The sequence below is a fragment of the Semicossyphus pulcher genome, unplaced genomic scaffold (genome assembly GCF_022749685.1).
Source record: "Semicossyphus pulcher isolate SPU_LCO1_2020_fin unplaced genomic scaffold, fSemPul1.0.p SCAF_14, whole genome shotgun sequence".
Classification (NCBI taxonomy): Eukaryota; Metazoa; Chordata; class Actinopteri; order Labriformes; family Labridae; genus Semicossyphus; species Semicossyphus pulcher.
Genome location: NW_027211648.1, coordinates 4002231 through 4116724, shown reverse-complemented (window position 1 = coordinate 4116724; position 114494 = coordinate 4002231). Strand labels below are relative to the sequence as shown.

The following is a 114494-nucleotide window of genomic DNA, read 5'->3' as shown; positions in this document are numbered from 1 at the left end:
AACCAGCCTGTTTGCCTTGTGCACAAGGTGTTTAAACAATAAAGCGTAGTGTGGTGCAAGCTGGTTAAGTGCCGGAGATAAAATCTGACTAAACTGAAGGCTTTGAGAAGAGAGGGAGAAAAATCTGCAGGGAGTTTTTATCTGTGCTTTATATATTCTTTCTGCCACCTTTTACTTTTACCTCTTACATTTTTATTGCATGCATTTGAAGGAAATCCTTGACTATGTTTCTTTTGCATCGTCACCTTTAACCTGCCAAAATTAAAAGACTGATTTCAACCTGAATGTATTGGATAACAACACATGGAAAAAATGATTCCTTTGTGTCTCTATCAGTGCGTATCATGCATGACAGACGCATGCACTGAAGTGGAGCGTCTAGGTGTCTGTACTTTACTTGAGCATTTATTTTTCTGACAGCTTTTTTAACATTTTAACAGATATCTTTCGTTGACTGGATTTGCAGCATTTTTCTTTGGACGTCTCTTGCATGTGTTTTCTGGATTTGTGTGTTTTTGACTTTGCATTGTTTCCGTATTTGCAGTGCGTTTGATGTTAATGTATTTGTTTCGGCCTTTTGCGGCACATTTCTTTCATTTGCAGTCGTCTCTGTCGTTGCATGTGTTTTGGAATTTGCATCGTTTCCATATTTGCACCGTGTTATTGCCTTTGTTTCGGCCTTTTGCAGCACATTTTTTATTTGCGGCACATGTCCGTCCTCGCATCTGTTTTGGACTTTTGCATGTGTTTCTGACTTTGCATTGTGTCTGAATGTGCAGCCTGTTTCTTCTAATGGAAAGCGTTTGGGCTGTTGCAGTGCGATTGCCCTTGTTGGCCGAGCATCACAGACGTAACCAGAGGTGGAAGTAAAGAGTTTTTTTTCTTTACTGGAGTATTTATTTTCTTGACATCTTTTTACTTTTACAAAATATCTGTACTTTCTTCTTCTTACAATTTCAAAACAGGCTCATTACTTTAGCCTTCATGCATTTAAGCTGATTATTTATATTATTCGTCATCGCGCTGCCTTTCCAACGTTAAGACCAATTTCAACCATAATCAATGAGACAATAACGCACAGAAAAGAAGATTCCTTTGAGTATCCATCAGTGTGAATCATGCACGACCGTTTTTAGGTATCTTTTACTTTACTTGAAAATAAACTCTTTACTTTTACATTTGAAAACAAACACCTGTACCTTCCTCTCCTTACATTTGTCAAAGCAGTGCTTGTTTTTTAGCTTTAATGCATTTGAGGGTAATTATTGATTATTTTTACTTTGCATCATTACATGCTGCCTTCTTAACACCAAGAGAGATTTCAACCTAAACGGGCAGATAGAAAATGGGAGTATCCGTCAGTATTTATAAAGCACAGCAGACGTAACATGATGAAAACTTTGTAAAAGACCTGTCAAGATAAAACAGACCAGAAGAAGAGACGTCGAGTTAATATGTGACCGACAGGGAGAGCTCCTAACGGCATGGATGAAAGTACACTGGCCAACATTGCAGATGAGCAGATCAGCATCATCGTCTCCATCCAACTGATTTGCACATTGGAGCAAAGTTAATGTTGATTATTCACAATGTATTGTTTGTTTTTAAACTTTATTTGAAGCTAGAATCATTTAATAGTCTCCTGTCTGTGACGTAAGATTCAGTTAGCTGTGCACACAAACAGCTGTTAGAATCGTCCTTCAGAGAGCCACTCTTTACTTTTCTATTGTCACTACAGTTCAGAGCCTGGACTCTTCACTTTAACCGCTGTAAAGAAATTAAATCACCATTTCTACTTTTATAAGAGTCTTTTTATATACAAGTATCTGAACTTCTACTCGAGTGAAGTACGCGTGTCCTTTCACCACCTCTGTATCGTTTTAATGGAAGCCTTTAACTGAGCTGACATGCCACTCAGCATTATCTGTATTAAAGGAAGCAGGTTTCATTTGTACAGGAAGCACGCAGTTTGGTAAAGCCTGGAGGGCAAAGTTTTATTACAAGTGTCTCCTGTTATAAATCACTGTCCAAGGAATAACCGGCAGATTAATGGAGACATTATTTAGTTCAGTGTCGTGGAGGTCAATCTAAAGAATGAATGACACAAAACGGACCTCTGGACGAGGTGTGAACGAGCGAGATTTAGCTTTAAGACTTCTGCAGGAACAGCAGCCGGTGATGTATGGAAATGGGCATCAATTATTGGAAGTCAAACTCCCCGGGGCAACAATGAGAGGATTTACAGGCCGTGGCATTTTTCATGCCCTTGAACATGTTACCTCCAGATATGTGGGTCGATAGCAGGATGAAATACAACCTGACAGCAGGGTTTTAATGATTACAACGCACACAGGCCACATTTCTCTTGCCCCATTAAGTAAATACTTGAAGGAAACACAAGTTGAAACATGCCCAGCTTTACGTCGGTGTGTGCAGCCTGGAAACCCAAAGGCCTTTTCTTTTGTTTACAAGCCTCTAATCATGTTAATGACACTCTGCTCGCCGTGCAGGCCATTTCTCAATCGATCACAGAGACAAAGGCTAAAATAAAGTGACAACGCACAGAAGTTGTGCCTGTGCACGTCTGACGGAGATGAAAGAGATGTGAGATTCAACCTTTAAACTGTCATTTATCAGGGAAGACAACAAAGAGCCATTATCCTCCCTGTCAGCCTGTGTGTGAACATAAACGTGCACATAAACACCTGCACGTGTGAATTATTCATTCAAATGTAAAGACACAGCAGAGAGCACAGTATGGATGCAGCTTCACTGATCATACTTTATGTGACTGCAACACATAAAAACACGTGTTTAAGGAAAGTAGTCTACCTGTGTTTTTATGTCAACCCATTAACTACATGTGTTGTGCCTCACTAAGGACATAGAACAAAACTGCTGTTCAAATCTGATATATTGATGGTATTTGACACTTTTAGCGAGTTACATTTTTGACTAATATTAATCTTGAAGAAACTAAATATCCGTTCATTTTCAGAATTTTAGCCCTTAAAAATGTTCTGACACCATTTTTTCCTTCCTGATACATGGACATGACTTAGGCAGATACCATCCATCCATCCGTCCATTATCTATACCGCTTATCCTGTTCAGGGTCGCGGGGGGCTGGAGCCTATCCCAGCTGTCATAGGGTGAAGGGCGGGGTACACCCTGGACTGGTCGCCAGTCAATCACAGGGCCGACACATAGAGACAGACAACCTTTCACGCTCACACCTACGGGCACTTTAGAGTCACCAATTAACCTTACAAGCATGTCTTTGGACTGTGGGAGGAAGCCGGAGACCCCGGAGGGAACCCACGCATGCACGAGGAGAACATGCAAACTCCACACAGAAAGGCCCACCTTGCAACAGCGCTAACCACTGCACCACCGTGCAGCCCTAGCAGATACCAATGACTGCATATATAGATGGACGACGTGTCTCTGTCTGCTCTGATTGTACGAAGTTGATGCCAAAAAAAACCCTGTGATAGGCGCTGCCATCTTGCGATGGTGACATCATTTGGAGACTTGCGCAGTAGAGAGAGAGAGTAGAGTAGAGATTGGCGGGTGGAGCCGCCATAGCCATTTCTGCTGACCAAAACACACTTAAATTACGGAAAAAAACCCAGCAAGGATCCTTCACGTCGGCGTATTTAACAGCAGAACAGCTTCTTGTGTTGGTCTGAAGCAGATGTTTAATGATATGGAAACTTCACTTTCATTGTATTGATTGTTTTAGTTACGTCTCCTCTCGCCGTTCCTCCTCCACTCTGCTAATCCGAAACAGATCGGCTGCAGGATCCGTTATTTGTCAACAGAGCTGTCAATCATCTTTTTTACAGCATCAAATAACTAATTAAAAGGAAACTTGTCAGAAAAATTAACACTTGGACGTAAATCAGCATGATAATAACTAACTATAATGACAGAAACCATGTTTGAGAAACATGTATTTGACGTGTATTTTGATTTTATAGTTTGACTCATGTCCGATCTGTTAACATGGAGGAGGCGGGCTTTATGACCTATTCTGCAGCCAGTCAGCAGGGGGCGATAGAGAGGGTTTGGCTTCACTTTTAGGGAGCTAACATGTCGTCCATCTTTTTATACAGCCTATGGCTGGTACTGATACCCCCCTTGATATGAGCGTGATAAAACAAAACATATTATTATGTATAAAGATTTGTGTTTGTGCAGTTGTACTGAATATCAGCACGGCTGTGATTATCTTCTATGGCTGTGCTGATATTCAGTACAACTGCACGACCCCGAGTGTAATGTTGCTTTGTAATTGCTTTTGTTGATTCTCCAATAACCTCACAAAGTGTTTTACTTTACGTGTGTACGTTAGACCTTATTTGCGCTTCAAATAAAGCAAACAAGAGTACTTTTTTATTTTCAAAATGTAATTACATTCCACATATTAAAAAAATCAGAACAGTGTGAGATTTTTCAGTTTGTTTCAGTTCATTGGCAGCAGAACCTGCAGAATGAGCATGTGTGATTATTGCAGATAAACTTTCCACACTTGACGCAGGCGGTGCCAGTTTGCCTCGTCTTGCCTTTGCTGGACTCTCACACCTGCCTCCTTTAGTTGGCGGTCCTCACTGGTTCTCCGCTCTCATCGCTGTTCCCCTGCAGTAGATGATCGACCCCGGGGGAGGTGCTGTCTCTGTAGCATTTGTGGGGAAACCAGCGTTTTGCCCAGCTCCTCCATGAACAGCCTCCGTCTAAAGTTTTTCACCCGCTTCCAGGAGGGATCCACGGACGTCTTACAGCTGTGTGTGTTGACAACCTGAAAAACACCAAAAAGTCAGAAGAAAAAGAAAAACAGAAATATTCTTCCTAATTATACCCAAATACAGATGGACAATATGAAAGGAAAAACCAAAGTACAGTAAAGTCTTAGTAAGGTGTTGGCTACTATGTCCTGTCAGAACAGCTTCAATACACCTTTTCATTGATTCAATAACACTATGCATTCTACAGGAGGCATGAACACCTTTCTTCCTAAAGATATTCCCAATTTTGTGTTTTAATGATGGTGTTTTTCTAACACGGTGGTCTCAAATCTGCGAAGGCCACAGAGTTTGATTAACATCATTTTCAGACTCATCAAACCACTTAGTGACCTCTCTTGCCCTAAGCACGGAGGCATTATCATCAGGATAGAAAACTTTGCACTGTTTTGTAGTGGCCCCTCCCTGTAAGTATACTTTAAGATCCACCAAACCCCCTTATTGTGGGGGTAAAGCATTCTAGTTTTCCTTTTAATTTTTGTATATTATTTATTATTAATATATCAGCAAGATGCTGAATAACAAACGCACTAAATAAGTCAGATAATAAACGGAGATGTGCATAATTGATGCGTAAAGGCGCATACCTTATCCAGGTTTTCGACACCTCTTTTGCAAGGGTCGTAGACGGTTCATATCTTTGGCTTCTCGTGCTCCTTTGCACTCACAGCTGGCTCGCGGTGCTGATGAGGACACGGCTGTGTGCGTCTTGAGGGCAAACCGACCAGGGCAAATTTCCCTTGCAGAAATCTCTCCGCCAGTTCATGAGAGGTGAAAACGTTGTTACAAGTCACGGTATTCCCTCCGTCAGATCCAGGACAACCAGCTCTCCCTGTGTTTTCTTTCGGGGAGCTGCCAGTACATTTTCATCATAGATAGATACATGGCATAGGTTCTTATCCTGCATGCATACGACGTAAAATCTACGCCCGAAAACGAAGAGCAGAGGGAGACGCTGCGCCCACGTCTCCCGGTTGGACCGAAAAGGAGCGAGATTGTCCTCGGTTGCAGGTGTGTCATGTCAAGAACAGGCTGCATGATCTCTTCTGTCATGGAGAGATCAAAAGCGGACTTCTGAGCGCTCATACGGGAGACAGCGCACCGTGTCGGTCCCGGTTTTAGCCCGGTGACTGGAAGATAACGCAGCGTTTCAGCGTGAATGGGAGACCAGACAATCTGCCCATTCTTTGATCTCCTCTCGGGATCATCATGACTCGTTTTCTCCCTCGTGTCCAACTCAATGTCAGAGATGTCATCGGAGTTATCGATCTATATTGGTGCGAACCAGACATCTGTGTTTGTGCTGTCCTCAGCTTTTTTGCATCTTCCTCATCCGAGTCTTCTGTTTTTTCCAAAGCTTTCTTCATCTTTCCAGCAACGTCACGACAAGTCCATTGAGCAGCATACAGTTCAATATTTTAATAAGCTCATATATGCTTTCAAATCTACTAAAACTACTGCTTTTTAATTGTTAAATTAAGCCACTATCGGAGTTTCATTGCTTCCAAGCACTGTTATCAAATAAGGCGCAATGCAGCCACGCATTCACGTACTCCCCAGATGCTCGGAATTCCCAATTTTGCTAGTCGTTCGTCTGACTTTAGTGTTCAGCAGAATTAATTAAGTGGAAACAACAGGGACACTATAAAAAGATGTATTATTTTACTGTTGAGAATTAAACTTAAGGGACAACATCTAACGGTTACAACAATGTACCATGATGCTATTGACACATTTGCAATACGTTTATTGATACAAACAATTTTTTTTACTTTGCCCCGTCATGTTTCCATGTAATATAACGTAATTTCTGTCAGCTTCTAAATCCCTAGTTATTGTTAAGATTTGAGAGAGCCTTCGGGTGAATTCTCCCAGCGAGAAACTCATTTTTCCAATTTTTTTGACTCCACGTGAACGCGAGGCCAATGACAACAAAAGAATACACTTCCTGTCTCCAAAGTGGGCGTGGTCTCGGGCTTCCATCCAAAACCAGATAAACCATAACAACGATAATAGCACGTTTAATCAACAGAACTTTTACTTGATGGTTTCACGGTCCCTTTAAATGTATGTTCTCTCGAATAATCATTTCTAATTATAATTATATTTAATTTATTTAAATTATATTTCAAATTATATTTTCACACATTGAGCCAGGTCAAAAAAACCCTGCTATACTCAGAGTGGTCTAGATTTGTCAGATTTGTGAGGGCTTATTCTGTTTGTGAACATATATTAAAATAGGGACATTTCACTGCCTTTTTTTCCTGATCAAACTTTTTTATAGTCCCCTTTAGGCTTCCATAGTTTTGAATAAAGTCAAATATGCATAAACACTGATATTTGTCTTTGAATTAAACAATAAATGAACTCATTAGCATAAAACATTTGTGTTTTTGTACATCAGCATGAAAGAGCGATGCCTTTTTAATCGTCCATAGGTCTCTTTCTTTCTCTAGGTGTTTAACAGCAGCAGATTATCACAGATGAGTTCTTCTAGGGGAGACAAAAGACCTTTCTGCCGCTCATTTCTTAGCAATAGATACTCCACAACCTGGAATGACAGTATGGACAAAAGGCAAGACATTAATTTATCTTCTCTATATGACCCTGATGTAAATGAGGAGAATGAAAGCAAGCAATCAATTCCCTAATTGGGTTTGCACTATTTCAACTTGTTAAGGGGGGCACTGTCTAGATTAAAGAGAAGGTCAATTTCTCATTGTGACAATTACTGTATTCATTTTCACAGTGCAACAAAGGGAGCCAGCAAAGCGTTGGAAGAGACTGCAGTGAACCAGATGCCTCCCCTTTGTGTGAGTCTACCATCACAGTATCATGTTGATCTCAGATATCACGCTCTTTAAAATCTGCATATTAGGGTGGCAGCAGTTTATACCATGGTCTGACAATAGACGGTTATCGGACCATGTATATTTGCTTATCTACATTATTGAAGTTTACCATAAAAAGATAATATTCTTTATTTCATGGGCCCGTTTAATAACAATAATTATATTCATGTAATATTGATGCAATTATATTTTGGGATGTTAGTGGACGTAGCCTCTTTGTTTTTCAAATGTGAAGTCGATATGGAAGAACCTGCATTCTTTCTATTGGCCAGCAGGGGGCGACTCCATTGATTGCAAAAGAAAATGAGCGTACCTCTGACTTAATTTTTTACCTCTTCAACATTTTCCTGTTTAGTTGCTAGATTCAAGTCTTCATTAATATAGAATGATGTTTATCTTGTAAATTATGGTCCAATTTAGATTAAAATAAACAATTAAGTTACAGTTGTACTAAAAAACTAAGACAAGTAGGCTGTTAATATTTCTCTGTAGATACATTTAGTTTGAAGCCTGTTTCCTGCTAGCTAAAACTAGCATCCAAATTAATATCACAGATAACATAAATACTGGATACATATAACTATCTAAGCTAGTGCTAGCATTAGCCGATAGCTTAGCAGTGGCAAACCTCTCTCCAGCTCCACAGTTTCATATAAATATATCCACTTTAAAAATCCAAGATGGCAACTGCCTAAGTAAAAAACTTGGGAGACTTAAAAATGTTAGCCCACAAACCAATGGGGACCTCCCTGAGGCTATGTCACCTTCTTATTTACAGTCTATTGTTGCAGCCCTACTGCAGACACAATGGTTTTGTCTAAAATTGTAAAGTTGATCAAAAAGTTGATCAATCAAATCAAGTGTTTTTTGTAAGAGTTTCCAGCAACAAGCAAAACACATTCTAATGCAAGAAGTGCAAAGGCGTGTTTTCATAAATGTCAAACCCCTTAAAAGGATTAGTTTGGTTAAGACAGACGATCACTAAGCTAACAGACTTAAAAGTAACAATCTCGAAGATTAAGCGCCCAGTTAGTGACGCGTTTTCCATCAGCCAGCAGTGGTTGGTCTGCCAGAGAGGGTAGGCGGAGCTAAGCGGCTGCTTTTCCGCTCTCTGCAAGTGTTGCGAGTAAACAGTAATCTACTATGGCTGAACAAACAAAGAAAAGATGGATGACTACAGATACAACTTCAACAAGAAGTGAAAATCCAAAGAAGAAGAAACAAACTCGACGCTCAGATGAAGCAAACAGTCTGAAAAGGAAAGTGTGGATGTCTGTAGATGTCTGGTTAAATTGGGAAGAGAGCTCTTGTAATTACTTAAGATTTGAACACTAACAAACTCTGCTTATATTCTTCTTTACAGACTTTTGTGGTATTAAAAGTCTCACAACTTTTTATCTTAATATTGCTAAAGCGTGGCTGTGGCACAGAAATACCCTGCTCACTGCAAACTCACACAGATGAGAGCCAAAACTGAGCTGTGAGAAGCTGATTGAGACAATGTTCCTGCAAGAATTTGTTAGATATAGAGCAATAAAAGAGATGACAGCTATGTTGTTTTGCTCCAAGTTACACACACAGATATGTTTTGAAGTGTCATTCCTTAAAAGAGGACAAACAAACAGCAGCCGCCCTACAGGGAGGGTTATGAGGTTCAAGCAGAAGCCTGTACGCTGCAGGAGAATTTATTTCATCTTCCTGAGAAACAAATCAGACTGTTGATGCACACAGTGTGAGTCAGCTTCTCCCTCATGACACACACAACAGTTCATTTACCAGCCGAGAAAGAAGCCACAGAATTAGAATGAAAATTAGATTCCCTATGCAAAATCCAAAGCATTCAATTACTCCAAAGCTTCTCTCGAGGGGGACGAGGGGAGGATTTCTGCTGCAAAGCCATATATCAAAACGCAAAGAGTGGGAGAGCAGCGTGTCATGTCTGCTGCTTCCTTCTTCCTTTTTCCTCGTAGTGGGAGGCAGAGAAAAACCTGCTAAAAGCTCCACAAACGAAGCAGCCTCTTAACAAGTCGCACTTAATCTTTTAGGTGTTTGCTTTAGCTAAGTTAGGGATTGGCAGGATGTTGATTTTTGCTTGTTTGTGAACTTTAACCTCTTATCGGCCTTTATCTACATTTAAACAGGATCCTTCTGGCCAACAGACCAATGAGATACAGAGCCATTTTGAAAGGTCTGCATATGAGTTCACCCAGAGTTCATGTTATTAGTATTACAGGCCTTTCATGCGCTCAAATCTCACAGGGATCAAAAGGGCTTTGTGAGGTATGCCACCATCAGCCAATTAATGCCCTCGAGTACAGCTGCTCCGTCTGCGAGGTCCACACTAAGCACTTTTTCCCAGCTCAGTACCTCAGCTTTCCTCTTTTGTCTCACTGCTCCAACCTGGTTTTTAAAAGCTAATTATTCAGCTCTTTGGAGAGGTTTTGTAACTCACACCCCAAACATTGCATAACACCGGGGGAGTCGTGAAAACGACCTTGAACAGCTCGAGTCAAACCTGCTGGGCTTCAGCCAGGAGGATCTACGCAAATCCCACCCACATTTACGGAAAGTCGGGGAGATTTGAGGAGAGGTATTTTAAGCTTAGAAGAACCTCGCCTTGGATAAAAGCTCAGGGACAAGAGTCACTTTTCAGGCGTTTAACAAACACTCTGTTTAACTGCTCAAGGACACTGCAACAGGATACACAGCTGGATTAATCTGGTGGTGGGACAGCAAACCACAAGGCCTCTTCATCCTCAAGTCGCAGCTTCCTCTGACCTCATAGTAATATCACAAATTACACAAAGGCTTTAAACAATCCCGCCTTTAGCCTCATGCTGTTCATCGCAACGCTGACTTTTTTATTAGGTTGGTTGTGAGTCAAATCCATCTATAGTTCCCCTTGGGGTACTTCAACGAGCTGCAGGGAGGGTATGACTAATACTTTTTAAATTATACCTTAAAAAACACAATAAAAAGTAAAATTCCTGCTTTCAACTCATTTTTTAATTGCTGTAGGCTGTTAACTGTTGCAAACTGCAACAAAAACAATCATGCTCCTGTTTCTTTGTTTACAAGTACATTTGTATACTGAATGACACATGATAGTAGGCTGCAGTGGTTCGCGCTGTTGCCTCACAGCTAGAAGGTTCCTAGTTTGAGTCCCAGTTCGGACGTAGGGGGCCTTGCTGTGTGGAGTTTGCATGTTCTCCCCGTGCATGCATGGGCTTCCTCCCACAGTCCAAAGACATGCTCGATAGGTTCATTGGTGACTCTAAAATTGCCCGTAGGTGTGAGCGTGAGCATGAAAGGTTATTTGTCTATTTCTGCTGCGTCACCGTCTGATGTCACAAACTCGCCAGAAGCCTGTTGCCTTATTTCTTCTTCCCGTCTGATCAGAAGAAGCTCTCTCACCTCGCTGTCTTGCCAGTGTTGCTGCATCTTGCACGAAAACCAAGAACAAATTCGCTGTTGAATGTTCTTCTGTATTTACGCGACAGCAGCCAGAACTTCAATGCACGTCAAAGCATCGTGCCGGGCGGAAATTAGAGCCAAGGCGATAGTTACCCGGGTCTGAATGCCAATTGTAACCTTTCCCACTAAGCCACAAAGCCAGGTGTTAGCAGGTTTTTAACCAGTGGGAAAGGGCCTTATGTGTCAGCCATGTGATTGACTGGCGCTCAGTCCAGGTGTAACCCCGCCTCTTGCCCAATGACAGCTGAGCTAGGCTCCAGCCCGCCTGTGACCCTGAACAGGATAAGCGGTAAAGCTAAAGGATGGATGGAAACACGATTGTTGTGGTTGAAATGTAGCAGCAATAGTAAAAAACTAAAGTACAAAACAGAGCTTACAAAATACAGTCAGTATCAGGAATACAACATTTAATTGCTGTTTTTTGTAGCAGGCAGAAATGAGCCAACAGTCGCACGATGCCAGCTCGATGTATCATGCGTTTACAGGGTGTACATGGCTGAGAAAACACTGCAAAGTGGGTACATTATTGAAAACAAACAACTGGATTATACTCTCCTCCTACACAGAGTCCTTAGAATATATTAATGTTGATGGCACAAAGTTGAAGCTTTATTTCCTCCTGGCCGACACGTGATAAACTGCAGCACGGTGCTTCATAAAGGCACTTATTTTAGGAGTCTGTGTCCAAACATCCCTAAACAGATTCTCCCACAGACATGCCTTTAAAAAAAGGTTTACATAACTTACTCAGCCAGTGAATACTTCCGATTCTCCAGCTGTCTGATAACAGAGAACAAACATGGCACAGAAAAGGTGCCATCACATCACTCACAGCCTTTAAAAATGAAAGCAGAACAATTTGTAGCCCCAAAGTTCAGGGATAAAAGGTAACAGTGCCACCTAGTGGTGGCTAAAATCACAAGATAAGTATCTGTTGAAATGCAACCAATAAAAATCTTTTAACACAATCTTTACACAGATTTAAAAATCAAACAATCCCTGACTAAAGTCATATTGCAAAGGAATGCCCAAAGCTTGATGCACATGAATTACGACATAAAGCAGCAGATTAATATAGTTGATGTTTCCTTTGTAATTGTCGAGCAGTGATGGACCTTTGTGGTGAAAACACTTTAACCAAACATGCAACAAATTATAAAAAAAATGCAAACAATTATTGTGTATTGCAGCCAGAAGACGATTAAACCAAGATTGCTAAAAGTTGGGCACCACCACTGCGTCAAAAGTCAAAGGAAACAACGCATGCTCGTCTCGTCCGGCGTCCTACATGTGAAAATTGCCCAGTCTGCTGGTGAATTTGTCCTTGTCGATGTTCTTGTTCTCCGGGACGTGTCTAAAAGTGCAGTCCTGCCTCGTGCAGCCTGTCGTCCTCCAGAAGAAGCACTCCTTCTTGTATGGGCTACAAGAACAGGACAAAGAAACTGTCATTCAATTCTAGGGATGCGTGTTAATTGACAGTATGGCATTCACACCCTCGAAACTTTAGGGTATGATTTAGCTTTATTTTCAGCGTTAAGATCAGGAGGTTCCTTTACAGCTCAGTAATACATGCGCAAAGCTGATATGAACAGAGAAAATGTAATACTGCGATTTTTATACTTTGCATTTGAAGAAATTACAACTATGTTTTTAAAACTGAATCGTATTTAGCACTGGAAAGTGCAAAGCCTGAGGATACACAAAATTCCACTTCCATCTACCTTTAACTCACAATTCTTACACGTTCCCCAACACTCATTCTATACTTGCAGATAAATAAAATACACTCATGACCTGAAGTGAAACAGCGCTTGTATCAATACGAAAAAAAGAAGAATCGTGTGTTCTTACCCGGGGCGTGAAAAGGGGTCAAAGGCGCCTGATTTGGGCATGCCGAGTCCATTGTGGAATTTACTGGGATATCTCACCGACAGCGGAGCTCCTTCTACCACCAGTCCCTTTAAAAAGGAAACAAGACACAAAAGAGTCAAATAAATATCAGCTAAAATCTTAGTCATAGTCTGCTTCACTATTTAGCCTCTTGCATTGTGTGTTTAAACATCCAATAATGCTCCAGCAAAGTCAAGGCCCCACATGACGGCTTTTTTCAGCCCTAATGTCACTTATACATATAGTTTACATGTTTTATCTGTATCTGCAAATGCCTTTCATTAAGGGTGCGTTCAGACCTGACGGCAGCTCTGGACATTCGGAGTAAAATCCTGACACCAGCCCAAAAGGCTGCAGAGGTTTTAGCTCTGCATGGAGATGTTCTTTGAAGTGAATTTTCTCTCTTGCCATCAGGAGGTCGTCATGTTTTACCTGCTTGTTAAACTAATCGCTATTCAAAATCGTTAGCCCCCTCTGCAATTAGATTGCTACATGCTCCATAGGTAGGAGTGTTTATCCTTTTATGAAGACTGACCCTTTCATTGTTTTATCCAGTTTGTCTATTTATTCAGTCTACTCAATATCGGCATTCGTTTTAGAGCTTATGTATAATCTATTGTTGTCTGTACGTCGTACAAGCTGCTCTAAACCAACTGCCCCTTGAGGGATTAATAAAGTTGAATTGAACTGAGTCTGGTTTGTTTGGACAGGTGAGAACACACAAACCACCGGAACATGGCCCGCCAGGAAAGACGGGACTCGGCCCTTTTCCAATGAAACCACGGCCCGGCTCGATTCAGGTGAGAACATAAACAGACTTAAAGTAGGACCTCATATAGGAAGCAAACCGAAGAACTGCATTGTGGGTTGTTAACAGGTGCTGACACTTACAGCCAGGTAGCAGGATGAGTCGAGGACAGATGTGGGGGAGCGACGAGGTGAGGACTCTGATAGAAATTTGGGCTTTCATGAATGCTTGTCAAAACGCACAAGAACACGGAGGTATTCACACTGTTCAGTGAAAACTACAGGAGAATGGAACTGATCGAACTTGTTCTCTGTCTTTGTTTACTTCAGGGAGTTTTCCCACACGGACCAATCAGAGAGCAGTTTGCTCACGCATCAAACACTTTCGGACGCTGGTAAAAGCTGCCGTGTGAGCACAAACGAGGCGAAATGCACTGTAACAATCTGGTCTTTGATTCAAATCAAACAAACATACTTTTGGTGTGAAAGCATTGGAGATAGACCGATATGGTTTTATCAGGGCCGATACCGATTATTAGAAGTCAAGGAGGCCGATAACCGATATTTGGAGCCGATATTCATTTGCAGTAAAAGTGAAAATATTGGCGTAAAAATTTTGAATAATACAAACTCCAACACTTAACTTTGTTTAAATGCCTTTAAGCATATGTTTCAGCAGCAGGGTCAGCAGCATCCCTTATAAAGTTAACTGAAAATTTAAATAAATAAATAAATAACTTCCTGAAGTTTTATAAAGTAAATAAAACAAAGTTAAATAAAATTTGCAAAGAAATGAACTTTTTCTCCTCTCTGCCGTGTGTGTGAGCACTCTGCACTCTTATCGGCCGTCGGATATTTAAAAAAAAAAAAAAAAAGGCAGATGCCGATATGCGTCAAAATGCCGAATATCGGCGCCGATAATCGGTCTATCCCTAGAAAGCATCCTAATTCTTAAACTTGACAACGATTTGCCCTGTGAATCAATCAATCATTTGGTCTAAAAAATGTCCCCAAATTTTGAAAATTATCCACCACATTTTCCCCAGACATATTTAAATATGGCATTAATTGATTTTGTGTTTTCGGGGACTAAAAAAAGACTGCAATTATTCACATTGACAACCTGATCGTGAGCCGTTCCCTTTACATTACCTTAAGCTAAAACCGGAAAGCTCTTGAAGCCTTCATCATCACATCTGCATCGACTGATCAGATTAATGTCAGACTTGATTTGTATAATGGAAAAATAAAGCTTCAGTTTTAGAAAAGCAGACAGACTCAATTTAAAGTACGGATATCTTCAAAGAGTGAAAGTTGTGCTGTTGTCAGTCACATCTCATAAATAAACAAACTTTCCGCTACACTTAGGTTATTCACAGTTTGGCAGGTTTCTGAGTTATTTTTAGTTCTGAACTTTTCACTTCTTACAAAAATATTTTACATTTTCCTGGAATCATTAATCACTGCCATCGTTGTCTGCAACATCCAGGGAACACAAACAACTTCTAAGTTCATTATGGGGTCAAACTAAGACCTGCATTTTGTGGCTCAAACTCATGGTACATGCTTTTCAACAGTCCTCCCACAATGTGGCGTCAAAACAGTAAAATAAGTTTGTCATGTAAACAGCAACTTTGCTTCAAAACAGACACTAAACAGAGATCAGTATGCAAACATATCTGAGAGTCAGCAGATACGTACATTAATACACTGGATGGCTCGGTCACAGTCTTCCCTCTTTGTGTAGTTCACAAAGGCGCACTGCTGTTCCAGAAGCATCTTGATGCTGTTCACCGTCCCGGCTCTGAGAGACGACGAGAGAGAGAGGCGAGAAATATGTGTGAGTATGAGCCGAAGTCTTTAGAATCCCTGTGAGGCGATTTGATTTGCGGCTTTGAGTCAATGAAGGCAAATTAACACATCAATTCAGCAGCAGTAAAATCATATTTGAACTATTGTGCATGCACCTTATGAAGAACATATCCTCAGTTTTCTGTACTGGAATGGATCAAACTTACTCATCAATGCTTAATCTAATGCATCAAATCTGTGTCGACACACTTAAATCTCCTGGAGTCCAGAAACTGAAGCTGCACCATCTACCATACTGGTCCAAATATAAGACGCCTTTTTCTCTCCTTGAAATACATCTAAAAAAAAGTGTTATCCTTTCATAATCGGGGTTGCGACTTTTAAATGCCAAATCACTGTGCGTTCCCACCAGTAGCAACGCCACTTATCTATAAAGTTAGTGTTCCCCTCATGACCGAGGCCAGCCGTCACTCACAGCTACAGAGTCAGGGGGATGAAAGATGGAGAGACTCGGTGATCGTCAGGAACAAATGGCTCAAAAGTCGGGCAAGTTAACCGACAACTGAGGCGGCGTTATGATGCTAATTTTAAGGTGATGGTTATCAGAGCAGCAGAGTTGTTAAACAACTGTCAAGCAGACTAGAGATTCGGTGTCACATGTCTGAAGACGGCGAGCCCAAAAAAAATAAGAGTCAGATAAAATCGTACCGTGGTCCTCAAAGCAACCGCTTCCAAGAGGCTGAGTCGTGTGCGAGTGCGTAACTGAAAAACGTAACGATTGCCTGGCTGAAGGCCTTGGAGGTAAACACACTTTTATGAGATCGATGGTCTAATAACTAAGAGACGACAGGTTATTTAAATTTTTATGTTACTTCTGTAAAATAAGTGCTTCAATTACATTTTATTTAATTTAAATCTGACAATATAATCTAAAAATATTAAAACCTGATTTTATTTAAAAGGATTAAAAACAACCTGCCTTGTTTTCTTGTTTTTGTTTCATCATTATTTTTAAATAAAAAATGTTTTTCTTTATAAAAACAAGATTTGGTCTTTAAATTAGTCTCGAAAAGGGTCGTCTTATAATCAGGGTCGTCTTATTCGGACCAATACGGTAAATATCATAAAAGTTGGCCCTTATTTCAACCTTACCCTTGTTGATATCTTTTCTTTTATTGTTACTCTACATGCTTCTTTTTATTCTGTTTATTCTTGTCGCTGAAACCTTCTGCATCCTCTGTGTCAGAATGCAGAATAAAGGCGAGAACAGGAGACCCGGCTGTGGTGCCTCACCTGCTGAAGAGCTCGTGGAGCGTTGCGTAGGTGACAGCAGGGGCCAAGGATCCAACCCAAACAGAGAAAAAAGGCCTTCAGACAAAATCAAAAGAGATATCACATTTTAAAATCATGTTGCAAATCAAAGCTGTGATGATGATGATATGTTGTTAACTTACGGTTTCACAGAACTCCTTGAATGAGGTGTCGGTGACTGAGATTGTGATCTCATTTGGCCCGAAGCTTCAGACTCTCTGAGCTGCTGCATTCGGGGACGACTCGTTCGTAAGAGCGTCCACTCTCCCTCATCTCCTTCTTCCTGAATAGATGGATTGTCTAGATTGTCTCTGCTGGCGCTGGCATCTGAAGGGAGCGGAAAAACAGGAAGACAGATTATATTAAAATACCAGGACAGTGAAATATCATCTTGAGCTAGATCCTTCAAACGTTTGTCCTTTTCACAAATGCACTCTTGACAATTTACAGAAAGTTTTAAGACAGTCTAACCCAAAAAGTTAGCAGAGTTTCCCTTTGACACATGTCCATCACAGTAGGAGATTTTCCCTGTCAGTGGGGGGACTTGGCGTTGTCCCTCACAGCCAGAAGATCTTGAATCTCTTTTCCATAGGTGAAGACATCTTTGCTGTTGTCGTCTTGTAAATGATCCTTCTTCTATAACCTCTGATGTTTTGAATCATCCTGTTATGCATCGCTTTATTGGTTTCGCACTTGCCACATGATGTAAACGTTATCACCCCGCCCACTTCCTTGAAAATTGCCTGCTGCGTTCACTCATCGCGTCACCCCGACTTCTTGCAGGCATTGCAGGAAAAACTCTGCTTAAAGTCGGGGTGAAAAATTTTACCGTTTGCAATCACAAATGCAGCCCACCTGCACAGTGTCAGGAAAATTTCAGGAGTGCATGTGTGAAAGGAGCTTTTGACAAACATTTGGTGACATTTACCTGCATGGCCTGGATGACCGTCTCCACCGAACAGAGCTTCAACAGCCTCCTCTAAGGTGCCGTGTCTTTTCAAGGCGTCAGAGCTCTGCCCCCAGCTGAATCCCATTTCCTAGAAGCAAAGTCCAAAAATCATCTCTCAGAAAACATCATGATTTCAGCAGAAAAACATTGAAGCTACAACTAGTTAAGACAACCAAAACGAGCAGGGGAAAAAGGCATTTATTGCACTCAAGATTAAACATTGAATCTAGAGACATTTGCACAAGAAGACTAACTCAGAAACTCAAAACAAATTCCTTGTGTACGTGTAAACCTACTCAGCAATCAACCCCGATTCTGATTCTGAGAGACCCTTTTTCTTTGTTTATCTTTGGGGTGTTTTGCCTTGTAGAGCTTCTCTTACCATGAGGTGCAACGTCTGTGCTCGTTTCAGCTCTTGCATGGCATCAGCGCTCGTACTGTCCAGCATCAACACCTCCCTGTAGATCAGCGAGGCCTCGTAGTATCTCTGGAGAAGAAGCGAAGGAGGAATCGCAGTTACCGTAAAACTCTGTGTACAAGGCGCACTTTTAATACTTTTTTTTATTTGAAAAGTGGGCTGCGTCTTGTACGTCAGTGCGACCAAAATTTGTGACCAGTTTAAAATGCAGAGAGAGGTATTTTATTGGGTTACGGTATTTAACCCAGACGATGACGCTATAATCGCTTAGTCACAAACATGCGGCGTCATGCCTGCCAGTGCAGCCGCCACCCTCACAACCATTAATGTTACTGTTGGCTGAGCTCAACTACAGCACCGGTAGCTAGCAGGACTGCAAACTCGACATGGTGAAAACAGATGGATGAAAATAACTTCAATAAATTCTGTATAAACGTATGTATACACGTTATTACTAATATATAGCCAGGTTATATTAAACCTTTTTTCCCTCTGCGTTACCCCCCCAAAAACAGACTGCGACTTTCATTCCGCTGCCACTTATATTCTGGATTTTACGGTAAAAATCAAGGCTATAAAAATCTATAAAGTGAAAATGTGGTGAATAAATATTGCAGTGGGTTTTTTTGCTACACCTATAAATTTGATTTAAAAAGGAAGTTTGAACTCCAATGCAGGTTTTACGACAGTCGTAGGTGTTTTTCAGAAATTAGCCACATAAAAACTTTACTGTACAAACAAAGAAAGTTTAATTACAAACCGGAGAAGTGATTTACCTTGAGTCCACAGAGAGCTTTCCCTTTCCTAAATAAACCTTTAATCCAGTTTGGCTCCATGCAGAGCGCCAGGTCGGCATCCCTGAGAGCGTTTTCGTACTGCTGCATTCTTTCATAACAGAGCGACCGATTCCCAAATAGCCTGAAACACACAGAGCAAACATACAGCAGCTCAAGGACACTGTAATGGTCACTACATCTGGGTACCATATTAATGCAGCATGGAGTCAGTTTAAGTCCGTGCGCTTACTTAAATTCCTTTGGGTTGTATTTAATGGCGTCAGTAAAGTATTTTACGGCCATCTCATACTGTCCAGAGGCAGCCAAGCGATTTCCATTACCTGGAAGAAAGAACAAGGACGGTCAGTGCCCGCTTCAGTACATTCACGTATTCCTTTTGTCAAGGTTTAACTGAAAAATATAATTTACCAGCAAGTTCTCTGCTTCTCTTTGCAAACTCTTCTGCAGTGGGATCCAATGGTTTCTGTCAAAATTGCAGTAAGTAAATTAGCCTCTGAAGCTTGAACAGCAGCGCTGCAGGAAACACTGAATTTGCATGGAGCTAACATTTGTCTGTATGTGACTGACTGACTGAGGGAGTGCGTGAGGGAGTGAGTGAGTGACGGTACTTTCAGAGCCAAATACAGTAAAAAAAAAAATAACAACGGCCCAGGAAACACTTCAAAATAAAACATTGTGTACAAACGGGGGGAGTCAGAATTCCAGATCGGGCTTTTACTTTGAAAAGGCACACCGGAAGTGTTGACCTACTTTACTCTCCATGCCTGTGACTTTTACTACAGGAAGAGAAGTTAATATTGCTGTCAGAGATCAATAGGACTCATCACATTTCATTTTCACCGTGTATTTCGCGGTTAAATAGGCAAGCTTCCTATTCTCTACATTTTCGGCATGAGTCGCACATGTCACCGCCGAATTGTGAAGACTCTCATCTGTTTTCATGCATTTCATGTGAAAATGAACACGTCCCGCAGCAGTCACGCACACGCCACGCTTCCAGTGATGCCAAACAAAAGCGCCACATACTAGGTTTTGACCTAGTCTTGTTTAAACCCAGTTATTGTCTGACCAAAAAAAATAACAGGAAATTGATAAATATAATTTAAGAGTCAAGACTTAGCACTCTATTTGGATAAGTTTTCCTACCTCTTTAATTGGTTCACATTTCTCTTTGTTCTTCTGAACGTGAGGTTTTTCCACAACCTTCGGCTGCTCCTCCTTGTGTTGCTGAACTTCCTGTAATTTACTTTTTTCCTTTTTTGTTTCTTTTGCAGGCTTCAGGTGAGGCATCTCCTCGGGCGCCATGTTAGCCAAACAAGCATATGAATTATTTAAATCCAAATACTGTGGAGGAAAATAAAACACAGGTAGATGTTAGAAGAACTGTGTCCATAAACCGATGTTTTTTTGTCACGGTACACTGACCTAAAACGGCAAACATTCAGATGTCAAAACAGATGCTGATACAAGCTGATAAAGCCTTTGTCAGTTTCAAACTTGTATTTAGAGGTCCAATGTTGGACTACATTGGTCTATATTCATGGTTAAATAAGAGCGTTTTAATAAACTAAAAAACATGGCTATCACTCCGGCAGAAAATCTTTTCCTTCTGACAGACTTGCATCGGACTATTCTACCGTTCCTCTAATGAAACCAGCTGCTTTCTCAATTATTGTGTGCCACAAGGACCAACGTGTTTATTTATCAACACTTAAAAACATTTCCAAAAACCGTCTAAATAATTTTCTTTCACATTCAAGGTTTTTCGTGCACCTTCCCTCTGGGCAACATTAAATTATATCAGCAGGAGCCAAACAACATGTAGCAATAACAGCTCAACAATGTTTTAAACTGAAATGTAAAAGCCTCCACAAACCTTTTGTCCCACTTCTTCTTCCTCAATAATTTTGAAAAGATTTTCTTGTTTATCAGCACCTCTGCTCGGCTCTTTTCCTGCTGCCTCAGTTCCATTTTGTGCCGTACCAGATTCAGAAGATCCATTTTCAACTACTTTATTTTCAGTGTCGGGATTTTCTTCCTGATTTTCTGAGGAGTCGGACTTCCTTTGTTCCTCCTCCTGAAACGACGAAGAAAAACATTACAGCACGGGTACTCTGGTTTTAAAAAGAGTTTACAAGCAAAGTGAGTAAATTAAAGTTACACTCACAGGTATAATGTTTTTTTCCGCATTCTCCTTTTCTAATCGTTTCTTCTCTTTTTTACGCTGTAACAAAGAAGAAAATGTGTCAATTCAAAGCGACATTTGCAGAAGAAAAAATCCAATGTAATTCTATATTCATGTCGTCAATATCAAGACGAGACTTTTATCTGTGCTTTAGAAGTTATCTCACACAGAACTGTGACGTAAAGACACGAGCGCTCGGTGGTATCTGGTTCAGCCCGAACATGACGCCAGAACACACTAAAATGCAGTCCTTGAGTTACCAGAACTTCGTCTTCGTTTGAGGATGCAAAAGTTGTGTTTAAAATGAAATGAAACTGTATTTGTGTGGAACAAGCATCTAAACAAACAAACAATTTGACTGATTACTAGCTTCCTGTTCTATTGTGAGGTGAGCCCAGCCCTCAGATGATTCACACCTTTACTCACATGGGAAATCAACGAGCCCTGTGATCTCTTTTGTCATAATAATAGCTACAATGATGGTCAATCGTCTCATCCAGGGAAGGCAGGAATTCAATTTGCCTTCACCTTGTGAAACAGGCGTGTATTGGCATGTGTTTATCTTAGGCACTGAAACAAAGACGTTCGGTCTGTTGTTGAGTGCGTACTGGCACAAAACTTTTGGAGACGATGACACAGCATAACACTTTTTATGACTAATCTGATTTGACACGCCCCTCTCACATGACCCTTTTCAGGAAGGGAAACAACCGTTAACTTAATCTGTTAAACCATCACCAGCTATGCTGACCTTGTTCTTTATGCTGTTGTGCAGTATAACTCTGCATTTTATAATGTTACCACTTCATGGGTGGGAAGAAAGCCATTGTTATTGAAGGGTTTTCCTGTGTCAAGCGGTGTGACAAGCCCTACATGGAAAACCAATGTGTTGTTGTTAGAACCAGTGCATGTTTACACTGACGCATGAATGCCCAGTGATCTTGTATAATGAGTTTTCAGGTGTTTTAGTAGGGACAGAGGTGAGTTCTGAAACAGTGCTAAAAGTGAGACAGTTCTGAAAGAGAATTTTTTCTCGTTCCTCATTGTCAGAGCTTGATTACAACATTGCCATGACACATTGCATCCAAATAAAAATGCCAACACTGACCAATTTCTTTCGCTTGTTCCTCTCCGTTCGCTCCTTACGTCGTTCCTCTTCTGCTATTAATTCTCTTGCGTGTTTATCAGCTTCCTGTGAAAAAAAAAACAAGCTTATTTACAATTCTACCGTTGGGCCAAAACAAAACAAAAGTCTGAAACAATTTCTATTTGAAAGATAAATATAAGGAGGCTACATGAGCCACTCAGGCTGTTATATCATGTTGCAAACCACTTCTGAATAATAGAAGATGCTTTGGGCTTCTCTTCCACCGAAGTGAAACTGCAGTGTAATACCTCATCAGTGAGCTGTCTTATTCGTGGATGTGGCTCTAAATTCCTTTGAGGAGCATATTCTGGGCTGAAGCGATAATCATAATCGTCGTCGTCGTCGTCATCAGAATATATAATGTCGTCATCAAGGTCTCCGTCAAAGTTCCTTAAAAAATCTAAACCTGGGAGATGAAAACAAAAAGATGCCATTCATTTTCACTCACACTCAGATTTCAGGGTTAATCATAATATTAAAAGAACTGAATTGAATTACCATCTTCCTGAGAGATTATAGATCACAATCAAAGACCATGTATAAGAAGTGGATGTAACCTCTTGGTTTAAAAAGTGACGCCAAAACGAGCGTGCCTTAACCCTGCATTCTTTCTAATGGCCAGCAGGGGGCGACTCCACTAGTTTCAAATAAAACTGATGTTTACAAGTCCACCAAAATGATTCAAATTACTCTAACACACACACACACACACACACACACACACACACACACACACACACACACACACACACACACACACACACACACACACACACACAAACACACTTGATATTCACACCCAATTCGAACATGTCTCTTGCTTTCTCCTCCTAGTTTTTACGCCTATTCTTTTACTTTTCATGTAAACAAAAGTCCTTTTTACACTGCCAGCTGAAGGCGGGATTATTACGCCTCTGTTACGTTTCATCTTCTATGTAGAACGCACGGAGGCGAAATGGTGAGCCGGCATCGGCGGTTGTAACAGAGGCGTAACAGAGGCGAAATGGCGTCTGTGTAAACCTCAGATCCGGCAGGGCGGAACACCGCTGTGTGTGTGTGTGTGTGAAGCACACGCTGTTTGTTTACACCTCGTGCACGTTTTGCTTCTGCACCCTAACGCTATTTAAAAACACACACTGGGGCGGCTTCACACTGGCATTGCTGAGTCCAATGTAAAATGACAAAGGTGGCATGAGGACGGAGCTTCGTTACGGCGCTGAGGCAGAACCGCAGTGTAAAAAAGGCCTTTTATGCCTTTCAAGAGAGACTGTCTTAAAAAACCTCTCCCTGTTACGCCCATATTTAATGATGCCTCACCTCAGTCAGCATGATTGTCACTTCCCCTGAACAGCTTCAATTAATTTTGCCCTCGGAAAAACTACATACCGTCTCATACTCAAAACTTATCAATAGAACCAAAGGTTAGACCAACTCCTCTCCTTCATTACATTTGGCGTCAAAGTCTACGTATTACAGCTAAAGAAGAAACAATAAACTGCACTGAGCAGCCAAATTAAACAAGAGGCAGTCCGGGTTTACTGCCGGATGAAGGTGATAACCTTTCACAGCCTCATAATTAGTCTATGCGCGTGACTCACGCCCTACCGTTGATTTGGGGACAATAAAATTTAATGTTGGGGATATTTTTGGACTACCTGTTGTAGCTCTAAACTAATGCTGAGCCAGAGAAGAGAAGGGTTAATCACTTGCTAGAACATGTGCATTACCCAACTTTAAGTGTGATATGTGAAAGCCTTTCACAACAAAAGACACTGAAAATTTCTGCTGTTGCATCTAGAACTCCTTTTGTACAAGACAATCCAGAAGACCCATCAACTGTCTAGGTAACCTGCTGGGGTAAACATGGGGATTTACAGGATGATACCGGAAATAATCAAGAGGGCAGCAAATATGTGTAAACCAGCTGTCAGCCTGTACATGTGTAAACATAGAAACTACTGTGTTGTTTTAAAAGTTTTAAATCCACTAATGCTGAGTGTTTCTTTAACTCCAGTTTCTTTGAAATAACTTGAGTAACAGCTGGTTCTTACCGAAAAAGCCTTGGGCGAAGACATCTAGAAACGAGCTTGCTGGATGACGTCCATTTATGTAATCTACCACAGTTTCCTGAGAAGGAGAAAAGAAAAGTGATCCGTCAATGTTTTCATACCAATGCTTGTTTAGTGTAAAAGCAGGAACTACTTGCTGACATTAACATACTGCCCAACCCTTTATTTATTCACTTCCTAAGTAAAGTTAGGTTGTGGTTGTTGTTACCACCAGAGCTGGTGGATGATATTGACAGTGTAAAACGCATTCGCAAGATCTTAATAACTTTAAAACATCATTGACAAGAAATCAGTGGATAGCCTAATTAATCAAAAAAATAATCAACTACTACTTTCATTTTAAATTGTTGGATAAAGCTTCATATATCTGAGGGCTAATTTTTGTTGTTTCACTGGTGTAAATTAACTCTCTTTGGACTTCGGCCTTTGGATCATTTGACAAAATAAAAACTGTATTTTGAAGATATCTGCTTTGAGCTTTAGGAAAAGATCAGGTTGTAGATGCTTTGATTAATGAATATGAATATGTTGACCTGTGTTTGTAATTGTTATGTGTTGTATGTCTGAAACTTTGTTAAATTGTGCTGCTGCTTTCTTAGCCAGAACACTCCTTTAAAAGAGATTTGTAATCTCACTGACGCTGTTCCTGGTTAAATAAACAAATATATATATAAAACATGTGTGCCATTTTTTTTGTCTTATTTATCTTTCAGCACTTCCTGCTAGCGCTGGGAGTCAATTTTGATGGTGTAATGATGATACTATTACTACTAGATTATTATTGTTCTTAAAAGGTAATATACTGTTAATACAGTGTTGTCCTGCGTTTAACTTTTATCTGACTCGTGTAAAATAACTGCCCTGGCTATGTATCATAATGACTGATAACAATGGCAGCTCATATTCAAACTACATAATGAAAACAAGAGCTGATGACATATTTCCATTAGCACACTCAACACTGGATAGACCTGTTATACCACACCGACCATAATAGAATGTAAGTTTTCCAGTGCTTAAATCATACTCACGTGTGTGTGCATTAGTCTCGAGCTTTCTCGGATTCTAGGTATAGGTGCCCCACCTGTAAGGTAGATGCAGGTTAAGTTCAAACACATACAATTCATAGTTTTATTAGCAAATATGACTTCCACTCAAACCAACAGTCAACAGCAGCCGACAATGTTTTAAAATTACATTAACACTGTTTTCGTGCCCACTAAACGACACAGCGTTAGCTAACTAGCTAGCTCGTAAGCTAACTAGCAACATATTTGACGAGGCAGGTCAAGTTCTCAGTAAATGAAACTCTGTGACGAAGAAGCTTTCAAATAAACAAACGACAACAACTGATATATCCTCACCTCTAACAATGGCTCTCCTTCTTGACATGATGTTAATTTAATTCTTTGTCTTGTTTTCCCGCGGTTGATTCAACGTTTAATGTCTCGATCTTGATGTTTAACGCAATTTTTTACAGTATTGTAATACGTGTGCTTCTCTTTCCGTATTTGAACCACAAGTGTGAGTGTTTTGGTTCCCCGTTTTTCACCTTTCAGGCTTTCTCCCGCCTCCAATAAGTGCCACCAATCAGATGTTAGTGTTGCCTTATTTTGTTGTGGTGTAGGGCTTTGATTAGATGACGCTCATGTCCATCATTGCAAAGGAGGCGGGATCAGAATGGAGCGTCCTGTCTGAGTGGCAGACTGAAGGGATAAAGTCCTACACTCTGATAGCACTATCATGATGATTTAGCTAGCAAGACAAATAATATGTAATAAATATGAGTATCAAAATAGATAAAAGTGGTCCAGCTCGTTTTATTCTCTCAACAAGTAGGACATTATATAACAAAACTAACATATGCCATTATCATATAACAGAATAAAGAATAAGATTGGAGACTACAAGTTGACAAAGATTTTTTTTAACTCCCAAACTATATGAAAACATCTCTGGATACATGTAGAGATGGAAAACTTAATATGATGATGAAGTAATTAATTTGCAGTGATTGAAATATCAACTAATTTAAATTATACATTTATTCCACACTAAATATGCTCCTATGCTTCATAATAGGAATGATAATAATAATAATAATAGGAAATATTTACCATTTGAGCTTCAGTTATTTAGATTATTTACATATTTATTTGTTTATTCTCAGGGACAATGCACATTAATCAACATCACTGTAAAAGTGCCAGTGTTAGCCAAAAGGCTAATTTTCAACTGCTGTCAAAACAGAACAGGAAAAGGCAAAACGTGAACAGCTAAACAATGGAAATCTTTGTGAAGGTATTGTATTCACTTCAGTCTTTTAAGTATTTAAAATATCTCTTATACTCAATATTGTACACCTGTATACATAATAGAACTTTTAAAATATATATTTATACTAATAATGCCTTCTGTATGTAAGACAATCAAATACACTGCCCCAAAAATGTTAATAGTACTAAATCAGCATACAATTTTAACCCACAAAAGCCTGACTTGATATTACTAAACTGTTGTATTGGATTTAATTTTGTAGTATAAATCTTTCTATCAATGTACTTGGAAATTGAGAGATTTTGCCATGCAGCTAAATTTTAAAATCTTGTAAAATAAAATTTACAGAATAGAAATAAGAACATTTCAGGGACATGTGGCACAAACAATTTTGAGATGGGCAAAAAAGGAGAGCTTCAACTCTGTTTTATTTCTGAGACCATTTGTTTCTTCCCTTTAGCTGACAAAACAGACAAACTGCTGACAATAATGACAAAATAAAACAAACTCCAACAACATTAGATTATATTTTACAGCAACTACGATAACTTGAACCAGAAGAATGTCAGCTTTTGGGGGGAACTGGGTGATCCATCTGTTTTATAGACGATCTTTGGCTTTCTTCATTTCAAATCGAACCCCTCTCGCGCTCTCTACCCCACCGCGCTAGTTCCGGGTTTTTCCCCCACATTTCCTAGCAACGCTCCTTGGAAACGAGCTGGAGGAAGCGCGGTCACTGTGGCGGACTGACAACAACATCAACAACATGGACCCTCCAGAGGTAATTTGTATTGTTTAACGTCATTCCTTTTGTTAAAAGTATGTCACGTAGCATATTTCTATCGACCTCCGCTACGTTTTAGCTTCATTTTTGCAGCATGGGACGTCTGGCTAAAGTTTACCCAGCGTTAACCGTTGCAAAAAGCTAGGTTAGCTAACTAACTGCTAACGCTAACGCTTTGCTAAGTTGTACGCTAATTATCGGCTAACTAACAAACGGTTACTCCGACTTCTTTTAGCGTTTTTTCATGGATAGACAAAAATATTGCAATTACATTGTTAGTAATGACTGTAGCATGCAAGACTGGCTTATCAGGTGCTAGTTAACGTTAGCACAGCAGTTTCTATGCAGGTTTTACAAAGTTGTCATGGATCTCTCACAAAGGTTACAGTTATCTGTTGCACTTAGCTAACGATTTATTATATGCTTGTCAACTAATTGTTTTGTCATACACAAGTTAATAATATCAAATTATTTATGGAAAAGCAATTTATTCGCATCTGCAACCATTGCAACAATGTGACTCATAAAATGGACTGTCGTTAAGCAGCATTTGACAGGTATTTACGAGGTCTGACAGTCATCAATGTCTTTGATTTAAAAACTGACGGAGCATCAACAACACCTCAACTGCAAGTTAAACTGTAAGAATAATTGCAAAGTTTCTTGCTGGTGCGATTCTTTTTGACCAGCAGATTGTGGAGCAATTCAAAAGATTATCCAAGGTTAATAGTGCACCATGCTCCTCTCGACTGCCAACTCCAGAGGCTATAGAGGTGTAAGCAGCAGTGAGTCACTTTGTTTGGTAATTCATTTCACAGAGGTTGGTGGTTTCTCCTCAGTCACCAGCAGACGAAGATGTGAATCAGTCTGTTGGACAAACATCCATAAACCCACCTGGAAATCAAAGTCACAATCGTCGTGGTATAGAGCAGAGGCAGCACAGGCTGGAAACAGACAGCTGGGGCCATGCATGGCATCCAGGTATGTACATTGAAGAAAACAATGAATCACTTTCTCTTTTGCTTATTTTATTGTAATGTGGAAAAACATAACAAATTTATCTAATTGAAAATTTATGGTTTTGACTCAAAATGATAACTATACTTAATGGTAGCAGTTTGAAATAACCTATGTTTTTGTCCCATGATGTGATTATATCTGTGGTATGGAAAATTACAGTTCCAGTTGTCACATCAGCTCTCATGACAATAGGAAATTGAAGGCTTTAATTGTTTTGATTGAATGTTTTGACATTATGTTTCAAGGATCTGCAATTTAGTTGTAAGTTGTAAACCTGTTTTGGTGCTTGTGGATAACTTTCAGGATTTTGTCTATCATCAGAATTTCAGGACAGTAACCTGTCTCCAGCTCTTCCCCTGTTGCCTTTAAACTCTGGAATGGAACACAACTTTCCTGAATATTCTTTATTCCAACAAAGTGACCTTGAATTTGCTCCTTTAAGGTAAACAATAATGCTGTAAAAAGTCTATTATTTATGTAGATATACTGAAAGTTCTTCAGTTTAATAATTACCTATTTTTTTAGGGCATACCCGGATATTTCCATGGCATCAGAGAGGTTTCACTTTCCACCCCAGGATCGTACCACTCAGGCTTCTGAGCATGGCTCTCTGTCTCAGCACCCTTTGGCTCAGGCAACCATCCTGTCTGAAGAAGGAGCGAGCAGCTGCTGCTCTCTGTCCCAGCACAGTTTGTCTCCAGGGGACAACAGCAGAGGAAAAGAAACTCCAATACTTCCCCCCACCGACACACAGGGAGTAGCATCCAGTGAAAACTCTGGTAGCAGAAAGAAGGACACAGTGAAGCTAACTTACCCTCCAGACAAAACAATAGGAGAGGCTTCTGAGGATGAGACTTTCTTTCTGAGTAAGGATGTTCCTGCTCAGCATCTCCTGGACCTCCTTCAGAAAGACATTGGCATGCCAAGCAGCAGTAGCAGTGCAGTTTCCTCTGCCTCAGAGACCTCGGTGAAAAAAGCTGCTTCTTTTGCTGAAGAGGCTAAAAGCAATAAAGTTTGCAAACCAGACATTGGCCAAAGCACGGTTAGGAGAGAGGGCCCTACAGGTGAAGTTTCTTTTCCCCAGCAGCAAACACAACAACCTGACAGAGATTTATACTCTGCCCAATCAAGAACACTGTCTTCTGAGGTTTCTAACATCACCATAGGGCTTCGCAGTACTAAACCCGATGACAGCAGTGAAGTTTTATACAGACAGCTGCTGATTGAGGCAGAGAGGCGTTGCAGTCGTGAAGCTGAAACTACAAGCAGACAGCGGAATAGTCCTGCACAACCTGGTCAGTCTCTCACACCATATCCCAAAGAGACATCTGAAGGAAAACAAGGTGTGACCAGAAAAAATCTGGGAAGCGTGTCATGGACAGGGCCGTTTTCAGCAGGTGTGGAGCGGGGACACAGGGAGCAAGACCTCTGGTCCTCAGGGAACCAAACAGGGATTGATGGGTCCTACCTGGGTTTCCTTCCACAATCTCAATCTACTCCAGGGGTCTTTAAGGCCCCACCCAAATCCAGTGTCAAGGTTAAATTAGGGCAACTTTCTGACATAGAATCCAGTAAAGAGAACTCATGTCAGTCGGGCACAGGGATCTCTCCACAGCCAGCTGTTCCTGTAGCTGATGTCCACAGTCTAGACTCATTTAATCAGTGCCAAGAGGAAGCTACCTCTGCGAAAGTCCAGTCTTTACCAAGTCTCAACTTTATGGAGAAAGTAGACGCCTGGAGGGCAAACCAGAGTTCAGGCAAGACGTCACTATTTGACAGCTTGGCAATGCAGGGGTTTTCTGGCGTGTCCCCTAAAAAGAAAGCTTATGATGCAGTGTCTGATACTCTGAATCGTATCCTGAGTCAGCAGACAAGGACTTTACAACAGCCTCCTGTTTCTGCTGCCGATCAGAATGTAACACAGAGCTCCTCCGTGGCTCGCTCTGGCTCCTCTTCTTTAGAAAGAGGGGAGGCAGTTGGCAGCGCTCCATGTGAGAAAGATAACACTGTGCCTGCAACAAGACCCTCGGCCTCCCTCATCGGCAGGTCACAGTCCCACTCCTCTAATAGCACGGTTGTCATGCCAGTCCAGAAAGATCTGCAAACAGAAACACCTGCAGAAAAAGAGAACGGTCAGACTCTCGATAATGTCCATCACCAGCCGAGTGTTACAGTTCAAACCTCGCCTTTCATGAGCCTCGGTCACTTCAGTGATGTGTCCCTCGATCAAGATTTGACACAATCAAGTTCCCAAGATAGTTACAACAGTGGAATTAAAGTAGGAACTTCCATCGGAGCTTCTTCTGTTGTCAGCCTGGAGGTCGATAACTACGCCCCCTACTGGACTTCAAAACTATCAACACCTCCACCTCAACCCAGGCCGCGAGAGCTCAACATTGAGGAAAGAATTCCGGTAATTGTAAAACTGAAATATGTATGAAAGACTTCAAAACAGATTATGTATAATACTTATTGCTGATTTAGCAGTGAAGAATTAAGTATAGTTCATTTTATTTAACATGCACAATGTAGTTGTTAACATGCATATGTGTTTTATTTGTTCTTTTTGTTTGTTTGTTTTGCAGTTGTATCTCCATAACCTGGGTATTGACCAGTCTCCCTCAACCATCTTAACTCCATTTGCACCCAGAGGGCCGATCAGAGAGCCTGAATTCTCTCCCACTGATCTCTGTACAATAAAAGGATCTATTGGAACTCCATCCAAGAGCACACAACCCTCTGAAGGTACGACTGATGTTATAAGCAGAAAGCATAACTGACATTTGGATTGGAATCTTAAAAATCTGGCCAACACCTCTTTAATTTAAAACAACACGTATCATATTTAAATCATGCAGCCCAAACCAGTTAGGTCAGTTTGGGCTGTAGTGATGGTTCGAATCAAACATCCAGAGGAGTATCTAAAGGCTAAATGTCATAACCTGTAGTTAATTCTACAATAAAGGATGATCCACTCGCTGTTCATTATCCTTTATATCTTTAATAACTTTCATGTTGTACCTTAAGAGTAAAGTATTTTTTCAACTGTTTTTTAGAGTACAAAATAAGTAATGTTGATTATTTTTAATTGTAGTGTTATTAGCCATAATAAACAGTTGTAGTTCCTTACAAATATACCCTCATTGTACTTTCAGGTGGCAGTCCCGAGAAAGGAGAGTTTTCAATGTCCAGCATTCTATCAGTGGACTCTAGTATATCAATACCATTTAGCCTGGACAGTCTCGGTCCGGCTGTGTCTGTCCCAGAGCGGCCCAGGCGGGCTTCTCCTTTGTCCGACACAGAAGCTGTCCACAGTGAACACAGACTGGCAGCCTCCTCCGAGCCTGATGAGGACTCTTATCCCTCCACACTGCTGACCACCCTGCAGCAGCAGAGAGACAGCAGCTTAACCAGCAGCCAGAATACCCTCCAGCCAGAAGACAGGTTTGACTCTGACCTCTCGTTAGCCAAGGCTCAGCGTGCAGAGACAGACTTGGAGTCACCCCCGCAAACGAGCCGTAGTATGGAGCAAAGCGCTGATTCCTTTGTTAGCTCCAAGGCTTTGTTGGAGATCCGTAAACTGCTCTCTCAGGCGGAGAACGTCATATCTACAGGGTCCTCTATGACTTCCTCAGTCTCCCCTGCAGCGCCCCGTCTGCTCTCTGATAACGACATATTCCTCTCACTTAGGAAGACAACCAGCAGACTCCAGGACTCCGCATTCTCCTCCCCTTTTGCTGGAGATCCCAAAAGTCAATCCTCTCTGCTGTGGGGCAGGTCCTCGTCCGACTCCATGCTGACCTCAGAGAAAGTGAGAGAAAGCTCTATTGGTCGAGAGAGTACGTCGTCATCGGGACGACAGAATTATCCATTCACACAGGCTCAGGCCCCAGATGCACACAGACGGCCACAAGATAACATTGTTGGAAGAGATGCAGGGTCGTCCTTTGTCCTCTCCCAATCGGCCCGGCGAGCAGAGCCTGAGGGCTGCAGTGCTGCTCCTCCTGATAACGCTGTCCCAACACAGCCACCAGTCATCCAGCCTGTACCAGCACTGAGTACACAACAGCTCCTCTCTACTCCTGCAGACACAGCAAGTGTCACAGAGGAGGAAACCCAGACTACCCCTGAAACTCCTGTACCAAGCAGCTCCTCCTCACCCGTCCCAGAGGATCAGGGAGTGATGAGTGACGGGAGCAGCGAGAGCTCGCTGGCAGTCAGAGTGGCCAAGTTATTGCAGAATGAATCTCCGGCCACCATGGTGTCCAGTACACCGAGCGTTGTTGACCAAGAGGAGAGCAAAGCCAGAGGTAAGAGGATTCACATGTTGTCACAGTTTTACCAGAGGCCGATGCTGGATTTTTGGGACCGATACCGATTCCGATATTAGGGAGTAAAACAATTCTGATGTAGATATATTGGCCGATGCAAATAAGAATTTTTGTTTGTAATGTGTCTGTTTAGGACATATGTTCTGCATATGTTGGTAATTGTCATTTTTGTGCAGGTTTATAGTTGTAACCGTGAGAGAGGTGGCTGTTAGATTTCTTGAGTCCAGTCCAGCTCGGTCCAAAATAAATATAGCGCCCTCTGTTTGATAATGGACATAATGACCCTGACTTATACTTGTTCAGTCATCTTTCCACGTTTCATATTCTGCTAAAATTCATATATTAATATTGGAGCATGTGGGAGTGTCTATTTGCCGATACTGATATATCTGCGATATGGTAATATCGACCGATAAAATCAGCTGAGCGATAAATCTGTCGAGTTCTAATTGTTACTCTCTAATCTTGAGTTGAAGTTTTTCTAATTGTGAAAAAAAAAGATATGAAAATCCAAATAAGCCTTTGATATGTTAACATACTGTCAAACAAACTATCTTAATTTAATCTTTATATCTCCAAATGAATGAAGAATATGTAGGTGGGATAGAATTTTTGCGGCCAGAAGCTTTCTGTGGAGCTAAAGAGATGAAACACACAATCCTGGAATCCATCAGCTATTGTCTGGCAATGATTTAGCTCTTTATTAATTTCTATAAACCATATGGACGCAGGTAAAAACTTGAACGTTGAAACCGTCCCTCAAGTCCGACTCCATTCATGCGTGCCGCATTACTTGTCAAAATGTAAACAATGACCAGCCAACGGTAAGAGAAGCCTTGGCCCGGATATCCTCAGACCAGACTCGAAGCCGAATATTTGCATCACCTGGTGAAGCGAAACTGACATAAGGCATTAAGCAATGGGTTCTGAGTTTGATCTTGCATGAATGAACTAACATCTGTCTTCTGCGCTGCAGAGTGGATTAAACTGAAGATATCCGGGCAGCAGTGTGAGCCCCTGGAGCTGGATAAAGAAGACAGAAGGCGGATTGAAGAGATCAAGAGAGAGCTGCTGTTAAAAAACCCTATAAAGGTAAACCACTGATAAAGAGCGGCATAACATCAGTTATTAATACAACTTTAGTTTCACTTGAATTCACTACATTCAAAGTAATAGTTTCTATTACTAACCGACAACTAACAATAAGAAAATGTTCTTTTCGCACCTCTTAAATGATGTGAATAAAAATGTTTTTGGTTGTTCATTGTCTGCATCTGGACAGTACAGGCCTCATGCTTAAGGTAACTGGTGTGTTGCAGGCTTGGTGTGTCAATGAATGCATGTAATACATTTAAAATAGTAACACAAGCTTGCAGTGGATCTTACTGGTGGATTTTATTTACAACATAATGTAAACAAGCACCGTGCCTGGTGTTACAGCGTGAAACAGACCTCTTGTCTTGTATTTCCCCTTTCAGAGTCATGGGAGCACAGATACAGAGAGCAGTGCAGCCTCCAGTGTTAGACTCCCACTGGGGCCGGATCCACCTCAGCTAGCGGAGAATTTCCCCGCCCTGGATGATGCTAACACGCAGGCATCTCAGCCACAGCAGGGCCTCAGACCTGACCTCTCTGACTCGAGCATGCAGCTTCAAAACCATCCTCCTTCAGATCTAGAGGCTCAGGTACGAGAGATCGCTGCAAGAGAAGGTGTGACTCTCCCCAAGACAAACCCTCTGGCCCTGACATCCATCACCATCGCCACCCGCAGGCGCTCCACCTCCGCCTCCCCGTCTCCCTCTGCATCGCCTGCGCCTCCCCTCAGTCCGGCACCAGCCATGCTCCACTTGACTGATCTCTCAACTGAAGCAGTCAGAGAGCCTAAAAGTAGCATTCCTCCTAGCATGGAAGGAGACGACAAGACAGCCAGTAATCAAAACCTGATTTCTCAGTCAGCACCAGGGAGTACGAAGAGGCAGGACGCTGTAGGAGGCCAGTTTGAAGAACCTCTCCCATCCTCACAGAGTTTAGTCAGACAGGATGTTGATGCTAAAGTCGATAACTCACATTCTTTCAGGCGAGATGATGAGATATCCGTCCAGGACAGCTCTGTTTCTGGAGTTGGTCATGAAGCGGAACAGGCCACTAGTTCATCCAACTCTGAATCTCCAGCCAGAACTGGTCACGTCTCACACGTCCACCTCACTCTGTCCCCCAAAGCCACCAATCACAGCTCGACCACTGCTGTCCACTCCACTCACGCTGGGGCTGTTACAGGCCTGCCACATAAAGAATTTGTCCCCCTAAGACACTCCTCTTCTGCTACAAGCAGTCCTGACGAAGGTGTCGGTTTGTCCAGTCCGCCAGAGTGGTACGACAACAGAGAGCCAGTAGGACAGCGAGGGCATGAAAGAGCAGACACCTCCACCCTCTTCAAAGCGGCTGTGCCTCAAGGAAAGCTGATCTCAACATCAACACAGTTTTTTACACCACATCGCAGAGTTGATACCACTGAAATACCAGGTAGGCTTATTTTAAACTGTTATGATATGATACAAAAAAACACAGCCCTTTAATTTATTTTTATCACTTAGTAAAAGAAGGCAGAGTTCTCAGCTACAGATTAATGTGCTGTAACACAACAATTAGATTGTGTGGAAGCGTGTCCAATGATTGAAAAACAATAGTAGATGATTGTAATACTTTCTTAGCTAAATAAGATCATAAGAAACAAATGTCAACAAGGCTTTATTGTATCGAGCACCTGTGGTAAAAGTTCAATTGTTTTCATCACCTCTCCTCCTCAGCAGTGCCTGTCCTGTTGCCTTACAAACCTCGTGGCAGCGAGGAGCTCTTCTACGTCCCTCAAACAAAGGCGGACGTCTCTTCTACAGACCGCTCTGACAGCAGCATGGAGAGCTCGCACACAGGTATCTGACTTGAGTTTGAATTTACGAAGATGCAATTTTCTCTCTTAAACGCAGTTTTACTGAGCATCTTAGATTTCAATGACTCTCTACATCGGGTGCACTCTGATTTCCATTGGAATCAAATACAAAGCAACATATTTATACATCCACAATAACCTTGGTTGTATGTCCAACCCATTACCCCCCACTCTGTCTCAATCACGTACCTGTTCTTGTTTTGAAGAGGGTCTACTGACAATCACATGCCCTGCATAGAGATAGAGATAGAGATAGAGATAGGGCTGTGACGGTACCCGCATGACTGCTGAACCTCATTTCAGCACCGTCACAGCCTTAGATCGAGATACGATCTCTGGCATGTCCCTCCTGTAAATGATTGTTGTGCAACCTTTTCCGTTGAATGAAGGCCTACTTAAGTTGTTTTCTTGTTTTCGTCATCCTGTGAGAAACACTGATTCATATAAAGGAGAAATTCACTGGTTGGCTGAACATTTTTTACATCGTAGGGCTTTAGCTGACACTGTGAGGATGACATTTCTGACAGCATCACAAGCAACAAGAAATAAGAAGCTTAAAGCTATATGAAAGGTGCATTGGTCAATGTTTGTCCTTTGAAAAACGAATGTAAAAATGGTCTTTGACAATAACCGAACAGCTTCTGCATTTTGCAGCTGTTTAAACTCATAAATAAAACAATAAATAAAAATGTGAATCAAATAATAAAAGTAAGGAATTGAATTGTCAGCTTGATCTGGAGGCTGTGCTCTCCTGTCCCCTGAGCCTGTGTGGGTAGCAGCTGCTCTATTGTAACGTACACCAGGCAGTGCATTAATTATTCATGGTTAGGGGCTGAGAGAGACAAAGGCCGAGCTGGGGCCCCAGCAGAGAGAGACAGAGGGAGAGGGTGCGGAAGACTCCATATATTTCAACATATTCTGTTCAGTAATGGCTAGAAAATGATTTTTGTCTCTTTACCTGTTGTGTTTTTCATCTGTTATATTAGAACCAAGGGAAATCTTGGTTTAACCCTTTCCGATTTGAGGTAACGAGCCACTTTTGAATTCTGCCCAGGCTCAGACGACGCTGTGCCCCCACGCTTCAGCAGCGACGTCCTCGGCCGTCAAGACGCGGGGTTGGACCGCGGAGTCACCATCAGACACACGGAGGGAATCTACAGCAAGAGGCTGAAAACAACCACCTTTAAAATGCACGAGCCTGAACACAGAGGTGAGACATTAACAGCATCTATGCTCACTGCAGCTACTTCCTTATTATATTCACCTGTGACATCACAAATTAGGAACAACATTTATTTTGTTCTTAATTTAAAAATAAAGTCAGTCACTGCTGATTTTTAACACCGTGGTTAAATTAAATCTACAGCCTAAAATTCTAAAATGATCCACATGTTACACTGTGTGTGGAAATATGTCTACCAAACAACTTGTTTACATGGATTTACAGAATAATTTACACCAGAACAACAAAAAAGTGAATTGTATTATTACCATAAAAGATTGAAGACATTTTGGAAAAAGCCTTTTTTATACAAATTCGATGTTAAAGAAGTTCGGTATTTTTAAACCTGGACCCTATTTGTACAAATGTATGTGTCGAAATGACTCATAGCAACAAAAACTTTTGGAATCGGTCCAGTAGATGGCCTCTGACAGGCTCAGATTGTTACTCCAGGTGTCTGACAACATTACAGAAGTTATCCCTACAAAGATCGCCCTTTTATCAGAGAGTAAGATCCTTTTTGTGTAACCAGAAACAGTGACATTTCTTGGTAAAGAAGTTAGATGCATGTAAATATGTTGGGTGTACTTAGTCGATAGAGTTTGGTCAGTTTGGTCCCTGTGGTCTTAGGGGGGAAATCCTCTGACGTGGTAACACAGCGCAGTGTAGTGTAAGAGGTATCATCCCTGGACACCCCTGGCCATCAGATTCAAATGCCTCATCTTCATCGTTGAAATCGGGTAAATATTCAGCCATGGCTTTTGAAACATATTCCTGCTGGCAGTCCTCTACGTATACAAATCCTCTCTCCAACTCTCATGCTTCCACCGCCCTGCTCAGGTAATGTCTCACCACCCGCGTGATTTCAGAGCGAGACTTCTCCTTGAGCGAGACTTCTGTTTCTGGTGACACAAAAAGGATCTTACTCTCTAAAAGAAAGACAATCTTTGTAGGGATAATTTCCGTAATGTTGTCGGACACCTGGAGTAACAATCTGAGCCTGTCGGTGGCAAAAAAAGCAAAAGCTTTGATCGGGCAGTTGCCCCTCTATTATGTTGCAGCCATTGTGGCTGTATCGCGACTACGACGGAGGCCATCTTCTGGATCGTTTCCAAAACTTTTGTTCCTATGAGTCATTACACCACACATTTGTACAAATATGGCCCAGGTTTAAAAATACGGAACTTCTCCTTTAACAGCTGCTGTCACTCTCTCCTCACAGGTGCCTCTGTATCTGCAGATGCAACCTCACAAACAACTGTGACTCAAGCTCCCAAGCCGTCTTCTCAGGTATCTGTTGCCTTCACCAGAGTGCCTTTATCGAGCTACCAAGAAACCTCCAAGAGAGACCAGGGCACCAGCCCGGTTCAGTTCCTGAGTTATGATCAACCAGGCCCGAGCCGGGAGAGGTTTCGGCCAGTTCGCATGGACACGGACTACAAGGACAAGGTGAACGCACTCCAGGACCAAAGTTCTGTTCAACAAGCAGGAAGGGAGCGAGATCAGGAGAGGAGGGACTTTGACCTTCCTCATCACACTGCTCATCCGAGCAGCGGCACTCTGGACCAGCTGTGGCAGAGGTTCTGTGATCGCTGGAGCCAGGAGGAGTCCCGACCAACCAGCGACAGAGAGGCATCTCTGCTGGAGCGGCTCGAGCGCCTGTCCCGTGTGATTCATAGCACCAGAGGGACTGAAATATCTGAGGCATATTCTAGTCCAGGAGAGAAGGTTCGAAGGAGAGGAGGAGATGCTGCAGATAAAGAAAGAAAGAGGGAGATGAAGAGAAGCGTAGTCCGAGGAGGCAGGGAGGTGCAACATGAACCTCCCATCCCTCGTCAGGCCTGGACACAGAGGCTTCAGGTAGAGGAAACGTCTCCGCCTGCAGAAGAGGAAAGCCGCGACTCCTTCACCTCCAGCGTCTCTCACAACTCCTCCCTGAGTCCGCACCTCTGTCCTGCCGACAGAGACGAGTCAGAGACCCTGTCCACCATGTCTGGCTCCATGTCCACCGTGGACACAGCGCGGCTGATCCGAGCCTTCGGCGCCCACAGAGTCCGGCACCTGAAAACGAGCTCCGGCCTCAGTAAACTGTACAGCACCATCAACAGGCAGAAGGAAGGGAGGGAGCAGAAGAGAGAAAGAAACAGAGAGCCGCCTCACGTCATCACACCGTCAGAGACAACAGGCACAGATGAATCCTCGGTAAGTGTAAGTGCATGTTGTTGCCATTATTTTCATCCTGATGTAAAGCTAACAGATGAACAGTGTAAAGATGATCATATTTTCATACTCAGTGCTTCTTAAAAAACGCTCATTGAGGCTTTCACAGACTTTGAAAGCTTGTATGTGAGTTTAAGAAAAATGAAGTTGGACTGTAAACACAATGAAGAGCTTGTGAAGTCCTTTCAACTTGGGGGTCTTTAATTCATCAGAATTTCTTTACAGAGAAGATCCCCCTGAAGTTAAAGGCCATTGTACACTTCACCAAAGAACTTTAAGGTCATTTAAAAGTCTTGCAATATCGTGTCTGAAAAAAATCTATGTAGGCTGCATTGTTGCAGAGGTGTATCAACGCCTTTTTTGCTGCAGAAAGTTTTACATGTCATAGAAAAGCAAGTGTTGCTAACATAATTTTCGATGGCTCCGGTATCTAAAAGTTTCCCAGTAAACTCTTGCAGCATGCACAATACCAGGACCCTGATACTAAAGCAGACTTCCCGTTTCTGACACCATCCAATGTCCTCTCTATTAAATAAAAGCATAAAAGACCCAAAAAAGTCATCTTTAAAAAAACCTTTGCATGAGCACAGAGTACAAAGTGACACACAAGTGCAGTAACTTTTGATCACCGGTATCGAGAAGCTCTAACTCTGACGTCATCTGTCTTCAGGTTGCCGCTGATTCTGCATCATCAACCAGCACGTACACCCTGCCGTCACATCGCGGCCCCTCCAGGACTCTGGCTGCCAAGAAGGCCGTAAAACTGGTCAACAAAGGCATCCAGGCAGGTCAGTGCAGCAGCAGAGGTCACGAGGATGTATGATGATGTATTTGCTAAAGTGATTTGAAATCCATGGAAGGATCAGGCAGGTCATTTGTTTATTTACAGAGGCAAAAGGTATTAATCAACCAAAAAATGAAAGTGTAAAGCTTAACAGAGACCATTGTTTGTGCAGCTTCCCACAGTGTAGTTGTGGACCTATCAGAGGGATGTGTGCCACCTTTAATGATTGTACAGCGATGTTAGCTAAACAGCTTTTTGTCCCTGAAATCCTACAAAACAAAAACCTGACAAACTAATAGACGACATTTTAAATAGTGAAGATTGAAAGTTACAGAATAAAAATCGTTGCACTGTTGTTTTTCTTTTTCCCCAGGTGACCTGGAGCTCGTCAGTAACGCTACTCGCCGCCACACCAGAGATGTTGGAACCACATTTCCTTCGCCCGGAGAAGCCAGAACATCCAGGCAGCCCTCATCTTCCTCATCCAGCCTAGAGAGAGGAAGAGGGAAGAGGAGCCCCTCTAAGACTCAGGGCTTACAGAAACAGAGAAAGAGCAAGAAAAGCCCGTCGAAGACCTTCCCTCAAGGTACGTCAGACTGCAGAGTTGGTGTCTGTGTCCTTGTTTTTTTTCTTACACGTATGAATGTAGTATTTCTATGTTCCTGGTCCTCTCCAGGTGTTTCGTGGTTCATCTCAGCTGAAAGCCCGAGGTCAGAGGCGAGGAAGGAGAACCAGCCAGAGGAAGAGGAGTTGAGGCCGAGCACCGCCTGGTTTGAACCGTACAGCAGAATGTATCCCTGGAGAGAACCGCTCAGACAGAGACAAGTCCATGAAGACCGACACCAGCAGCCCAGTTTTATACATCATGCTGACCAAGATTCAGATCCAAGAACCAAAACCATGTCCTCTGGTCTGGCACGGATAACCCTCCAGGTTGGTTTGAATTTGTTTTATAAATATGTCACTTATTTGTAGATTTTAGCAGGTCAGAGACTCCATATACAGTTTGGGGGAAATGTTTGAAGGTGGGCAAAAAGTTCATTGAGAAAACTAACTTTTCCGAGCTTTTAAGATAAAATGTTTGGTGCCTGTTTTGATATAACACCTTTCAAAAACAGCAAATGGTGCAGCAAAAAACATCTTATTTCTTCTCTTAAATCCTGCAGGAGGCTCTGGAGATGCGCCGTCCAGACTTCATCTCTCAGTCCAGGCAGAGGGTGACGCGTCTCGCTCTGCAGGCGGAGGAGAGGAGGCTGCAGGCCGACTTCAGCAGAGAGAGAGAAGATGTCTTCAGCCGGCCTGGAGGACCGGGGAGGCTGCCGAAGCCAGCAGGTACTCGATAACCAACACCTCTAATCTGCTGAATACTTCAGCTCATGACAGCTCACAGAATCACAGGAGTCTTTTAGGTTAACAAAGCCGCTACACTCAGGTGTTTTTGGAGGGTTGGTCAGCTACATATCCGGTTACACAGACAGGTTCCTTAATACAGTGTTTTTCTAAATGTTATTTTAAAGACTGGACTGATTCATCTTATTGTTCTCTGTTCAGGCACCGCTCTGCTCAGGAGGGCTGTTCCCAGGAAGGAGATGATACAGAGATCCAAACAGTAAGGTTTTATTTTATAATAATCAATAATATTTTTTTTGATTCAAACACCATCAGAGGTGCAGGTTAAAGAAAATCTACAATACTTTTATGAACAACAGATTGTAGATTGTAGTTTGGCTTTCTTTTCTTAACACAACATCGTCTCCTCTCCAGGATCTATGAGAATCTGCCGGAGGTGCAGAGGAGGAGAGAGGAGGAACGGAGGAAAGTGGAGTATCGATCTTACAGACTGAACGCCCAACTCTACAACAAGGTACCACACAAACAGAACAACCACAAAATTCAAACTCAAAACTCTGTATTTAGGAATAATTTTAAACCTGAGTCATGTTTTTAAGTTTTGCGGTCTGAATGACAAACACGCACTGCATCATTTAGGTATTGCTCGAGTAGGTTACGACAGCCAGCAGCTGTGGATTGGGCTGCGATGGCTGCAACTAATCCTGTGGGGCAACTGCGTCCCATCTCAGTACAGGCAACAAAAGTGCTTGATTTTGCAGTAAAGATAAAGGATGAAACAATAACACTAAGCTTCCTGTTCTTAAAGTCGAGCTGAAACGGCATTTCGAGAGTATCTAGCTTCCGTATCGTGACGTTTTTCCGAGTGAAACAGGATGTGCAGGCGGGACATATCATTAGAGGGATTTGATTTGATCGTTGAGAAGTGGGCGTAGACAGACGTTCTCCACAGCGCAGCAGCTAGCTAACTGACCGAGCGTTCTTGGTGCTCTGCGGCTAAATGTCGCAGATTGATGGGTTGAAATTGTTTGGTGCTAACTTACGTAAGCACGCGTGAGATTTAGTTTTACCGGAAGAAAAAATGATCGGATTTTGATATAAGAATATGAAGAAATGGATTTTCTGTATTTTTTTGGCCTATATTGTCAAGAAGATGCACAATATTACCGGGGATGTGATCTAAAAGGATTAAAATGACATTTTTCATTTCACCTCGACTAAACTTCTCCTTATAAGACTTATAGATATACTTCTCTGCAGGGATATATCTCTCTCTCTTTTCTTAACGTTGACTGACTGAGTAACTTTCTGAGCCTGTCAGTGGAAAAAAATAGAAATTAAAGTGTATGTACGTTAAATAGGCACACAAGGAAAATGTTTTGTGCGACCCATTTTGTAGTGGAGGCAATCTACTGGAGCAATTCCAAAAGCTTCTGCACCGATGAATATCTAAAAATCAGGCCCAGGTTTAATTGTTATTTTACTGTAAAGGCTGATCTTATATTAAAGCTCGAGTTCTTCTGCAATCGAAAGACAAACTTTGTGCAACAGTTTAAATTCACCAACATTGATGAGCTTTCTTCTTTTCTGTCTTTCAGAGGATCACCAGCCACGTCCTCGGCAGACGATCAGCGTGGCATTGATCAGTGAGAACTCTGTCCTGTAGATTAATGATGTGAAAACAGTTTTAATACCATGAACAACAGAACTACCTAACTGAACATTAAATCTGCTTTTATTTATCTGTGACCAAATGATTTTATGATCATGTTGAAAAGCAGAATTCGACTCATCAGGTTTTAACTATTTTACATATGTCTACGTACTGACCAGAGGATTGTTTTTTTATTGGTTAAAAGTTGTTTTGATGTAAAAAATAAATCAGATTTCTGCAGATTCTTTAACATGTTTCCTAAAGTCCTCGTTTTGATTCAACACGGTGAACAAAAGCACAAACGATACACTGGCTTAAATGTCTTTATTGATCAGTTGTGCAAGAGCAGGAAGCCACACGAGGAGAAGGTAAGACAAGCTGCAGATTCAGTCCATCAACAGATAAATAACAGAATAAATAAGTGTCTGCATTGTCACACTTAAGTTATGTAGATGCACTATGCCCATTAATTAAATAAACCATTAAATAAAACTTTAAGTTAAGACAGAACTGTGCAAACATAAATAATCTAATAAATCATTATAAAACAGTTAGCGTGGATTAACAGACTAAGAGTGTGTAAAACAGCCATGGCAGAAGTGGTGAAGAAACAGATTCTTTGGCAAAGATGTAGTTTTGCTTGAAACGAGGTTTGGTGGAAACAAAAATAAGGCAGGTGATCGTTCGTTACCACAAGGCTTCTGCAGGTTTAAGGCTCGGACAAAGTCAAACACCAATCTCCGCAGAACAGAAGGAAATACAGTCGGCTCTTTTAACCAATACAACCGGAGTGTCAGTTATACCGAGCGTGAAAAAGAAGTGTGATAAGATTTACACCACGTGTGTCATAATAACTTAACATCCTTCATCTTTTGTCTATTTTTAAAAACAAACATTAAAAATCTGCAAAATAGTTTCAGCCACATTTCACACAGTAACTCCCTCGAGGTCGTTCAGGTTCTTTTTGTTCGGTGCAGTTTGCAAAGTTTCAGCTAAACCACAGAGCAAAACACTGAAACCCTCCACACACACACACACAGCCGGCCAGCGATACCCAACATACAGCCCATGAGCCAACTCAGCTACAAAGGCCCCAAACCATGTTCAAATAAATTCACACTGAGATTATTCGTTTATACCAATGAGGAAATGTTGACTCAAAATGACAGGAAGTCTGGGGACAGTTATAACCAAGAAAAATAGACTAAATAACCTTTAAAAAGAGGAAATACATGTGGTCAATTTATCTCTGGATGAACGCTGAATTTTAAAGTTATTATCTGGGCCTTTTGTCGGAGATGAATTCTTAAAATGAGTTGACATCCGGAAATAGGGTTAGTTTTTAATTCTACTTCTATCTAGAGCCTGACATTGCCGGCTGATATGGGTCTGATGTGAGCCTAACAAAGATACATCAGTTGAGGTGTAAATGTTTTCCTGTATGCACCGATATGGAATGCAGAAAACACTGCGTGGATGTTTGTTTTCGGGGCGCCAGTTCAGCTCAGCCGTTAAACCGTACGTCGCACGTACAGAGGCCACAGCCCTCAATGCAGCTCTCACCCTCTGCTGTGTGTCACTCTTTCTTCCCCTGTTTCCAACACTGTCCACTGTCCTCTCTCTTATCAATAAAGGCCATAAAAATGACATTTAAAAACCTAAATGTCCCCTATATCAGCAGCCAATTTGTGTTTCTCTTCTAAAATCTGTATCAATCCTTAAAATCCCCATGAAGGTTAGGCTCGACTTTTGTCTGATTTTCCCATATTTACAAATCGGCCCTTTCCCGTCCTTTGCAGAGATGAAACATCACCGACTCTGCACACAGATTACTGATAGGAAAAGTGTCCCCCAAGGCAAAGCAAGTTGAGTATCCCTGCTGCAGTTTGCTTGCATGCACTTAATCACTGAAATGATTTAAAAACATCCAAGTGAAGTTAATGTGCAGGATTTTGCTCTGTGGTTCTCAGAACTCTAATATGTGCAAAAAAGTCTCTTTGATCAAACCACAGAAAAACGCTCGCTGCTTCTAAAGGACGAATGTCATATCTTTAAACCACATACAGTAACGCTTCTTTTTCCCTTTAGACAGTTAAGTTATAAAAATGTTGCACACAACAGTGACGCCTGATGAAAATGTACAGCACAGTTGTGATCCTTCTGAGGATAGATAGTGAAACATAGAAAGCAACATCCAACGCTGTGGCTGAATATAAACCACGCTGTGCAGGTTCCACACCAGGGCCAGAGACCGTTAATCATTAATATTCTACAAAACAAGCAGTCAGTGAATCTGGGCAGCATGCAGCAGTGCAGGTAGAAGTAAGTTATGATCGCTTCATCCAGTGTTTACAGTTTGCAGGGCTGCAGTCACGAGGGCAACAAAACCAACGAGTGTGAAGTTCGACTTTGATTTGACACCAATGAAGGGGCATTTTCATTCATGTACAGTTGCAGGTTTTACAGGAAGGAAAAGCAGATATTTGATAGTGGTAATATAAGATTTAGTGTTTCACCGCTCCAACAATATGCCGCTTTCCTGGTTTTAACTGGACTGCTTCTTAGAAACTGCCATACGTAGTTACACTTACATGTAGTGGTTATTTTCCGGAAAATGTTCCTATTAAAAACATTCTTTAATTTTCCCAATTGGTGCATGGCATCTCGTGTAGCTTAATACACAAACAAAACTCAAATTAGTTCCGTTTCCTCTCAAATAGTGCTCGTTGGATCAGACTGGGCCCTGACTGTCACAGATTAATAAGGTAAAAGGTTATGACCTCCACAGGTTGTTTTAAATACCTCCTGCTTTGATGTCTTTGACCCTGGAGTGGAAACATGCTGCCGAGCTGATGATAAAGGTGGGGGTGGTGGTGGTGGTGGTGTTGTGTTGGTGCAGCAGGCAGGAGTAAAACAGGGCAGGTGCACATTAGGTCTTCAGCAGACTGTGGACTCTCTGCAGCTGACACTGAGACAGGACGAGGCGGTGGACCTGCTCCTGGCCGCGCGGACACGGCACCATGACCCGACCCACCAGCACCGAGTCGCCCTGCTTCTCCTCCTTCGCCTGGAGACAGAAAACAGTGTGATGTTAGATGAGATAAAGGGTGGAGTGGGGTAAGTCTTGTTATCCTGAGACTTACTTCTGCGCACCTTTACTGTCCTGTCCTGTGAGGAGTGTTGAAGCTAACGCGTTACGAAGTAATCCGTTTGAGTACTCTGATTACTTTTTTGTTGTAACGAGTAACCTAACGTGTGAGTTTTGTAATTCAAGTAATCCGTTACTGGGGAAAAAAATTGCCGTATTTCTCTTTTCCTTTTGTTGCCACAAAAACAGGAAATCCCCGAAGCGCTGTTCCTGTTTCTCTCCTTCTTGGCAGGCAGCTGCGTACCAGCAGATGGTAAACGTACAGCTGTGTCAGTGAGCATGCGTTGCTAGCTAATTCAAGTAGCGAGATGGCAGAGGGGACGCCATTTACTTCGTGGAAATATTCCAACAACATGACGGTGAAATGTAAGTTGTGCTAACTGATTAAAAATGAAGATAGAAGTTACGATTGTCAAGAACTGTAAGGACTTTTAAATGCACACTTAGCTTCCACTAGAACCCCTCCACACCTTGTACACGTCATGTAAACAGTGTTTTGTTTTATATTTAAAATTAGGCCTTGTAAAATTGTAACATTTTCCAATTAAGACATGTGACATGCTGATATTATTTTGGTTTAGGGAGCCTTCATTGGACATGTATACAGTGTATTCAGAACATCAGCTCAGCTGGGGTGTTAAAAGCTGTCATTCACACAACTCCAAAGAAAACATTATTTAAGTGACGAGTTTTGACCGACCTTTACGAACGTGGTCGAGGGAAACGTTGCGAAATCAGATGAGACTCGAGCTCCGGGCTGGTGGTTGACGACGTGCTCCGCTACTTCATCCTGACGGAGAGGACGGAGAAGAAGAAATGATTACCACAGCCTGTAATGATGAGCGTTTGGAGCATGGTGTCTCCTGTACACATGTTATGAATATCTTGTTGCTGCATGCAGTCGTAACGATGTGTAGGTAAATGTGTGTGTTTGTGCACCTTAAGTCGGCCCAGAGTGTCACTCAGGGACTGTAACCTGGCCGTCTGTTCCAGGAGCTGAGCACCAGGTGTCACTGCAGGACAGACAGAAATACATCTGTGACTCAAACAGGGTGTAACCAATAAATCAAAATTTGCCAACATTTATATTAACCATACAAATAGCATAAATAGCCTCAAACAAAAGACTCAGAATTGTTGCTTAAATTTCAGTATTTTAAAGCACAAAACCTGAAAATAGAAAACTGGAGGATAAGACGCTTAGAAACTTGTTAAATACTCTTACATACCTGGAGATTTCCCTGTGATGTCCACCACCTTGACGTTGGCACTCATCTGCAGCAGAGTCTCCAGGAGCTGGTCGGTTTTGCGGTAGAGGGCGCTAGAGAGCACTTCGGGTCGACCTCCGTCTTTGGAGGGAAGTTTGGTCACGTGAAGAGGAGGCAGAGAGGCGAGCTGAGCGCGCATCTTCTCAGCCTGCGAGGGGAAACATGTTATTACGCTTTATAAGACCAGAGAGAACAGCAATGCAGCTTACTGTGTTTATAGCACCATAGACTTTTAAACCTAAGATATGGGTTGTATTTCCACACGTCTTTGAGGGTTCATCATGAAATCAAGAGAAGTGTAACAGGTCAGAGACTGTTTGTACCTTCAGTCGGTTGTTCTCGTTCTTCAAATGTTTGATGCAGAGTCTCTGAGCTTCAATCTGCTGAGTCAGCAGAGGAGAGTCGATCACCTGCACGCCTGAACCTGACCCGACGCCGGACATCATGTTCGCTGTGGGAGCAACAGACACATTAATATGCAACACTCTGACAGCTTTCTGCACTTTATATTCTCTGTTTAAAAGAAAATGACTTTTTAACTCTTCCTGTCTTAAACAAACAATTCCTTTACATCTGCCATGTTTACATTTTCAGCCTCCGTACTTACCATGACAGAGGTGATCAGTTACTGGTCCTCTACATTTCAAGGTTTAGTACACTAGTGTTTATTACACATGAATCTGTCCATTTAATTTAAAGTGATAATCTCAAAGATGTTCATTTAAATGTCTGTTAGGTCTCTATCTGTCGCCGAATGAGGTAACACAGTGGTGATTGAGCCTATGGCCCACTGATGAAAGCCTTTGCATCTGCAGTATTACAGACTGGGTGGAAAAAATAGCAAGCGGCGCCCAGTTAGTGACGCGTTTTCCATCAGCCAGCAGTGGTTGGTCTGCCAGAGAGGGTTGGATGACTACAGATACAACTTCAACAATAAGTGAAAATCCAAAGAAAAAGAAACAAACTCGACGCTCAGAAGAAGCAAACAGTCTGAAAAGGAAAGCGACCGTCAGCCAGGAAAATCAAGAGTTACAACCGGAGCCAACCGTGGACGTCACACATGCGACACGGTCTGGATATCTGAAGCGTGCTCCTGTAATTACCGTTTATCACCATAGGTGGCGCCAAAGAGAACGAAACTGAGATCTTTGAAGATAAAGATTTCACAAACAATAACTAGTGTTACAGATGAAACCTCCTGATAGTCTAAAAGTTGTGGCTCTAACCTAACCAGCTGCAGCATTACAATTAAAGAAAGTATTTCAGCCAACATGTCATAATAAAAAACAAAGAAACCAACTTGATACTAGTTTGTGTCATGCAAAAAAAACTGATAAAAAAAAAAACTGGATTAAGATCATGCAAGGACAGGATGTAGATGCCAGAAAATGAAGATTTATGAAATGAATATTACATCAGATATATAAACCTTCAGTTTTAAAAGTTTAACAGCAGGTTTCTGCAGGATTTGCCAAGTGAAATTTAACTTTTTAATACGACATAAATCACACATCAACACCTGTTCAATGAACGCACTGTGTCCACTATGATGGAAACCCTGCAGGGACAACATGGCCTAGATTTATTTAATATTATAACAACTTATTTTGATTACTTTTCAGCTGTATAGAACTTATTTCTAATGTTTTAATGAAATAAAAGAATCTTGGCTCGCGATAAGCAGCTAAAAAAAATAGACCGATACATCAACAAGTTAAAGATGATTTAAAATTCTTCAAAGTTCATTTAAGATTAAATAAAAACCTTTGGTGTACATTTATTTTAAGACTTTAACACCCTCCACGGCCTTTGAGAGAACTGAATTCTGTGCTTTCTAAGGACTTTAAAAGACCTGCAGAAACCCTGACTAAAACATGCATGTAGATTTTAACTGCCATCACACCATGCACTATTAAGACATGTCACTTTAATGTTAGTTTAAAAAGGAGCATGCAGGATCAATTAAAGCAGGTAGATACCTTTTTGTTCCTCTGCAGAAGTAAAAGATTAAACAGAAAGAGTTACACAAGAGTAAAGATGAGGAGGAGGTCAAAAGGAAGACGTAAACACCATCATGTGAAGTGATGCAGCTTCTTTAAATGTATGCTGAGGTACTGTTCCTGCCTCTCACCTCCTGCCATTCCTGTGACGATGGAGGCGATTCCCGACGGGCCGGTTCCTCTCAGCCCGTCGATGGTCATCTTCGACGTGCTGTTGATTCTCTGCTTCAGCTCGGCCTTCTCCGACTCCAGCTGGTCGATGTCGGCCTGCAGAGCGTCCATCGTCTCCTCAAACTCCCTGCAGAGACGAGGACAGCGTCACACAGCAGTTAGACGTCTGTTACAGAACTTTATTTCTTAATCTGCCGCAGGATAATATCGATCGTACTTCTCTTTCTTCTTCAGCAGCGTCTGCGCCTCGTCCAGTCGAGTCTGAATCTTTTCAACGCGCTCGTCTGCGTCTTTGGAGGAACTGTCCAGCTTCTTCTCCAGCAGGCTGAGGCGAACGTTGGCCTCGCTCAGCTCCTCTCCCTGAACAAACACAAACACAGGATGCAATCAACCTTTTTTATTTTTCATAGCTGATTTATCTGCAAACTATGGCTGACCGTTTCTCCTGCATCGCTCTGTAAACAATGGCTCACCTTGCACAGAATAATCAGACAAAAGAAGAAATGTGCCTGTTTCTCTTTCAACACCTCTCTGTTCCTCCAGAGTTTGCTGCGTGTTTCATCAGGTCGGAGTCGTCACTCACCTTGATCTTCAGAGACTTCTTCAGCTCTTTGATGACCGTCTCTCTGTCCTCCAGCTTCATGCCGAGACCTTCTGCATCTGTGATCTCAGCTCGCAGAGCCGCTGACCTCACGTCCACAGGAGGAGGGTTCTGCACAGAGGACAACAGTAAAATGTGAAAAGAAATCAAACAGAATCTTACTGTTAGAACCAAAACATGCACAGGCTGAGGAGGCACTGGTTTACCTTGTTCTGAGGCTTCTCAGAGTCATATTCTCCCTCCTGCATGGCGGTGGCCATCTTGTTCATTGTTGCTATGACGATGCCACAGGACTGACGCAGATACTCGTAGGGGTTTGCTCCCTGGGATCCATAAATCTGAGAATGACAGTAAGCATGTCAATAACCAGAGCAGAGAGATCATCTATGTGTGGGTCTGTTAATTCAGATTCAGAAAGACTTTTGAAGCTTTGTAGCCTCTTCCAGTTAAAGACCATCAAATAAATGTACATATTTCCTTTTAATGTGTTGTTGTTGGTCAGAGTTTTTGGGTTATTTTCTATACAAAAAAATAATAAGTATTGTCGTGTTTACCTGCTCTCCTGCCTTGAACGCCACATCCTCCAGTTTGACGGCTGACAGCCCCTCCTGCTCTCCGAGAGGCGACATCATCTGAGCTCCAGCTGCTGCCACTTCCTGCAGCACGGCCACCACCCAGGTCAGGTGTTTCCTACAGTCTGAGAGGGTGTCCGACACCTGTGGACCAAACGCCAACATGTCAAACATTAATATTCTATGTGAGATTTACTAATGTAGAAATAGTAGCAAAATAAACCTTAATTGAAATTATTGGTAAGATTTAAATCTGCAGCAGTGTACAGTTAAAAGGTTTTCGTTACCTGTGGTCCAAAGTTGAGCGCGGACGGGATGCCCGGTGCGTCGGTTCCCGGCATCCTGCGACGGATCTTCTTGCAGAACTGCCGGATGTCGCTGCAGGACGTCTCCAGGTCCTTCAGCAGGACAGCGAGGTCGGCCTTCTCCTGACCGGTGTGCAGGAACGACCGCAGACGGCCCACCTCCACCGCCATGCAGTCCAAGGCACTCTGGGTAAACTGTACAAGGACACGACAGGTGATATTATTCAATAAGCCAATACACCAGCTGTGATGTCCTTTTCCTCTTGTATGTCTGTACTCACTCTGATGTGATCAGCCAGCTGCATGGTGCAGTCCTCATTCTGATCGGCCAGGTGGATACTGTACAGGTGCTGAAAAAGGAGTCATTGTGATGATTCATTCACATGCAGTATTATAGTTGTGTCCGTAGTTCTTAGGCTGAATAACATATTAGTTGAACATTAAAGAGGGGGTATTATGCTGCTCACATTTTAAGACATATATATAATGTTACGATGTTGGATGTCCAGACTAAGTTTTAAATCTGTAGGTTAAAGTATGTTGGAGTAATCCCCAGGCTTCTCAGCTCAGTCTGCAGGCTGCTGTGTACGCCAGGTTTCTTCTACACGCTGCACTTTGTGACATCACAAAGTTTGAAGGGGTGGGGTTTCTTAAAGGGGCTGAACTGACTGAGTCGTTTCAGGCAGACGCTGTATGAGGGCCTGCACAGAGCACCAACTCTGTAATTTTGTAGAGTTCAATTTTAATTTGTTATACAACTTTAGTTAAGAAAATGATGTCCAACATGGAACAATACAGAAACTAAAGTCATGAATGCCCTTTGACCTTAAAGACAAACCTTTTTTCACTTCATTTGATGGCTGCAAGATTTTGATACCTGATAAATGTCTTAAAGGTTCCTTTTGGAGTTTTCATGTAAACAAGTGCATCCTTGAGGTCAAAAAACTAAATGTATGGCAGATTTCTTGTTTCGATACATTAATGTCAAAGTAATTCCAACATTATTCAAATTCTGGGCGAAGCACTGTGATGAATTTATGAGCAAGAGGGTCAAAGTTCAAGGCATGAGCATCTCCGGACTGTCTGCATACTACATGCAAAGTTTGTTCTATGTAACAGCTTAAGTACGTACTATAATGTACTATCTGTACAGGCACACATAAGATAACTGCACCATAGTGCAACAGGGAGGCTTTAAGTACGAAGCTGTCAGTAAACAAATGTCTGCACACAAAACATTGAATACATCCAGAGAGGTGGATATAAATCCAATTCAAAAACAAATTGACATAAAAAACATTTATTTAATTAGTATTTAACTGTTTGTAGAGTGTACTGCTTGTGTGTACCTGATAGTATTTGATGGCCTTGGTGAGCGGCTCCACGTTGACCGTCTCGTCCAGCTGGTCTTTGTGCAGCAGATCGATGAGGAAATCCAGGGATCGCTCGTGGACGCTCATCTCCGGGTACAGAGAGCCGATCTTCTTATAGACGTCCACACTGCACTGAGACAGGGCCCTGACACACACACAGACACACACAAGAGACAAAAGTGTGTTTGTATACACTTTAAATTAATATAGAGACATAAAAATATGCTCAGGATGAGTTTCCAGATTCAGATAAAATGCAAAAGTGCACATTTAGCAGAGATAAGCTAAATGGTCGGTCATCTCTAAGTGCTCAGACTGTCTCCTGCTGTATATCCTTGTTTTTAAGGGACCATAGGTAAACCTACTGTTCGTATTTGTGCAGCGTGGCCTGCAGCAGGCTGAGCGAGTAAACCAAACCGCCTGCGAAGCTCAGCTGCTCCCCGACGGCTCCCTTCAGCCCGGCCCGCTCCACACAGTTCTCGTTCAGGTCGAACTTCTCCTGAGCCTGTTTGCTGATCAGCTCCGCCTGCAGACAAACAGACAGATTAACGTCACACAGAAATGCACTGACCTTGTGCACCATTTGTAGGAGGACATGGTGTTTACCTTGCAGATGAGTCTGGGCATGAGCAGCAGCACCAGGATGCAGTCGTGGTCTCCGCCGTGACGGAGGAACGACTCGGGCATGAAGGAGGTCAGAAGAGAGACGTGTCTGTTAGCCTGACCCACCTCCATCTTTCTAAGCTCCATCTCAATGGCCTGGACACAAACACACGACACAGACGCACCTTAAAACACATCTACTGTGAACAAATCTTTCTCTTTAATACATGAAAAATACAGGTCCTGGGATAAAATGTAGCTGGAGTGCAAAAGTTTTAACCTGTAAAGCCAAAGAAAACCCAAACAGAGGTGAAGAAAAGGACATTCAGGCCGATACAGAACCAAATTAAACGTTATCAAACTACAGAGAGAATCTCCTCATTCAGATACAAAGAGCGCCTCTTGTCTCTGACCTTGGCGTAGGCCTTCGTCTCTGCAAACTTAATCTTGAAATCAAACATCTCTGCTGCCGGCTGCTGCTGCTGCTCTGCTGAGGCTTCCTGCTGGCTGGTCAGCTCTCGGTTCACCTCCTGCGGCAAACACAAGGAAGAATCAGGAAGACGATGAAAACGACGCTCTGCATGCTGAGTATGCTTCAGCTGCATACCAAGTTTGTCTGTGTGTACCTGCAGGTGAGCAGTGAGCTCTCTGTACTTCTGGATGGTCTGCTGGTAATCAGCCACAGTCTCCTGAGCGGCTTCGACACGTTTCTCCGACTCTCGGACTTTGGAGGTGCCCAGATCCAACATCTCCCTCAGCTCCAGCTCCGTCTCTCTGGCGTTCTCCTGCAGCTCGTCGTTCATCTCGTTTATAGCTTCCTGAAGAGACAACAATCAGTGTCAGTGTTTTACTGGAATCCCTTCATGAACACAATTATATATTACAGCATTTCTAGTTAGTCAGATTTGTTTAACGGTTCATGTACCCTCAGCTTCCGATGTTTACAGAATACAAATTGTGTAGGAGCTACAAACCTTCACTAGATGATTATTATTTGTTTATTTGTTGTTGTTCTCTTTGTGGGCGTGGGAGGGCGCTGAGCACCTGACCAGTCGCTGGCAGTATTCACATAAAGGTAGTAGGTGTGTCACTGTCGGGTGACGCACCAGGAAGGGGACGCAGGTTTTTACCAGGTCAATGAGAGGCAGCGTGGAAATGCTTGTTTGCTCTGAACTGGAATAAATCAACTGAATTATATATATATGAGTGGACATTCAACTTCTTGTTTCTTGTTACGCCTTTTGCCGAAGGTAAATATTTTAAAGAACATTATTCTTGACAAAAGGCCACTAGAAATTGTTGAGCATCAAACAGGTTTTAACACACAGAACAATTCACTTTAAGGTAAGGCTGCAAATATTGATTATTTTCATTGTCGACTAATCTGTCCATTGGTTTCCCGGATTAATCACTTACTTGTTTGGTCTATAAAATGTTAAGAAATGGCGATGTTCCAAACATCCTAAAATGTCATCACAAAACTGAAAGATATTCAGTTTACAGTCATCGAGGAGTTCAGGAACTACAAAATGTTCACAGTTAAGGAACTGCAATCAGAAAATGTTGACTTTATGCTTTAAATATTATATGACTGATGAATCAAACACCAAAACAGTTGGCATTTAATCTGCAAATTGGTGATCATATTGATTTCGTTGGAAGGCTCTAAAATTGTTAACAAGTCCTCTTTTTCATTTACTGCTATTCAAAATTTAAAGCCACTCTGTGTAATTTGAAAACTCATAGAGGATTAAATTGGACTGTCCCATTTAGCTAAAAGCTCATGCCAAGATAACGGTTTACATGGTGCCTTTATCATTAAATGTTGACGTATTATGAGTACCGTATTAATCCTATAAAACAACCCTGATTATAAGACAACGTCTAATTTGTTTTATGAAGAAAACAATTTTATTTCACCTTTTAAATAAAATGATATTTCAACATCTTTTAGATTCAATTCTCACATAATTTAAATGAAATAAAACGCCTTTTAAAATATCAATAAATCATCAACAATCGCAGTCTCGAAGCAGCTGGATGACAGCTCTGGTAACGGGCAGACCTTCGTTCCCTTTTCAGTACGATTTTCTCTGTTAGCATCTGTTAGCTAAGACTGTTAGCATTTTTAAGACGGTCTTTTTGGGCTCGCCGTCTTCGGACATTACCCTCTGGGACACCGTATTTATCGGCTGCTTCACAGTTGTTTAATAACTCTGCTGCATTGATAACTTAAAATTAGCATCATAACTCCGCCTCAGCTGTCGGTTAACTTGGACGACTTTTAAGCCGCTTTGTTCCGGACGATCACCGTGCCTCTCCATCTTTCATCCCCCTGGCTCTGTAGTTGTGAGTGACGGCTGGCCTCAGTCATGAGGGGCCGCCGTCTAATGTTGTGAACGTATATTGGCATTAAAAAGTCTAGACCTTGAATAAAAGACGATCCAAGTTTTTCAGATGTATGTCAAGGAAAAAAATAACTTAAATTCGGACCAATGCGGTAATTACTTTTGCCAAACAGAATAACAGACCAGTCCGGGTCATTTGTCTGAATGAAGTTTATAGATAACCTCCACAATGGCTGCAGTAAAAACAAACAGCAGAGGGCAGCACAGACATATTAATGACCTTTGTCCATATCAATAATGAAATGAGTCAGCAAACTGGGGCACTTTAATTTCCTCTGACCTCAGGCTCTTAAAACACACACACACACACACACACACACACACACACACACACACACACAGAGAGGGTCTGAGCAGGAAGTGCACCAGTCTAATCTCATATCAGACGTCTGTGTTTGTTTGTTCTTGCTTTCAGTGAGACCGAGGATGATCTTCACTCACCAGGTCAGTGACCGTCTCTCTCAACTCCCGGACTTTCTCCTCCAGGTCCAGGTTCCTCTCCGTCAGGGTCTCCACCATCTCCTCCGCCCCCAAGGCTGCATCCACCTGAAACAAACCACATCATCATCATCAAGTCATAATGATCAAGTTTCCTGGTAAAACATCTGAATGTAAAAAGTCTGACGTGATGTAACTCCGACCTGTTCTTTCAGCTCATCGATGGTCTTCTCTGCCACCGACATCTCCTCCTGCAGCTTTTCTTTCTGGCTCCTCAGAGCGTCGAGCTCCACGTTCTTCTTCTCCATCTGCTTCTGTAACTTCAGGTGTTCCTGCTTCTCTGATGCCGACAGGTCACGCATCCTGAAACACAGAGCAAAATAGACCCTGTTAGGATCTGGATCAGGAGCTCTGTTGGATTTCTTTCCCTTGTCTTTTAACCTCTCTTGACCTCAATTTAGAGCATATCCAGATATAGGTCTATCATATCCTGATAATAAAACAATATGTCTAAATTTAGTTAATAAACAGTTTATATAACAGCACCATATGGAAATACATTTGTCCTATTACATCTTAGACTATATTCTCGTTGTAAATTAGGGATGTAACAATATTTACAGCTGCGAAAATGCAAATCAAATATTCTCATTGAGGTCTTTTATTTGCAGAAAATGACGACACAAAAGAGTTTTTTCAGAGCTTGAATAACGCAAAGAAAACAAGTTCACGTTCATGTTGAAACAACAGTTTTAACTCAGAAAGAGTTCACAGATCAGGAAGAGTTCACAGATCAATGTTTGGTGGAATAAACTGTTTTTTAATCACAGCGTTCATGCATCTCTGCATGCTCTCCTCCAGCCTGTCTCAGAGCTGCTGGGTGACGTTAGGCCGCTCTTGGAGCAGCTCTGCTTCATTCGATGGCTTTTGACCATCCGCCGTCCTCTTGATCACAATCAGGAGGTTTTCAACAGGGTTCAGATCTGGATTGGGCCGGCCGTGACATGAAGAGAGAGACGCTGATTTGAAGAAAGTTTGGAGTGGTCTCTTAATTTTTTCCAGAGCGGTGTGTGTGTGTGTGTGTGTGTGTGTGTGTGTGCCTCTTGCAAAGTCTGATCTTTCTATTGAACACTTGATTGTACTTGTGTGGCTCTCATCAGTCCTTTCATGATTGCCTGTGTGGTTTGAGTATTTTGTGGGGGATGCAGCATCTGCAACATTGTTTGCAAAGTACAGGTAAAGATTTCCATTCCATGTCTTACTTTGACACTCAAATGGGACACAATATGCTGCTCTTTCAGCACCTTTATGTTTTGGCTGATGAGAGTCTTTAAAATGTTTCACTCTCCTCCATGTGTGCCCGTGTTGCCTGAACTTAACTGCTGCATCCCTGCTGTGATGTGGAATACAAACCATTCAATACAGCCGCAGAGTGTGATTTGCAACACAACGCAATAAATGATAGAGCAGAATATGAACCAATAGACGCCTTTCTATTGTCACCTGATATTTTACAGCCATATCACACAGCTGTATCTTTACTAACTGCCAAACTTCATGAAGTGTTGAACACCAAATTTCTTCCTGCACTGATGAAGACACTTAAGCTGTCGTCTGCACACGTACCTGACCAGAGCCTCCTTCAGTCGGCCGTTCTGCTCCTCCAGCTGTTTCACATGATAACTGGAGGCGGCACCATCCGAACCTGTGAGGAACCCAAACAACACAACTTGAGTTTTAGTGTGCAGCAGGTGGAATTCACTTCCTTCCTTTTTTCTGCAGGGATTAAAAAAGTTATTTTTGCTTAGGAAGGTTCCCAACTGAATGAAATAACCCCAAAGTATCTAAGTGGCAGCCATGATAAGAGCTGATCCAATTCTCTAAATGCCAAGTACGGCTGCATTAATGTGTCCTTTCTTATCTTAGGAAAAAAACTTCCCCATCTTTTCCAAAGGACAAACACAAATGCAGTTCCACAATCCCTTGCAGCATACTAACTGAGATGTTAATAAATGTGAATGGACAGCTGGGTAAATATGAGCAACTATTCTTAAAGTGGCTGGTGAAATATTTTCATGTATATGTTTCATGACTTTAACACTTTAGGCTGCATTAAATAAACAATAAGGTAAGAACGAGCTGTTCAAAGTATCTAAGATGAGCTTCAGAACATTGGAGTTTCCCCACAGACACGTAAGGCTCGTGTAAAATCCTTCATGAATTCTTCGTCACGTCTGTCCTCGTGATGTTTCCTTTGAGGTCATGAAAAGTTTTCAGGAAATGACATCGGACATTTTTTCTTGAACAATCGACTGCAGCCATCGAACAACTTTTAATTTATGTCACCAGATGACACATGGAGAGAATTGATGTTGCTGCATTTTGTTGCCAGAAGAGACGACTGCAAGTTTCAATTAAACAAATGGCGCTGCTTTTTAGAGTTGGCTCTCGACGCTGTTCGCTCCGCTAGCTGCAAACTTACGAGGATCAGAAGAAAGTTTAAAACAAAGATAAATCCGCTACCAGTCTGCACTCAGAGGGCACTGATGATTGGCCTGACACCATTCTGACGTTGTAGGCTAACACTTGTTATTTCTGTCGTTTGCTACTTGAGAGAATACCTCGTTTTAAGCAGCCCTGATGTCTTACCTTTCAGAATTCATCCAGTAAAATTGCAGCTCAGACAGACTCTCTGGCACCAGCTTTTTGAGCATTTGATTGTCTATATTTAACTGTTTTCACACAGCTCAGCTTTGTTTCTGATTTTGTGTGAAGGGTTTTCTCCTTAAGGCGTTAAAAATTGGAGCAATCACATGTTAAAGCAAAAAGAACAGACAATGTCGCCTTCATAAAAATGTTCTCCTTGTCACTACCTGCAGCAAGAGGTGACTTAGGCAACATGTTTTTTTAGCAGCACCTTTCTCCTCGATCTCGTGCTTGAGGATCTCCAGGTCCATGGTGAGCTCGTCCACTTTCTCCTTGAGCGAGTCGACCTCCAGCTGCAGAGACTCGGCCCTCTCCTCGGCCATCTCCTTATCCAGTGTGGCCATCTCGATCGCATCCGCCGTGTCCGACATCTCCTCCATGTAGCGCTCCTTCGCCTCCTGGGCTTCTTTTGCCTCCTACACAACATTCAGTAATCGCAAATAATGTTGCATTAAATCAAAAATTCCTTGACCCTTTACTCCAACCATAAACAACAACTAAAATTGAGCCACGCCCACTTCAAACCAGCAGGACAAACAAAGACAAATCGCAAATAAAGAAATAACTAAAATATATTTCACAGAAAAATGTTATGTACGTTTATGATCCCATTCGTCCAATTAAGATACTGATTTAAAAAAGGTTTTTACGGGTCTTTAAAAGCAAAGAAGAGATTTGCAAAGTATCTAATGCTCCAATAAAAATATTTTACCATCTGTCTTTGAATACAATCCACACTCTTAACTATTTGTCCTGTCGTGCATCCACCCATTCACAAAACAAACTCTCCACCATCCACCCATCCGTCTGCTGCTCCTCACCCTCTTGGCCTCTTTGAGTTGTTTCTGCAGCTCGGCCTGCTGCTCCTGCATCTTGTTCTTCCACTCCTGCAGCTGCTCCAGCTGGATCTTGTGCTTCTCCAGCTCCTTCAGCTTGGCCTTGTCCTCTGTCCGCTTCATCTTCAGCGTCTCCAGCTTCTCCTCCAGGTCCTTCAGCTGACCACGCAGCGCCTCCTCCTCCTGGATGAAAGACATATGGAGGAGACGAGAGGTCGCAAAGAAGAGATTTAATTAGTTTCAACACGACTTTCTGGTGCAGGAGGGTGCAAAAAAATCATTTTCTTTTCTTAAATTGTTTCACTTTCATGCCTCCCCTGTTTTAAATCTTGAAAGCAAAGCATCAGGTGTACAGTTTTCTCTCTAAGGTGACAGCCCTTTCATCTCTTTATGTGTTAGGTAGATCTAATTTCACTTGCCATGCAGTGACTCCACCTGTGGAGAGGAGGGAGTCGGCGTCAGGACACACACACATGCCTTATACGGTACATTTGTATCTGCACACACATCACAGCAGGATCTGAATTCAATCCTGTAGCGACTTTCTTTTCGAAGACGGAGCCTCCTCGCGCACCAATTAGACTAAAATTCACACTTTTGACAGCTTGTTAACGTGTTAGTGAGAAAACACTTCAGCATCAAGCGCTAAAAACGTCACATCACACCACACCACGCCACTGCACCTGTGTTTCCATACTGACGTCCTCCTGAGGGGAGAAATACGAATCAGACTGATTAACAGTTAAACATGTTAAAGTTATGATCCCTGACATTTAACCACAAACTAAGAGACTTGTTGCTTCCTTATATCAAGTCAAATGAAACAAGAGATTTCCCAAATTTACCATTAAAGAAGAGCTCACAGGCAATTAAGCCACTTTAGCGATTCAAATCTATTAACATTTGGACATTTACGTAATCAGGATTAATCGACAATATGCTTCAGAGCTAATCACTTCAGCAATAATGGCTTGAAGCCTGGATGGATCCATATAGTTAACATGGCGTTAATTTATATAAATATTACTGGTGTTATGAGCGTGGCGTCCCTCAGGGCTCAATCCTCGCCCCGCTTTGGTTTCATGTAAAGTTAAGGTAATGCATGTTTTAGAAATCAGCAATGCTAAAAATTCATATCCACACTTATGCAGATGACACACCAACATATATCCCCAAATTTCCATATAACCTCCAGATTACTAACTAACCTTTAAAGAGTCTTACCTTATCTCTACCTAACCACCTCTTGGCGTTGCAAGCTACAACCCACAGTGCAGTTAATCTTCAAAAAGCGTAAATCTCTTTCTATTGTTTGTGATTTTAAATTATAAATAATTACTTAATAACAATCAGCCCTGTAGAACAGTCGAGGCCTCTGCAGGATTTACCCTGGCTCACACTGATTTCACGCTGGGATACACTCTGTGACCGTGAGGTGGATAAGCTGCTTGGAAAACTAGTGAATGGATGGATTCGATCATGTTTTTCCATGGACTTCACCTGGTACACTATTTTTTTTACATTTCTTGATGAAATGTAAAATACAAGTTAAGGCCTACGGCTCATTTCAGATTTTTTTTATAGCTCTTGGATGACACCAATACCAACTGACAGCTGTGTCAAAAAATGTGTATATTTTTAGGAGCTATAGCACAAAATGTCACATCTGATTTAACTCCCACACGTCTGCTGCTAAAGCCTTTCTTTGATCTTGTAGGCCATACAGCTTATTTCTAACAAGACTTGTAATTGCTGGTTTTAAACCGCCTGCTTCTTCTTTGTAAAACCGATAAAATCTCTCTGAATAAAGAGAAAATTGCAGATTGGACACTTCCAGAGTTCATTTTTCTTGTTGATAAAACATCAGATATGCATGAGAACTTGCGTAAACGATTGTATGATATTTTAAGAGGATGCTGACCTTGCTGGGGCCGGGGGCAGGAAGGTTTCCAGGGGAGTGGAGGGTGGGGATGACCGGAGCCGCCAGAGGGGTCTGGGCCGGCGTGCTGGGCTCGCTGCTGCTCATCTCCCCAGCGGAGGCCGAAGCCGAGCCAGACGCGGCCCCCTTCCCGGCCGTGCCCGTAGTTCGGCTGGGCTGCTGAAGAAACCAAGAGTAGAAAACGTGATGAGGAAAAACACACTTATAATTTATAATAAACGACAGCAAAAAGATCCCACTTGGTGTAAATGTCTGATGATGCAATAGTGGCCATAATGGAGCTCTCTCACATGCACGTAGTATCTGAGCTAACAACCTTTTTCACTGATTTGAAGATTTAGTGATTTATAAATTTCTCACTATCAAACTTTCGCCATTCATAAATATAAACTCACCTTTACCCGCTCACATCAAAATCAGTATTTGTGTCATGTTGAGAATTTATTCACTCTTCGATTTCAGACGCATGTTGATAACGGCAACAAAAATGAACTGATGAATAAAAACAAAATTTGAAGGCGGATAAAGTCATAATATGGTTTAATGGTTTAAACTGCTCTGGAACAAACTAAAAGAACGGCAAAAAAAAAGGACATAAAAACAAAGAACAGTAACTACACCTGTGACAGCAAAATGAAAAACAAATGGTAAACACATGAATGCTAGAATAGTTGATGGAAACAGGATACGGTATCGGGCTTTAGACATCAATGTAAAGAAGTCACAATGGAGGAAACATCAGGGCCTGTGTCCACTAATGCCTGCTTTCTATCTTACACCAATGCAGCTCAGTGTTTTCAGTGCTCAGCGCCATGAGCGCAAAAACAACGCCCTCGTCGTCAGCTTTATTTCCCGCAGTGCTCACAGCACTCTCACTGTGCAGACCCACTGCACGTGCCCACTTCAGTCTTTTCAAACAAACCAACACCTCACAAGGTTTATTTACTGAATAGTGCACCACCATTTTCTTACACCCTGTCCTAACTGACGCGAGTGAGCGTCGGCGACAAAATCAGTTTAATTACATTGTTTTCTGTTGGAATGTCTTAACTGTTGGGACGAGGACGAGGAGCGGTTCAAATGAGCAGTTACCCGTATGATACCTCCTCATTTCACTACAAGAATCTAAATAAAATGGCAGCTGTCTGGCGGGAGACTGCCAAGGAGCTGGGAGCGTCCAGTAAGAAAATATTTCTTGATATTCTTTTACTTTCCTTGCTCAACAGAACTTGTTAGCTTTCTTTACAAAGTGAAGCATCTCACATAACATTGCTGTCATCTAACACATTCACTGACATTCAGGAAATCTCATTTACCTCAACAGTACCCTCTAATCTTGCTTCATAGTACACCTCTCTGGCGCACAGCTGATAGCAATATGGTTTGTTTACGTGATGTAATGGAAGTGTAAATTTGATGCGGGGTGGACAGCGAGTGTCCGATGTTACACGATGCGACGCGGTGTCTGACGTGTGCATGCTGTTGTTAAAATTAATGATTATGACATTATAGGAAAGCTGTTAAAAAGTGGCGCCGCTTGCCTGGTGTGCGTCGCTAGGTATCCCAGCATGCTTTGAGCAGCAAATCAGCCGCTTGCAAATCAGCCGTGCGAGTTCGAGTTCAGTGTGTTTGCATTATAGACTGTATAAAAAGACGGACGACAAGACAGCTCCCTAAAAGTGAAGCTAAAACATTTCGGGCGCCCCCTGCTGACTGGCTGCAGTATAGGTCATAAAGCCCGCCTCCTCCATGTTAACAGATGGGACATGAGTCAAACTATAAAATCAAAATACACGTCAAATAAATCTTTCTCAAACATGGTTTCTGTCATTATAGTTAGTTCTTATCATGCTGATTTATGTCCAAGTGTTCATTTTTCTGACAAGTTTATTTTTAATTAGTTAGTTGATGCTGTCAAAATGATGATTGACAGCTTTGTTGACAAATTCGGCTCCTGCAGCTGATCAGTTCCGGTTGAGCAGAGTGAAGGACGATCCGTGAGTGGAAACGTAACTAAAACAGTCACTACAGTCATTGAAGTTTCCATACCTGTGAACGTTAACCTCAGACCAACACAGAGAAGCTGTTCTGCTGTTAAACACGCCGGCATGCTGGATCCTTGCTGTTTTTTCGGTAAGTGTGTGTTTGGGTTAGCGGAAGTGGCTACGGCCGCTTCACTCGACTGCGCAAACTCTGGCTCCGAATGACGTCACTATCGCAAGATGGCAGCGCATATCACAGGGGCTATTTTGGCATCAATTTCATACAATGGGAGCGGATAGAGACGCGTTGTCCATCTATATATACAGTCATTGGTTCGCACCCTGAGTTCACGTTCAGTGGGTAGGCACGGTTATGACCTCATTATGTCATAATCATGCATTTAAAGAAAACGGTGATATACTATTTATTAAATAAACCTTGTGGGATGTTTGTTTGATTGAAAAAACTCCTCATTTCAACACAATAAGTCACCAGAGCTGTCAGTTGAAAATAGTTCAACTTTTGGAACACCGCTGCGCTCTTAAATGTCACGTCTCCCTGACCGACCAATCAAAATCAAGGAGGGGTGGGACTTACGATATCAACTTTGTCGACAACAATGGCGGAGGAGAAGCTAATCCTTTCATATTTTAAAGGGTACAATTTCCAGGTGTAGAGCTGCTGCTAATGATGTGTAACCTTTGTAACCTAGCAACAGTAAGCCCCGGTGAAAAAAAGGCGTAAGTGGACACAGGCCCTAAAGAAAAATGTGCAAGTCTGTGTTATACAAGTGTTATCAATCAGTGGTGAATCATGTCTGGTGATGTATTGTCACTACTGTCTTGTCAACACTCACACAAACACACAAACTGTTGCACGAAGTGAAACAACAATCACACATATATGATTAGAAATGTGAAGCCCCTTGAGACTTTGAGGACTGGGCTCACCTTGGGCCTTCTGGCCGTGGTCTGAGGAGTAGAGGAGGTGGGTGAAAAGGTCAAAGGGCAGGAGAGGAGGAGAGGAGGGAAGGAAACAAACATCCAGGGTTAGTAAGATTCAAGGCATATCAAACAAGAAATCACAGGGTAAAAATGAGAGGATGATATGAATTCTGCAACTTTGATGACGCTAAAAACAAACCTGTAAAATTGTTTTTTTACGCTCTAAAAGTTGCACAATGAATCCATTATCATGTAACATCCCTACAGATCAGCTGTTTTCCTTCTGATCTCTCCTGTCCTAGCCGGTCTCCGGGGCCTCGTCTCTTCCACCCACGTGACAATAAAAACCTCAGACACTGTGGCTGGTACGGACGCTGTGACCTCAATGACTGCATTGTGTCTCAGCGGACGAGGAAGAGGACCCAGTTCTGTTGTACTGCTCGGTCGCTCTGTGGATAATAGCTTGTTATCTGGCTGCATAGCGTGTTTCAGGAAGTGCTGCACAGCCGACCGTGTGAGTGGATCTCCAGTAAAGTGTTGGAGAACGGCCCATACTTTGTTTTTGAGTCTCTGCGTCAGACCTGGGTTAATTTGTTTTCACTTAAGGACAACAAAGAGCATCCTGAAAAACGGGGAGGGAATCCCATTAACTAAGAAGCATAAATCATTCCTTCAACCTTTAGGCCCCTGGTTCTCAACTGGTGGGTCGGGACCCAAAAGTGGGTCGCGGATGTTTGCTTGGAAAAAAAGGAAGTTGTGGCAAAAAGTCTATGCTGGGACATGGGTTTCCTATGACTTGCATGCAGTTAAGTGTAGTTTATTCACACTCCATGTATTCACTGATAATCTCAGCTACAGTTACATTCTTGAAACTCGATGGTAGTTGCATTAATGTTTTTGAGTTAGCTAACCCTAACCCTAGTATTTCTGTTGAAAAAAGGTAGCTAATTGAATATTTAACATTTAATTAGAGGGAATCTTTTCCTCTTATAAACTGCCACCTGCTCATTCTGGTTGACTATTGTTCTGTTATGGTTTGTGAAGTGAACATACGGTGATATTTCCTTCCATCTCAGGTCGTGGGGTCGTGACTTGTCTTTAAGGAGGTGGTGGTGGGTCCTGAGGCCAGACCAGTTGAGAACCACTGCTTTAGGCTAACCTGTTATTTACAGATTTTACCAACAAACATGGATGCTTACAATAATTCCTCGGCACCAGCTCTACTTTCTGCACAACTCAGAAAGAAAGAAATCTAGTAAAAGCCACAGAACATTTGTGCATCTTCAGTAAAAGAATCTTAATAATGCTAGTTAAGCAGTTACCTTTATTTAATGGTAATACGTGAAATACCACTTATGTTTTACTTATAATTCAGGGTTCAATGTTAACCTTAGATTTATCTCCTTACTGTGAGCCTTCTCTGTATTGTCTTTACATTCAGACCAGCACTTTGGCCACTAAATCTCAGGTCTTATTGCTTCAAATATTACCGCCTGTGCCTGTGATTATTGCCAAATGATATTGTGGAACTTACGGATATAGACAATACGGCTTTATTTGGACATAAGTGATGAAATAATTAAACATTTCTGGAGGAAACTAATTTGTTAAATAGCCATAAAAAGGTTCTAAATCAACGTTTAAGTTCTCTTAGTGATCAAAAGTTAAATGTAACCCAGGTCTGTGCAGACTCTTTAACCTTTTCCACTACATCCATGCAAATTGTCTGAAGTCCTTCACTTCTCTTCCTTCCTCTTCTATCGTTCACTATACTCTCCTCTTATCCTCACCACTCTGACTCTCTCGCTCTCTCTCTGCTTTAGCTCAGGCGTAGCTTTGGCTAGTTATCGTCCTTTATTGGATTAGAGCTGGACCATTCAGCAGAAATTAGCACGAGCTAACAGCTGTACCGGAATAAGAGCTGACAGCCCTCTTAAGCCACAGTGTCGTGCTGTAGATAACAGAACAGGCTGTACTGAACTCACATCCCTACACTGTTTCCTACATCTGCAACCAAGAGTGAAATCATGTGATTCTGCCCTGATGGATGAAAAATCGTTGACCTCGTAAAAAAAAAAACGCTTCAGCAAGATGAGGCCAAATTAAAAAAGGACAGAAACACAACTGAAGCTAACGCACAGGCATGAAATAATTCTGCAACGAAGGCACTGTGAGTTTGCAAAAAAAAAGACATTACTGCAGGAAATAAACTGCAAAAAGATCAAACAAGCTGCAGGTTCACTTCTACGTCCACTCTGGGAATATCACTTGAACGGAAAAAATAGGGCGATTCCCACGAAAGCAGAAAAAGGAAACTTCCAAGCATGACCTTTACGGCAAAAACAACAACAAAAGCATGGAGACAACAGCACAATCCCAACAGGTAAAGGCGATCATAGGGAGTTCTGTACCTTCCGGGGTGCAGGAGTCTGTCTCATCATATTTGCAAGAGAAGAAGACACACACAAGACAACACAGTCACCGAGAAACACACACACACACACACAAACAGAGAGGAAGGTGGTAAAACAGGCGGAGATGCTCGATCCACAGACGCCGGCTTCAGCAGGACAAACAGTCAGACAAGCAGCCGCTCAGGCCGGGAAGCCGCAGTGGTGCAAATGGCCGCAGCGATATTTTCTCCCAGGCTCCCCCCTCCCCGCCTCTGTCCGTCCCTTCCTCCTGCTGTTGTCCTCCTTTTTGTCCTCCTTCTCAGCTCCTCTCATCATCCATTTCACCGGAGCCCCTCGGTTCCCCTCAGTCGGTGCCTCCCTTTCCTTTCTGCTTCGATTACGACTCTGACATGTTGCCGCCGCGAGCCTCCTACTTGCTACTGCTCACAGGAGACGCCTCTCCTCCCCTAACTTCCCTCTCCTCCCCTCCCTCTCTCCCATTTCCCCCCTTTTCTCTCTCTCTCTCTGCTTATTGTGTTTTGTCAGCCCAGCCAATGCCCTGCTCCTGCATTACATCACTGTGCACCCTCCTCCCTCTCTCTCTCTCTCTCTATCCCTCCCCCTGCTGCTCACCCACTCATCAGCACCTCCACCACAGACAGACAGATAGGAGGGAGGGGTGAGGCAGAGAAGAGGATGTGAGACGGGCGGGGGGAGGGCGGGGCTGTAGACGGAGGTGAGAGGGGAAAATGAGCAGCAGCACCATTGATGCAAGCCTCTCTTGTCTCCTGGCAACAGACGCAGAGCCGAGTCCTATGGGCTCATTAGAGCGAGACAAAACAACGAGGAAGCCTGCACCTGATCTGCATCACAAATCACTGAGATTCAGTGAACGTCTTTATTTAATATTTGCTGCCTTCTTTCATTTCAGAACGATGTCCAGAGGGAACTGAAATCGCTTTTGGTGACATTTTAACAACGTTGCTTAAAAAATGATCGACTTAATTTTGATCGTGATGCAAAGTCATCCCTCTTCATGCATCTAAGCTGGATGTTATTATTAGTCTTTTGTAACACGTTGTTGCTTATTTGCATTATTGTATCAATGCTTTGATGCTTCCCATTTGGCTGGATCGTTCTTTAAATAAAAGATATTTTCATTATAACCTGAAAGGAAAAAATACTTTACAATAACACTCTTTTCTTATTTGGACTTCCCCAATTCCTCGTATGAATAATGTAATGAATGTGAGTAAATTTATACAGTCATTAAAGGCGAGCAATGTTGATTAAATCTTCTACCGTGGTGTCAGTAAACACAGATCATGATTAAATGTTCTACAAATAGCTCATGAATATCACAACCAGATGGGAAGGTAATTCAAAGGGCCGATCCTGCAAGTCAATATTAGGGTACTGTGCCTACATGTGTTGGCCATTGTGGTGTGCTTCTCTCATTGTGTCTCGTGTTGCTTCACATGTATTAAATCTACTGCTATGATTGATATGCCCGCTTGATTGATGCCAATACTTGTCCTGTTGTGTGTATGTATGCTTTAACTGATTGTTGCCTAATACTGTTTAATGTGATGCTGCGTGCTTCGCTCCATATGCCTTTGTTAAATACTTGTCTAGTGTTGTGTATGGTTTGTCCTGCATGCTTCATGTATTTTATGCCTTAACTTTTTACCATCATGACACTTTCTATATACATATTTTATCAATGTTGTTGTGTTCTTTTTCTTAGGGAGCCTATTTAAACATCTGGCCAGGGACTACAGATGTAAACTAGCCTTTGCCTAACTCTGGCATATTTACAGGAATGTTGATTATTTTCATTGTCCCTGTAAAATAAAATAAAAACCTCCAAGCTGCAAACACAATCTTTCTGCAAAAATATTGTCGTCTCTCAGGCTGGCACTTAGTGAATTTGTCTGTTACCTCCTACTTCATATTTACAAGGACTGCAGAACAAAACGCCTCTGGATGCTTCAATCAATCAGAGCAAAAAAAATCTGCAGCACCAACATCGAGAAGTAGCCGATGGCACGTCATGGCATGTGCCGGTGGTTCAGCGCTGTGTGCCGTTGCCGATGGCATGCCCCTAGAGGGCCAGCAGCATGTGCCAATCATTAGACTGGTATGCTGATCCCCTCAGTGATGTGCCACTCGACTTCCAAAGGCAGGTGGTCACACCTGTGGTCTTGCTTTACGACATTTACTGCCGTTAATATAAACATATTTTGTCTTTATTGACAACTAAAGTGCAACATGTAAATAAAAGAAGGTATACGTTTTCGCTCTTCTGTCTTAGATGTGCATTGAAAGTTTGGTTGATTACTACCTCCGTGATGACGTAGCTGTAGGCTGCTAGGCTAGGTAGCTAGTTCCAACCTCCTATTCATTAGGCTTCTTTTTCAACATCATATGCAGGTGTTTGGAATGACATGATTTAGTAGCCAACTCTTCCCATTGGTACATAATTTGAACGTGATTAGTTTGTCTAAAATACAACAGTAAGTTCTGACCAAGTAATCTGACAAAGAGGCATCCCATAAGTGCTGAGATAGAGAACATCACTGGGACTGTTCACTGTGTGTATCACTCCACTTCAGCCAGGTGTTCTGAATACCGTTAATTAACGTTACAGCAGACTGTGTATGTTTACCTGATGTTGATGATATGTGTCTACAAGGCTTGTTTACAAAACAGCCTACATGCCGCTTAATCCAACCCCTTTATAGATAAACTGTTGTGATTGGCCTGACCTGAATCGGGTCGGATTGAAATCTACCTGAACGGGAGGAGGACGAGAAGAATCGACCAGAACAGATAAAACAGGAGCTTGCGGATTCTTTGGGTTCTCTGGCCAGCTTAAGCTGAAATGTTATATTCTTAGAAGAAGACGCTTAACACAGCTGTTATACTCCTCGATAATTAGTGGCGTGTTCCTTTAAATCCCATGTTGGCATGAAGCAGTGCTTGTGGATTACAACCAGGGATATTTAAGGTATCACTCGCCTGGTGCTGGTTTGATGATCACACGTGAGTGGCCTTTAATTCACTTTTTATATTTAACAACTGGATTTACTGGAAACATGTGCAATGTGGGCGTCAACAAAAGCATCTAGAATCAGGCTGCCATTAATTAAATGGTACAAAAAATGTTGCTTGTTAATTTGCTCAAATAAAAAGGGAGGATGAATCCGTGCAAATGGTGTTAAAAACATCCTACAGCTGGAATTAAGGCAGCTTTAGATGTAACACCGCTCGTGTTTAAAGGAGTCTTTCAGTGTAAAACGTGATTTAATAGGTCAATTCGTTCCTAAACAGCCCAGATCCTTTTGAGTAGGAATCGTAATATCTTCCTCTGCTTCACTAATCTTCCTCTCTGCACCACCAGCTCGGCAGGAAGAGAGAGGGATGTAAGAGGATTAATTCAATGGGGAGACTCTGTGATTAGCTGCGAGCTTTAAACCTGAAATACTTCCACATTGTGGGCACGAGAACTGGCAGAAGTCATTCCAGCAAACTGGATGCAGCAGTAAATACAGGCTGTGTACTGTCGCTGTGTACAGGGGGGAGATTGGAGAAGGAAATAGTGAATTATGAGCGAGAGAAGCAGGACTTCAGAGTGTGGGTTGCTGAAGCAGAAAGAAAATCTGTTTAAGTGTATCCATTACAGAGCAGCCGGGGGAAATCTGTCCTGCTGAAATATTAACCATCTTTCTCTGTGTTCCCCTCACTCTCTCTACACCACACACGAGTAAGTGCTGCCGCTGCTCTGAGAGGACATCCACCGCTAAAGTGATGGCAGTGAGACAGCTATACAGAGAGACAGACAGGGAGAGTGATGGGATGGGTGGAGATGTATCACGTTCCTGCTTCCCACAGCACACACACACACGCGCACAGAGGGAGGGTCTCCGCCTGTGCAGCCTCCAGCAGCACAAAGCGGAGATAGAATTACTGTTGAGGAAGCGTTTACACAGCAGAACCTGAAACGCTCAGCTCGTACTGCAAAGTCACTGTTGAGGAAACTTCATTGTCACAAAGGACAGAAGAACAAGTATAGTTTATTATTTGAAAGTAACGGGGAAGTAAAGAAAAGGACTCCTATATTTAAAGCTTAATCATGACTTTGATGCTCATAAAGCCAAATTTACACAGACCAGCTGAACTCATACCCACAAAGTCTGCCCGGAACCTGGGCGTCACAACTGACGACCAGCTAACCTTTGAGGTTCACATTCCCTCGATTGCTCGGTCATGTGGATTTGCCCTGTACAACATCAGGAAGATCAGACCCTACCTTTCAGAGCGTGCAACACAACTGCTGGTACAGGCTCTCGTAATATCACACATTGATTACTGCACCTCCCTCCTGGCAGGCCTCACTCAAACCTCTGCAGATGATCCAGAACGCAGCAGCGCGACTGATCTTCAACCAACCCAAAACAGCACACGTCACTCCACTGGTCATATCCCTCCACTGGCTCCCACAGCCGCTCGCATCAAATTCAAAACCCTGTTACTCGCTTACAAAACAAGCCTACCTGAACGCCCTACACTCCCTCCCGCCCACTACGCTCTGCCTAAGTTGCTAGCTAGACTCTTCCCTGAAGTCCCCCGGTGGTGGAACGAGTTACCAAACTCCATCCGGTCCGCAGAGTCCCTTTCGATGATGATGATGATATTGAGCATGTTGTTGATGTTGATGATGATAAAGCTTCTATACACCCTGGTGCTTGTGCTGTATTAACTCTCAGATGCACACTGTAGCATTGATGTAAATCCCATCATCCTCTCTGTCTGCCCATCCCACTCTTGAAGTTTCCGATAGTGATTTACTCACTAAAATCTCTCCTCACAGCATCCTGTTACCGTCCATTCATCCCAATCTGACTGAGAGAAGTTTGTTTAATTAAAAAATGTCTCAACATTTGAGTCATGCTCAATCAAGTGCTGCAGGAATGAGTTCTTAAGCCTTGTAATTAGCATTTAGGAGTTAGCATTTTTACACTTCTGGTTTCCTTGTCTGGAAGTTACACTGTCTTTGGATGCTTTATAGTTTGATGTCTAAAATAAGGTATGTGGTTAACACAAGCTTAGGAGAGTTTCATGTTTTTACATTAAATGTATCAATCAGCACCACATTTGAGAATTTTAAAGCTTTCATGTGTCTGCCGAGACTGAGGCACATCTGGGCTAAATTGCTTAAAGTGATAATATTGAATATGAACTCTCTTCTTCCTTTTCAGACTGTTTGCTTCATCTGAGCGTCGAGTTTGTTTCTTTTTCTTTGGATTTTCACTTCTTGTTGAAGTTGTATCTGTAGTCATCCATCTTTTCTTTGTTTGTTCAGCCATAGTAGATTACCGTTTACTCGCAACACTTGCAGAGAGCGGAAAAGCAGCCGCTTAGCTCCGCCTACCCTCTCTGGCAGACCAACCACTGCTGGCTGATGGAAAACGCGTCACTAACTGGGCGCCGCTTGTGATTGTAAATGTCGCCACAGACACCCAGTCTGTAACGCTGCAAATGCAAAGGCTTTCATCAGAGGGCCAAAGGCTCAATCACCATTGTGTTACCTCATTCGGCGATAGATAGAGACTTAACAAACATTTATTTAAATGAAAATCTTCAACCTGCTGCCACCGTTAGCGAGCCCCAGATAAGTGGAAGAAGATGGATGGAGCGATATGTGTAAAAAGGTGGTTCCTAACAAGTGTCTACATGAGACTACAGAGGTTGTTGGAGACATTCAACAACATAGAGCCAAACACAGACAGATTGGTAGCTCAGTGGTGGCGCCTAACTGGCCTTCAAAATGATGTCATCCATGCAGCGCTGTACTGAAGCCTGTAGAGCAGTGGTGCAAAGTAACTGAAGATCTGTGCTTCAGTGCAATTTTACATGAGGGTTTACACTTTCTGCTACTTCATTAATCAACTCCACTACAGTCTAAAGACGAACATTGTACTTATCTTACTCCACTACCTTATTTTTTTGTGTAGGTTTCTGGTGAAATGCACAGGACTAAAAAAGACCCGGACTCCACTAGACAAACAAACAGGTGATTTTTTAACCTGAGCTCCTGGTGCTCAAAGTCCGCCTGCGGAGGAGGAGATGCAGAACAGGAGACGATAAAGAAGAACCGAGCTGACAGGAAATCCATTCTCTGCAGGTTTGATCTCTGCAGGAGCGAGGTCGGTTTCACCTCAAAGTCACAGTCTGACATTTTCAAACAAGCAGCAGCGGAGGAACGTCTGCATGTATGACTCAGCCGAGCTAAAGAGCACCGGACCGTCAGGGCGGACCATGTGATGAATCCCCGGGTGGCACAACATAACATGCATCAGTTAAATATCATTTACCACTGCATCTTCCATCAGCGTCCTGCATCTCTGTTTTTTAAATCCAGACTACAGAAACATTTTATTCACTGACCTCTAATGTTTAAATCTGTTGTCTGGTTCTGTATTCGTCCTTTTTAGTTTATTGTTGTTGCTGGTTTGTGTTTTTTACTTTATATTTAATGTCCCTTTGTGCAGGACTTTAGATAGCTTAAGCTGTGTTTAAATGTGCTGTGGAAATAATCTTTACTAATTTAATATCATAGCCAGACTTAATCCTCTCCTGCCGGGCTGGGATTTGAATTCTTCGTAATCATTAAGACACGCCACACGGTTGTGGTAGTAGCTTGTTTCAGCTCGACTGAAGTTAATTATTATCTATAATGTGACGTTGTGATGCATTCAAAGACGCTCCGTAACTAAGAGAGTGAGCGTGCGAAGATACGAGGACACACGAGAGCTCGCGAGACAGCCGCGGTATTTATTATTTAACGAACAGAATATCAGTTTTTTTTTATTACAATTCAGTTATATATTCAAAGTTAAGATATTCGTTGACAGCCCTACTGACAACCGAATATTGTGTCACTTAAAGTGAATTAGAAAAGCACCTTGGTAAATAAGCTAGCACTATGATTAGCTGATAACCCCTTGTTACTCTCCAGCTCCACCGTCTCCTCTTAATATGGCCACCTCTGGCTCCAAAAAAACACAAGATGTAGAGGTTCAAACTGCCAAAGTAGTCCATAAACCAATATGTGACTACATACTTTCCTTGTACAGACTCTAAGATCAGTACCCAAGAAGTTCGGTGACTGAATCAGGTGAGGTATGGCCTAGTGGACACTGGCACTGAAAGCAACCACTCCCTTAACTATGCATAACTTTAACTTGTAGAAAAATTCACCTCCCCTACAGTTATCATGAATGAGGAAATTATCTATAGACTGAAACAGTTTTTAGTACCAGGCTTCAGACTACAACAACAAGCAAGTTGGGGCGCCGATTTAGCTCTTAAATCGCGTGTCCCACACACAGATGCTACAGTCGTCGATGCGGGCGCCCTGGGCTCAACTCCCACCCTCGGCCCTTTGCCGCTTGTCATCACCACTCCTCCCTGTTTCCGACACAATCCACTGTCCTTCCTCTCTAAATAAAAGGCATTAAAAAAAAGAAGAAGAAGAAGTTGGGCATTTTAAGAGGTGGCTCTATGGAGCGTGACTCACTTTCGGAGCCGGCCTCAAGTGGCCACTCGAGGAACTGCAGTTTTTTTGCACACTGCATTATCTTTACTTTTGGCTTGCTTCAGCTCCACTTTCCGGCCTTCTGATATAATCTCCCTCTGAAAGATAAGAGGGCCTTGACATCTTTATGTCATCTAGAGCTTAGCACGCAACGTTACGGCAAAAAATGACCCTCTAAAAACCAGATTATTGGATGGTTTTTCTGTATTCTTGTACCGATGCAAGAGGATAAAGCCCTGAAATACCGAGAGGTTCTTGAGACTTGAGGCAGTGTTCTTTAAAGGTGTGACATAATGATACTAAGACAAATTCACTATGACTGCAACATGCTTTAAAATACACAGAGAGCAGACAAACATCATGAGCCACAGAGCGGAGACAAACAGACCACAGCCCAGAGCATGGCGAGGTCATGTAACAGACAGGAAGTAGGCGAGGCACGATGGCGGACACAGGTGTCACCTGTCGCTTTGATCACTCACTTCCATTCACACTCAAAGCAGTTTGGTAAACTAACAAGATCAAGGATGGCGGTGTGGAGCGAGGAATCATGGGTAAATGAGGGGTTTGAGGACCCTGCGTCCATGCAGCAGCGAGGCCATTCAGAGCCACGTTTACCACGTTCATCAACATAACATCACCACTGTACCGAGGTTAGAGAAACATGCAACACCTTTTTAGGCTTCACTCCTCGCTGCGTGGCCGGAAGAAAGAAGGGAAGGAGGTGAGGAAGGAGAGGAGGGAGGGAGGGTGGAGGTTAAAGGTCAGGAGTTTGACAGAGGCATGCTGGAGGTGACGGGGACTGTGGTGATCTTCGTTGGTGGATCAAAGACCTCAATCAAATACACAGTAGACTTATTTTCTCACACACATTTCTTCAGTCGTGTTCAGTTCATTTTCACACAAACAGCACATAAAAAATCTGATTAAAAATGTCTCATTTTTCACAGGGATTTCACAGGAGTAGATTATTTTACACACATTCAAATGCATTCATTTGATTTGTTTTATATACCCTTTGTTTTTCACAAGGTGGTTAATTTTGCATAATTGTCACAGCACACATTATAATTATATTAAGCTCTTAATATTCAGGGACATTCGGATATTAAAGGTGTTTTGACTTCTTTCTACTCTTGTGTATACTTCTGCAACTTCTCAGGAGCAAACCCCTGCAAACGCAGACTGACTTAATTTCTTTGTTTTTCTCTATTCATCTCTTAAAAATGAGACTTGAAAAAGGAGACTTATTAATAATGAAAATTACACAACGTAATACTACAGGTCACCTCTTCTGGGTTAAAAATCGAGCAGATAATGCTGTTAAATATCCTCTAAATGTCAGCTGTATTATGAATTCATTGACATTTAAACCTGAATCCAGTCAGACCTTCAGGACGGCAGAATTATCTTCAGATTTTTTAGGACAGTGATTGAGCCAGGAAAGCCACTGGGATTATAGATTATTAAAATCTATGAACTTCAGGCTGACGACAGTTTAAGTCTGGTTAACGCCACATATTGTATTTTTGACATTTAAAAAGGGAATTTGTTGTGGTTGTGCAATAACTTCATGGTGTTTTTAATTAATTTATTTCTTATATGTGCAACATTTTTTATTTGTGGTTGTGATTTGCCAAATATGTTTGTTTTTTATTATCACTATGAAGGCTGCTATGTGGGCAGCATTTAATCATTGGAAACATTGTATATCGTACCGTATCATGTCTTATCATGACTTATCGTATCGTATTCTATCAGCATGTTAAATCCTTCAGTTTTACTGTTGGTCCTTGTTACATGCACTCCCCCTGCTGGTTGTTGGATTTAATGTTTGTACTCACCCTGTTATCCCTTTCAGGTGTAGCTGATCCACCTGATTTGGAGGACAGACCATAAAAGGGGGGGCGGGATAAACACTAGACCCTCTTCTGATGGCTTCACAGCCGCAGCAGGAGTAGCTGGAGCTACTCCTTTGTTAATTTGAGTTTTGCTTTGTGCATTCTTTACTTATTTTCTGATGGGACCGGTAGTCTAGTTTTCGGTTTTGTTTCTTTACTGGGGATTATTTTTGGTTAGGTTTAGGAAACAAGGAAAGACACCAGATCCTACGGCCCTTTGTGGGCTGGTCTGAGTGTCTTCCTGCTTGTGTTTGGTTCGGCCGGCCCATCAGTATTTGTTTAGGTTTGATTTTGAAATGGGTTGTTTTGTGGGTTCTTGTGATTCAATAAATACATTCTTGTTGTTTTTAGTACTCTGATTCTTTATTATGCATGGCCTCTTTGATTTGGAGCCTTTGGTGAGGTGGTAACAGTCCTCTGTCCTTCAAACTTTACTCACGATATGATGAAATTATTATAATTACCATTATTCTAAAATGCACATATTTTGGTGTCTTGAGGGCTGAATCAAACGTCTCCAGGATATCATCACGTACCGAGAGAAATCATGGCTGCTGTGACTCAGCATGAAGTTTCTACACAAATTTCCCTTTGATAACATCAATCTAGTGATCTTCATCAGCATGAATATAATTTTAATCTCATGGTATTAAGTATAAAACATTTCTGCACTTCTGGGATTTTCTATAGGCTTTTAAGAATAATGTGTCATTCACAGAATTTTCCGGATATCTTGGCACTGACTCTTTCACTGACTACATGTGATGCTGTTAATCTATTATAATATTTAATGTGTTTAGCTTTTGTGGCGTTATTTTGATTCTCTCTGTTTAAATTTTCCTCTTGTAACTGTGTTTTGAAAAGTGCCATATAAATAAAGTTTATATTATTGCTGATTCTGATCCATTGAGTTATAATACAGGAATAATAAAGGCTTCCTATATTATCATTTAATTTAAAAGGGTCGTCTGATCTCAGGGGAACTATTTGTTTCACTGCACACAGCAGCCAGATTTATTGGTAAACATCGCCCTCTACTGGCCAGACATGAAAACAGAACCTTTGTTTGGCACAGTCAGAATTTGCAGGGATGATTTCAGACTATTTAAAAGAAAATATATTTTATGTGTTTCTATAGTTTAATTGCTGAGGAAGAGTTATAAGTGACAAAGCCTGTGAAAAAGGAAGATTTGTGTTGATGAAGGCAGTCAGTAGTGGATGATGTGTCAGTGTTGGGTCAGAGTGGACCAGCTGAGTTGGTGTAGCAGTGGACAGGAACACACAGAGTTTAGATAACATACAGTTAGTGAGTCTGTCTGCGTGTGTGTGTAAGTCCAGGTGTGTCAGCTCCTCGCTTCCTGCAGAGGAACTTTGTAATCACAGTGCAGCCGTATGTGACTCACCAGTTTAGTGGACTTGGGCGTCTCCAGGATCTCTGAAGAGATATAAAAAGACAAACAAAGAAAGTGAGACAAACTTTCATATTGTCACCGACGTTTATTGTCTTTTATAAGGTCTAAAGTCCCACAAGATCCTGGAGCAGGTCAACATGACTTATTGACTTTTCCCCAGATGGTCAACCCTGAGACAGAGACTCAGACTCTCTTAAATTAATATATATGTTCTCCCATCAGGTGGGACTGGAGGGAAAGTATAATATATTTCAGTATTCCTTTCTCACATGCACCCCTTGTTATAAAGGCAAGAAATTATCCAAAAAGTCATTATCAAGCAAAACATTTAACATAAAGTAACAGTTGTCACATGTGAATGTCGTGTGATGCTTGCAAACACGCAGCAGAATTAATTGCTTGATAACTAACGAACATTAAAATAATAAATGTGACACAAGAAAGAAAAAGTGGATTGCACAAGTGTCCAGTTTGGTTGAGCTGGTGACAAAATATCCATGCGGCCACGTATTGTCATCCTGACTCGTGTAATACAATTATCGTTAGGCTGGCACCAAATATTGATATTTAAATGTACAAATTTATGGCGTTTCAAACAACTCTTACTGCGTCACTACTTCATGACTCCTCGCACCAGTGCTTATGACATGAATGAGGGTAACATGAAGGGAAATTAATGGCCGAAGAAGAAGTAGACAGAAGGATAAAAGAAGAAGAAGAAGTAGACAGAAGGATAAAAGAAGAAGAAGAAGAAGAAGAAGAAGAAGAAGAAGAAGAAGCGGTGTAATGTCTGACAGCGGTGAAAAGTTGTGCACTAACACGCGTACATTGTTTCATCTTATTTTGTGTCAAATTCTGTGAAACTGACACCAAATTTCTGTGCATGAATACATTTCAGTTTAGTTTGAAATGTTGAGTAAAGCAGCAGAACATAGTTTGTGTTTGGCGTCGTGGCTCCGACCTCATCACTCCTCACAGATTTATTTTGCATGCAGAAACTTGAGGAGTGATTAGATAATGTCTTAAACCGCCCCCTAGCCGGAGCCTGCAGGTGGATGCTGGGGTGGTGGTGGGGCTGAAAGTTAGAGCGCAGTACTGGTGCAGGGCAGCAGTGGGGATGAAGGAGCAGAGGAAGAGAGTGGAAATCTTGCAGCTCGCAGACGTCACCCCACTAATCCTGCACTTCACCTTTTTAGGGGCATATTGTATTCCTCAATTATCAGATGTCTTGTTGTATCATGGTTGTCTTGCAATATATTAATTATTGCAGAATCGCTGTTTAATGATAATGTCGTTATCATGTGCCACATATCGCCTATGGTATCGTATCATGTCGTGAGTTACCCTGCGATTCCCACCCTGACATACTTCAGTTTGTCTTAATTTTTCAGCTCTCTGTGTGTCTGAATTTGTGTTGTCAGTGCACAAGCTGCCTGAAGCAAGGCAGCGTGTAACCCAGCCAGCTAACCGCTGTCTAGGGTTTCCGTTAAAGACCTGAAATGTAAATGTGCTTCGGTAAATATCTCATGACGTACTATTTGATGCCATTTGATACTATGCGTTGAAAAAATTGGGTTCATAAGCAAAGCTCTTGATGTGGTGATAAAATCAGGGACTTCTCAGTTACGAAAAGGTGTCTGCAGGATCACAGTGAGCTCACTACAATGCATCAACTCATCCTTTTTTTATCTATGTCAAAAAAGAGGTGATTTGTTTACCAGCGTGCTCGTCTGACTCACAGGATGTAGACTGTTTATAAAAACCTGCCTATTTCAGTTCTCCTCCATTTGAGCTGTCTGGGTGTTAGCGCTTTTAAAATCCCTGCTGCAACAAAAACAACCCAACAACTGCATGCTAAGTTATTCATGTAAGGACGGCTGTTTGGGGATGATTGGTATCGTGCAATAAGTCTTGTTTGGTTCTTTTAGTGTGTTCAGATGTTTAGCAAGGTTTGCCTTCCATCTTGCAAATGTTCAACAAGTTCCCATTCAGACATGATTTTGCAGGCATATGACTGCTGCATCCTGGGCGTACGAGAGGATCCTGATTGGTTAGAACAACTACAAACAACCCAGAGATGATGGTAATGCCAGATCTTCTCCAGCGCTGTGCTAAGATAGGTCTGGCTACGTGGGACTACCTGGCCGTCACAAAAAGGTGTCTGCTGGACCAAACTGCCCTGCATTAGCTCTGACATGCAGAATGTCTCACTATTTGTTTTCAACTACCACTGCAAGTTTAATTTTCTGAGCATGGATGTGCCCCAGACAACCTCCATTTTTAAAAGGTCAGCATCGACATGATTGTTTGAGCAAATTCCCCTTCTTACTGACAAAACACCAACAGAATACTAAACCTGATGGTGACGAAGAACAGAAGACAAAACTGAAACTATCAGGACGTGTGTGTGTCACCTCGTTTGGGGACCCTGCCGGTGCCAGGCTCAGGTGTCTCTGGAGACGTCGTGTCCGCCCCATCATCAACCAGCTGGATCTGAGACAGAGACACAAAGAGACAGTTAGTCATCATGTTTTCCAAAATATCTCACCGCCAAAGAGCTTTTCTTTTTCTGCCTGGTGTTGCTGAGGGATTATGCTAAGTTGTCAGTGCCACCGTCAGGCCTGTCATACAAGCAGTTTTGTTTTGTCTTAAAGACCAGCTCGTCATAATCACAAGAAATATGAAACGCTCTGCTTGAAATAATAAGTTGTGTGTGATGTTTTTTCTGTTTAATTACCTTGTAAAAATCCTCCCTAAGCATCTCCTCCTTCTCCCTCATTAAAAATCCCCCAATCTGCAAAGGCCCCGCCCACTTTGTGCTACGTTCCTCCTTTCATAAAATTACAGCCAAAAACAAATCACGTCTCTGCCATCGTTAAGCGACTTGTTGAAACTTAGCTAGCTTGAAATTTAATTAGCAGTAGTAACGTTAGCATTAGTGGTCAGTAGTGAGTTTGCAAAAATTACGATGACAGTTGTGGTTGCCATAGGTTACACATAATGATATGCATAGCATCACGCCGTCCATTAACGGGATTGGCTCCTTAGGTTTGTGACATCACAAACCTGCCAATCTGAAAACGTGTTGTTCAGCCTGTCCTTGGTACACTGCAGTTTAAAAGCAGACAGGCCCAGCCGCTGAGATGACTGCTGATGTTGTCCCTGATATGTCTTGTAGCACATGAAGAACACCACATGGAGATGTTTACGAGGTGAAACACTTGATTTTCACTGGAGGGGGGTCTTTAAGAATTATGCAGACACTGGCACAGAAATTCACTCCAGCCGTTCCTGACACTTTCACAAAAATTTGACTGAAGGACACACGGATGGACAGAGAGAAAACATAACGCCCTTGACAGCACCAAGGCGTAAAAACAAGGCTGAGCAAACCTCAACAAAAAAGGCTTTACACCACACAGAATAAATCTTTCTTTTCAAGCAGGGAAAATCTACCACAATGAGAAAGTAATAGGGTTTTAATCATTGCCCATAAAATCTAAGCAATGATAAATATTCTTTTTTCCTATTTTCCCCCATGAGATACATCGACTGTCCCCCTCAGGCCACCATACTGTAAATAATGCATGATCACTGTAACACACAGGGGCACTTTGCAGTGTTTTTCTCAAAGAAAAAAATATGAAGCAGTTTTTGTTTTATCAGAAAACAACCAAGAATGGAGCCTGAAGCAGCAGAGAAAGTCTGGCACCCAGAGGACAGCAGAGAGAAATATCAACCCCCACACAAGCCCACTGCGTCAAATAAAAACTAAAACTCAAACATCTTACAGAACAAGAAACTGAACAAGAGACAGATGGGGGATGTGCTGGCATCATCCACTTTTCTAGCACAGATCATCAAACGCCTAGGAAAAGTGTTTACCTGTGATTGTCTGACAAATATCCCACGATTCTCCTCGCAGGTGAAGTAGCGCTTGCCCTGCACCGTGCCGTCATTCTTGCCCTTGGCCTCGTCCAGGATGACTCCCACCCATTTTCCGGAGGCAAAGAGCGTGTTGCCGATGTAGGCGACTGTGCCGCGTTGACCCTTTCCGATCACCTCCACCAGGGAGCCCACTTTGACGGGCCGCCCGCCCCCGTCTGAGCTCATCCTGCTGCTGCCGCTGCTGGTGGTCTGCGTGGGACAGGGAAACAATGGACTTTTAAAACAAGAAGTCATGACACACAGGTATAAGTTCAAATATAGATACCATAAACAGTGCTTGTGTAGAGTACTTGTCCTGATTTTACTATTGTATAACGTCTTCTGTGGATCTGAGTTTGATAACATAACCCTTAACCTTGAACTTAACAGAAACACATTTAACAGAAAGCTTGTGTTACAAAGTGCAGAAGGGGAGTTTGAAAGATGTGGGTGTTTACCAGACAGAGATAATCTAAAAAGAGATCAAGCTGTATTGTGGACAGCGTTGGACGCAGTGTTTTTGAAGCCTGGTGAGTATTTTGGAATAAAAGACATCCCGGCTCCTCCTAATTTTAACATTTTCTTTTTTTAAATCTGTGTGCAACAAGTTCCCCAACTTTAAGGAAGTTTTATACAGACAGGCTGTCGCCTTCAGGACGGTCTCTTTGACTCTTTATTGATGGGATTTAAGAAGGCCTCCAAGGTTGATAGTTATCACAACAAACTACACATCTAGTCACTGACTAACAGTCCATGTTAGATTGATGTTACTGTTATGATCAAAGCTGCCTGGACCAAAGATGTTCTGCTTCTTGTTGAGGTCGGATCAGTGAGCAAAGGTTTCTCTGCATTTATACTATCGAGACACTCGCGCTTGTTGTGTTATTGTATTTGCAAATGCGTCACTCACTGCCTCTTAATAGTTTGGTACATACAGATTGTATCTCCTGCATTTATAAGTGGACAGTACCTAAAAAGGGTTAATGCAATGTTTAGTCGATTTATCGAAATGGCACCGGAGTGAAAATCCTTCGTAAACCATTTTGATTGTTTTCAAGCTCATATGTCAGACATTTGCAGGTTCCATGTTCTTAAATTGAAGGATAGGTACTTTTCTTTGTTATTCAAATGGGGTTTTTTGGCCTTTTTTACACCTTTATTGAGTGAGAAGACAGCGGATAGTGTGAGAAACAGGGGAGAGAGAGAGTGGAGATGGCACACAACATAGGGCCGAGTCGTACCCCGGGCGTCACATGTACATGGGACGTGCAATTTAGCCTAACCGCTGAGCTAAACCAGCGCCGCCCCCTTTTGTTTGATATTAAGGACAAAAAAGTCTTGAGTTTTTTGGGCTGCTAGTTGTGCAAAAGAAGAAATATGAAGACGTTACTTCAAGCTTTGAGAAACTGTGATGAGAACTTGTTTTTTGATATTTCACGGACGAAAGAATTTATCTTGAAAAAATGAGTCGGTTCAATTGACGATAAAAACAAATGTAGGGGTGGGATTACAGGGTAACTCGATATGCGATTCGTGCCCCACGATAATATTACGATCCAGTGATTCTGCAATAATTGCAAGACAATCATATCATAATACATCACAATATCTGATTAACTGAAGAATACAAAATGCCCCTAAAGAGGCAAAATGCAGGATTAATGTATTTATTCACTGCAATTTGGTGTCAGTTTAAACTGACAAACTGAGATGTAACAATGTCTCTTAACTTCTTTTCACCGCTGTCTTCTTCTTCTTCTTTTATCCTGCTGTCTGTTTCTTCTTCTGCAAAGTACTTTCTGTTCACATTCATGTCGTAAGCCGCTGCCAGGCGTCATGACGTAGTGACGCGGTGAGAATCTGTTTAAAACGACTTAAATTGAATGAGACAGGACGACGATATATTGCCGTATCGATATTTTTTCTCACTCCTAGTATGCACTGTTGTTGACAGTTTAAAAATGAAGGTGTTATTTTTTAGCTTGAAGCACTATTGAATTATTCTGATCACGATAGACTTTGAAAAGTTAAATGACTCATTGTCACCTTCACTTATGATCAAAACAACCTCCCAGTAACCGTCTTCTAACACGAACACGGAAACAATAAAAAGTTTTCATTAAATGAATCCTTGACTTCCTTGTGTATCAGCATAACACTCATTTCTGTGCATGGTTTGAAGTGCACATTTATGCCTAAGGGGTCTTTAAGATGCAACAAGGAGCAGATTTAGAGTGTGTCTGACCCACTGAGCTGTGCAGACGACACAGTAAGTAAAAAGCAGGGCCTTGTCCTGCTCTCTCTAAATGTCAGTGCACGTTTAACGGCACTGAGCAGACAAATGTTTGCAGCAACAATAACCTGAGATTTCCAACAGCAGCTCTGATGTGGGGACAACAAATGGCACAGTGGCGTCGTAAAGCTGCAATATTTCGTAATCAAATAATCCTGCATAACCCAATTTACAGTGTGATGTCCTAGAACTGGTGGTGACTCAGCAGAAGAGCAGAAAGAGAGAGAGAGGGGAGCAGGTATTATTACACTGAGAGAGAACACACTGACTCTCCTTGAGATCACTGTAAACACACACACACTGTCGAAGTGCTGCTGTTTAACTTCAGCATCGCAGAAACAACGCAGAATCAAAACAGACACACAGCAGCAACATAAAGATTATTAAAGTACTAATCTGTCTCGTCCACTGCAGGAGTCTGCGTTCATGTTCGATGTATGATTCAAATATTTTAAATCCGATGCTCTGTTGTTTAACCTGTTGACAACTTACAAATGTACTTTTATTAGCCTCAGACAAAAACTTCAAAAACAAAGTTACTAAACTAATTTGGTTTGTATTTATGACAAGATTCTTGGGTTTAAAAAGCTTATAACAATATAGAAAATTGAGTATTAACAATCTGATAACAAAATATCAACCAACATTCACCAAAAACGGCCTCAAATGTGTGTTTTCAAAACATTTTACGGTTTAAAAGTAGAGCTACCTCTCAGTCCTCATTGGTGAACGAACTATGTTATAGAGAGAAACTAACTACAACATCTTTTATACTTCTCTGCTGCTAATATTTTTACTTATTCATCGCTGTATATTAGAGTCTGACTGGTAGCAGATTGTTCAGGGGCTGATACAGATGTGGATTAAAGACGGCAAATTAGTTGGAATGAAAATGTGATGTTTTCTATGTGGATTAGAGACGGTGTTTTTTGCGCTGGCAGCGCCCACGACCTTACGTTCAGAGCGCTTCTCACCGGCGCTCACTGTTGCTAGGTTACGAAAGCTGTCCGTCGGCACTTGCGCTTCCCTCGGTAGTGACCGTTCAGTCTGTTTTAAAGTCGAGCTGAAACGGCATTTAGAGAGTATCTAGCTTCCGTATCGTGACGTATTTCCGAGTGAAACAGGACGTGCACGCGGGACATATCATTAAAGGGATTTGATTTGATCGTTGATAAGTGGGCGTAGACAGACGTTCTCCACAGCGCAGCAGCTAGCTAACTGACCGAGCGTTCTTGGTGCTCTGCGGCTGAATGTTGCAGATTGATTGGTTGAAATTGGTTGGTTCTATCCTACGTAAGCACACGGGATATTTTTATTTTTACAGGAAGAAAAAATGATCGGATTTTGATATAAGATTACGAAGAAATTGATTTTCTATATTGTCAAATAGATGCACAATATTACTGGGGATGTGATCTAAAAGGATTAAAATTACATTTTTCATTTCACCTCGACTGCTCTGTGTGCTTAATATTTGCTTTTATTTAAGGAAATTTTACACAGAAAACTTAAAAACAATTGTAAGGAATCTTGTCCTGCTGTTAGCAGCAGCTCTACACCTGGAATTGTACCCTTGATAAAACGAGAGGATGTTTTTGGGGGGAGGGAGAAGTGACATTGATGAGCGCGATGGTGTTCCAAAAGTTTAACTATTTTCAACCTATGTCTTTAACTGAGAGCGCAGCGAAAAAAACCCAGCTGGGGCAGAGGGCGTCTGTCCACCAATTGCGTTTTTTGTTTGGCGTTTCAACATTTGGAACACAGCAGGCTTGTCAGTTTCACTTTTCCCTTACAGACCAATCAAAATCAAGAAGGGGCGGGACTTCAGATATAAACTTCAGCAACAACGCTGGCAGAGGAGAAGCTAACCCTCTCGTTTTATCAAGGGTACAACTTCCTTGTCTAGTGCTGCTGCTAACTCCAGGACACGATTCCTTTCCATTGTTTAATGTTTTCTTTGTAAAATTCCATGAAATATTAAGCATACAGAGCGATTAAAAACAGACTTAACGGTCACTACTGAGGGAAGCGGAAGTGCCGTGATACAACATTCATAACCTAGCAACAGTAAGCACCAGTAAGAAGAGCTCTGAAATTGAGGTTGTGGGCGCTGCCAGCACAAAAAATGACAAACAACAAAACTAAGACAACAAAACAAACTATGCAAAGGTACTGCTATCTTAAAAACATAACTTTTTTCAACATTATTATACTTTCTCTGCAACATGTGCTGCAGACAGCGCTGAGTATTATGGCGGTGCTCTCGTAGTGACCTGTAGCTGGTGATTGTCTTGCATTCGAACCTTTGTAAGTCATATTTTTCCTCCTGTCCTCATTGTGAATCTTTCCTGATCATGCTGGATCCCGTTGTGTCTTAAGTCTGTCTTTTGTTTGGCATGTTTCATGTGGAATTAATCAAATGAGAACTGGAAATGTAGCTGTTTTTCGCACTCTTGTGGTGGACTACAATCTCCAACAAGCGCCAACAGCCTGTGTTACAGCTTCCAAGCTGTTAGCATTAGCATTGGCACCTGCTTCTGGCTTTGTGACCGACTCTCTCTGTACTTTAGGAGGCCGATGTGACATTGTAGAGAGATTCATGAGTCCCTTAGCAAATCTTATCATTCTTGCAGAAGTCATGGGAGACGCGCCTACTCCGTGAGCACACAACACCTTGTCTTGTGGACAGATATTTTTATCAGTGCTCATCTGAAAACAAATACCCCAGTACAAATCATTATATATCTGTGGAAGGTCATTAATACATTTAAAGAAGGGGTCCAACTGGGGAAATCACATGCCCCTAAGAAGTCTCCCCTGTCTACAAGTTTAAGTTCTGGCAGCAGTACTTCCTGCATGGTCGGGTCTTCCAGTGAACACAAATGGGGAAACCAGTGAGGGATCATATCTTTATCCTGCTTGACCCGGCCGATAGTGATGACGTAGAAAGCAATACATGGGGAATATGTCAGGTTAAATAGTGTACCGACATGCCTTAACAGTCGGCTGTATTGTACAAGGTCTTAAAGCGTAGTATAGGTTGGAATGTGCTTTTATAAAGAGTGTTTTGTTTCCATGCTAGATTACAAGTCATCGTGGCCCCCTGTAAATAAATCACTACAAGAATTTCACTGATTAGAGATTCACAGGTTTAAGAGAATATTTAGAGGCGCTTTGAACGGTTTATATTTCTTAATCACAGCTACTGAGCGATGGTTTTTCTGGTCAGAATACTCCGTCACTGTACATAAACAAAAATATTCCCAGCCTCAAAATAAGGAAGTGGAAACATATTTTCTTCTCATGCCGGAGATAGAATATCAGTTTGTTTCTCTTTTGCAACTAGTTGACAACAAGATAAAATATCATACAGAACAGAAGAATGATCACTTCTTGTTCTTCGTAGCCTTTCAGCTCCACTTTAATGCTTATATATAAAAGATCTTACAGCTGCAGATGATGCTCGTTTATGAACATCCGTGCTAAGATATTCAGTTTGTAGCAGCGGTAATGCCAGCCCTGAATCCCCCTGATTGCTTAAAATCTAATTAACCTAGCTTATAATTCATGACCAACGTGCAAGGAGACATTTTAAAATGTTCAGGAAATACATCCTTGAGTCTTTAGTCTCTTTGCAAAGAGTTTTCTACAACACGATCGAGTCCTCAGATCTTTTATTCAAGCTTTATCGTCTATTTAAAGCCCTGAAATCACCCACAAAAGAAGCAGGAACTCTTGATTTACTGCACTTCAGATGCACCTGTCAACAATCTGCAATCACACATCCCTTGTTTATAATCCAAACCTTATTTAAAGTCATAAAACAGTTCCCTTGCTCCAGCTAACAGACTGTAAACGGAGCCTCCGGTGTTGTACAGTTACTGCTGCTCTGACCTGTTTGCACGTGCTGCAGGCAGAGGACCCGAGGAGGACGTGTTGAATTATTTAGTGCCACTCTACTCTTAAAACACACACAGGCTCACGCAGACTACAACCCTAAACAGAAGATATAAACAGTGATGCCGCCTCATTTGCTGCACTGTGACGCTTGGATGAAGGCGCTGATGGAACCTGCAGATGGTATTGCTTAGTTTTGTCCAAAAAGTCACCGAATTGCTGCCATGCACATTAACCATCATCATTTCAAGGAAGCTGGATCAAAAGCACACAATGAAAGGGGTAATATGTGGTTTTAAGGAAGAATAGAGTAGCTGGAAGGTGCTGAGCACTGATGTCATCCCCCCCGTTGACCGGGAAGCTGCCTGACTCACAGACGGATGACAAACAGGAAGTCTTCTGGGGCTCATGGATCCGGTGTCCAGATTACAAAAAGCCTCATGAACATATTTACTGCCTGCAATTCATTAGAGCCGCTTCGATAAATCGATTTATCAATTAGTATAAAATAATTTGCAAATTAAAAAAAATGCAATGTCGCTCTGTGCCTTTTGAGGACGCTATCCGCTTCTCCAACGGGCCCTGGAAAGCCTCCGCAAGACTACGTAAAACGCGCCATCCGGCGGAGGCCAGGGAGCTCGCTAAACTACACTTCCTCAATCGAGGACGCTCGCCTCTGATGTCATGTCTCGTTCTAAATCGTCAGGTTTGAAATGTAGACTGCAGACCTGAAGACTTTTTAGACAATCCACCGGTATATTCTCATCGGATTTCGGATTCAGTTCCGCTGTGAGCCGTTGCCTGCAGCGAAAACGGTCGTATTTCACTCCAGCGTCTCTCGCTGGGCCGTTCCTTTCAGAGGGAGCGGCGCAATGCATGCTGGGTGTTGTAGGAATGTAGAATGGGCGAAACCACGAGCTGTTTGTACAACTTTCTCCACAGCTATGGCGCCAAATATTATTGCTTCTATTGATTACAGAACACCAGCTTTGACTGACAGCTTTTTCCAGGAGCCAATTTCTCCTTTAAATGTAAGAATTTGCTGCTTTTTCTGGGTTTGAAGCTGCTGATTGGTCAAAAGAACCTTTTGAAGATGTAACTTTGAGCTCTGGGAAATTGTGCAGAGAATTTTACACAACTTTCTGACATTTTGCCGATTAAACGGTGAACTAAGAAATCCTAAAAATAACCAGCAGATGAATCAAAACAAACACAATCCTTAGCTGTCCCTTTAATGTATCATCTTAAATTGAGTCATCATCACAGAGGTCTGAACCTGAACAGCAGCGACGTTGAACCCTGAGGGGCATCCGAGTCGAACAAAGAGGCGACAATTCAGACAGAAGGAATGCAGCGCTGAAACGGATTTGAAACCCTTCTTTTCAGAGTGAAATCGACAAGAAGGAGATGACAGAGTGAGTCTAATTGAACAGACGTAAGAGGAACAATAGCGCACACATCAGGACCAACGCAAGCACCAGAGTCTGGTTAATTCAATCACCTAAACTGGGATGTAAACACCTCGCACACACTCACCCGGGTGTATGTGCTCCTCCTGGTCTGTGACATGTTTCCAAAACCGCCTGTCTCCACTGACGGAGCGTGTTATTAGGGGAGAGCGTCCGGCCAGACAGAAGAGGGGTCTAGGAGAGGGGTGAGGAGGTGGGGGGGGTATGGTGATGCTGCTGGAGCGTCTCCCTCTTCCTCTCTTCCTCTCTGTCTCTTCTCAGAATCACACCATCCCTCTCCTCATCCTCACAGCCCAGCTAGAGCCTTCAAAAACTCCCCGTCCCTCCTCTCGGATGCTGCTCCCAAAGGAGAGCCAGCAGGACAGATTTTGGCTGAGGAAGAAAGTTTGTGAGGGGCAGACGGTGCCGATCAAACCCCTCCGACTGAGCGGGGCAGAGAAAACAGCAGAGCGGAGAAGAGGAAGGCTCGGTCTGATGTGAGTGCATCAGCTGAGCGGCAGCACTGCGCGGCTGCTGCAGAGCTAGTGTCTGCGCTGGCTCCTGCAGGAGGGAGGGAGGTGTAGGCCCGGACACACTGAGGTGCTGGGTCCTAAAGCCTGCAAATATGCTTTTAAAAAGCTGCTTAAAATAAACTTGACAGTCATGATTCCCATGCATGTCGATGTTGCAGAGGTTGGAGTTGTTTTGGACTCCTTTAGGACGGCCTGTAAATATCACTACTGTTTTAACTGCAGGTGTCACAATACCAAAAGCACAATTCAATCTGACTTTTGATTTTAATGTCATGATGTAACTCATTTGTTTAGCCTTGGCGAGAAGCCAGTCTTTATTATTCAGTTCTCAGTGACTGTATATTATACACATAAGTGTAAATATGCCAAAATTAGTCAGAAAGCTAGTTTGACTTTGTGCGTTGTTGAACAAACAAACTAGCCAATGTTTGCCAGGCTGGGTTAATTGGGCTGGGCTGCATATGCGCAGGAACACTAGTGGAATATTGATTTTTCAATAGCCATGTAAACAGGTAACACATCTATCGCCCTTTCAAAATAAGGGGCCAAAACCAGAATATGTTCTGCATGTGAAGGAAGCAAAAATCACATTTGTGGCTCTCAAGTCTCACAAGGAAGACGTTGCCACACTGGTGTCTTTTTCAACTACTTTCTATCATACTATTATGGGGAGCTAATGCCATTGTGGTAGAACAACAATGCAATTTGGCTCTGTGCCTTTGGAGGACGCTATCTGCTTCTCCAATGAGCCCTGGAAAACCTCGGCTTGACAACTTAAAACTCGTCATCTGGCGGCCAGGGAGCTCGCTAAACTATACTTCCTTAATCGAGGACGCAGCCTCCGATGTCATGTCTTGTTCAAAATCAAGTTTGAAATGCAGACTGCAGACTCGCAGAATTTTTAGAAGATTCAACGGTATATTCTTGTTGTATTTTGGACTGAGCCGTTGCCTGCAGTGAAACGGTAGTATTTCACTCCGGCGTCTCTCGTTGGGCCGTTCCTTTCAGAGGGAGGGGCGCAATGCATGCTGGGTGTTGTAGGAATGTAGAATGGGCGAAACCACGAGCTGTTTGTACAACTTTCTCCACAGCTATGGTGCCAATTTCAAACATTATTGCTTCTATCGATTACAGAGAACACCAGCTTTGACTGACAGTGAATTTTTCCAGGGGCCAACTGCTCCTTTAAGTTTTATCTCTGCTCTCTGACAGTGAGCATGGTGTCTCCAGAAGTGTCGCTTCAGGCTACAGCCAGGGAAGCTACTTTGTTTATTTTTTTCCTTTGGACAGGGGTGGAGACAAATAAATACTCTGAGAACCAATATAGCAAGCCCAGTCCAGGCTAATAAAATGTGTCACGCCTATTATGAATATCTACAGCTCTGGAAAAAATTAAGAGAGCACTCCAAATGTTCCTTAAATCAGCATCTCTCTCTGTATGTCACAGCCAGCCCAATCCAGATCTGAACCCCGTTGAAAACCTCCTGAATGTGATCAAGAGGAAGATGGACGGTCACAAGCCGTCGAACAAAGAGCGGCCTAACATCACCCAGCAGCTCTGTGACAGACTGGAGGAGAGCATGCAGAGATGTGATTATAAACCAGGTTATTCCACCAGATATCGATCTGTGAACTCTTTAAAACATTAGTATTCTGACATGAACATGAGCTTGTTTTCATGGCAGAGTCTGCTCTGTACGGTCTCGTGTATTTGTTGTTCATCCCCTCTAGGGACGGGCATTGCAAATTAGCCAAAGCTAAAAATGCTAAAGTGCGTGGCATCGGTTTACTTGCTTCATATTTGTCCCTACACAAATAAACATTAAATAAAATAAATTATTTCTCTGCTCTGAGCTCTGAAAAACATCTCTTGGTTTTAACCAGTCGCCATTTTCTGCAAACAAAAGACCTTAATGAGAATATTTGATTTGGAAGTAGGAGAAATGTTAGAAGAACCATCTTTGCAGTGGTCTCTTAATGTTTTCCAGATCAATAGAAGACAATATTGCATTCATAATTTGCAGTATTGCCAAGCCCTATTCTGCCGTTTTAAATGATCAATCCATCAACAGAACAACTCCTTTAAGGCTGTAAATGCAGCCAAGAAAACATTTAAACGTCGTATCCCAGATGTGTCCTAAAACTCAGCACTGCAGTTTATGTCAGATTACTGTCAAATTAATTTCCTGTCTTCTGCTAAAAGCTCGAGAGCTGCGAGGAAAAACAATCCATCTACCCTCAGAATTAAAAAACGAAACCACAGGCAGTAAGCATTTTTCAACCAGAGGGGGGAGGCGAACCAGTTCAACTCGCTCTGTTTCATTGTGGTTGAACACAAAAGGCCCAGGTGATGCTCTGTAACGCAGCACACACTGTAAGCAGGGGCCAGCAGATTGCATTAGCGCCCCGCCTGATGCTGTGGCTCATCACAGAGCGAGGATTAACTCTCCTTTATCAGCTTTTATCAGCTAACTGCATGGCTGGGGCTTTTTTTTCAAACTCTCAGTCCGCTCTATTTCTGTGTTGTCATCTTTTTGCAATGGGAGCAAAAGCTGCAGGGTTTCTGTGGAAAAGCTTTTAGATTAGAGGATGACCAGAGATGTTGTAAGAGCATGCATTTCGGCATCAGCAACAGAAGAAACACAGCCTTCAGGACAGGGAGATATATATTTCCCCCTACCAAAATAATGCATCTTTAATAGAGCTTAAGTAACATGGACCACGACAACCAAATACACTGTCTGTAGGATCAGTATTATCCCTACAAGGAGTAAGACGCTTCATAAATTGCAAATCAACTCTAGGAAACAGCTTAAATATGCAAAGTCTAGCAGACACAGGAGAGTTAAACAGTTTAGGGACACAAAATAAACCTCTGCAGTCTCTTTGCACCCTTTTATGCAAATGACAAAAGCAGAACCAAAAGAGGGGGTGCCATGGATTTGGGGGGGGAAGAGGGAGAGGGGGGAGCCGTTGTCTCTCGCCAAAGAAAAGAGGAGACAACCAGCAGGCAGACGAAAAATAATCAAAGAACTGCCTCCTTACAGCAAATGGGGACAATGGAAAGAGAAAGGCGTCACAGCCCAGCTCAGCCAAGTGCTGTCTGCTGCTGCGAGTGCACAGGAAGGTTGCAGGAACAGAGATGACACACGGAGCGCTGCGACCACACTGAGGAACAAATCGACGCCACTTAACAAGGTAAGGATGACGTTCTGGAAGCTGGTGATTAAATAGGAACGTGACTGGAGTTTGGCATGTGAGAAAGACAGCACCTACGCAGGGAGTTGAATCATGGGCTGAAACTGCTGTGTCATAAGTCATCAAGGTGAAGAGTTCTCAGGTACGTCACAAGGAACAAAAGGGGCTGCAAATATTAGAAATTGATCTGTTAAATGTGATTATTTTTCTTTGAATGAAGTTAACGGTGTGTAATTTATTCATTTTGTATCAGAAATGATGATTAATGCTCGATGTTAGCTTTCAGATCCTAAAGTGAGGACTTCAGAGACATGACTTTGTATGATTTACTGCCAGACAAAGCAACATTTCAACACCTTAAAGTTGCACAAATCTGTTCTTTTACCTGATCAATAGTTTAGATGATTGATTGAAATTGGAATTAATTAATTCCGGGTTGGCTGGCTCACGAACTGACTGATGGTGTTAGCACTTAAATGTATAATGTGGAACTGACAGGCCAATCTGACTTATCTACTGAATATGTGGTGCTGTTGGCCTCATTATTGTAATGAAATAGGTACGTTAATCAGTTTTTTCCCCTCTAAATTATAGTACATATTGTACATGTATTTTTTTCTCCCTAAATTCAAATATAAAGTCAGGCTGCAATTGAAGAATAACAGTCATTCTTTCCTTGGTTTATTAATGAATAACATGACAAACAAATAGTGACAGTCCGTCACAAGCTCTCTATTTATGTCTGACTTAAAGTCCAGAACCCAAATAGTTTATGTTCACGATTATAACACTTAAAAAAAGGACACAGATTTATATTTAAGTTGCTGGAACCAGATCATTTTGTGCTTTTTGTTTAAGAAAAGAATTTAAATTGAGTTTCAGATTAATTTTCTGTAATTGTTTCAGCTATAATGTACAGTGTAGCCCAAAACAATCTCAATACTAAGTTTATATTTAAAGTACTAATCTCAAAGTTCTCAGTTTCGTTGTTGTATTTGGCAGCACCTTGTGGTGAAAAAAGGCAATTGCGGGCGCATACGTCCCAATTTGACCAGATGTCTACGGTTGTCTCCCTTTTACGGTTGTAACTCTTGATTTTCCTGTCTGACGGTCGCTTTCCTTTTCAGACTGTTTGCTTCATCTGAGCGTCGAGTTTGTTTCTTTTTCTTTGGATTTTCACTTCTTGTTGAAGTTGTATCTGTAGTCATCCATCTTTTCTTTGTTTGTTCAGCCATAGTAGATTACTGTTTACTTGCAACACTTGCAGAGAGCGGAAAAGCAGCCGCTTAGCTCCGCCTACCCTCTCTGGCAGACCAACCACTGCTGGCTGATGGAAAACGCGTCACTAACTGGGCGCCGCTTATGATTTTTTTCTACTAATGTCGCCACAGACACCCAGCCTGTAATAAAGCTATATACTGCAAATGCAAAGGCTTTCATCAGTGGGCCGTAGGCTCAATCATCATTATTTTACCTCATTCGGCGATAGATAGAGACTTAATAGACATTTATTTACATGAAAATCTTCAAGATTATATCTTTCACAATAAATTGGTAATTAAATCAATAGTAAATTATTCTGCAAGAATCTTTTAGGAATTCAAGTCAATAAACACTCGCTGGTTCCAGTATTTAGTTTGTCCAACTTTTTTTCTCTCTATTGTTATTTAATAATTTATTAAATGAAAAAATAGAATAATTAGAAGAACTGATAATAAAAATAGCTCTGCATATAAAGATGAGCTAATTATATGCTGAGATCTGGCCTACTCTTTATTCACTAAATGCATATTAATAACATGCAGCCTGGTCTACTGGAAAAATAGGTCATCCATAGAAAACAGGGTTAAAGCCATTACAATATTACACTCCAGTGTGAATCAAATAAGCATGAAAGTGTCTATTAGAACAGAATGTTTATCAAAACAATCTTAAATAAAGCTACATATAAAAACTAAATCTGTAATTTGGTGCCATCTAGTGAGTTTACAACCAAGAGACCACTGCTCCAGAGACAGCCTACTGCCTCACTGACCAGAATAATGTTATTTCAGCCATGTTTTTAAAAATAATCTGCTATATTAATCCAAAAAAAGTGAAATTATGTTGTTTTACCTGTTATGTCAGGTGACACTCATAATAAATCACAGCATGGGTGTGGCTGTAGCCCGACATGACATTTCTCCCGACAGTTCAACCAAATTGGATTAAACAATTAGCGAAAGACAATCTGGATTTGAGATTAATTCATTTAAACGAGAATAATGCGCCTAGTCATCCCATTAGTGGTGGATATTTAGATCCACACCGCCTTCATTATCACCGACATAAGCTCATTAAATATTCCTAATGGTTTCGACTTCATTATTGGTTGTAATAATTTTAAAATATTAAATTTTAGCAGCTGTGAATCGTATTAAAATCATCAATTTTAACACTGATGTTTGGTGCTGTCAGCTGTCAGTGGGACACTCCCTGGACAGCTGCTAGCAAGTAGCCGTTAGCGTCGGTTGGCTTTCTCAATTAAAACCTCTTAACGAGTAAATTTAGTAAGCACACACACACATAGATATTTTCAGACATGTGTATAAATGTGTTTTGAATTCATCACCCATTGTACAAATGAGATATATACGCCAAATCTTACCTGTTTGTATCCGGCTAATTGCTCAGCTTCGTCCCTAACAGGCTACATCCATCCATGGAGGTCTGACCGGACACATCCGCTCTGAGGTGTCCGAGCTGCTGCCTGACTCGGCCCGCCTCACACGAACAGGGGAGCCCGGTGATATCTTTGACTCTTTTTCAGACTATCAACATGTTAAGTATATTTCTGCATTCACTAGTAAATACATAACAGCTTGCAGGGTTTAAACACAGACAGACAGACAATCTGTCGTGTATATGTTATATAAGATATATCTATATATATCTTCATGAAGAGAAATGATCACATAAAGGGCAAATACTGTGATAAATTGCTTCCTCTCCTAAATACCCATGTTTATTTTTAAGCTTTAAAGCTTTATTTATGTGAATTACATGTGTGGGTAATAAAAAAAAGACCCTAACCCCACAAACAACCACAGAAAAACAATTTTTAAAAAAACTAGATCAACTGTGCATTTGAAAAGGTGATTCAACTGGGGCACTCCAGTATCTACATTTGTTTATTAAAGCTTGTGTCAATTTGTTTTGCAATTGTGCAAATTTTTGTAACATGTTTTATGCCTTTTATTATTTTATTAAAAAGTGGGAGTTAGTTCTGTGTTTCACTGTTTCATCTAGCTATAAACACAAATACACCCTTGATCAACATTTAATTTTAGGATGAAAGTTGACTTTCAAAACTCCTGCTTTGAACCTCATTCATGATATGAAACTGAGATATTCACTGATGTGTAATGAAGCAGAACAACAACCTCCCAGCTTGTGAGCATCAGTCTGGTGCACAGACAAACCCCAGAGGCAGAACATCCGTATAACACAAACTCAGCACTATCTGATTCAGTTCCCACTAGGATCCTTGCCCTGTGGCCACAAGCTTCCTCTCACTCAAGACACTCAATAGACTTGTTCTTCCTCTTTGAACAGGTTTCAGACTCTCCTTTAGGCCACCAACTGCACAATTGTTGCAAAGAAATAAGGCAATAAAACTCAGTTTTAAAATACTGTACACACTTCAAATAACATCAAATAGTTCCCAAACCACATCACAGGAAGATACCTAACAATAGGTTATCTGATAATAGAATACAGCTCGCTAGCTGAAAAAAGAACTGAAGATGTGGTTATATTTTTAGATAAAAAGTCAAAGTACAAATAACACGTCTGAACAATAGCTCAGAAAGTCGTAGAAAGTTTTGTTATACAACTTGCCAAATAAACCACATATTGCGCAGAAATATGGTGGACGAAAGAAAGTGTTATGTTCATTGTAAGAAACTTTTATTAATTAATGTATTGCATATCAATTTGCTTTCATGTCATTTGCAATTTGTTATTAGGTTTCAGCTGATACATGCGTAGAGTGACTTGGATTAGTTAGAAAAGATGTGTTTTTTTAACAAAATAGATAAAAAGTCAGTAAATGTTGTATTTTTAAGGATAGGACTGGTGCAGCACAACTTTAAACTTTAACAAAATCATAAATACAAGAATCAGCCATCAAGGTTTGGTTTAAACACTCCGGGCAATAGAATATAACAGATCTTTGTAGCATTCATGTTGTTTTCGACATGACCACTTAAAGTTCACAAACACAATTTAGTCAAAAGAATGAAAAATCTGGAAATGTTAGAGGAGCAGGCGAAAGCTGAATGAATATGTGGATCATTCAGGTCATCAGTCATTAATCTAGTGAAGTGCAATCGAATCCATGTATCCCTATTGGTACGACGAAAACAAGATGAAGGCTACAAAATAGTATGGGCATGTTCTGGGGTCTGCTTCAGAAAGGAGGTTCAACAAACCATTAGTCTAACCCCATCTTGAAGACATCTTGAAGGATGTCTTAATTCATAAAATGCATCTCGAGGAGAGAGGATCCAGGATCGAGGAGGCTTGCCGGAGGAGCTATGAGCGAGGACACACCGGTGTATCCTTTGCGGAAGTCTTTTCGGCACCTGTGACGTCTGAGCAGGTACTCTCCGCGGCGTGTATCACATTTAACAGAGTGCGCACCAGACTAACCCACAGCATGTCCACATGTTGCTATTTCTTCATCAAAACCAGAAGACAAATTGTCTCCTACAAAATAAGGACTGCTGTAGGCGTGGACTTTTTATTTTAAGTTTCCACAGCCTGATGTTTATTTATTGACTGTTTTTGAGCAGAAACAAAACAGAACATTTTCGCGCAAGGCACAGCAGGTAACTCATTAATTATTTAAATCTGCAGACACGCCGTCAGGTCCGGACAGGATCTCATGTTAAGTAAAGTTCTGTGTGCCGACCATCAAAGAAAGGTCGGCTGTAAATGTTTATCTATTTATTGTTGCTGCTGGATCACACGGCTGTATGCTCACGTGCGTGCATAAAACGGACACTGGACAGTTAATATCTGTCGGCATGATTGTTGGTGCCACGTAGTTACGCTTGAGGTTTATAATAAATGTACCTCTTTTTTGTGTGAGTGTTAGATTAAAAAATAAACATGTATGACATCCGTACATTCGCGTCACATTATGCCACATTGTGAATTGAATTAAAAGTAACTTGTCATAAACACTGTTCTGCTGACAGAGATCGTAAAAACAGCAGGCTGTAACAAAATAGACAGACGATGCAGCTGTGCCAAACATCATATTTAATTGCACTTTTAAATGACGTCACCGAAGCAGGGATGTCTCATGTTGTTAAATGCCTCGACTCCTCTCTCCTCGTGTCTCTTCCTCGCCTGAACTAGACTGAACTGATATTTCTATTATCAACACGTGTGTGTTTGCATCCACAAAAAACATGGCCAAACTTTTACTGCGAGTGTGTAGGGTAAACACTTATGTGGATACTGTCACCTGACCTGTCCTGAGTGAATTGTTGCCTTAACTGCAATGCATGTTGGGTATACTGAAGCCTAGAAATTGGCTGAATGGACGGTACTGTTGCCCTGAACTGTCTTTATGCGTCTCAGTGTAATGCCCCTCAGTCCTTTTTTCTGTCTCTCTGTAAATCCAGTCTGTACTCAATCAGAGTAAAGTTCATGATTTTGGCGAAAAGCTCAGGGACAAGAAACTCTCTGATCTTCTCGTAGCCCATGTGCTCATACAGCTTTTGAGCGTCTGTCTGCACCACAGATGTGTACAGACAGACTGCTGCATAACCCCTGTCACGGGTAAAATCAGCTACAGTTCGACAAAGAGCTTTAGCGATGCCCATCCGGCGGTGGCTGCGACGTACAGACGCGCGTTTCAACTCCAAGCATCCGGGAATGTTCTCATTAGGGAGGCAAGCCACCGTGCCGACCACCCGCCCGTCACACTCAGCCACCCAAAAACATGAGTCCTTCTGCTTTAGGTAGGTCTCAGTGATGTTGTCGAGGTCCTTCTTGAGAGAGGTGTCGATGTATTTGTTGAATACATGGACGACAAACTGCCGAGCTGCGGCCATGATGAGGGTTACCGTCAGGATGGGCAGAAGGAAGGACTTGGAGCTGGTCAACAGAGCACAGAACGTACACATGAGCACCATCTGGGTCGGCGGCTGTTTGAGAAGATGCATGAAGGATGAAGGCACGTGCTCGCTCATCCCCAGAGTGAAGGTCTCCTTCACTGCCTCAGCGTCATCGTCCCGATACTTCCGGATCTGGATACTGGCCATGGCTCGGCTCTGCTTTTGAGAGGACAGAAAGTCAGAATGTGAGAGGTAACAAAGTACTACAGATAACTAAAATGTTCATTTTCCTTTGGTTTTGTTTGCTTCTTTTCAGCATCACAGTGTCCTTAAACCTATCCCTTTGAGAGCCCGACTGATTTTGAGACCAATACGGATACAATTTTAGAAGACAAATTGACCTATTACCAATACTGCAGCTAATAAAGTGATTTTTTTAATCTTGAATGAATACAGGCCTTTTGTATAAGGATAATAAACATTTCCTCGCAACCATTTCCTTTGGATTTTTGTTGTTGGTGCATGTATTTATTAAATCTGACAAATAATTATGGGCTCTGGTAACTTATAAAAAACGAGCGGTATATACTGGACGTACTGGCACTTTCATATGCCTATTTTGTTCAGATTAAGAAACTACTTTCACTTCCATATATTTCATACTGCGCACTTACTTTGCTAAACAAATTATAAGCTTCAAAATTCAACAACGTTATGCTCTTTTTCTTATGCTTTTATTTTATTGTCTCTTATTAGATTCTATTTATATTCTCCTGTTGTGAGAGGAGCTTTATAAGTAGGTTATGAAAGGTGCTATACAAATATAATGCATCATTATTAGTCTGGATTTTATTACTGTAGTTTTAAGTATAAAACACCACCAAATAATGAGTATTTTGGCGAATACAAATTAATAATAAAAGAGCCTGAAAGGGACGCACTTTCAAAATAAAATGCGTATTCTTTTTATATAATAACTTTGTGAATGCAGGGCTTCTATTCTTTAAAAGGTGGCTATTTTCCTCAAAGTTATCAATGTTGAAAAGTCTTCCGCTGTGCCCTTTTCCCCATTTTCTGAACAAAATAGTCACGAATCTCAATCATTATGGGAAGCCCCTGTTTTTTGTGGAAGTTAATGAAACACTCTGAATAGGTCGTAGAAGAACCAGTGCCTTAAAGACAGAGAACACATCATAAAAAATCATAAATGCAGGTTTAAATTAGATTAACAGCTTCGCATGTGAGCACTATGACCCTCAAACGTTACGTTAGAGTTCGTTAGTACGGTTTAAAGGTTATGTTTGTGGTGCTAATTTTGCTAGCCATTAACCAACTTTAGCACACACCCATTCAACATTGAAGCAAACGAATATTTAGAGCATAAAATACCTATGTCATTAAAGGTTACGTAAAAACGGTAACAGTTAATTCCACTGATTAGCTAACAGCAAGGTAGCATCAGTGCTAGCCTCGCAAAGGTGCAAAGGATTAGACTGCTTTGTTTGGATTTCTTTGAGATTATAAGTATAAATAAATGGGGTAAGTAACTTTAACAAACTTACGTGTATGATCTTACTGGCTGACAGTAGGGTCTTGTGGGTTCAGCGCCGCGAAGTTGCCAGAAGTCAAAAACGCCTCATCCTTCCTTCAATTGTCTACGAGGAAACGGTCATTGGGTTACCAAACGTTAACAACGACTATGATGCATTCAGGGAATAGGAAAATCGAATTTCGTTCATTCGGGTATGGGAATTTCATTAGGTTAAGTCCAACCATTGTGTCATGAACTTCATTTACTTTCGCTGTCAAATATCTCCTATATATCTGACGCTAAATTGTAACCAGAAATCTGTTGTGAAATGTTTTTATCACTGGATTGGTCAGTATTTTTGATGGATATAGATAATTACGAGCTGCAGAATGACCCAAACGCATCGTACAACACTTCCTGTTTAATGCGGATTGGTTGCCCTTTGCAGACGGTATCATAGACAGACATTGGTGTATGTGCATGATTTGGTTTATATGAATGGTAGATCAGCTATCAAGTACCAACAAATATGGTATATCATTACATGACTAGCTAGACTGGAGCTGGTTATCGTTGACCAGACTGACAGTCATTATGTTGTTATCTGTTTACCTTGGCTAGAGGGATATTTTTCTTTATAACAACTTTTCTCAACCTTTTTGGCCATTTTGCCCCTTAATCAAAGCCATTTGAGCTTGCGACTCCTAGCTACCAGTTCTATGTTTACAGGTTGTAGAGTGACAGGTCCAACATGCAATAATTCATGGGAAAGAAGGCCAACACTGTAAGGAAAGTCCAAATAAATATACTTATGATCCTCACACTTGTCCTTCAATACATGGTTGGCCATTTAAAATTATCAATTTATAAAGAAGAAGGCCACACATTACTATGCCATTAAAATAGTACATTTACACTATTTGTCTTTACCTTTATAGCTAATACACAAGAAAATGTAAAACTAAATTACATTTAATTCCATATATATTACAATATAAAAATATATTATGATAAATTGATAACCTATGAAATTTACCAGCTGATTAGCATATGAGAGAATGTTGTTTTAGGAAAATTGAACTGAAAATAGAGAATAAAGTGGAGGAACAGAGTTTAAAGGTTCAAGTAAATAACTAAAAAAAGGGCATATATTGTAGATAACTTCCCATTTGCACTGGTGAAGGTTTCTTTAATTGGTCTTTATTGATTGTGGGGTTTCATTTTGGTTATTGTACTCCTCATTTAGCCTCTGACTGACAGCTTATACATAGTATGTTCAAAAACACAAGGACAAGTCAAACAAGAAGCCTGTGAAGGTCACAGAGGTCACAAAACTCTGAGGTCAAACACTTCTGCCATAAAAGGCAGATCAGTACAACACATACACACATTACACTACAGCAACAATGAGGTACAATGAAGGTAAGATATTTCACACAATATGAAGACTGAAAAAATAATTTATTGTCTCCACAAAAAAAAATTTGACTAGAGTTCATACATCAAATGATTGTAAAGATTTTCCCTTTTTGTATGGAGTAAACATTCCACTAAATTGATAGTCAAAAGATATAAAAATGTGGTTTTGTTTGTACAAAACATTCACTTTAAATTCACTTTCCTGCCCCGCTGAGTGAGCAGAAATGACAGCAGCTCATTGTATTTTCCAGTTTGTGTTCCTCCGTCTCCCTCCTTCCTCCTAGCCCAGGTTTATCTCCCCTGCGAACATGGTGATCAGCAGTATGATGGTAAACCCAGTGAGCAGCCCTGCGTTCTGGATCAGGAAGAAGATGATCTTGGAGGAAGTCCGCGTCTGCTCCCGTGCTATGCTTTCCATCTCTGGAAACTGAGAACAAAAGGGACAATCAGATATCTGTCTCTCCCATAATCCTCTTACACACAAAATACACTTACGTTATTGTGCAGTGGCCAATAAAAGGGAAGTAAAAATACACAAAAAGAGTGATTTGGTCAGTTTGTGACCACAATGACTATAATAAAATATACATTTACAGGCTGGCCTAAAAGGTTGTAAAGGAGCTAATCATTTTATATACACCGTGTACAAATTTTGCTATTTGGATAGGACTGGGACAATTCTACTTCCTGTTTATTATTGAGGTCGTAGTGGGTGATTGTGTTGTGCAGGAATACATTTCATTGAAAGGTGTTTCTAATATTCAGCAGCTCACAAAACAGGAGGAAGAGCTCTCAGTGTAATGCAGTCACACCTCTGCAAACTGCTATTTGCAAAGGTAGAAATAACGTCTGTTTATTCTGCTAATTTATGTGGACCACATGAGCTTGTATAAGTGTACCTAATTAAGTAGGCATTGATTGAGTGTATACAATCCTACTAAAGGATAACTGATGGATTTGCTACAAAATAACAGCATTCTGCACATGTGGCATGTCCTCAGGTGGTGTAATCTAACCCACCATGTCTGCCAGTGCGATGTACAGGAACATTCCTCCTGCGATGGCAAAGATTGCGTTTGGGGCAAAGTTGCTCCCGAGCAGGATGCCAAACACGAGGCCGATGTAACACGAGACGGCCGACAGCAGGTTGAAGAAAATGGCTTGTGGGACGCTCATACCAGCGTTCAGCAGGATCACAAAGTCACCTGCAGACGGAAGAAAACACTTTTTACAACAATGGGCAAAAATTAGAAGTCTAAGAAGCAGTTTGGACTTCATTTTGAAAGCACTTGGTGTCATTTCGCTTCGTAAGATAGTTTGTAATATAACAAACAAAGGTAGATGTATTATTGTTCTGGTGAAGCATCCAGCAGGTTTAGGTTTTAAAAAACTTGTGGCATAACTTTAATATTCTGTACATCATTCAGCCAGATACATTTAAGGTTGAGTTTTAAAGTGCAAAATCAGAGTCACTTTTCAGTGAGCCACAACTTTGTTTCTGTATTCAGTAGAACAGATGTTAGTTCAAAGCATATTAGCTTTATTTTTACTTCTTATTACTGCTTTTATTTTGTTACCTTATTACATTTTATATTAAATATTTACCCCTTTTAAACTGAAGCAATAGATTTTCACACCTTACATCTTTAATCGATTATTTGAAACATCTTTTTATATTGTTGTTGTTCAGTGATCAGAAGAATAAAAGCACGTGTACAATGTAATGCATAACCTGTAATGCCTTAAAATGTTGTTATATTGAATTTCTTATTTATATTGTCAGTGTTATTTACATATATAAAGCAAAAATAGCACAAACAAAATACAGGCTCAAAAGTTACATCACGGTTGATTTAACACCTCTGAGTTGTTTTTTTTAAATGACTGTTTGATTGGATTTAAGTAGAGGGGTTTTTACTTTGTAGCTTCTTTGTAAATAAAGTACAAAACAGGAGAGAATAAAAGTTTTGGTGTAATTCAGCAGGATGTCAGCAGAGGTCAGTAGAGATCACAGATTCCTAAGGGTCCTTTAGTTTGAATGAAAAGATATAACCTGCTTTAAACCCCTTAATCCTGTTTTCCTGTTTAATTTCCCCTTTAATTGCTTTAAATATTCTGTATAAGCATGTTTGTGGTGTTTCTAGTAATTCTCATTCTATACATAAGTCCTCTCAAATTCAGCCCGAAATATTTGGTATCTTTGGGAACATTTGGTTCCCGGTATTTGAGCTATGATATGATCAAATTTAGGATGACCAACTTCCTTACGTATTTAAGGATAAAAGACTTACCCAGCTCATGGGGAAACTCCTCACACACAATGGCTGTGGACGTACTGAACCCGGTCAGCACAGAAACAGTGAAAGAAGCACCGATGGCGAGACCATCGATGAAGTTGTGCAGCGCGTCGCTCAGAGTGATCATCCACGCCACGGTCTTTATGTTGGAGATGTGCTGACCACGCAGCCAGTGACACATCACACCGGACACCTGCACGTCCTGGAGGAGGGAAGGAACAGGTTAAACACAGACTCGTGCTACTGATTGATTATACCAAAGGAGGGTCATATGTAAACAATGACACGTGGATTCAGGGAGCCAAAAAGAACATGCCTATATGTCTATGTGTAAAACCTAAAGTTCAGATCACCCAGAAAATTAGGGGCAAAGTTGAACTTTTTGCTACCTTGTTAGAATTGTACCACCAATACAAGAAAACTAGAGGATACACAATTGGATCACTGTAGTTGGAAGACGCTATATAAACTTGCACTGCTGTATTTAAAAGTATATTTCAAGACGTGCTAGCAGCTCTGAGGCTAAACTAAAAATTGCCTTATATCAAATTAGCACATTAGCATGCAAACTTTTCCTAATTAACACCTAACACAAGGTAAAGTTGAGGATTATAGCCCAACCAATGCTACATTTATAAGGTCAAAAACTAGCATCCATATTCAGGAGTTTTAAAATCAGATAAAATTATACTATATGATTATACGTGATATAATTTCCTTGAGTTTCTTTTCAGTGAAGAAACAAACCAAACATTGGCTTTAGAGGGGGCCTTGTGCATGTCTCAGGCCACCATAGGCTCTCCTGCTTTAAATGGGGAGAAGGGGGACATATTTTCTCTTAAATGAACGAGCAACATTTGCAGCCGAACTCTCAATTACAAATATAAAGGATTAAGTGTTTTTAAATGGAAACTTGAGAACACGCGGACATAAACAGAGCCTTTGGGCCGTGCTTCAAGATACTCTGCAGTGACAAAACGCCCCTTTTATTAGCCACGGATAAACAAGGGGTCTTTGTGCTCGAGCCAGACAATTCCTGCATTTACCAGGAGGGGAACGGATCTAAAGGCCTTCAGCTTCTGCTCCGTCCCCCTGTGACAGCCGACATGTCTGTTTGTTTGGTATTTTGTTCCCTTTAAAGCCAGACTCCTCCATATGAGATGAGAGATTAAACTGTTAAATATTAACAGCAGCTCTAGTCACCCTGTGTCACTGATAACAGCTCAATAAATTACTCTCAAGCAGAAACATTTGAGCTTATATATATATATCTATCACTTCCTGGTCCTTTTCGCCTTATTTAGACATACTTTTAAACACTGCATACGATTGCACAATTTCCCTCTCTGCATGACACCTACTGTAATTCACACCTGATACCAACTGATAAGATGTTTAAAACACAGTCATGCATTTACAGTACATGATTAATACCTGTCAGGTGTTTCTGTGATAGTGTGCTGTATCTCTATCACTGTATTTAGAAGCTTAAGAATGAGCTACTCATTAGATACAGGTGATTAAATACAAGGTTGATTGCTGAGTAGGTTAATATGACATGTTTGCAGGGCAGGGGTCAGAGTTAATAAATCCTAAGAGATGGAAACATGACGTTAGATTGAAACTTTACCACAGAAAGTGTCTCGTTTGGTTCTGGGATCGGGCTGCTCTTGTCTGTGGCGATTGTGTTGATGCTGGACAAAACGATGGAGTCCTTTTTCTCCAGTATGTCTCCATTTTGGAGGGAGTTTTCCTGAGTTGCCTCTGAAGGAGTGAAGTGGCTGTGGCCATGCTAAAGACAAGAGAAAATCAACAGATGAAGAAACAGAAACACCATGTAGGTTAATAAGTTGGGATATAAAAGGGGGTCATCTCTGTGCTTCAAGGGTCCTATTTTCCCTAACATTGTAAAAGATTGGTATGGGCTATGTTTACGGTTCAAATTGCAAAAGATTAAAATGCGATTTTAAATGCAGTTTGAATAGTAAAAATCCGTACAGGCACTGCGGCGATATCAACGTCCAAAGTCAAGAAAACTGTCTTGCCCGCAAATTTGAGGTCGTTGGGTTCAATGAGTGTCACATCACTTCCCGGTAAGCCATAGGTGGAGTTAGATGTAGTGACTCAGGGAAAAATACACTGAACATTTGACCTATGGAGGAAAGATTTCCGAGAACAGAAAGCACTTTGAAAGGTCATAGTATGAGTAAGTTGATTTGGAGTTGTAGTACATTGGACCCCGAGAACACACCCAACACATTTTTTTTAACCATGTGAATTAGCACTTAATGCTACTGAATGATCATGGAATAAAATGTTGCACTACAATCTACAAGAAAACCAGCAAACAGAGACTGGTGTGCAAGTGACGTCAACATCAGATGTTGTACTACATGCTAACAATCCCAGCTATGGAGACGCTGCTACAGTTGCCTCCTTATAAGACATTAATTTCAGCATATTTTCCATTTTAGACCAAAAACTTTTATTGTGCTCTTGTATGTAGTTTATTCTGTATATTGTCTTTTCTTTTACCGTGATCCTGTGTCTGTATTAAAGTCGAGGTGAAATGAAAAATGTCATTTTAATCCTTTTAGATCACATCCCCGGTAATATTGTGCATCTATTTGACAATATAGGCCAAAAAAATACAGAAAATACATTTCTTCGTATTCTTATATCAAAATCAGATCATTTTTTCTTCCGGTAAAACTAAATTTCACGCGTGCTTATGTAAGTTAGCACCAAACAATTTCAACCAATCAATCTGCAACATTTAGCCGCAGAGCACCAAGAACGCTCGGTCAGTTAGCTAGCTACTGCGCTGTGGAGAACGTCTGTCTACGCCCTCTTCTCAACGATCAAGTCAAATCCCTCCAATGATATGTCCCGCCTGCACGTCCTGTTTCACTCGGAAATACGTCACGATACGGAAGCTAGATACTCTCGAAATGCCGTATCAGCTCGACTTTAAAGTTTAAAGAGGCGGTGTCTGAAGCTAAATAGGTATGCTAACACCAGCATAGGTATGCTAACATCAGCATACAAACCTGCTCACCATGACCGTGCTAACGTGCTTATACTTAGCATGTATAAAGTAGGCCATGTTCACTATCCTAATTTAGATGGTAAAAAAAGCGCTACATGTTAGCATTCAACCTTTCACAAACACCATATACAGCAAAGGCTGTTATGCTAAGTGCTAGCCAATCAAGTTCTAATCTAATCATATTCTAAGCACATTTGCATTCACAATTTAGTGTCTTGCCCATAAACACTGACAAACGTGTTTGTAGGGTAACCAGCTCAACCTCTGAGTCACAGCTCTGCTTGGTAGCAAGCTAACATTCGCTATCATTAGCAAAGTAAAGCTCAGAATGATAGGACATTAGCTTAACAACCAAAGTATTGTACATTTGAAATTAAGACCTGATGATGAAGCTCAATAAAAAGGAAAGAGATCACCAAATTTATCACAATTCGTCCTGAGGGGCACATGAATGTGTGAACCAATTTTCATCGGATCCATCCAATAGATGTTCGCTTAAAACCACAACCGCATGGTTGCGCTAAAGAAACCCCAAGGGATAACCAAACTAAGCAGGATTTATACTCTGGGGACCACGATTCTCTGTACATGAGTTTCAACGTAATCCATCCAAAAGTTGTAAAGATAAATTAGCAAGGACCAAAGAGAAGGACCACGCTATCAACCCTGGAAAAACTCTGCTAGCATGGCTAAAAAGAGCATGCTGTACCTGCTCTGTAAATCTACCATGACTAAATTAAAGGTCAAAACAAGAGGTCTAAATTAAACGTTACCTGTTAACTGTTTGGAAAAAGACACGTTGTAGTTTATAGACGGTTAATCAAAGCTAATCTAACCAGCTGCTAGTGTTAGCTTTAGATTAGCTTGCAGGGGATCTGACACACCGAGCTTCTCTGTCTCTCTGTGTGTGTGTCTCTCTCTCTCTCTCTCTCTCTCTTACATAAATGCAGCTGATTAACTCTGTATCTTCTGGTCCCATTAACATTACTAACCATATATCTTCCCGGGAGATCTTGTGCTCACTATATTGAAGGTCATAATCTGTAATCCATGTCTTTGTGTAAAGTAATTAAAATATTAATAGATAATGCACGTAGTCTGTAAATAGTTTCCAAATTAGCCAATAAACCAGGGCTGTTCACTGCCAGTTATAGAGCTGGAATAAATTATGGCACTTATGCAATAATAAACGCACTTATTACACTGTTATCTTACCTCATGCTCGACCCGGAGAGACATTTTCAGAATCTTCTCCATGAAGAAAAGGACATAAAACCCTCCAAATATTCCAACTGCATTCGCCACATAGTTATCCGATTTGGGATCAAAACCCAGGGCCTGTGGATCAACAGAGGGACAGTGGCATGTTAGTGTACCACTTTATCTTGACCTCCATTTTTACAAAATCCACCTTATACAAACCTCTGGTATGAGCTGGAGGACAGCGTTGGAGAAGAGCGTCCCGATGGCGAGGGCAATGAAGTAGGTCAGCACTTTGGGGAAATAAGACTTCTTGGTGAAGGGGATCAGCAGGAGGCCGAGCAGGGACGCCAAGTTGATCACAGTGACCGCCAGAAACCCATAACCCCACACTGTCAGGGCAGACAGACATATAGTTGACATTTTAATGTGAACGTGTCCTCCTCTAAGTGTTGTTGACATCTTCATTGCCTCATTCTTGTTGCTGGGAAGTTTCTGCAACCTGTTGACCTATTGGAGGTCATCTACTGTTTTAGCCACATTAAGTTTATAAGGCCAGTGCATTTTAGTTATTTATTAGTGATACTGCTTTTGAGTTAATTTAGTATCACTTAGTATTGATGCTCCATTTTTTCAACCAATTCTTATTAGTCTAACCAGAAACAAAATTTTAAAAAATTTAAATGGCTGTAGAAGATTTAAAGACATCTGCTGGTGGCCATATAAGGGGTTATCCATTGTTTTGGTACTTGTTTGGTCCAATTCAAGTCTAAACTACGATTATATTTAAGTTATTTATTAGTGCAATGGGACATAGTCCTAGTTAATACGCAAATTAGATAGACAGATAAAAAAAAATTAAGATATTAACACATTAAAACTTAGATTTTGATTTGCATTTGGTAGATTTTTTGTTGTTTTTGTCGAGGAATTTGCATGTGTGCATGGAGGAGAAGAACATGGAGAAACGTTTAAAAAGATGGCTCAGGGATGTTTACCTGAAAATATTATAGTGGAAATTCTTCTTTTTGTTAGAAATTGTTCTTAAATTGCTGTTACACACGTAACTCTGAGCTGCGGTGAATTACCTTTTAGGCTAATAGCGAGCTATCTTAGCAAGCACCAGACAGATACATATAAGTAAATTTAGCATTAGTTCAACACTGACATTTGAATGAAACCAGCTCCTATTATGCAAAATGTATCTACTTGTAGTAAAAGTAAATATTAGCATTGGAAGTAGCTTGTGTAGTTAGTGGCTAATGAACGCTGTATGGATTGTTGAATTAGCCCCCTAGCTAGCAAGCTAGCAAAGACTGAGCTACTCCGTCTGGGGGTAAAACTATGTTGTTATGTTGTAATATTCTCTTAATATGACACATTAAGGACATCTTTTAAAGCAATGTTTTTTCATATGTCGAATGTTTGATGTTTAATGTATGTTTCCCTGAATAAACATGTCAGAAACTGGACCGACAGCACACAGAATACTAAACTCGAAACTTAGGCCCTCAAAAACGTTTGATATTTCCACAGTGTCAGATCGAATTTTTATCATTCAAACTGCATTTTCAACGTCAGTCTGTCTTCATACTTTTGCAATTTAAACTCTGAAGATGCCTCAAAAAAAAAGAAAGAGCCTGTGAACTTGGGATGAGACAAGTTTTCCCATGCAGCAACTTAAGCGTTAATGAGCCATGGACAAGATGGTTTCTAGTGTGACAGAAACTTTAGAGCTGATTTATCTCCTGAAATTATAAGATGACTGAATTTGTTTACAGTAACATAATAACAACATAATTAAAGTGTCTATTTTGATGTTGCTTTGTGGGGCAAAACCAGTTATTGACCAGACATTTCATTTCCAAACAAAGGTTTAAAAAACAGAACACACAACAGGAGAAATTCTGGCCGGTGAAGAACCAGCATGCATCACGAACAACACGCTGAACAACAGTCACAGTTGGCTGTAACTGTGTCAACATGAATGAATCAGAGAGGTCAGCCGCTCTGTGAGTCAATCCAGGACATTGTGGATCGCCACAGGATAAGATGGAGATTTTTACTCTATCTGGCGGCCATGAGGTCAAACGTCCAGATTAGCACCTGAGGATCAAAATTTCAACTCAACAATCTTTACAACAAAGGGGCCTTACGAGTTCATTAGCCATGGAAAAAATCATCGACTGCTCTGCAAAAAACCTGGCTTGTGCAAGGACACATGAGGGGACTGGGTTTGTTAGAGATCAGCAGTGCTGGAGCAGTATTCCGACGTTTTTTACTGAAGTAAAAGTACTAATACAACACTGTAAAAATACTACATTAAAAAGAGGGAGAAAAAAGTAAGAATGTCCCCGATGGCTGCTATACTATTTTATAATCTACTATTAGATTGTTAGTATTGCTGCATTAATGTAAAATAATATTTTTAATGTTAAAGTCGCTTGAACTGGAGCTTATTTTGAGGAAGGAAACCAAAGGAAGCCAACTAATGATCGTCCTCATTGTGTTGTTCAAGTTGTGGTGCTTTGATTGTATCAGACAGATTCGAGTTTAATCAGTTTCATGCAAATGTTTATATAAAGATTTCTCATTTCTCATAAAAAAAAGTAAGTAAAACTTTATTTATATTGCAACTTTTTACACACAAGTTACAGAGTATTGAAATGATAGAGCAATGAAGGTAAATAAGTGGGTTTTTAAATGTTAATGGAAGCAAGGAGATTGTTCAGTGACATCAAACATCCCCTAGTAACTTAACCATCTGACTCGTGCTGTAGCCAACAGGTCCTCTGAGCACTTTAAGGCCCTCTCTCCTTCATGTTGGAGTTAAAGTTGACATTGACATTCCGGGCTTGACCTTGGAAACAACAGCTGAGAAAACAGTCTTAAATATTGTCCTCAAAATGCAGACAAATAGAAATAAATCCAGGCAACAAGGACTTGTGAGATTATGTCAACTAAAGCTGTTTCAGTTCTACTGTCCTTTTTCATATCCTTATTTTTTGGCTGGATTTTAATTGTTTCTGTCCAACAATATTATGTTAATAAAGTTTATTCTTATCGGCAACATCAAGAAGTACCAGGAATACTTTTATTTTATTTTTCGCATGTGTGTGTTTTCTTCTCTGTCTCTTCCTGATAATACAAGATGGGTAAGGGTTGGAGGAAAGTCTTTCTCAGTTTAAACACTACTCATATTTTGAAGAACAGATTTGGTCTTTGTATTTGACATTTGTACAATAAAGGTTTTAAGTGAAGAATATGTGCAAAAAAACAAGGAAAAACAGGGAATTTATGGGGATTAAACATTTCTTTTTTTTCATACTTTTTAAAATCTATTTAGATATTTTTCTAAGTAAGAGCATTAACTTACCATATTTCTACATTTTACGTAGTTTTTAGAGTTTATGTAAGGACCCTTTCAGGAAAAAACAAAAGACTAAATATAGTCCTCAAAAAAATGTGATAATTTCATGAGCAGCTTTCGTATCGTTTGCTTTCTTCAATGGATGAAGAAGCAAGAAACCAAGAAAAAAGCTTAAAAAGACAAACTGTTCACCTTAAACAGTTTGTTTTGGGGGTTTTGTGCAGCAGCAGACAGTTTATAATAAAAGAGACCACAAAGATTAAGAGACAGGCTGAAGTGAAGACCTCTGACAGCTCTGAGGACGGATTTAAACCTGTAATATCACTGCTGAATCACATGAAACTTCAGCCTCTTCTTTTTTAGGGTTTACAGGCAAATGGAGGCAACAGTGAATTAAAGGAGCGTCCCTTTTCACAGTGCTGGAGTAACAATCTCTAACTGGTGTCAGTGTGGATGAAAGCTCCAATCAAAGGCAACAAACCCCCATGAACTGTGAATTATTTGGGTTGCAGGGGGGCCTAACAAATAAACCAGCGTTTAACACGATGAAGCAACTCACCAGTGTAGTCGAGAGGCGGCACAGGATCGGGGGCGGTGAAGGGGCAGGAGGGCAGCAGCACCTGGGTCAACACAGCGGGGCAGATCCTTCCCAGATGTCCCACAGTCAGCTCGCTGACATTACTGAAGCCAAAGTGGGACAGGATCTGCTCCACAGAGGGACACTGAGGGGACACAAAGGGGACACAAAGACCTTAATAAACATCTTCTTTATTTGTTTTAAATCTTCTGTCTCTAAAATCCTTCCCGCTGTTGTTAAGGTTCCTGCTTCTCACACCTGCTTTCTTTCATATGTTTTAAAATATATTTGTATCTAAAAAAGGTGCATAAGTAAAGTTTAGTTATAGGTATTATTGGCCGGGGATAAAACAGGCATCAAGTAAGCATAATCATAGACTACTGTAAAGCAGAAAAGAGTAAAGTGAAGGTAAAACAATCTTACACTGTTACATGTAAATAAAGTGTCATTTTATAACTTAATGAAACACAGAAATGCTTTTTCATCTATATATGCAATAAAGAAATAGTGAAAATATATATACATTTAGACAAAAATTTGCATAAAATGTTCCTAAATTACACATATTTGGTCGAAAAAGGCATAATAATTTAATTACAAGTGCTAGAGTGCTAGTTAGACAGACATAATACTAAATGTTTTAGGCTTTTAATACAGTATATTTTACTATATAAAGCCAATAACAATGTAATAAGTGGAAAATTACCTAAGTTAATTGTTAAGTTCATTTTCTTTTAATAAATTAACCGTAATAACTGGGTATATCAAATATTCCTTACTGTAAGAAAGCAGGTATAAGCCTCTTAAATTTCGTGTAGCTCTGTCAATAATCACAATAAAAGTTAAAAATAGTAATAAATGTATGTAGTTTATGCTCTTACCTCGTGGTTTTCCAGTGGATTCTCCGCTGTTATAGACTTGGGTCGTCTGGCTGAAATGATCTGCAGTAAATCCTCCAGATTCTCCGTAGAAATTGATTTATTTTCACCATAAAAGCGTAAAATATTCTCTAGAAAACCATGTCCACTGTGGTCAGTCACATTTATACTCTGACAATTGGAAATAAAAAATAAAACGCACGTTATAAAACAGTTTAAGTTCAACATCTCTGGTTCTTTAAAGTGTTTTTCCTTCAGTTAATAAATCTGCTGCTTCTTCTTCTTCTGCTCCTCTGAAACATCATGAAGTCCGCGCGGTGTGAACGCACTCCTGAAGCGGACCCATGGCAGCAGGAATCGGGGCTTTTTGTCCTTGAAGTCCTGCAGTTGGTGTTTTTCCAGCCTGATGAAGTTATTTCATGGAGCAGCTTTCCTTTCTGATGCTCTCTGAGGGATCGACCGGGACTATCTGAGGCTGATCAGGTTCAAAGAGCAGCCTGCAGAGACATGAAGGAACAAACATGGAGGTGACCGTCCGACCGCGTGCACTCACTCTTTCAATGCTTTCTTTTGTGACTTGACTTTTTCACTTGGTATGCAACGTGCTAACACACACGCACACAGCAGACACACACGCACACACTCCTGTTATGTTTGTGTGAGTGTGTGACAGTGTAAAGTGGGTAAAACACGCAGGGTGTGCGTGTCAGCGTGGTTCAGTTTACAGTGGTGTCTCCGTTAGTTCAATTATGAAACAGCTGGAAGCAAAAAAAAATCATAAACAGAAGTACACGTGAGTCGACAGTGTTTAAAGCTCGTTGTCGCCGCCTAGTGGCAGCTGATAGTCACTGCAGGATACATACATTAACCAAAACAGGTAAGATGCATTAATATACTGTACATAGAGGTTACCACATACTACAATATACTATTCTATATATAAAGAGTTATGTGTATTATTCCAGGATGCCTAACTGTGTCAGGCAAAGGGGCTACTAGCATCTAAGCTAACATGTGCATTTAGATCAGTTTTAATGTTGATTTGTTCATTGTTTCAAGAGAATGAAAATGCATTACTATACGTCTCATAATTTGATTATAACTTTCACATTAAAGCA

At 41.4% G+C, this 114494-nt stretch overlaps 5 protein-coding genes across 9 annotated transcripts; 1 reads left to right on the top strand and 4 right to left on the bottom strand.

Annotated features, from left to right (window-relative positions):
* Window positions 1–11520: 11520 nt before the first annotated feature.
* On the bottom strand, window positions 11521–25964 carry LOC138591736 (stress-induced-phosphoprotein 1-like). Its single transcript, XM_069662411.1, has 18 exons — window positions 25824–25964; window positions 25491–25543; window positions 24442–24517; window positions 22639–22796; window positions 22352–22435; window positions 21226–21282; window positions 20935–21135; window positions 20205–20402; window positions 19467–19521; window positions 19288–19378; window positions 19038–19179; window positions 18226–18330; window positions 17823–17931; window positions 17038–17221; window positions 16877–16951; window positions 15473–15575; window positions 12986–13092; window positions 11521–12554 (listed from the first exon to the last, which is right to left on the bottom strand). The coding sequence occupies exons 1-18, from the start codon at window positions 25849–25851 to the stop codon at window positions 12419–12421; spliced, it is 1962 nt and encodes a 653-aa protein (XP_069518512.1). The 5' UTR covers window positions 25852–25964; the 3' UTR covers window positions 11521–12418.
* A 1528-nt stretch (window positions 25965–27492) lies between these two features.
* alms1 (ALMS1 centrosome and basal body associated protein) lies at window positions 27493–43250 on the top strand. The gene is made up of 18 exons (XM_069661671.1): window positions 27493–27517; window positions 28339–28501; window positions 28862–28982; window positions 29066–30953; window positions 31126–31285; window positions 31696–32850; window positions 33848–33963; window positions 34350–35394; window positions 35679–35801; window positions 36873–37028; window positions 38263–39242; window positions 39931–40048; window positions 40418–40630; window positions 40721–40977; window positions 41211–41376; window positions 41596–41653; window positions 41809–41908; window positions 42993–43250. Exons 1-18 carry the CDS (start codon window positions 27503–27505, stop codon window positions 43035–43037), a joined length of 6879 nt encoding a protein of 2292 aa, XP_069517772.1. The 5' UTR covers window positions 27493–27502; the 3' UTR covers window positions 43038–43250.
* Window positions 43251–43355: 105 nt separating this feature from the next.
* On the bottom strand, window positions 43356–89489 carry dctn1b (dynactin 1b). Of its 3 annotated transcripts, XM_069661225.1 has the most exons (31): window positions 89303–89489; window positions 81535–81786; window positions 80064–80142; window positions 77641–77672; window positions 74986–75030; window positions 66755–66772; window positions 64350–64370; window positions 61399–61575; window positions 59463–59660; window positions 58853–59057; window positions 57562–57640; window positions 56139–56298; window positions 55939–56043; window positions 53716–53907; window positions 53503–53619; window positions 53093–53245; window positions 52852–53012; window positions 52463–52631; window positions 51395–51463; window positions 51096–51308; window positions 50791–50952; window positions 50443–50574; window positions 50219–50347; window positions 49853–49995; window positions 49596–49762; window positions 49444–49455; window positions 47788–47915; window positions 47426–47612; window positions 47136–47209; window positions 46897–46986; window positions 43356–46115 (listed from the first exon to the last, which is right to left on the bottom strand). In XM_069661225.1, the coding sequence occupies exons 1-31, from the start codon at window positions 89333–89335 to the stop codon at window positions 45978–45980; spliced, it is 3840 nt and encodes a 1279-aa protein (XP_069517326.1). In that variant the 5' UTR covers window positions 89336–89489; the 3' UTR covers window positions 43356–45977. The 3 variants fall into 3 exon arrangements, with proteins under 3 accessions (XP_069517326.1, XP_069517324.1, XP_069517325.1); XM_069661223.1 differs by lacking the exons at window positions 43356–46115; window positions 46897–46986; window positions 47136–47209; window positions 47426–47612; window positions 47788–47915 and having other exon boundaries at window positions 49390–49455; window positions 75010–75030; XM_069661224.1 differs by lacking the exons at window positions 43356–46115; window positions 46897–46986; window positions 47136–47209; ... (1 more) ...; window positions 47788–47915; window positions 66755–66772 and having other exon boundaries at window positions 49390–49455; window positions 75010–75030.
* Window positions 89490–96901: 7412 nt separating this feature from the next.
* LOC138591425 (probable N-acetyltransferase camello) lies at window positions 96902–100707 on the bottom strand. Of its 3 annotated transcripts, none has more exons than XM_069662016.1 (2): window positions 100618–100707; window positions 96902–99271 (listed from the first exon to the last, which is right to left on the bottom strand). In XM_069662016.1, exon 2 carries the CDS (start codon window positions 99260–99262, stop codon window positions 98588–98590), a length of 675 nt encoding a protein of 224 aa, XP_069518117.1. In that variant the 5' UTR covers window positions 99263–99271; window positions 100618–100707; the 3' UTR covers window positions 96902–98587. The 3 variants fall into 3 exon arrangements, with proteins under 3 accessions (XP_069518117.1, XP_069518118.1, XP_069518119.1); XM_069662017.1 differs by having other exon boundaries at window positions 96902–99274; window positions 100618–100701; XM_069662018.1 differs by having other exon boundaries at window positions 100632–100701.
* A 1408-nt stretch (window positions 100708–102115) lies between these two features.
* Window positions 102116–113614, bottom strand: slc39a8 (solute carrier family 39 member 8). Its single transcript, XM_069662123.1, has 9 exons — window positions 113380–113614; window positions 112481–112643; window positions 108774–108943; window positions 108567–108689; window positions 105936–106094; window positions 105061–105072; window positions 104297–104504; window positions 103026–103210; window positions 102116–102432 (listed from the first exon to the last, which is right to left on the bottom strand). The coding sequence occupies exons 1-9, from the start codon at window positions 113602–113604 to the stop codon at window positions 102286–102288; spliced, it is 1392 nt and encodes a 463-aa protein (XP_069518224.1). The 5' UTR covers window positions 113605–113614; the 3' UTR covers window positions 102116–102285.
* Window positions 113615–114494: the final 880 nt, after the last annotated feature.

Bases quoted from the DNA above. Each gene is read 5' to 3' on its own strand.
- LOC138591736 (XM_069662411.1), bottom strand. From the start codon at position 25,851: ATGTCAAGAAGGAGAGCCATTGTTAGAG. The intron at 17,932-18,225 runs GTAAGAGAAGCT...CTTTGCTTCTAG, and splicing joins CACAGACGTTGCACCTCATG to GAAATGGGATTCAGCTGGGG. The intron at 12,555-12,985 runs GTAAGAACACAC...CTGTTCTTGTAG, and splicing joins GACCCCTTTTCACGCCCCGG to CCCATACAAGAAGGAGTGCT.
- alms1 (XM_069661671.1), top strand. The intron at 31,286-31,695 runs GTACGACTGATG...TTGTACTTTCAG, and splicing joins GAGCACACAACCCTCTGAAG to GTGGCAGTCCCGAGAAAGGA. The intron at 40,978-41,210 runs GTTGGTTTGAAT...TAAATCCTGCAG, and splicing joins TGGCACGGATAACCCTCCAG to GAGGCTCTGGAGATGCGCCG.
- dctn1b (XM_069661225.1), bottom strand. From the start codon at position 89,335: ATGTCACAGACCAGGAGGAGCACATACACCCGG. The intron at 80,143-81,534 runs GTAAACACTTTT...TCTCTGTCTCAG, and splicing joins TATTTGTCAGACAATCACAG to ATCCAGCTGGTTGATGATGG. The intron at 51,464-52,462 runs GTACACACAAGC...CTCCTTTTTCAG, and splicing joins AGGCCATCAAATACTATCAG to CACCTGTACAGTATCCACCT.
- LOC138591425 (XM_069662016.1), bottom strand. From the start codon at position 99,262: ATGGCCAGTATCCAGATCCGGAAGTATCGGGACGATGACGCTGAGGCA.
- slc39a8 (XM_069662123.1), bottom strand. From the start codon at position 113,604: ATGTTGAACTTAAACTGTTTTATAACGTGCGTTTTATTTTTTATTTCC. The intron at 108,944-112,480 runs GTGAGTTGCTTC...CTGCCCTGACAG, and splicing joins GCCGCCTCTCGACTACACTG to TGTGGGGTTATGGGTTTCTG. The intron at 102,433-103,025 runs GTGGGTTAGATT...TTTTGTTCTCAG, and splicing joins ACATCGCACTGGCAGACATG to TTTCCAGAGATGGAAAGCAT.